Here is a 140,997-nt window from a genome sequence, read left to right as displayed (position 1 = left end):
ATCAAAGGCAAAACCCATTGTTACAAGGAACCAAAAGTTTCAACCTTTTAAAACTCAGCTTAGAAATTGCATAATTTAAGAACATGAAAACTGAGACAATATAGACAATATTGACAGTGTGAAGTGTCGTGGCATTAGAGGAGTCAATGACATCAGATGAAGGAGACGCCGTTAAAAGAGAAACAGAGAAGAAGAAAAAGAAAAGAGGAAGATGGCGGCGAAAAAGAGAGCTAGGTCTTTGGATCCTATAGCTCTGATACCATGTAAGTAAAGACTTGTGTATTATTGAGATTGATTTACAATATATATACATATGATCTTTAGGGTTTTCCCCTTAACTAGTTACACATATATCCTTTACATTTATATATCTCCTATATAGACGACCAGGAACGGTAGAATTGAAAAAAATGTTTTCTTCAAATGCCATTAAGTATTTGAGTCATGGTGAAATCATGAAATTGTTCCCATCACACAAAAATGACAAACACAGCAAGAACAATTCTCATCCAGATTAAACAATGTTGAAAGTTAGAGCAAAAATACTTAGATTAAGACAGAGAACTAAGAGAAACAGCAAAACCATGTTCTTGAGACCAAACCGAATAGATGGATAGATGTATAAAAGCTCGTTAAAGAGAGAAAACAATGAAAAATAAAGCGCAAAGATAAGGGCACAAATTGACATGCTCGATGCTTTCACCTAACTTCAATGATCTTTCCTATCTTCTTCTTCTTTTCCCTTCTCAGTCATATTCGGAATCTGATGACTTGATATATCATAGTTTTTACGGTTTTTAACCATGATATAAGTGTGCTTTTTGAGTCTTTAGATTTGTTTTCTAGAATGTTTTAGAGTCTTTACAGGTTTTTTACAACATTAGCACGGATGGAGCGAAATGGAGCAATTTGGATCGTTTTGGAGCATTTAACCAAAGGAAATCAACTTGCAATCAATTCAGAGTGATGGTGTCGATCGACACCGCTTTAGCATCGGTCGAAACCAAGTCTAACCAACGAGAGAGCCAAGTTTTGGAAGTTTTACAAATTTGCCCGAAGTCTTCCATAATTGCAACACCTGATGTGTTTTAAGACACATATATATATATATATATATATATATATATATAGTGTTTTAAGGTTTTAGAAATCCTTAAGTTAGTTTCTAAGCAGCTTTTTGAGAGAGAAATATTGAGAGCTTTTGGGAGAGAGAGATCTGAACTCCTTTGTAGAGAGAAGAATTTCTAAACTCCTCCTTTACTCTTTTAATTTCTATTGCATATATATTATTCAAAAAGATGTCTTGTTCTTCATTGAATATGTTTGAGTAGTTTGCTTGTTAGGTTCAGAGTTTTTCACAGGGTTTTTATGGTTTATTATATCTGTTTATTAAGGATTCATTATCTTTGACTGGTCATCTAGAATTATTACTCTAGGAAAATAAATTGATATGAGAATATAATTGATTTTCCTGAATAAAACCTTTGATGCGCAAAATTACTAAATTACTTCTTGCAAAGAGATTTGATTTAGTAATTTTGTGAACTTATCTAAATATGTTCTTAAAGCTGATTTTTAACCTAGAATTTTACAAAGAAATTTGAATTTTCTGGTTTTAAATTTAGATAATATTTGCTGTTAGAACTGATTTATTTTACAACAAAGTTTAGAGTTCTAGATCTGATTTTTAATTGCTTGAATCTAATTAATTTATTGATTTGATATTTCATAATTACCTGAGAAATTCCCTAGACCTATTTTAATATTTTTGCATTGCTTTTTTTAATTTAAATCAACTTGTTTAGCGTAATAACAAAACTCTATAATTTATTATGTAGTCTAGAGTCCTTATGGAATTCGACCCCTAAGTACTATAGTGATGTTTTAATTTGAGAGAGTAGCTCCAGGGTTTAAATTTGAGCATATCATGACTCTACATATTCTGGCTCTTCCAATGGAGGATGGAATGATTTGAGTAGTTCTAAATTGTTAACATCAAGATCCTCTATGTGGTTTACAAAGGTGTGAACGCTACAAGGTTGCTTAAACGCTTCACCAAAACCTTGAATTTCAACACGTTGGAGAGTATGTATTCCTTTCGGGATTGAAGTAGAAAACATAAAAAGGTTGATTAGATATATACTTGTGCATCGAAAACACTATTTCACCTAAAGCAGTTACTCCAGCGACGGAAACATGACGACGGAAGAATTCATCATGGGTCCAAGTGTAGGAATATTTCGACCATTCCGCTTTCTCAACATCCTCTAGAACCCACAGACGTAACTCATTAGTGGGATCAGCGTCGAGATTATCCTCCAAATACTTGTCGAGATCGTCCCCAACATAACAACAAATCTCATAAATGTCGACATCATCCTCCCAATAAATCACGGCTAATTTGCCCTTGTAGTTTATTAATCGACAAAACCTTTATACGTCAATAAAGGTAAATTTTCAGACCTAACATCAAAGCAAATTATCACATAATGAAATGATAATTCTTTTCTCTCAACTAAGAAATACAAAACCCCATTAATGCACCCCTTCACTCTTAAAACCAGGTCGTCTTAAGGGACATTTGATCTTTCTCCAGCTCATATCTCCATCTCCAAATGTAAGTATTTTACGATGACCAGGACCAGATGGACAAGGCATGGACAATGCCTTGTATTGCTTGTCAATCGGATCAAACCCGAAAAAGCTATACGCCTTTCTGTAAGTATACTGTTTATGTGTGATCGCATACCGTCCTATGATGGGGTTACATATCATGGGTCTAGCCTGGTATCGATTACCATATGGATATAAAACAAGTCTGAGGCATACCACATGAACAATATCTTAGGTCATAAGAATGATTGATCAGTAGACCTTTAGGAGAGAACGTCACATGAAATTCAGCCGTTGCTACAAGAGTTGACGACGATAACACATATGGATGCTCAAGCTGAGGCAACGAGAAGAAGTTCCACTCACCACAGCCTTCGGGTTTTGCGTTTACGTAGCCGTTTTCTACAACGGCGAATAAGAGGCGCGGCTTAGCCAAGGACCTACTTAAGAACAACTCTCTAAAAGATGGACTACGAAACATTGATGTACATCACTTCGACACGCAACGAAACCTGGTGACTGACTTTGAAGGTAATCTCGACAATATCTCGAGGATGAGAATCTCATCGGTCCAAGTGCTCGGTTTCTTTGATTATGCAAATAAAATGAGACACAATGTAACATCCGCGAACCAAAATCCCGGTTTAGGGATTGCATCGGTCAATGCACTATGTGCATCGGTCGATGCAAGGTTGTTTTCTGCGGACGAGTTTAAGTTAAACGCTGCGTTTTGGGTTAGGGAAAAACCTTAAGTCGTGTTTTTGTCTCATTCGGCGAGTTCAGCCGTTTTTGAGAGAAAAGAAAGGAGAAAAAGTGTTCTTGAGTGTTCTTGAGCGTTCTTGGTGATTTCTGGTGTTTGGAGGCATTTCCTGTAGAGATCTGTAGCTGGGGTCGTTGTAGGAGCTTCCTAGGAGCGTGTTCTTGATTGTTTAAGGTTCAGAAACTTCTCGGCAAAGGTAAGTGCAAGACCATGGCTTATCTAAGCTGGAGATTCTCTGATCTGTTTGTTTATGTGTTGTTAGGCTTGTTAGAATGTTGTATGAGGCGTTAGGAAGCTTTCTTGTGGCTTGGGATTGATTCTTGTGTTTTCAAGAACGGAGATCCGGCGAGAAGCTTCGGGGAAAAACGATGCTCGGCATGTGCGTTGGTCGATGCACTATGTGCGTTGGTCGATGCATTATGTGCGTCGGTCGATGCAGTGCGAGGACGGCGTGGCATGACCTAGGAGCATCGGTCGATGCCATGTGGAGGCGTCGGTCGATGCAACTAGGGTTTCCGTGTATTGTCGAGCATGCGTCGATTGATGCAAGTGGAAGCATCGGTCGATGCAAGTGAACCTTGTGTCGACCGACGCATACCTTGTGTCGGTCGATGCTTGTCCCTGTTGGTGTTGGTCAATGCAAGCCTTGTGTCGGTTGATGCAGAGCCTGGTTTGTTTGTTGATTGTTGCTTGATGGTTAGAGTATCTCTATTGCTTGTGTGTATAGCGCAGTAGATGGGAGGATTGCCTTACTGAGTGTTTATAAAATACTCATGCATTGCAATTTGTGTTGGTGATGCAGGTAAAAGCAAAGTGTGATCGTGGAATCAAGGCGATGAAGAGGAGGATGTTCTAGGGACTCGATTGGATGTTGTCTGGCATTGCTAGGTTGCTAGAGTTGAGTCTTTAGAACTTGCTAGGTTGTTGGTTCCTTGTTTCCTGCTGTTTGATATTGGAGTATTGTTATATTTGATTATTGGTTATTAGTTATTGGATTATTGTTTGGATATTGGTATATGTTATTTCCGCTGTTGGTTGTGCTTGTGGTTAGGTGGCTAGTGGCTATGGGACCACTAGTTGTAGTTTATTATTATTATTTAATTATTTATTATTTAAAAAAAAAAAAGATCGTGTCGTTTCAGTTTGGTGTTATAGCCCTTACGGTTCTAGGTTTGGGTTCACTAGGCTTTGTGCTGTAGATGTTTGGGAATTTCATGCTTTGATAGATTATATGAGTTAGTCAATTGTTTGTGGCATGGAGTCCTAGAACATCCTCTTCGAGCCTACTGTGTGATTCCACGCTGAGTTTATGTTTCTGTGATATGTATAATTGTGTGCTTAGCATTCTATTCATGGTAGTGCAAATGGTTAGAGGTGGTGCTGTTGTTGGTCGTGGTCGTGGACACGGACGTGGTCGTGGATGCGGACGTGGTCGTGGTAGGGGGAGAGCCCCAGTGGTTAGTGAGACCGAGGACCAGAGTGTGACAGAGGGTGTTGGCGAGTCGCAGGGTGTCCAGGGGGTTCCGTAAGTGTGGCCAGAGGGGGCGGTGTTGATGCTCCAGTAGCCGGTGATGTTAGGGCCCCAGGTGCGGGTGTCCTAGTGGTGGGAGTCCCGGGTGCCGACCTTGCGGGTTTGCTGGCACAGTTGTTAGAGCGGTTGCCGCCAGTGGCACTGGCTCAGGCTCAGCTAGTGCCATCAGTGGTGGCGGAGGAGCGGCAGCTAGTGGCTGCGGATGTGGGGGTCCATTCTCGTTATATCAGCATGTTGACAGAGATGGGTCGTATTCGTACCGAGCGGTTTTCAGGAGGTATTGATCCTACCGCTACGGAGGCGTGGAGGACGAGTGTGGAACATAACTTCCATACTCTGAGATGTCCTGAGGAGTTTTGGGTGGACATTGGGGTCCACCATTTGACTGGTGATGCTCAGTTGTGGTGGAGTTCTGTGGCAGCCAGGAGAGTGCAGAGGGAGATGTCTTGGGCTGACTTCGTCTTGGAGTTTAACCGCAAGTATTTCCCTAGAGAGGCACTGGATAGGTTGGAGGTGCAATTCCTTTAGCTAGCTCAGGGGACTCAATCAGTGCGGGAGCTTGACTTGGAGTTCAATCGACTTCTGAGGTATGGTGGTCAGGATATGGAGTCTGAGGAGGCTCAGATCAGGAGGTTTTTGAGGGCCTTACGAGACGATTTGAGGGTTCACTGTAGAGGGCGGAGTTATGCTACGCGTGCAGAGCTGGTTGAGATTGCAGTAGGGATTGAGGAGGATATTCGGGCACAGTCAGTGGCGGCTAGCCCAGCAGTCCAGCCTAGCAAGGCTCAACATCAGGGAGGTTCTAGCAAGGGCGGCAAGCCTGTGCAGGGAACCAAGAGGAGATGGGAGGCTACGCAGAGGCCGGGTGGTCCGAGTTGCTTGGGGTGTGGAGGAAAGGATCACAAGGTTGCTAGCTGTCCCAAGAGGAGTGCTCCGACCGCAGCAGATCATGTGTGCTATAATTGTAGGGAGCCAGGGCCATCAGGCCCTATTGTCCCAAGTTGCAGCCGGTAGCAGTGGAAGCGTTGCAGTAGGTGGCATGGATTGAGCAGGCGCCATGGGTTTACACGACTGGAGATACTGGTGGAGCTAGTGTCAGGGTGATCACATGTATAATTTCTGGTACCTAATCTTCGCGAATTGTTAGTAAGTTCAGATTTTATGTTATCCTGTGATAAAGTGTTAGGTTCTCAACACATGAGGTTTGTTTTGGGACCTTGTTGGTGGGAGGGTTTAAGTCCCATGTTATGTTTGATTCTGGATCTTCACATAGCTTCATTACTCCGGAGTGTACAGAGAGTACGGGAATCGGAGGGGATTCCGGGGAGCGTACAGGAGTTGTCAGAGTTGCGGGAGGCAAGTTCCTGAGAGTTATTGGATGAACCAGAGGAATTGATATTCAGATCGCAAGGGAGTCGTGGCCTGCGGATTTGCTTATCAGCCTAGTGGAGCTGTATGACGTTATCTTGGGGATGTACTGGTTGCATCAGTATATGGTTCATTTGGATTGTCATCAGGGTAGAGTGGAGTTTGAACACTCAGGAGGGAAGTTGGTTTATCAGGGGATTAGACCGACTTCGTGGAGTCTCGTGATCTCGGCCATTCAGACTGGGAAGATGATCGCGAAGGGCCGTGAGGCTTATTTGGTTACTATATCTATGCCAGAGTCAGTGGGGAAGTCTACGGTGAGCGGTATTCCGGTTGTGGAGGATTTTGAGGATGTGTTCCAGTCATTGCAGGGATTACCACCATCTCGGTCTGATCCTTTTACGATTGAACTGGAACCAGGGACAACACCGTTATCCAAAGCTCCTTACAGGATGGCTCCAACAGAGATGACAGAGATGAAGAAGCAGCTAGAGGATTTGTTGAGTAAGGGATTCATCCGTCCTAGTGTATCACTGTGGGGAGCACCGGTGCTGTTTGTCAAGAAGAAGGATGGGAGTTTCCGGTTGTGTATTGATTATCGGGGGTTGAACCGGGTCACTGTGAAGAACAAGTACCCTCTTCCCAAGAGTGATGAGTTGTTAGATCAGTTGAGGGGTGCTACTTGGTTCTCCAAGGTAGATCTGGCGTCGGGTTATCATCAGATACCGATAGATGAGGCACATGTGAGGAAGACTGCATTCAGGACAAGGTATGGGCATTATGAGTTTGTGGTGATGCCTTTCGGGTTGACTAACGCACCAGCTGCGTTTATGTGATTGATGAACAGCGTGTTTCAGGAGTTTCTGGACGTGTCTGTCATCATTTTCATCGACGACATTTTGGTTTATTCTAAGAGTCCTGAAGAGCATGCAGTGCATTTGAGGGCAGTTCTCGAGAAGCTGCGGGAGCAGAAGTTGTTCGCTAAGCTCAGCAAGTGTAGTTTTTGGCAGCTTGAGATGGGCTTTCTGGGTCATATTGTGTTTGCAGATCGGGTTTCTGTAGATCCTGAGAAGATTCAGGCTATCAGGGATTGGCCTAGACCGCAGAATGCCACGGAGATCAGGATTTTTCTCGGGTTGGCAGTGTATTACAGGAGATTCGTGCAGGGGTTTGCGAGCAGAGCACGTCCTATGACTAAGTTGACAGGGAAGGATCTACCTTTTGTCTGGTCACAGGAGTTCGAGGAGGGCTTTGCAAGCTTGAAGGAGATGTTAACTACTGCTCCGGTGTTGGCTTTTCCTGAGCAGGGAGCCCTATGTGGTGTATACAGATGCATCCAGAGTTGGTTTGGGTTATGTGTTGATGTAGCATGGGAAGGTGATTGCCTATGCTTCGCGGCAGTTGCAGAAGCATGAGGACAACTGTCCTACTCATGACCTGGAGATGGGTGTTGTAGTTTTTGTCCTGAAGATTTGAAGATCTTATCTTTATGGTGCAAAGGTACAAGTGTTTACAGATCATAAGAGCCTGAAGTATATATTCACTCAGCCCGATCTGAACTTGAGGTAGAGGCAGTGGATGGAGCTCGTGGCGGATTATGATCTAGAGATAGCCTATCATCCCGGTAAGACTAACTTGGTTGCGGATGCGTTGAGCCGGAAGCGGGAGGCGTCGGCTCAGGAGCAGGATATGGAGTCTCTGGTAGGGGAGATCAGTGTGTTGATCTTGTGTGCGGTTTCTCAGGAGCCGTTGGGTTTGATTTCAGCTGATTGAGCAGATTTGTTGAGCAGAGTGCGGTTGGCTCAAGAGTTGGATTTGGGGCTGGTGAATGCCTCAAAGGTTGTTGACGCAGAGTATCAGGATTCGGCTAATGGTACTATTCTGGTGCATGGGCGGATCTGTGTGCCCAAGGATGAGGAGTTGAGACAGGAGATTCTGAGAGAGGCTCATGCTAGCATGTTCTCTATTCATCCAGAAGCGACTAAGATTTACCGAGATCTCAAGAGGTACTATCATTGGGTCGGGATGAAGAAGGACGTGGCTAGTTGGGTTGCGAGGTGCGATGTGTGTCAGCTAGTGAAGGCTGAGCATCGGGTACCAGGTGGTTTGCTGAAGAGTCTTCCCATTCCAGAGTGGAAGTGGGATATGATTACTATGGACTTCATGGTAGATTTGCCAGTGTCGAGGACGTTTGATGCTATTTGGGTCATTGTGGACCGGTTGACTAAGTCGGCACATTTTCTGGTCATTAAGAAGATTGATGGAGCAGCGGTCTTGGCTAAGAAGTATGTGAAGGAGATAGTTAGGTTGCATGGGGTGCCAGCGAGCATTGTGTCTGATAGGGATTCTAAGTTCACTTCGGTATTCTGGAGAGCGTTTTAGGTAGAGATGGGCACTAAGGTGCATATGAGTACAACTTATCATCCCCAAATCGATGGACAGTCACAGAGGACGATCTAGACGTTGGAGGATTTGCTGAAGATGTGTGTATTGGATTGGGGTGGCCATTGGGCAGATCATTTGAGCTTGGTAGAGTTTGCTTATAACAACAGTTACCAGGCGAGTATTGGCATGGCTCCTTATGAGGTTTTTTATGGGAGGTCGTGCCATACACAGTTATGCTGGACTTAGGTGGGGGAGAGGAGCATGTACGGGCAGATTTTGTTCAGGAGACCTTAGAGAAGATTCGGGTTCTCAAGCTGAACATGAAGGAATCTCAGGATCGGCAGAGGAGTTATGCCGATAGGAGGAGGAGAGATCTTGAGTTTCAGGTTGGAGATAGAGTGTACCTCAAGATGGCCATGTTGCGGGGTCCGAAGAGGTCATTGACTGAGACTAAGTTGAGTCCGAGGTATATGGGTCCGTTCAGAGTGATTGAGCGAGTTGGACCAGTGGCTTATAGACTAGAGTTACCTGAGATTATGCGTGCATTCCATAAGGTTTTCCATGTGTCTATGTTGTGGAAGTGTCTCCGCGAGGATGATCAGTTGTTGGCTAAGATTCCTGAGGATCTTCAGCCTAACATGACTTTGGAGGCGAGACCAGTGAGGGTTCTCGAGAGGAGGATCAAGGAACTTCAGAAGAAGAAGATTCTTTTGATAAGAGTCCTTTGGGACTGTGATGGTGTTGAGGGGCAGACTTGGGAGCCTGAGGCGAGAATGAAGGCAAGGATTAAGAAGTGGTATGAGAAGCAAGCCGCGACTTGAGCTTGTCTAGCCTAGTCCCATCTGTAATCTGTGGCTGGAGCGGGAATGGAGTATTCCAGCCCATCTCTCTTGTTTACTTGGTCACTTGGGGTGGTTGGTTGTGCGACTAAGTAACAAGATGAGGTGGTGTTTGGGGTACAAAGTTTCCGCGAGGCAGTGTGTTGGAGGAAAGTTTCCAGAAGTGGAAAGTGCTAAAAAATGGGAAGTTTTATGTGAGTTAGAATTTGTCCATTTTTAGTGGCAGAGAGCCTGGGAGAGGGCTTGTGTGGCCTTAGTGGCGGACTTTTGAGTCATTGCGCCGTGTGCGGCGGTCTTGAGTTATTGTGTGGCCTTTGTGGCGGACTGTTTAGCCATTGTGTGGCCTTTGTGGCGGGCTGTTTAGATGTTGTGTGCCCTTTGTGGCGGGTTGTTTAGGCATTGTGTGGCCTTTGTGGCAGGCTGTTTAGCCAGAGTGTGGCCTTTGTGGCGGGCTGTTTAGCCAGAGTGCTTGTTGAGGCGGTCCTTCGGGACAAATGGTCTTTGTGACGGTCCTTCGGGTTGAGTGGCCTTGGTGGTGGTCCTTTTTAGGACATTTGTTTGGCTTTGGTGGCGGTCCTGTTTAGGACATTTTTTTGGCCTTGGTGGCAGTCCTGTTTAGGACATTTTTTTGGCCTTTGTGGCGGTCCTTGTGGTAGTGAGATGATCCATGTGTGGTCATGAGGTATTCCAGTGATGGGATATGTGGTTGGTAGGACATTGAGATGTCTTACGCGAGCCACGGGAAGGAAACCTAGATAGGGATAGAACTCAGACGTGTTCAGAATTGTTTGCTCGCGACTCTTGGGGAACCTAGGTTCTCCTAGTACTGCCATATTTTGAGACTTTATGACTTGGGAGTATGGTTGGTATATCGACTTCGGATTACAATCCGGAGGCGCGCTGTAGGGTGATGACCCGAGAGACAAGTATTGGATTTTTCCTTCTACAGTATGGCATGCGGGTTTAAGCCCGATGAGGAGCCAACATTATGGCATGCAGACTTAGGTCTGATGAGGAGCCAATAAAAACTCAAGGTATAGGCCTATGAGTAAAGGAAAGTCCAAAATTTGAGAGCAAATAATGCCTGGAGCGTGAGTCTATCACCTAGAGGTGACCTTCTGTAGATCAGTCGGAGGAGTGCGGGCCGTGGAGAAGGTAGCACGGGAGTCTTTGGCTGGGTAGTGTTCGAGATTCGAGGACGAATCTAAATCGGTGGGGGAGAATTGTAACATCCGCGAACCAAAATCCCGGTTTAGGGATTGCATCGGTCGATGCACTATGTGCATCGGTCGATGCAAGGTTGTTTTCTGCGGACGAGTTTAAGTTAAAAGTTGCGTTTTGGGTTAGGGAAAACACTTAAATCGTGTTTTTGTCTCATTCGGCGAGTTCAGCCGTTTTTGAGAGAAAAGAAGGGAGAAAAAGTGTTTTTGGGTGTTCTTGAGCGTTCTTGGTGATTTCTGGTGTTTGGAGGCGTTTCCTGTAGAGATCTGTAGTTGGGGTCGTTGTAGGAGCTTCCTAGGAGCATGTTCTTAATTGTTTAAGGTTCAGAAACTTCTTGGCAAAGGTAAGTGCATGACCATGGCTTATCTAAGCTGGAGATTATCTGATCTGTTTGTTTATGTGTTGTTAGGCTTGTTAGAATGTTGTATGAGGCGTTAGGAAGCTTTCTTGTGGCTTGGGATCGACTCTTGTGTTTGCAGGAACGGAGATCCGGCAAGAAGCTTCGGGGAAAAATGATGCTCGGCATGTGCGTCGGTCGATGCAGTGCAAGGACGGCGCGGCTTGACCTAGGAGCATCAGTCGATGCCATGTGGAGGTGTCGGTCGATGCAACTAGGGTTTCCGCGTATTATCGAGCATGCGTCGATCGATGCAAGTGGAAGCATCGGTCGATGCAAGTGAACCTTGTGTTGACCGATGCATACCTTGTGTCGGTCGATAGTTGTCCCTGTTGGTGTCGGTCGATGCAAGCCTTGTGTCGGTCGATGCAGAGCCTGGTTTGTTTGTTGATTGTTGCTTGATGGTTAGAGTATCTCTATTTCTTGTGTGTATAGCCCAGTAGATGGGAGGTTTGCCTTACTGAGTGTTTATAAAATACTCATGCATTGCAATTTGTGTTTGTGATGCAGGTAAAGGGAAAGTGTGATCGTGGAATCAAGGCGATGAAGAGGAGGATGTTATAAGGACTCGATTGGATGTTGTCTGGCATTGCTAGGTTGCTAGAGTTGGGTCTTTAGAACTTGCTAGGTTGCTTGTTTCCTGCTGTTTGATATTGGAGTATTGTTATATTTGATTATTGGTTATTAGTTATTGGATTATTGTTTGGATATTAGTATCTGTTATTTTTCCTGTTGGTTGTGCTTGTGGTTAGGAGGCTAGTGAGTATGGGATCACTAGCTGTAGTTTATTATTATTATTTAATTATTTATTATTTAAAAAAAAAAGCGGGTCGTGTCGTTTCACACAATATCTCGTTGAATTATGCAAGTGCTTGGTTTCTTTGATGACAATATCTCGACTGACTTTGAAGGTAATCTCGACACTTCAAGTGCTTGGTTTCTTTGATTATGCAAATAAAATGAGACACAATATATTAGGAGACTACGGTTTCAATAAATTAGTCATGGATAATTTTTTTTTTATCCAAAATGTAACATGTAAATCATATCAAATATGCTAAACTAGTAAAATGCAATCATATCAGATATATATATATATATATGTGTGTGTGTATGTTTATTTATTATTACAAATACTAATTTTGAAAATAAATTCTCTTTTTGGGTGCACAAAAATAAATAAATATAAATGTAAATTCTCAAATTTAGTTCTGTTTTTTGGTAATTTTCTTTGTGATCATGTTAATGGCTAACTTTGAAACTAAAATTTATATAATAGGATATATATATATACATATATATGTCAAAATTAATGATCACAATTTCCATATTCATAAATAATTTTCTGTTTATTAGTTAATGTTAGAATATTATAATTAAACATTATAATGTATATCTATTGTAATATTATGAATGATGGAGGATATCATTTGTATATAGTATATATCACATTATTATGTCACACACTAATGTGTATATTTCAAAAGAAGAGTGGTGGAAAAAATTGTGCTAACACCTTTATGATCAATTAAATTTCATTATTTTCTTAATGTAAAAATTTAATATTTATAAATAATTTTCCGTTAATTTATCAATGTTATAGAAATGGTTAGTGGGGTATTTCAAGTGATAATTTATGGTTCAAAAGATATTAATTGTCCTTGTGTAGATTAGAAAAATATTCAATATAATTAGATTTGTGGTGAAGAATTAGATTTCAATAGAAATATTTTTGTGATGGAGAACATCACATTACATAGTGCTATTTAATTTGAACATTTGTTTTCAGTATTTAGGTTATTTTCAGTTTATAATTACATATTTATATTTTCTGTTTTTAATATCAAATAAAATATTAGATTATTATATGGAAAACTAGATAACTCTAACAATGATTAAGTTATAAATTTTAATCAAAAAAATTACTATACAATTGGATTGATGGATAATAAACAAAAATTAAACTGAACGAAGATGCATGGAATCACTTATATAGTTTATTATATACAGCTACTGTATATCAAACTTGAAGATTCGAGTGTTACTGCTTAAATGCTAAGACCAAAACGGACCCATTTATGAAGAATAATTGTGTTTGATTACTAAATTAATTGTACTTTTAGTATAAATATATAACATTATAATCCTATGAGGGGTATTTTTTTCTCAAGGCAAAAGCTCAATAATATATATTTGAATATTTCTTTCTTAAACTCTTTTTTGGGATCCGATTTTTGTTCGACCACCAAGATCATCGAGCGTGGGATTATGCTCCCACAACCTCGTAAAATGCAAACGCAGCATTAGTTACGGAACAGTAACACCGTTTGTCGATTTGATGGTTTTAACTGAATTTTCGGAAAAACGAACTATTTCCCTCAGAGAACTATCGTATGTAGTCAGATAGAGTCCGAACTTTAACCTCGATCTATATATCCATCAAAAAAATGTTCTACACATATTTCTCTCCGAAACAAAAGTTTTATATTTAAATCTCTCCGAATTTTGGTTACATCGGTTTACATTTCAAAACCCAAATTAAACCAAATATTAAACCACTAAAAGTTGATTGTAAACTGAATTAAAATCCGACCAACCATTAATTGATCTGATATCTCTTCTTGGCCCGATTCTTCCAGCAACAAATGATATTGATAACTTTGATTTTCAATTACAAAAACTGATTGGATAAATTCATTGTAATTAAATTCGATTGTAATTAACCATAATCGTTAGAGTAGGAAGATTGATGATACAGATAAGCGGAAGCGATAGCCGAGAGTCGCGTCGCAAGAGCTGACGGAGATGGTGGAAGAAGGAACAGAGCCATGGATTATTGCGACGACGCTGTTTGGTGGACTACCCAGATCGTCTTCAACTTCTCCGACCAGGCGACCACCACCGCCTTCACCTTCTCCGACCACACCACCATCTCGACATGTCTCTCTCCTGTGAAGACTCACTTTTCCTCAACTCCTCTTTCTCTCCTCAACCGTCTCCACTCTCCACCTCGCTGAGTCCACTCGGTTGGAACAACTCTTCACATACCAGATCTCAAATCCATGGAGCGACGACGATGAAGCTGTGTCCATCTCTCTGCCCTCCTCCTCCTCTTCACTTGTCTTCTTCTTCAACAACCTATGGATCCCCGACAGAATCTTCATCCCACACCAACGACGGTGGTGTCAACAAAATTAAGAAGACTTCAAATTCAAATTCGATTACAGTAGTGTCATGATCATGGAATATGCTCTCCTTCATTGTTTACATTAAAAAGAATTTGTTTTTATTGTAAGAACAAAGAATTTGCTCTAGGTTTTAATAGATATGGTCAAATTATTATGTGAGGCTACCGAGTAACATCGATTATGGCTTTGCTCACTGTTCATCGATCATGTGTTTTGGTTTTAGGTGCCAATCGGGTTCTAATATAATATAAAACTTTTTTTCTTTGGTTTTTAATGGTTTTGTTTGTCTAGTAATTGGTTAAATGAACAACAAACCGATGAAACCCAGATTTATGGGGTAATAGAACTCAAATTATTAATTCGGAGAGATTTAAATATAAAACTTTTGTTGAGGGGAGAAATATGTGTAGAACGTTTCTTTGGTGGATATATAGACCGATGTCAAAGTTCGGACTCTATCTGGCTAGATACGATATGCTCTCCTTCATGCAAAAAAAAAAGAATTTTAGCCCAAATTGATATAGTTATAAAACAACTCAAAGTTCTGTGTATAAATACGATAAAAGAACTAAGTTTGTGGGCAAATCGGTTGTTTCCCTTGTTTTATGCACAATTCAGTTCGTTAAATTAAATTGTTGCCTTTGATTGCTCGAGTATTTATCTTGATACACTTAATCGTGAGTTAGTATATGTCGGGTCGAATCTACAAGAACCAATGCTACAATAAAGATTTGCGAGAGTCGTAAATAGCTAAAGCAAACAAATGTTTGTTTGTTTGGTTTCAGGTTTGTAAATAAAAGTACAAAGAACTTAAAACAATTAACTAATGGGATTAAAACATTGCGCTATAGGGTATTTCAGAGATTAATGATCAATGGAAAAATGAAACAAGGAATTCAATAGTTAACAACCGTTCTAGAACATGAACACAAGATTTGACTAACCCTCTTTCAAGGTATTGATCACTAAACTTGACTACTTGATTACTAAATTTTCATTTGTAATCTCCTAATCAAATTTGCATTATCAAAAAAGTTTACTAATTTCACAATATTCCTAACATCAACTTTCGCAGGTTTGAGAAATATTGCTCAATTCATATTAGTTCAGGCATTCTATCGAAAACTAGAATTCCCAAGCAACAATTAAACCATTAAATCATTTGATCCCCTACTTAGAACCCTAAAACCCAATTAGGTGACTACTCACACATATTGAAAGCAACAACACAAAGAGATGAAGAAGACATAATTAAATTGATGAAATAAAATGAGAAAGAGTTTAGAAATCTTCTCCAAATTGTCAAAAATGATGGATCTCCAATCTACAGAAATGGCTTACAAAAGTCTCAAGGTGCAGGAAAACTCATAAAAATAGAATGTCCTACTAGTTATATTTATACCCTTATTAAGATCAAAAAAATAAAATAAAAATGAGAATAGAAAAATTAAAAAAAAAATAAATAAATATCAGGACTGCAGGCAGAATGACAACAGACTTCACTAGACTTCTCCAGACTTCAGCAGAATTGTTCATAAACTTCACTAGATTACTTCAGATTTCAAAAGACTTGTGTACAGACTTCACCAGACTTGTGTAGACTTCACCAGACTTGTGTAGACTTCACCATACTTGTCTATAGACTTCAAGATTCAGTTCAAAATGGAGATGTCCAAAAGTCACATCCTGCTTCTTTACTCCAAATAAGCTCGAATCCAACCAAAAGACTCCAAATCTATCACATCGTCTCCACACCTAATCACAACTCAAAAAAAGATTAAAAAAACACAAAAACAGACAAAAATGCAACAAATGACTCAAAACAAATATTAAATGAATGACAAAAGACACCAAAAACACTACATATCAGCCTTGTAAAGTGATGTGTCTGTATTTTATAGGATTTTAACCATAGTTTTTACACTTGTTTTGAGTCTTTTGTTAGGTCCAAGTGTGCTTTTAGAGTCTTTTTAATCTTGTGAGAGTCTTTACAGGTTCTAGGTGACTTTGGAAGGAATCTGAGAGCTTTGGGGATGAAAACATGCATCTGGAGCTAAATTGGTTGAAGACTAATTGGGCTAGCAAGCAGATGGAGTGAGAGCAGAAAAACATTCCGGATCAGCTGATCTACATTCGGGATCGACTGATCCCATATCCGAAGCAACCTTTCCTTTTCTGTTTTAAACCAACTTTTAGGGTTTTATTTTACTATTTAAGCACGAGGCTCGACCTCTAAAAAAAACACACATTATTTTCTACGCCGCTTTTGAGACTTGTAAGCTTGGGAGAAGATCTCGAATCCTTTGTATCTCTTTGGCGAAGATTTTTGAACCCTTTTACTTCTCTTTGCAATTCAATTATGTTCTCTTCATCTTTGATTTGCTGTTCTTTTACTTCTATGTCTGAGTAGTTTACTATTGGGTTTCGGGTTTCAAAAGGGGGTTTTATGATTATCTAAACTTAGGTTGCTAGATTTGGGATAGATCTATTTGTTCTTCATCTAATGTTGTCCTTAATGCTTAAGCTAGATTGATCACCTGGATTAAGATCTTAGGTTTAATTCATCGAGGCACCAAAAGTGTTGTTGAGTTACTTGAAAGAAACATAGGTGAGCAAGGTGGACCTTAGCCAACAGAAGTTGAAGTTGAGGCACCTTGTGAACAAAGTAAACTTGGACTTTAATGCTTGCTTGTTTATCTAGATTCAAACGGAAGTTTAGGCTCTAGTTATTTCTTTGCAAAGTTAGTTAATGCTGCGGAAGTAGATTAGCTTTAAAATTTGTGATTTGAGTTCAAGAACGATTTCTAATGCTTCCCAATCTATCATCTAAATTTGTGATTGTAATCCCCTAACTGTTTCCCTACGCCCAATATCTTTCTTTGAATTTTTAACACCCTTTATTTATTTCCTGTTTTAGTCGGTTACTTGAAACACAAACTTTCTCATTGCGTTAGCTATATTTGATCTATACAATTTCATAGTGTATCGCTTGGTCTCTGTGGATTTGATCCTGAAGTGTTACGACGACATCACTAGATCGTGGTTGAGTGCACATTAGGTTTTAATTGACCTTAGATCAATTTGGCGCCGTTGTCGGGGACCAAAACGCTGCCTTTGAAATTTTAGATTCATGTTTAGTCTAAGGTTATTTTATTTTAGTTTACTAACTAGTTCTTGTAAATCTTTTTCCTCTATTTCAGGTGTATGCATACAAGGAGGAACAAACAAGCCGATTTGAGTGTACTGGGAAACAAGGAGCTAGCACAGCTTGAACGCGAAAACCGGAAAGCAAAAGCCCAAACCAACCCTAAGGCTGAAGGAGAAGAAACAGGGGTTCGTCAACCCAACCCTCAGTTGGGTATCATCCAACAACAGCAGAGGCAGGACCAGCAAGAGCAAGCCGCACCAAATCCGCCAGCAAGGCAAACCACCCTGAGGGATGAAGATTCTCAAAACAGGCTATTTGCAAACCGATATGCGATTCAACCACCCGCTCTTGCATAGAAAGACTATGAGATTAAGCATAGTCTAATCAATTTGGTTCAGAATCGTGCATTCCACGGGTTGCCATCGGAGAGTCCTCTAGATCACATCGAGGCTTTTGAAAGACTGACTAGTACGACGAGGTCCAATGGTGTCCCCTACGACTACCTCATGTTGACTTTGTTCCAGTTTTCTTTGGCGGACAAGGCGCTAAGATGGCTGAATCTACTGGATCCTGGCTCTCTCACCACTTGGGCACAATGTATAGCTGCTTTCCTGAACCACTTCTACACCAAATCGTGCTCAGCCAAGTTGCGAAGCAAAATCACTTCATTCTCTCAAGGAAGTATGGAGACTTTCTGCGAAGCATGGGAGAGGTTCAAGGAATATCTGAGAGACTGCCCTCACCACGGTTACACCCAAGAAAACCTGATGAACATTTTGTATGGGGGTATCGAACAAAAGTATCAGATGGCGTTAGACACAGCTAGCAAAAGAGATTTCTCCACCAACACCGCAAATGAGGCCAATGCACTGATAGAGAATCTTGCGGCAAGCAATAGCAATCACGGCACAGACTATGATCGTATGGTGCGGGTCAATGCTGTCGAGACTGATGCTATTAAGGATCTCACAGCCAAGGTGAATCTCCTACTAAAAAGAGATCACCAGAACGTTAACTTGTGCGAGGAACATGCTGGGGGATATGCGGATTTTGGAGCTAAGACATACCTTATGGGTACAGAGGAGGTTAACTACTTAGGAGGACATGGGAATTTCCAGAACCGCGGCTTTAATCAGAATTTCCGAAACCACCCTAATCTATCCTACCGAAGCACTAATGTCGAAAATCCTCAGGATCAGATTTATCCACCGCGACCTCAGCAGAACAATTTCACGCAAGGATTTCAAACCAAGGGGACGGGATTTGGAGGATCAAACTTTCAGCAAAAGCCTCAAGCAAACAATTTTGCACAAGGCTTTCAAGCACCGCAACAACAACCAGCTACCCAGCAAGAAAGCAAACTAGAGCAGATTATGCAAGCTCTCATGGATAGTCAAAAGAAAAATGCTGGAGAGATCAATGTCAAGACAGACAACCTGTATTCGGAGTTGAATGGGAGGATCGAAACGTTAAACACTCACGTTAGGGTCTTAGAAAATCAGGTGGCACAAGCTTCAGCGAGAGTCAAAGCACCTCCAGGAACACTACCAGGTAAGTCCGAGGCCAACCCAAAAGAATTCATGAACGCCATTACTCTCCGAAGTGGGAAGGAGATAGAAGGACCACCGCTGACAAAAAGGACTGAACGATCCGAGGTATCTGGACAGAACAATGACCCAGTCAAAAACGCTCAACAGAACACAGATGATGTTGTGAGTTCCGGTGCCAATGAAGCTGAAAAAGAGCCCGACAAAAAACTCGAGCGAACGTACACACCGAAACTTCCTTTTCCAACCCACCGTAAGACGAAGATACAAGAACGTGAGTATGCGAAGCTAAAATCAGTAGTGGGTGAGCTTCAAGTCCGACTACCATTCATCAAAGCAGTGCGAATGGTTCCATCTCTCAAGAAGTATAAGAAGGAAATATTGACCGATAAACTCAGCCTGGAACAAGGAGTGATGTATTTTACGCATGCGTGTAGCGCCATGCTCCAAAACCGAATGCCTGAAAAATGTGGAGACCCAGGCCCTTTAACGCTACCTTGCACGATTGGAGAGCTCAAGTTCAGTCACTGTCTATGCGATCTTGGAGCCAGTGTAAGTTTGATGCCATTAAGTGTAGCAACTAGACTTGGGTTGTACAACTTTAAGCCGACGCAAGTCACCCTTGTCCTAGCAGACCGTTCAACTAGTCGTCCAGAAGGGTTGTTGGAGAACCTTCCAGTACAAATTGGGAATTGCTATATACCTACAAACTTCATTGTTCTGAAGCTTGATGAGGAATCTAAAGACCCTATCCTACTAGGTAGGCCTTTCTTGGCTACTGCGGGTGCAATGATAAACGTCCGAGAAGGGAAAATAGATCTGCACATGGATGATTTGGTACTGCAATTTAATCTTGAGAAGGCGGCTAAAAAGCCGACCATTGACGGCCAAACCTTCTGGGTTGATACGATCGAAGAGATAGCAACCGAGATCTAGGAAGAGGTTTGCTCAAACGACAACCTAGCGGTAGCATTGACGAAGGAGGAACCAGATCTAGGTTACTTGGCTGAGGACACTGTCAACATGGCAGAGGCACTTAATGCTGCAGCACCCCTCGAACGAGAAGTTTTGTTCCTCAACATACGGACTGGATTGCCCGATCCTGCAATAGGATCGGCTAATCCGATCTTTTCTGTGAACATCACTAACGAACATGGAGGATCAACCATTCCTGTCTTTGGATTGGCCGATCCCAACCTTTGCACCACAACCGAAGGTGACCATGAGGATTGGAGCGAGCTGAAAGCTCCAAAGCTGGATCTGAAACCACTCCCTGGGGGCCTCAAGTATGCCTATCTTGGACCAAATTCATCTTATCCAGTGATTATTAATTCTAACCTGAACAATGTTGAGACCGCACTCTTGCTCTGTGAGTTGAAAAAGTACAGGAAAGCCTTGGCCTCCTCTTTAGATGACATTTCATGTATTTCACCAGAATTGTGCTCTCATCGAATCCATCTGGAAGACCCGTCTAAATCATCTATTGAACATCAACGAAGATTAAATCCGAATTTGAAGGAAGTTGTGAAGAAGGAGATTCTCAAGCTTTTGGCCGCCAGTTTAATTTTTCCAATCTCCGACAGCACATGGGTAAGTCCGGTGCATGTAGTGCCAAAGAAAGGTGGAGTGACAGTCGTTGCAAACGAAAAGAATGAATTGATCCCCACAAGGACTGTCACTGGGCATCGCATGTGCATTGATTACCGCAAGCTGAATGGCCACTAGAAAGGACCACTTCCCCCTCCCTTTTATTGATCCAATGCTTGAAAGACTTGCTAATCATCCTTACTATTGTTTCCTAGATGGTTATTCAGGTTTCTTTCAGATCCCAATCCATCCGGATGATCAGGAGAAGACGACGTTCACCTGCCCCCTATGGCACATTTGCCTATCGACGAATGCTTTTTGGGCTGTGCAATGCCCCTACCACTTTCCAGCGTTGCATGATGTTGATTTTTACTGATTTGATAGAAGATATCATGGAGGTTTTTATGGACGATTTTTCGGTTTATTGCTCATCCTTCTCTGTTTGTTTGTCTAACTTGTGCAAGGTTCTTCAACTTTGTGTGGACAAACATCTTGTTCTTAATTGGGAAAAATGTCATTTCATGGTCAATGATGGGATTTTTCTTGGGCATCGTATTTCTGCGAAAGGGATAGAAGTGGATAAAGCTAAAATCAAAGTGATGTCCAGGTTACAACCACCTAAGACGGTGAAAGATATCCGCGGCTTCCTGGGCCGCGCTGGATTTTACCGGCGGTTTAGAAAGGATTTTTCCAAAATCGCTATACCTCTCACCCAGCTGCTTTGCAAGGATAACCTGTTTGTGTTTGATGCAAGATGTTTAGAAGCTTTCCTTACCCTCAAGCAAGCACTAACCTCAGCTCCCATAGTTAAACCACCCGATTGGGATCTGCCTTTTGAAGTTATGTATGTAACATCCGTGTTCCGGGATTGCAGTTTGGGCTGTGTTGATTAAACCAAATGAGTGGATTTTAATTAATTTCGGTTTAATTATTGGTTTAATTATCGGTTTAATTAAATCCTGGTTTAACCTAATTAAACCAAAGACCCCTAATTTCTCCTCTTATTGTCGACACCTACTCTCCTTTTGTGCTACTGTCGACATTGTAATCAGAAAAAGAGAGAGAGAGCTTTGGTAGATTTGGTTTGAAAGAGAAGGAGAAAAAGATCAACAAAGCTTTGTCTTAGTGAAAAGGAAAAGAGAGCAAAATCATTAGGGTTTGGGAGGAAACAGTTTCAACATATCAAATTGTTGTCAAAGGTAATGAAATTTAGTAGGTTTATTCCCAAGTCTTTAATCGTCATTCGCCTTTTTACAGAAGTCGATTTGGATTTAAACTCGATGAGTTATTGGCAGTTTCGTGAGACACGTTTTCTCATACGCGAGTTGGAACCATTGGGGATTGTAACTGAGATCGTGGTCTCGTCGGGTTCATGATCGTCACGAGATTTTTTGGGAAGCGTCTTGACGTCTAGGGCTAGCTGTTCATTGGAGGGATTTAATAGTTAACGGTTGGTTTTTATTTTAGAGTTTCGTCTTTGTGACTGTTCTTTTCTGATGTTTCTGTCCAGTTTGCTTCAAGGTTGCTTTTGGTTGTGTGACTTGTTGTAGGACGTTTCTGGACTGTTTCAGGCGCGTGGAGAGTTTCTCTTGTTTATATTTGTTGTTAGAATCACTTGTTAAGGTGACTGCGTGACCATGAGCTTATCTAAGCGATTGGGTTGTATAACTTGTTTTGTGTGAAGTTGTGTAGGTGTGATAAATGTGTTATTGAATGTTCTGTTCAATAGCTGGTTTGCTATGTTTTATTTGTGGTTGTACTCTTGATTTGCTTGTGTGTATAGCTCGTAGATGGGAGGATCGTCTCACTGGGTATTTCTGGTAATACTCACGCATCTCATTGTGTTTGTGGTGCAGGTAATGTGTAGCGTGGAATCATGGCGATGAGGAGGAGGATGATCAAGGGTCTCGGTTGTGTGTTGTTGGTTATATTTATTATGTTGGAACCTTGGTTAGAGTTATGTTAGGTTGCTGGATAGAATGGTTAGGAATGTAATTTTATTAATGTGTATTGGTTTTGTATTATTGGTATGTTTCCGTTGTACTTAATGGTTATTGCTGATTTAATGATGAGTTGTGGTTTGGGTTGGTAATTAAGTAGTATGGGATGCTTAATTATGTATTGTATTTATTATTAAAAAAAAATGGGTCGAGTTGTTTCAGTTTGGTATCAGAGCCTTTACGGTTCTAGGAAGGTTAAGTGGATGGTTAGAGCGGTTAAGAATTTAATTGGGTGAATTATTTTCCTTTTGCTTGATGCATGATGTTGTGTGATGGAGTTGATTATGAATATTTTAGTCAATTTGCATGTGGTGTGGAGTCCTAGTATCATCCTCTTCGAGCCATCAATGAGATTCCACGGTAAGATGTGTGTTTGTGTGAGGTTTTGAATTATGTGCTTAGCTTTTTGTTCTAGGTAGTGCAGATGGTTAAGGGTGGAGCTGTTGCTGGCCGTGGACGCGGACATGGTAGGGGACGCGGACGTGGTCTGTGACGCGGTCGTGGTCGTGGTAGGGGCAGAGTCCCAGCAGTGAGTGAGTCTGTTGAGCAGAGTGTGACAGCTGAGGGTGTCAGCGAGTCGCAGGACTTCCAGGAGGGGTCCATGAGTGTGGCCGGTGGTGGTACTGATATGACTGTAGGCGCCGAGGGGGTCGGTGTGGGCGGTGTCGGTGCTCGAGTGGCTGGTGGTGCTAGGGTTTCGGGTGTGGGAATCCCAGCAGGTGGAGCCCTTGTAGGAGGTGTAGATCTGGCGGGCTTGTTGACACAACTGTTGGAGCGGATACCGGGAGTGGGTCTGGCTCAGGCTCAGGTTATGCCACCAGTGGTGGCGAAGGAGCGGCAGCCAGTGGCTGCGGATGCAGGAGCACATGGACGTTATTTGTCCATGCTCAAGGAGATGAAGGGTCTCGTGACCGCGCAGTTTTCGGGTGGTACAGTTCCTACTACTGCAGATGCATGGAGGACGAGTGTAGAACGTAACTTCCATACTCTGAGATGTCCTGAGGAGTTTTGGGTGGACATAGGTGTCCACCATTTGATTGGTGATGCTGAGTTGTGGTGGAGATCAGTGGCTGCTAGGAGAGTGTAGAGGGAGATGACTTGGGCTGACTTCGTGGAGGAGTTCAACAGGAAGTATTTCCCGAGAGAGGCGTTAGACCGATTGGAGGTGCAGTTTCTTCAGCTATCTCAGGGGACTCAGTCAGTACGGGAGCTGGACTTAGAGTTCAGTCGACTTCTGTCTTATGGGGGTCGGGCGATGGAGTCCGAGGTGGTTCAGATCAGGAGGTTCATGAGGGCGCTTCGGGAGGACTTGAGGGTCCACTACAGAGGGAGGACCGGGTGCTCAACCCGGAGTTTAGTTGGCTTCTGTTTCTTTTTATTTCAGCTATGTGTTTTTGTTTGGATTTCGTAAACGTTTATTTCATTTGAGGATTTAATAAAATGGAGTTATTTAGTATTTGAAATTCGTGGATTTTGTGGAAAAGGAAATCACTCGTGGGTTCTATAAATGGAAAGTTGCCATAAATAGAAAGTTTCTAAAATAGAAAGTTTCTAAAAATGGAAAGTTCTATGAATAGTTAGGACTTGTCTATTTTTGGAAAGGGGATGTGAAATGCCTGGAGTGGCGGGATTGTGTAAACGTTGACCTGAGGAGTGGTCACAGTTGAAATGATCAGTTCTCAAGGATTTTTGTTTTGATTGGTAGTGTCACGGTGTTAAGAGAATATGAGGGTTCTAAAAATAGGAAGTTTTATGAATAGTTAAAACTTACCTATTTATTGAAAGTGCGTCTTGCAAAGCATTTGATGCGGTGAATCAGAATATGCGAACGTATGGTACTTTTTTGTTTTATTACGCTCGCATTGATGATTTGCTGTGGATAATTGCCAAACGGAAAAGCTATTTTTGGAAAGGGTGTGTGTCAACACCAAAATGTTTTGGATGTTTGTGTGAGGCCTCGGGGTGGCCATGGCGGTGGTGTTATTCTTAGAATGATTATGGTGTTGGTAGGACATTGAGATATTCTATGCTGATAACGGGAGGTGGTCCCGGTTGGTGAAATGCTTCTAGACGTTATGACCGTTTGCTAGAGGGACAGGGGGTCCTGAACAACTCATGAGGAGATGGGAGTTCTCCTGAGGGGACGGGGGGTTCCCTAGATACCGATAGCTCGAAGGAATGCGGTCCTGAGGGTGGCAGAGGAGATGGGGGTTCTCCTGGTACCGAGATCTCGAGGGTGACAATCCGAGGGTGAGACGGTATAGCTCGAAGACGAGGGGTCTAAGAGCGTGATCGTTATGGTTTGAAGGTTGCGACCTAAGAGCAGATGAGTTGGTGGCAAAAGTGTCAAGGATGTGGGGATAAGCATGGTAACCGGATGTGGAATTATGAGATTGATGGGGGTTCAATCTCAGGCTTACGGTTGAGATCGGATGCGGATCTCGGGGTTGATGGGGGTTCAATCTCGGGGTTTTCTATGTGTTGACCGGGAGGGTCAGGTGTATGCTGGTCAGGGGGACCAGAGTGGTGATGATTGGGAGAGTATGGTTTGGATTGACCGGTGGGATCAGGACTTTGTTGACCGGTGGGGTCAGTATTGTGTGGACCAGTGGTGGCATGGTTGTGGCAGACCAGATGGTTGGATGGTACGAACCATTGCGACGGTGATTTGGTGAGTTTACGGATGAGTGGCGGTGTGTTCAGATTCGAGGACGAATCTTCTGTTAGAGTGGGAGAATTGTAACATCCATGTTCCGGGATTGCAGTTTGGGCTGTGTTGATAAAACCAAATGAGTGGATTTTAATTAATTTTAGTTTAATTATTGGTTCAATTAAATCCTGGTTTAACCTAATTAAACCAAAGACTCCTAATTTCTCCTCTTATTGTCGACGCCTACTCTCCTTTGGTAGATTTGGTTTGAAAGAGAAGGAGAAAGAGATCAACAAAGCTTTGTCTTAGTGAGAAGGAGAAGGGAGCAGAATCGTTAGGGTTTGGGAGGAAACAGTTTCGATATATCAAATCGTTTTCAAAGGTAATGAAATTTGGTTGGTTTATTTCCATGTCTTTCATCGTCATTCGCCTTTTTACAGAAGTATATTTGGATTTAAACTCGATGAGTTATTGGCAGTTTCGTGAGACATGTTTTCTCATACGCGAGTTGTAACCATTGGGGATTGTAACTGAAATCGTGGTCTCGTATGGTTCCTGATCGTCAGGAGATTTTGTAGGAAGCGTCTTGACGTCTAGGGCTAGCTGTTCACCGGAGGGATTTAATAGTTAACGGTTGGTTTTTATTTTAGAGTTTCGTCTTTGTGACTGTTCTTTTCTGATGTTTCTGTCCATTTTGCTTCAAGGTTGCTTTTGGTTGTGTGACTTGTTGTAGGACGTTTCTGGACTGTTTCAGGCGCCTGGAGAGTCTCTCCTGATTATATTTGTTGTTAGAATCACTTGTTAAGGTGAGTGCGTGACCATGAGCTTATCTAAGCGATTGGGTTGTATAACTTGTTTTGTGTGAAGTTGTGTAGGTGTGATAAATGTGTTATTGAATGTTCTTTTCAATGGCTGGTTTGTTATGTTTTATTTGTGGTTTTACTCTTGATTTGCTTGTGTGTATAGCTCGTAGATGGGAGGATCGTCTCACTGGATATTTCTCGTAATACTCACGCATCTCATTGTGTTTGTGGTGCAGGTAATGTGTAGCGTGGAATCATGGCGATGAGGAGGAGGATGATCTAGGGTCTCGGTTGTGTGTTGTTGGTTATATATATTATGTTGGAACCTTGGTTAGAGTTATGTTAGGTTGCTGGATAGAATGGTGAGGAATGTTATTTTATTAATGTGTATTGGTTTTGTATTATTGGTATGTTTCCGCTGTGCTTAATGGTTATTGTTGATTTAATGATGAGTTGTGGTTTGGGTTGGTAATTAAGTAGTATGGGATGCTTAATTATGTATTGTATTTATTATAAAAAAAAACGGGTCTGGTTGTTTCAGTTTGGTATCAGAGTCTTTACGGTTCTAGGAAGGTTAAATGGATGGTTAGAGTGCTTAGGAATTTAATTGGGTGAATTATTTTCCTTTTGCTTGATGCATGATGTTGTGTGATGGAATTGATTATGAATAGTTTAGTCAATTTACATGTGGTGTGGAGTCCACAGTGATGGGTTAGGATCGATGCCCTGCAGGGCCAGCCTATGGGGGCAATTAGTAGTGAGGCCACGGACGGGTTGTCACATAAAAATCAATTTTTCTATGAAAACCCGTCCCGCGGACCCTACTAGCCCCCCGCTAGCTGCCCCAACGGACCGTCCGTGGATCCTGCTAGCCCCCCGCTAGTCTTCCCAACGGACCCCAAGCTGGCCCTGCAGGGCATCGATCCTAACCCATCATTGTGGATATCCAAATCCACCAGTAGGTTATTGGTGCGTCAGGCGTTCCTCGAACCCTGGTCCCCACCCTTTAACAACCTTCCCACAGGACAAGCTGTCACCAATTGAACTAGAAATTGTCTCTAGCTTTGATAAGACTTAACCGGATTTAATTTCTTACCTTGGGGCTTGGTATACATTGGACAAGACACCTCCCTTAAGCCATATGAGACATGCATCTCCTCGCAAAGTATGCTTCCACTCTCTCTTCCCTTCAGTACTCAGTAAAAAAAAAAAGAAGAAATGAATAAAAGGATATAGGTAATAAAAGAAGTGAGCCAAGGGGCGTGCGTAAACCCGTGCATCTTTCGGAATTCATGGAAACCTGTCCCAAAGGAAAAACAGCAAAGGATTGATAAATAATAAAAAAATGATACCCTAGAAAATTAGGGAGAAATCAATCCTTTGGAAGTGAGAAAAGAGAGAGGAAAAAGAGCATATGAAGGAGGTCTTGGGCGATAAAAGGTTGAAGGGGTCAAAAAGTTCAATGATCGATACTCCCATGGAAAGACCGCACCTTTTTACTGATCTAATGTAGAGAGACAATGATGGGGAGACTGAAGGTTCTCTAAGGCTGTGGAGTTCAGAGTAGGGAGTGTTGATCCTAATCATGGGCAGAGTACAACAAGTAGTTCTTAATTTGATTTGATGAAGAGTGCAAAGATGAGGTCCCCAAGAATATGTGAGTTTCCACTTTCAAACATTTTCTCTGTTCCTGAGTCTTTAATTGTTCTTGCTTGAGAAAAAGCAAAGATTCAAGTCCGGGAGAATTGATGTGTCTGTATTTTATAGGATTTTAACCATAGTTTTTACACTTGTTTTGAGTCTTTTGTTAGGTCCAAGTGTGCTTTTAGAGTCTTTTTAATCTTGTGAGAGTCTTTAAAGGTTCTAGGTAACTTTGGAAGGAATCTGAGGGCTTTGGGGATGAAAACATGCATCTGGAGCTAAATTGGTTGAAGACTAATTGGGCTAGCAAGCAGATGGAGTGAGAGCAGAAAAACATTCCGGATCAGCTGATCTACATTCGGGATCGACCGATCCCGTATCCGAAGCAACCTTTCCTTTTCTGTTTTAAACCAACTTTTAGGGTTTTATTTTATTATTTAAGCACGAGGCTCGACTTCTAAAAAAAACACACATTATTTTCTACGCCGCTTTTGAGACTTGTAAGCTTGGGAGAAGATCTCGAATCCTTTGTATCTCTTTGGAGAAGATTTCTGAACCCTTTTACTTCTCTTTGCAATTCAATTATGTTCTCTTCATCTTTGATTTGCTGTTCTTTTACTTCTATGTTTGAGTAGTTTACTATTGGGTTTCGGGTTTCAAAAGGGGATTTTATGATTATCTAAACTTAGGTTGCTAGATTTGGGATAGATCTATTTGTTCTTCATCTAATGTTGTCCTTAATGCTTAACCTAGATTGATCACCTGGATTAACATCTTAAGTTTAATTCATCGAGGCACCGAAAGTGTTGTTGAGTTACTTGAAAGAAACATAGGTGAGCAAGGTGGACCTTAGCCAACAGAAGTTGAAGTTGAGGCACCTTGTGAACAAATCAAAATTGGACTTTAATGCTTGCTTGTTTATCTAGATTCAAACGGAAGTTTAGGCTCTAGTTATTTCTTTGCAAAGTTAGTTAATGCTGCAGAAGTAGATTAGCTTTAAAATTTGTGATTTGAGTTCAAGAACGGTTTCTAATGCTTCCCAATCTATCATCTAAATTTGTGATTGTAATCCCCTAACTGTTTCCCTACGCCCAATATCTTTCTTTGAATTTTCAACACCCTTTATTTATTTCCTGTTTTAATCGGTTACACAAACTTTCTCATTGCCTTAGCTATATTTGATCTATACAATTTCATAGTGTATCGCTTGGTCTCTGTGGATTCGATCCTGAAGTGTTAACGACGACACCACTAGATCGTGGTTGAGTGCACATTAGATTTTAATTGACCTTAGATCATAAAGGTGATTAGTTGATTACTTTAAAAATCAGCCACATTTTTTTCTTACCAAATATTCTTTGCTTTGCCTTGAATCTTCAACCATGCGGTCAAAGCATTTATGCATTTATGCATTTTTATGTGATATGATGGAGCATACATAAGGTTTTACAATTTTAGCCGTTATGGGATTTAATGGTTTAAATAGTGATTAATAAAACCTTTTTCAAACAAAAAAAAAATCTGTGATCATCTGAAGGACCTTTTGTTATATCATCTCCCATGGACTGAATCCACATTTATACAAAGCTTAGTAGATTTATGAAGATCCAAAAGTGATGTTTATAAAATAAAATAAAATTGAAATAAAGATATATGTTGGTTAAGATGAACCAAGTGTCTACGTACGATCTCAACATAAGCATTCTCTCACAATTTCCTTTTGGTGGTGAGAGCCCTTGATTGAGAGAAGACATTGTGTGTTTGCCCACCAAATTAGGCTCTTCAAACAAAAACCCTAAAGATAGAAAATATAACGAAACAACGAAAACAAAATTATAGGAGAATATAAGGAAATAAACAAAAAGTGAAATCTCAAACTAAGATGCGTGAATATCTCTGAAACCTTATGTTCTCTACCAAACATTCATCTTATTTCTTTTTCTTTTTTCTTAAGAGTCTATTATTTGACTTCTCCTCATTTTTATAATTCTTCCGACAAAGAAGAGATAGATCCCTTTGGGTGGGTTTAAAAAACTATAAGAAAAGAAAAAAAAAAAAGAAATAGTCAAATGAGAATACATTCTTCTGATCATTCATGGCTTTTATTAGCCGTTCTCGTGATTCTCCTCTCCTTCTCTGGAGCTCTCTCAAGCAATGACAAAGAGAAAGAGAAAGAGAAGAAGACGACTTCGGTCGATAAAAAGAAAGAAGTAACTTATGATGGAACGTCTTTGATCATCAATGGAAATAGAGAACTCCTTTACTCTGGCTCCATACATTACCCTCGTAGCACTCCTGAAGTAAATCATCCATATAATACTTAGTTAAAGTCGTTTTATCTTTTAGTATTGACTTGATTTTTGAGAATATCTGATGTGGGGTTTGTTCAGATGTGGCCAAACATCATCAAGAGAGCGAAACAAGGCGGGTTGAACACGATTCAGACATATGTTTTTTGGAACGTGCATGAACCTGAGCAGGGAAAGGTAATGTAAAATATTAACAAAAAAAAAAGAAAACAGAGAGAAGATTCATCTCATTGTTTTGAGGAAATTTTCTTTTGTTGTTTGGGACAGTTCAATTTTTCGGGTAGATCCGATTTGGTGAAGTTCATAAAATTAATTGAGAAGAACGGTATGTATGTAACCTTGAGGCTTGGACCTTTTATTCAAGCTGAATGGACTCATGGGTATGTTTCTTTGTTAATTATGTTATAATTTGATTCTCTCAAACTTTAAATCCTCTGATATATGTGACATGTTTCATGGTTATGGTTATGATGAATCATCAGAGGACTTCCTTACTGGCTGAGAGAAGTTCCCGGGATCTTCTTCCGTACCGATAATGAACCTTTCAAGGTATATTATTACTTTACTCATATGTGTATGTATGATATGTGTATGTGGATATGTGTGTGATGATGGAACAATTAAAGAAATTGGATAATACGATTGGTTGTAGGAACATACAGAGAAGTACGTTAGGGTGATACTTGACATGATGAAGAAGGAGAACCTTTTTGCTTCACAAGGAGGCCCCATTATATTAGGACAGGTAACATTGACTACAAAAATTAAAACATAAAGAAGAAAACCTAAAAACACTTTTGTAAGATATATAAATCATAAGATTTTGTAAATTGGGAATTGGATTCAGATAGAGAATGAGTATAGTGCAGTTCAACGAGCATATAAAGAAGATGGATTAAAGTACATTAAGTGGGCATCTAAGTTGGTACACTCGATGGATTTGGGGATCCCATGGGTTATGTGTAAGCAAAATGATGCTCCTGATCCTATGGTAAGTCATCTTTTTAACAATTCTATTAATGATTATAAAAACATGAATCACAAAATGTTAAATCAAGAACTTCAATCTTTTTAACAGATTAACGCTTGTAACGGACGACATTGCGGTGATACATTCCCTGGTCCAAACAAAGATAACAAGCCGTCTTTATGGACAGAGAACTGGACTACTCAGTGAGTTCTTCACTTGAACTCCTTAATTAGTATATTCTTGAAACAAAAGATACAATGTCTTGTAATTTGATTGTAGGTTCCGTGTTTTTGGCGATCCCCCAACACAAAGATCTGTAGAAGATATAGCCTTTTCTGTTGCCCGGTTTTTCTCCAAGAATGGAAGCCATGTTAACTACTACATGGTAATTCGGTTTCTCCAAAAAACCGAATTAAATAACAAGTGATTTATATGATTATGAATGTTGTTGAATTTTTGTTTTCGTATAGTATCATGGAGGCACCAACTTTGGAAGAACCTCCGCACATTATGTGACCACACGTTACTACGATGATGCACCTCTTGATGAATACGGTAAAACTATAAAAAAAAAAAAACAATTCTAGCATATGATCGTTGTGAATAAATAAAATCGAATCACTGATTAATTATATGTTCTCATTTTCCCTTTTCTTGCTATATACTAGGACTGGAAAAAGAGCCTAAGTACGGTCATCTCAAACATCTTCACAACGCACTTAACTTGTGCAAGAAGGCACTTCTATGGGGACAGCCTCGAGTCGAGAGGCCTAGTAACGAAACAGAGGTAATGACTTATATATATAGTGGAAGATTCCAAAATTTTGAATCATTCTTAGAAAATATTTATGTACTGTTTTGTAATTGCAGATTCGATACTACGAGCAGCCTGGAACAAAAGTTTGTGCGGCTTTTCTAGCGAACAACAACACAGAATCTGCAGAAAATATCAAATTTAAGGGCAAGGAATATGTTATTCCTCCTCGCTCCATCAGTATTCTCCCTGACTGCAAAACCATTGTTTATAACACCGCGGAGGTAATGACAAATTCAAAATCTTGTAGTAAATCCATAAAAGAAAAAAGAAAATGAATCATGAATTTTATTTTATTTTGGTTGCTATTTTGTTTCAGATCGTCTCTCATCATACTTCAAGAAACTACATGAAGTCAAAAAAAGCGAATAAGAATTTTGATTTCAAAGTGTTCACTGAGGCAGTGCCAAGTAAGATCAAGGGTGACTCTTATGTGCCCGTTGAGCTCTACGGCTTGACCAAAGACGAGACTGATTACGGATGGTACACTACAAGGTAAGTAAGGATATAACTGGACTATCTCTTAAGAAATGAAAAAGGAAGAAGAAGAAGAAAAAAATCATATGGACACATCACACAAATATATAGGAAATATCACTTTGTTTAATTTTCCATGCAGCTTTAAAATAGATGACAGTGATCTCTCTAAGAGGAAAGGAGGTAAGCCTACTCTAAGGATCGCTAGTCTTGGCCACGCGTTGCATGTATGGCTCAATGGAGAATACCTTGGTAAGATTAAGAACCATCGATGGGCTAAAACATTATGATGATTGGTTAATATTTACAAAAAAACTGACCAAAGTAATGAACTTGTTCAGGAAACGGACATGGTAGCCATGAAGAGAAGAGTTTCGTCTTTCAGAAGCCAGTTTCTCTAAAAGAAGGAGAGAACCACCTCGCCATGCTGGGAGTTTTAACTGGATTTCCAGTAAGAAATTAACATAGATCATGTTCTTAAAAAAGATTTAACAATAACAAAAACATTCAAGTTTTGATATATGAATGTTTTGTAACAACAGGATAGTGGATCTTATATGGAACATAGGTACACAGGTCCACGTAGTGTTTCTATCTTAGGCTTGAGCTCTGGACCACTTGATCTCACTGAACAAAACAAATGGGGAAACAAGGTTTGTTATGAATCTTAATTACTTGACCTCGATTGTCATGGCAATTTTGATCTGATTTTCCAAATCTATAGGTCGGTATGGAAGGCGAAAGGCTTGGAATCCACGCCGAGGAAGGATTGAAGAAGGTTAAATGGCAGAAACTCTCAGGAAAAGAACCAGGGCTTACATGGTACCAGGTGGGAAAAAAAACTCAAAACTTTCAGCAAATAATTTTGAGGTACCTTGAGAAACAAGAATTGTGATCTAATGAACAAATGTTTGAGATATTGCAGACATACTTTGATGCGCCAGAGAGCCAAAGCGCAGCAGCAATTAGGATGAATGGAATGGGGAAAGGTTTGATTTGGGTGAACGGAGAAGGTGTTGGTCGATACTGGATGTCGTTTTTATCGCCTTTAGGACAGCCTACCCAAGTTGAGTATCACATCCCTAGGTCTTTCTTGAAGCCCAAGAAAAATCTTCTGGTTATATTCGAGGAAGAACCAAATGTGAAACCAGAGCTCATCGACTTTGTAATCATCAATAGAGACACGGTATGTTCTTTTATTGGAGAAAACTACACGCCTAGTGTCAGACACTGGACCAGGAAGAATGACCAAGTCCAAGCCATCACTGATGACGTGCAACTCACGGCTAAACTCAAATGTTCCGGCACAAAGAAGATCTCTGCTGTGGAATTCGCCAGCTTTGGTAACCCGAATGGAACTTGTGGAAACTTCACTCTTGGGACTTGTAATGCTCCTGTCTCTAAGCAAGTCGTCGAGAAGGTAAATGAAAACTTGGCTTATGTTTGTAACTAATGTTACATGATAGAAGTAACGCAAACTTTTGTTTTTTTTGCAGTACTGTTTGGGTAAAGCACAGTGTGCGATTCCGGTGAACAAGAGTACGTTCCAGCAAGACAAAAAGGATTCATGCCCCAAAGTTGCGAAGAAGCTTGCTGTACAAGTCAAGTGTGGTCGTGACAAGAAAAACTAAGGGATTCGTTGAACGGTTTTATACTTAATGTAATTATGTTTTGTAGATACGTAAATTATGCATTAATTTTGTTGTTCCATTTTTTGAATTTATAAATTAAAACATTTTGCTGTAAATAAAAAATTAAGAATTAAAGAGATTTGTCATTTTTTGGTCTCCCATTTTCTTATGAAAAAATATAAAAGTTACATCGGAAAGATAAAAGCAACATCCTCCAGCATAATTGAATTAACAAAACTTGGCATATAAGCAAAGAAATGAAAACCTACTGGGAAAAAAAACTCATAGTTTGCCATCCGTCCCCAATGGTTTCGCTATACAAAATGAGATATATGGACTATCCAATATTTTGAGATAAAGCCATAGATCAAGATCACTTACCCCGTCTGAAGAAATCCACCACAATCTGAGTCTATAAAAAAGTTTCATCATACGAGATAGATACGTGATGTATAATGAAATTCCTAAAAGTAAGGTTGATTAGGTAAAATAGCAACGAGGAATATTGAAATTAGCAGATTCCCGGTGCCTTGACTCATTGATGTTGAATATGGTTAAAAATGTATTTATATGTTATTGTCAATAACTTACTTATTCTTAAGTGAAAACTAACACTTTATTTTTAAAACAAGAGGTTTTTTAAATAGATTTTTTAAGTTTATAATTTACTATGAAATATATGATTCTATTTTCTTCTTGAGGCCCGAAAATCTTTTGTCCAACTCTGTAAATACTATATCCAAATGTTCCATTTTTGGTTGTTCTACTTCTTCTCAGTAATGCATTGAATACCCTCATTTGTTAGGCTAATTACATCCTTATCCGGATACTTTTTATAAGAAAAATGGACTAAATGCCTGTATAATGTTTTTTAATCTTAATATTAACCATATTCATTTTACAGCTAAATCATTTTCAAGTCATTATTTTTGATGTTATAACCATTTTCATGAAATATAATTTTCTTTATAAGAACCAAAACATGTTATGACAATTAAGGAAGAACCAACATCACTACCAAACATGAACAAAAGATATAAAAGGAGAATCGTTTCTTCTTTCTATTTTATTTACTTCATTCTTTTGCGAATTTCATAGAAGTAGCCAAAAGCCACCACAGCAGCAGCGACTGCAACCCCGACTGCACTCTGTGCCAGCACCACGCTGTTGTCTGTTATCACCTTAGTGACTGAAGATGTTGGTGTGAACCCGAGCTCTGAGAGTTTCTTGTGTGACTCTGCGTAGTCTCTGAAGAATGCATCTTCGTCCTGTTATGGAACAAAATTAAGAAACTTATACATGTTAAGAAACAAAATGCCACTTGCATCATAATCATGGCTTGTACTCGATGCAGCTTGAGAATTAATAATTGAATGGGATCTTTGGATCAGAGTAAAGATAGACTCTCATAATTATACCTTTGCGTAAAGCTCGACGTAGTGACGGAACTCCGGGACTTCCAACAAAGTCTTGTCCGTTGAAAGTTTCAGCAAGCCCTCTGATTCTTCTTCTTTCAACAATTCCCTGTACCAACAGTGATCATGGTTTAAGTAATTGGGTAAACAAGACAACTAGTTTGTCTCAAACAAAAAACTATTCTGTCCACGGAATTAGAAGATCTTACACAAAGTATGAGTTATCAAACTTTAGAGGATCTTGAGTCCATGGTCCATCAAACCCTGATCGCTCTGGATGAGCTCTTCCCTAAATATTGAAATCTAATTTTAAAAAAACCTCATACATATCATATATATAATGCCAAATGACCAATGTATATTGTGGAACAAAGAATTTACCAGAGTATGAGCCCCTGAGAGTGCCACAATATCTTTATCAGACAATCCCATCCGGTAGAAGACATCTTTGAGATGTTTGAAACCTACATGCAAAATTAGCAGACATAACTTCAAACCAAAATTAAGTCAAAATGAAGATTTTGTTGTACATCGTGGAAACTCCATGACCGTCCAAATATGTGATCATCTTCCGTTATATGTTTGCTACTTAAATACAAAGTTCAGGTGTTTGTTTTTTATTCTGTAAAACGTGAGTATGTAATGAAATGAAAATTCATCAAACCTTGATGAGCATCAGGAAGTCTTCCTTCGTCAGTGCAGGCATTTGAATCCTATAAGAGTGAAACATACAGTTAATATATAGTTAATTGCTTTTGGAAGTAAGCTGTAATACCATTTTTCATAACGGCTAAGAAAGTATTACAATTCGGCCAGGAACAAAACTGATGTCAGGGCCACCAGTAACTTCAACCGCTACCACACCAGCAAGCTGAAAATGACAGAATCAATATCATGTGAAATTACTGACATCCGAAAGATGCTACTTATAAGATAATAGCAGCCCTGCTTGTGAACATTTGTTTTAGGAATTCACAGCTATAGCCTTAACATTATGATACCAAAGGAAAAAAACGGTGGTACAAATCATGGTATGTACACAGTCTTAGAAAATGTGATATAGATGTGAAAGCAAAAACATGCAAGTCCAGGCTAAAACAGGAAACCAATGATGAGTGAACAGTGTAAGGAAACCAATCGAAATGGTAATGCAGCTTTACTGACACAGCCAAATGTAGGAAATTTCCAAAAATTTACAATCGACGATCAAGTGGCACTTTTTAATGGTCTTTGGTGAGTGCATCTCCCTAGCACAGAAATGGAAGTGACGTTTTGTTAAATTCCTCCATGATTCTTACATTTGAACTACGATTTTGAAAACCAGAGAATACAAACAAAACAAGAACATTTTTTTTTCATATGTGACAAGAAAAATTCACACTGCAAAAACGCCAAATATTTCAATCATGAAGCACAAATTGTCAATTCCCCCTGTTTCTACACCCTGAAGACCGCAATCACACAACTCAACCGTATTTATCTAACACACTAACATCTTGATGAGTTTACACAATTGTCAATTCCCCTGTCTCTACACCATGAGTCTTACTTTTATGACTATGCAATTATAAAAGTTCATAGCAAAATTCGTTTTGTAGTTACCTGGTATAGGTCAGCATAACTAATTTTGGGATGTTTAGTTTTCACGTCCTCTGAAATATCAAAGGAATCAACATCAAATTCAAAAGTAAGACAAATTGATACATCAACACCACATAACAGTCATCCTAAGGTCGGCGTATAAAACGATTATGTTATACTTAGCATAATCAACTCTAATCCCAAAAAAACGAAGTATCTGATCCCTAATATGCAGAATTGAAAAAGGAAAAAAAACGAACCACAGAGATCGAGAGCGATCTTCAAACCACTATTAGCACCATGACTATACTCCTGTTCGTTCCTAATCGAACCATTAGGTCCACCAGTCTTCGATTCAGCATCATAAGTTCCAGCGTCATGCCACCTTTTTAAAACCAAAGAAGACAAACAACAACAACAACATGTAAAACAAAATCAAAATCACCGAGTAGCGAAAACAAATTCACACAACATGACGAGATTTCTCAAAACCCTCTCGCCGTCGTAGTCGATGGAAACTTACGCTAATCCGGAGCATGATCGGAGCGCAATTCTTCGTAGCGATGAGAGCACGGAGTTCACGGCGAGCCTTATCGATCTCCTTGAGGTAATCAGCGTCAACCACCACCGGTACCGCCATTGTTACTTTCTCGGAGACTGAGCGAGTGAGAAGAGCGTGTGGAAGAAGAATGATATAACAAACAATTTTTAGAAATATCTTTTTTTTTTTGGTTTTTTTTTTAATTCGTTGAAGTTTGAGCCGAAGAGATAAAGCACCCAATGGGGAAAACGCGAATAGATGGATCGGTGTCAGCAGTGATCTTCTGTTTTCGGCAGTATACTAACCTCTGGTGGACCACATTTGGCTATATCTTTAGTATTTGACGTTAGACATGGATGTCATTTTTATGTCATCGAAACGGCACGAGTAGATATATGGTATTTGAACGGCACGCATGTTTTTGTACCCACATTTTAAAAACTCAAAGTCTCAAACATACCGAAATATTCCAATAAATTCATTTATTAATAATACATGTATTAGCTAGCAACTAGTATTTCTTAGTATAAATTCAAACTCAACATGCATGATGAATACGATTGTTATATATATACTAATTAAATTTTAATTTACGGTATACCACACACTTATATTTTAAAAATTATTTATAATTTAGGTTGTATGTTATGTTTGTTTGTGAAAATTTATCACGAAAAATATAGGATATTTATTTTGTTAAAGTAAAATATTTTTATTAAAAGATTAATTTTTCTCTATGGTCTTATTGTGATTTCTTTTTTTTTTACAACTATTGTAAATATATTTATTCTGATTATATATCATGTAAAATGCGTGGAATTTAAAATTTAAAAAAAAGATGTGAAAAAAATGTGAGTTAGAAATGAGGAAGTAAATCTCAGTATCCCACATCGGCTCTAGCATCGGAAAGAGGCTAAATCTTAGACCTTCTTTATTGGGGGGGGGGGTTCATAAGAGAGATCTTAGTGTTTTGTTGGAAAAAAAATAATCAGAAGAAAAGAAAAAATGTAAGGGAGTCACTTATATAGAAACCTCAATTCTGTTCTAAGAGACGAAACGTGTCAACGCGCTGTTGGCCAGAAAAAAATAATAGAAAAGGGGAAAAAAATTGGCTTGCGATTAATTTCATTTGCTTTGTCTTTCTCTTTCTCTCGCTATCGAAGACTGGAAACGACAAAGGTGAGAATTTGGAATCGAAGGTTCTGGAGGAAGAGGAGATTGCTGTCGTAAGAGATGCGTAACAGAGGCGAATGAATGACTCGGCCGTGTCCCATCGTGATGCTTGAATCGTCTCTGTGACATGAAGCAGACGATTTGAATTCGGAGTCAACTCAATCGGAAGAGATTGAGTCAATTGGAATCAGAGGGTAAGTTTCTCAATACAATAGATTGTAATCCCGATTAGTGTTTTATGACTAGGGTTCTTTGATTTCGGATCGCAATTTATGGTTATTTGATGTTTTTTTAGAAAATTAGGGTTCTTGGTGTTCATGTGTTCCGATAGGATCCATACTTTTAGTAGATTTATCTTCTTAATGTTCGATTATGATGAAGCAGAATAGATTTTGGTATGTGTTTGTTCTGAGTAATTTAAAGTGATGCCTTTGATCGTTAAGTGTTGCTTTAAACGGATGTGGGTCTGTTTGTGTTCTTGACACATGATCGTAGAGGAAGAAGAAGAATCGAAAAAAATGATTAAAGTCCGTTCTTTTTCTTCCCTGTGAATTCCACCGCAAACCCAAAAAACAGAACAAAAAAAAACTTCATTTTATTGTTCTCTCTCTCTTTTGGTCCAACTTGTGAGTCTCAAAGTTTGGTAATTTATCATTTTTGGTTAAAAATTATGTGTCTTTTTGATCCTTTTTCTGATAATTAGGGGTGATTTTAATTGATTGATTGAATGTGGTTTTGGAGATTCTTCATGACACACTCACTGGTTGTCTATTTTCATTATGTGTAGGAGGGATTCTGGTTTCATCGCGCCGAGAAAGACTACTTGATGCTTGCGTATTGGATCCCCAAAGATGTCCATACGCTTCCTGCCAATGCATCTCACCGTGTTGGCATAGGTGCCTATGTCATTAACCACAACAAAAGAGGTGTGATGAGATGAGATTTTCAATGTCTTTTTTTTCATTTGAAAACATCTCCAAGAATGGATCACATCTCTGTTTCTGTATTTTTTTTATCCAAAAGGTGCAGGTAGTTCAAGAGAAGACAGGATGATTTCAAGGCCAATGTTTCGGCGCCTGATCAACAAGGAAACTTGTACTACAACACTTGCGACTTACATTCGGGTCATTGACCTTCAATATAGCAGTCCTCACAGATTCTAACGAAGCTGGTTTATTTGCTTCCTCTCTCTCTCTCTCTCTCTCTCTCTCTCTTTATGTAAGCATTTTGACGGACTCTTGAATCTATTTAGCCCTCAACCAAAAACATAAAAAGCCTCACAAATGAAAACATTTGCATTCAGTGCAATCCAAATGCAATACAATGGCTTTAGGTTACATACAAGATTCAATGAAGCAGATTCGTTAGTGATTACTATTGTTCAACAAACACACTTGATCCTCTTTACACAGATTCAAACAAGCTGGTTTATTTGTCAACGTCTATTTATTTACCAAAACAAGATCCCAAATATTTTTGATTTTGGAGCAAATCAGTATTAAAATTAATCCTTTTCTCCATTTATAAATTGCACTCCTATTGTAATATGTATTAATGTTTTTATTATGTTTTGTATGTTTGAAAATTAATTAAATGTAATATTTTCTATTTTTATAAAATCTGAAATGTTTACACATTTATACCATTTCTATTCTATCTAAAATTTTTAAATTTCAAAAAACAATATTTTAAAAAATAAGAGACCCAAAATTAGAACCTAATATTGGAGGAGAAAATTTTAACTAAGAGATCATGGGTTCTTATATTCAAAATAATACACAATTTATTCATATAATAATCAAACAATGTTTAACAACCCCATTATAAGGGCATCTCCATTGGGAGACTCTTATTTTGAAGCTCTATTTTTGATTAAAAAGTGTAGTTTTACAAAATAAGAAGTTTTTCTTGTTGAATAAAATTATACTCCTCCATTGGTAGACTCTTATTAGGCTTCTTATTTTTGAAAAAAAAAAATTATTTTTAAAATATAATTAATTTAAGTAGAACAATTGGTTTAAAGAGCAGTCATGTGTAAGGCTGTGTGAATCATAATAGAGTAGCAAACCTTGTCATAACACCGGGAATCAAACAACTTAGAAAATACATACACCGTAGAAGCAGCAACAAACATGGCTCTACGAGATGCCCATTTCAGACACGATACTACTCCTATATTGTTCTCCCACCTCGCCACCTGATTGTTACACAAAACCCCGGACAAATTTAGATACTGTGACAAGCACAAGGAAAATCCATGCTCCTAACAACTACGAATAACAATATCTACGTTTTTCGTGGAGAGAAGGTAATCACATTCTGTATCTTTCGCTTGGAGAAGGCATAAGTTTAGGTTTAAATTGGTAAAGCCGGTATGTTGTTTTGCAGAAATGTGGTTTTAGTTTGGAGCCTTCACAAGGTACATCCATAGAAGCCACCACCTTCACACGAGATGACAAGTATGTTCTGTCAGGTAATACATTTGTTAGGAACTCTACACAACATCCAAGTCCAAATTATGAAACTACTCGACCAAATCAGATAAAATATAGACCTCACAATAAGTTTTCATTTTCGGATACAGGTTCAGGAGATGGAACCTTAAATGCTTGGAACATCGAGAACCCATCTGAGGTAAATGTAGAATAATCAACACCACCAGAAATGTGTCAAACGGACCCTACAAAAGAGATTGAAATTGGGTTGAGTAGTCATAACTTAGAGTTACAAGAGCAGTCATGTGTAAGGCTGTGTGAATCATACTAAGTAGCTAACCTTGTCATAACACCGGGAATCAAACAACTTAACAGCACCTACTTCCATTGCAATAGCAAACACCAGGCCTTGTTGGTCATACGCAACTGCAGGCCTACCACGAAGATGTAGAATTCCCTATTGACTAAAAGGGTAAGCCTAAATCATGAAACCATATACATTCACAGAGAGACAATTAAGGAAGAGAGGTTAAATCGAGAAAACTTGTTCTAATTTTCACGGAGAAATTCCAAGGACGAAAAAAAAAAAAACAAAAGGCAGTTTTCTGCAAAAAAAATCTAGCAATATTGAGACGTATCCCATATGACTTTCTCAGACTATGTAAAACTGGAAAACTAACCTGGCAGGCATTAACACGAAGATCCCAGAGTATGACACTTCGGTCGAGAGAAGCAGACATGAGGAGACATACAAAGCGATACAACCCTGAAACAGAAGAACATTTTCGATCGATGTTCACATTACTAGTGTAAGTAGGTAGGTAAACAAACATATATCCAATTCCCAATTGCAGAGGTGATATCAGACCTGTCTTTATGCCCTTTAAAGTAGCCAAGGATCCGATTATCATACATTGAGAGATATCTCACTTGATCCCTTGGGAACCCCATGCTAACCACTTTGTCGTTTACATCATCGACCGCCACTTCCACCGCTACTGATGGCTGAAGCCATTGGTAATACTTGTGGTAGTGGGCGTGCCATAGAACCATAACTTTGCAAAAACGAACCAGATGCAGCAAGTAAGGCTAAAGTGTGATAATTATCATTATCCTAACCACATTGAAGACCAAACGAGAAGTTAAATGAGTCAAATTTTACATACTTGATATTTTGCCAAACAGATCATCTGATGGAAGAAAAAATTGAATCAACCAATGGACAAGATCGATGGAAACATACAATTTATGCCTAAAATTCATTTTAATTCATGGCTAATTTCGTTAATCCTAATAAAAATCATGCCTACGAACACAAAACAAAAGAGATATTGAAGAACCCTAATTTTCGAAAATCCAAAAGCCTAATTTCGAAAAAATCGTTATAAAAAAACAAGAATTCAAACAAATAGAAACATGAAAATACCTTTGCTGTGTTGTTCTGATTGCTTAATCATCACCCGACTGAATATTGTTTAATCAAAAAGTGCAACGAACGGAGATTGTTAATCGCAAATCCCACGGCTTTTGGGAAGTGAACGAACACGGTCGCGAAAGAGATGGGGAGAAGAAAGAGAAAGAAGGGAAAAAAAAAATAGGAAAAAATAACATTGTCTTTGTATCATAAATAAAACCAATCAGATGGCTACACGTACCACACAAGAGTCGATCACAAAGCTTACTAATTAAGAGGCAACTCTTGTGTTTTCGATGAGTTTTGATTTATTTTTTTGTCCCAAAAATATAAGAGTCTTGGCTAAATCCTCCCAATGGACTTGCTCTAACATACCACCGATAACCTTGCTCTTACTTGTATATAAAATTAAAAATAGAAAGTGGTCAGCTCAGGTCAACACTCGTAAGTAAGGTTTTGATTAACGTTAATCCAAATTGGTAAGCTAAATTAATAAATCCAACAAAATGCCATTTTTTAATCGAAAAGTTTATTGCCGCTAAAATGAAATGTCTCCATTTTCTAGAACCTCTCCAGGACTCAAGAGTAACAACAATGGCGGAACTCGTGGTTGACGCGGTTTACCTTAAGGAGATCGACAAAGCTCGCCGTGCTCTCATCGCTACCAAGAATTGCGCTCCGATCATGCTCCGATTAGCGTAAGTTTCCATTTCTGATTCTCTCCTATTTGAGTGCTACGAACTTGAGAAATCTCGCGGATCTTGTGCGATTTCATGTTTTGTGTTCTCTGGTTTTGTGAAAAGGTGGCATGACGCTGGAACCTATGATGCTAAATCGAAGACCGCTGGACCTAATGGTTCGATTAGGAACGAAGAAGAGTATAGTCATGGTGCTATTAGTGGATTGAAGATCGCTATCGATCTCTGTGGTGCGTTTTTCTCGTTTTCCAACTCTGCGGATTAGGGTTTGAAGTTGAGATTCAGTGATTGAGTACTTCGTTTAATTAGGGATTCCGTTTCTTAGCTTTTGCTTACACCTAATTTGTTCATAGGTGATGAGATCTATCACAATTTGAACCTTGTTTTCGAACGTTTTATACATAGACCTAGAGATGATTATGTGTTGGCTATGTAATCAGATCGTTCTATTAGTGGTCCTGTGAATTTATGAGAAGTTCTTTCACATGTTAAATTTTGTTACTGTGTGACTCATATACTCATTTATGTTAGCAACCATTAACTTGTACTCATGTGGTGTATCATTTTGTCTAGTGACTTGAGAAGTTTTCTGAAAAACAATCTTACTTCTTCTTTTGAATTTGATGTTGATTCTTTGATATTTCAGAGGACGTGAAAGCTAAACATCCCAAAATCACTTATGCGGACCTATACCAGGTAACTAAAACGAATTTTGCATAAAGGTTTCTACTGGATTTAAGACTGTAAACAAAGATCAGCATTAGATCGATCCCTTTTGTTTAGTTGTGTTGGTAGTATAATTTCATATTGCCTTGTTATTTGTTCTCTTTCAGTCTTTCTTTTAGAATTCTCACGAAAAATATATCACTTATGTCTCAGAAACTCATCAGAAGTGTTAGTTTGTTAGATATATTCGGTTGAGTTGTCCTCAGGGTGTAGTAACAGGGGAATTGACAATTATGCTTCAGGATTGTAATATTAATTTGGCTACTTTGCAATGTGAAGATTCTTCACACTAATGGTCTCTTTGGTGTTTTTAGGCGCAAATTTATGGTGTCAATGTCACAATTATGGAGGAGATATAACAAAACTCTAGAGTTTGTATATTAAGATTAAGATTTATAAAAGCACTTCTTTTATTAACTTTGAAACTCACTCAAAACAAAGCCTCTCAATCTCTCTCTCAAACTCTTACAACATTCTCTCATCAAAGTATCTCTATTTATATAACACCAAAACCAAAACCAAATCCTAATATGAATCCTTCTATGCTTAGATATCTCCTAAACATATTTGACCTTATCTTCCTTAACCATTGCTCGGTTAAGTAATTAACTTATTCCTCAAGTTAACCTCAAGCTTATCCAACATTCTCCCCCATAAGCTTGAAATTCTTCTTCAAGACTTCTTGCACACCTATGTGAACTCTCATTTCCTTGAACCTGTTCTTCTCAAGCGCTTTTGTAAGAATGTCAGCTCTCTGTGCAACTCCAGGAACATGCTCGACTGCAACCAACCCGTTCTCAATGCACTCTCTAATGAAATGGTATCGACGGTGAATATGTTTGCTTTTTCCGTGGAAGACAGGGTTTTATGTGAGAGCAATTGCAGATTTGTTATCCACTCGAATTGTCACTGATTCACTCTCGGTCCCATTAATCTCTACAATCAGGTCCTGCAACCGTATCGCCTGTTTAGCTGCCTCAGTGGCAGCCATGAATTCTGCCTCACAAGAAGAAAGAGCTACAACTTGTTGTTTCTGGGAACACCATGTTATCGGACATTCATTGAAATAAAAGATATGATCAGCAGTACTTCTTCCATCGTCTAAATCCACACTAAGACTGCTATCACTGAAACCCACAAGACCAGTTTTGTTTCCTCGCTTGAAATAAAGACCGTGTGAAGTCGTCCCTCGAAGATACCTCAAAACTTGTTTTAACACAACTCCATGTGACTCTCTAGGCTCCTGCAGATACCTGCTAAGAACACCAACAGGGTATGATAAATCTGGCCGAGTATGAAGCAGGTATCTAAGACATCCTATGGTTCTTCGATAACACTTCTCATCAATAGATTGTTCATGCTTTGCTTTACAAAGCTCTAAGCCAAACTCCATAGGAACAAGAACAGAATTGCATTCACTCATCCCTGTCTCAGCAAGAATCTTCTTAACATAACTTTCTTGTCGTAACATGATCCCATCTTTCTCTTGCAAAACCTCAATACCAAGGTAGTATGTAAGTTTTCCTAAGTCGCTCATTTCAAATTTACTTGCCATTCTCTTCTTGAAGTCAAGTATTAACTTGATGCTAGAGCCTGTGACTAGCAAGTCGTCCACATAAACAACTATGATGAGGAGATGCCCATGTTCTTGCTTCCTATATAAAGAGGGTTCCTTATAACATTTTTCAAATTTCAATTCCAGAAGAATTTGATTAAGCTTAGTGTTCCATGTCCTAGGTGCTTGTTTTAATCCATAAAGGGCTTTATGCAGTTTGTAGACTTTCTCTTCCCTTCCCTGAACAACAAAACTCTCAGGTTGTGTAACATATACATCTTCTCTTAATTCACCATGAAGAAATGCAGTGTTAACATCCAGATGATGTATCTCCCAACCACTTATAGCTGCAAGTGCAATAATAAAACGTATCGTTTCTATCCTAGCAACAGGTGCAAACACCTCATCAAAATCAATCCCATGCCTCTGTACATATCCTTTTGCCACTAGCCTCGCTTTGTACTTATTGATGCTGTTATCCGAGTTTCGTTTCACTTTAAATACCCATTTTAAACCAATAGGTTTACATCCTAATGGAAGATCCACCATACTCCATGTTTTGTTCTTGTTGATCGATACAATCTCTTCTTGACATGGATCTCTCCAAACTTTCATTTCTATCGCCTCTTCAAAACACGCAGGCTCCCCATCAATGGCAAGCAATAACTGTTCTCCCTCAAGTTCTGCTAGTAAAACATAATCCTGCAAGTAACTTGGTTTATTGGTTTGTCGTACTGACCTTCTCAACACAGGTGAGTCTTGTATCGGTTGTGCTTGTCTTTCACCCGAAACTGATTCTATTTCATCAACACAAGACTCTTCTTCTTCTATGATATCATTATTGGTTATGTTCTCTCTATCTTCCCCTATTTTTGCAATCACTTCTTCCTCTCTGATTCCATTGTTCCCAAAAGCTCCAAAACTGAGAGTAAACATCCCGGAATCCATAGATGATTCTTCTACATTTCTCCACTTCCAGCTCTGGTCTTCGACAAAAACAACATCCCTACTAACAATGATCTTTCGACTAGTAGGATCAAGAAGCCTATAAGCTTTAGAACCGGGTTCTGTACCTAGATTAACCAGCAGTTTTGATTTGTCATCTAACTTTTTAAGATGTGGAGTCTCAGTCTTTGCATAACAAATGCAACCAAACACACGAAGATGTTCAACATTCGGCTTTTTCCTTTTAAAAGCTTCATACAGTGTAATATCTTCCAACACTCTTGTCCCCACTCTGTTAATAAGATAAGTTGCATGCCTTATCGCCTCTCCCCATAAGTAATTCGGCATGTTCATGTGTTTTAGAAGACTTCGAGTCATTCCTAACAATGTCTTGTTCCTTCTTTCTACTACTCCATTCTGTTGAGGCGTGTAAGGTGCAGTAAAATGTCTAGTGATTCCTTCTTTTTCACAAAATAGTTGAAATTCTTGAGATGTGAACTCCCCTCCTCTGTCTGTTCGAAGTGTTTTGATGGTGTTTCCAGTTTCATGTTCGACTGAAACTTTAAATCTCTTGAATTTTTCAAACGCCTCGCTTTTCTCCTTGAGAAGTATAGTCCACATATAACGAGAAAAATCATCAATTAACACAAAGATATACCTCCTTTGCGCAGCTGTAGTTGGTGAAATAGGTCCACAAAGATCTCCATGAACAAGCTCTAGCGCTTGTTTTGCTCGATAAGAAGTACTTTGGGGAAAAGTTTGTCGTGATTGTTTACCAAACAAACATGATGCACACGGTTCTCCCCTCTTAGAGATACTAGATATTCCGATAACCATCTTCTTTGTAACCATCTTCTGAATCGTTTCAAAGTTCACATGTCCAAGTCAAGCATGCCACTTGCTTGACTCATTTAAACCTGCAACATGCAGACATTTTGTGTTTTCCACCTCCAACTCCACTTTGTACAGCCTGTTCCTTGATCGAATAGCTTTTACTAGTAAGTTTCCTTCTCGGTCGTGCAAGGTCAAGAAATCTTCCCTCATTCGAACAACACAACCGGATTCAGTTGTTTGACCGAGGCTGATGATATTGCTTTTGAGGTCTGGAATGTAATAAACCTCTGCAAGTATCTTTTGTTCTCCATTCTTGGTTATAAACAAAATAGAACCTTTACCCTTTATATCCACAAGCGAGTCATCACCAAAACGAACCATTCTTGTGATCCTTGTGTCGATTTTGCGGAACCATGCACTGTTTCCTGTCATGTGATTACTGGCCCCGTTATCAAGATACCAAACCCTGTCCAAACACGCATCAAGCTCCTTTGGCTTCACATTCTTCTCATTAAGGTACACCACTTCATGCATTAAGAGTGGTTCTGCTTCGTGAGTGTCTTCTTCTTCTTTCTCTTGTAGTTCTTGTAGTTTGATTAGTTTAAGTAGTCTATCCGGACACTCAGAGGCATAATGTCCTAACTTGTCACACCTAAAACATGTTATCTTGGACTTATCCCATTGTTAAACCTTTCGCGACCCCTTCCTCGTCCACGAGCAGATCCTCTACCTCTGCCTCCATCATAGAAATCTTGCATCTGTGGAGCTGGAGCCGAGGAGTTTGTGTATAGCAGCTTCCCTTGACCTTCTACTGGAACGTTTGTGTTTGTATTTGCAAACAAAAGCTTGCCCTGACCATCCTGTGATTCGTCTTCTTCTTTAATTCGTTCTTCATAAGTTTTTAACCTCCCAACTATGTCTTCAAACGTTGTAGTGTTGAGGTCAAGAAACTGTTCAAGAGCTGCAATTATATGTATGTATTTTGCTCTAGGTAGGCTCTTGAGAAATTTCTTAACAATCTTTGTTTCTTCGATTGTTTCTCCCAAAGAAGCCGACTTACTGGATATTTCAGAGAGCTTACCTACAAAATCGTCTATCGTATCAGTATCCTTCATCCTCAATCTATCAAACTCAGCCATCAACGTCTGTAGTCTAGCTTCTTTAACTCGATCTGCACCAAGGTTTCTTGACCTAATAGCATCCCAGACTGCTTTGGATTTTTCATGATTTCCAACTTGTAAAAGGAGTGCCTCTGGTATGGATTGGAATAGCAGGGCCTTGGCAAGATCATTCTTCTCGATATCTTCTAGTCCCGGATCAACTGTTTCCCAGACTTTATTGACTCGCAGCACCACCGTCATCTTCATGGTCCAAACAGTATAGTTTGAGCTGTTTAGCATCGGGCATTGCAGGGACGAAGAACCTCCTTCCTTCGTCTTGTTAGTAGTTACAGCTAATTCACTCATAACTTCTTCTTTCGAACGATTCGTAGCAAGGTTTTGATTATCAAAGAAACAAACCTAAGTTGCTCTGATACCAAATCTAGAGTTTGTATATTAAGATTAAGATTTATAAAAACACTTCTTTTATTAACTTTGAAACTCACTCAAAACAAAGCCTCTAAATCTCTCTCTCAAACTCTTACAACATTCTCTCATCAAAGTATCTCTATTTATATAACACCAAAACCAAAACCAAATCCTAATAGGAATCCTTCTATGCTTAGATATCTCCTAAACATATTTGACCTTATCTTCCTTAACCATTGCTCGGTTAAGTAATTAACTTATTCCTCAAGTTAACCTCAAGCTTATCCAACAAAAACTTAACCATTTCTGTGCTAGAAAATTTGCATCACGGACACGAAAGACCAAAATATAAAAAGTGCCACTTGGTCTTTGAGTGTGAATTTGTGAAACAGTTCATGAATCTGGTAGTGTCAATAAGGCTGCATGAACATTTCAATTGGTTGCTGAAACTGTGCTCATCAGTGTTGTTCTATTTAGCCCTTGATTATATGAAGCGTACATATTTTTGGCTGATGCACATATCCTAAATTGTACTATCGTTTTCTCCATTTGGTATCATATAGCAAGCATGTTTTTAATCTAAGTCGTTTTCTATCGATAAATGGCTCTGTCATTTTTTAGCTTGCGGGTGTTATAGCAGTTGAAATTACTGGTGGACCTGACATCAGTTTTGTTCCGGGAAGAAAAGTAAGATTTTGTTAGCCTTTTAAGATAGTTTAACAGCTTACGTCCAAAAGCATTTAACTAAATAAAATGTATATTTCACTCTTATAGGATTCAAATGCCTGCACCAACGAAGGAAGACTTCCTGATGCTAATCAAGGTTGGATGAAATCTTTTTCCATTAATAACAAACTCTTCTACGTTTTGCAGAAAATCAAATACCTAAACTTTGTATTTCAGTAGCAAATAAACGATGAACAATATAATGATCATTTTGAATGTAATCTTCCTCAGTGATGGGTTAAATTGGCATGCAGGTTTCAAACATCTTAAAGATGTCTTCTACCGGATGGGACTGTCTGATAAAGATATTGTAGCACTCTCAGGGGCACATACTCTGGTAAATTCTTTGATTGCACGATTCACATTCTTCGTATGGTATTAAAGTATAAAAGTCTTAATTAGATTTCAATTTTTAGGGAAGGGCTCATCTAGAGAGATCAGGTTTCGATGGACCATGGACTAGAGATCCTCTCAAGTTTGATAACTCGTACTTTGTGTAAGATCCACTAAACTCATGGACAGTATTTTCTTTGGGTACAACAAATAGTTCTGACTGATTATTAGATGGTTTAATCCTAATCTCTGTTGGTCTCAGGGAATTGCTAAAAGGAGAAGAATCAGAGGGTTTGCTAAAACTTTCGACAGATGAGACTTTGTTGGATGTCCCAGAGTTCCGTCGTTATGGTGAGCTTTACGCGAAGGTACTATTCTGAAAGCCTATCTTTTATTCTGATCCAAGAAACCAATTTGAGACAAGCCAAGATTGGTGTTGCAAGTGGCCTCTTGATTTTTCTTCTTCTTGTCTTTTATTTTACAACAGGACGAAGATGTACTCTTTAGAGACTATGCAGAGTCACACAAGAAACTTTCAGAGCTCGGGTTCTCACCAACGGCTTCAGTTACCGAGGAGACTAAGTGGATCATAACTCTGAAATTAGAACTTTCAAAGCGTGGAGTCGCAGTCGTTGCTGCTGTTGTGGCCTTTAGCATCTTCAATGAAGTTCGCAAAAGGATGAAGTAAATGAGATAGAAAGAAGAAACGATTCCTCTATAACCTTCTCTCTGGATTTTATGGCTTTTGTTGGAATTCTTTGCATGCATTTATCAAGAAAATATGAACTAGTTCTTATATTCTGCGACAAAGGGAACTCATCCAACAGTTAGTGATCGGCACTTTCAGTGGTTTTGGCTGCTCAGTTAATGTTTTCGTTCAGGTTTTTCAGTTTAAGGGAAAAACATTATAATATCAAATCTAGTTTCGATCGGTTCATCGGTATATATGACTGGGATCTTAACCGGACATATCTTTAGTACTAATTGTTGGTTAGAATTGGTTCAGTTCTTATTTGTTTCCAGTTTTCAGATTTCTAAGTAATATCATTTCTACAGATTCAAATCGGTTAGGTCCAGTAAAATTTAAGTGTGGGTTCGGTAATAGTTTGGTTTATTACAGCCTCGATTAGGTTTGGTTTAGAACATATCTCAAAGCCAAGTGGTTTAATATGTTATTTCGGTTCAGTTTGGTTCAGAGTGGTTGGTTCCATTTGATTTGATATTGGAAACCCAATTTTTGAGAGCTATGGTTGCCTCGTACTCTACGTAACATTGAGATCTTTTCAATACATGTATCAAGTAGGCAATAAAATGAAATAAAGATTGGTGAAAAAGTACCCACCACACCTTACACACAACAAGTGGGACTCACCTGAAACCGAACCCTATCGAGGACTTGACATGGTTGGTATTGTTAGGTACGAAGCTTCCTTAGACTTTTTTTGGTTTTATGCATGTTCCTCCTTTTTTTTTTTTTTTTTTAATTTCTAATGTTTAGGATAATATTTTGTGTATGCATTCTTCTGGATCAGCCAAGTATTATTTTTTACTCTTTTATTGATTTTGTTTCCTCAACATTCGTGTTTTAGTTTTGTATTGAGATTTCAGTACTATGTGTGATTCTTTTCTTTTTTTTTTTGGAATCGGCCAATATTAGTACTTTATCATTTACGTTTGTATGATAGTAGTAGATGGAGATTGCAGTTGCAGACGCAAACACACATAAAAATGAGGAGGGGTTAATATGGTAATTAGAAAAAAGTAGTTAGAACAACTTTTTAGGATGATCGGTGTAGTATGTTGCAATCTGTCTTGGTACATTGTAATTAAGGTAAAGGTCGGGCCATGACATTCTCTTTCATTGTAAACCACTATTTCCTCTTTTATTTTTATTTTTAACTATGTCATTTTCTTATGTAAAATGTCCTTCAAAACATACTTTTACTTTCTTGTCTTTTAAACCATTTACACAATTTCTACACTTTTCCTGAACCTACGACTTTGGATATATACTCGAACCACTTATTCTTCTTTAGTATTACATGGTTTAATATGAAAATCCTGAGTTTGGTTTCTCGAACGTTGTATACAAGACATTTCATGGGGTTTTCCTTTTCTAATTTCTTGATCATGCATGTTTTGTTTGGAGATATCTTGTTCGATTTCTTTTTTTCATGGATATATTATGCTTCATCAAGCAACTTTTCTCATTGATCAGGTCTTTAATTAGGATCTGATCAACTCTATTTTTTAAAAAAGTATTAATTATGACCACGTTTCAAGCAACAATATAGAGATGAATATCTATACTACTAATTGGACAGTACAAAAGCAGAAAAAAAAACTTTTACAAAAAATTCCACATATTACCCTTACGGATTAAGCAAGGAAGAAGAGAAAAAAAAATTAAGGGCAAAAAGGTAATCAAATGGGTATAAAAGACGCGGATCCTAACCGATCCGGTTTAATCATATTCGGATCCTGTTTTGCTAGATTGACTGTCGAATATATAGTCCCTTATCCAATCACCTCGGTTGCATGCAAAAGAAAAAACAAAAGAATTACACCGACCAGAATCAAAAAGATAATGTTAGTTAAGGAATATATAATTGAATTAAAATTCCTATAAAAAAGCGAATTGCCTTAACTATCATCAATATCAATCTCATTCCATATAATACCAAACAATTAAACTACAATCAATATATGCTATTTAATCCGACTTAATCATCACCCAAATCAACGAATCAGTCTAAACATCCTCTATATTTACATCTCGAATCAATATCACAACCAAATCAGTATCCCTAATAATTAGTAACTACAATAACTATTAACAGGGAACATTAATCACAAACCGTAATATGGGGATTAGTTTAGTAGGATTGAAATCTCATATTATTGATATTTTAGCAAATAACATTTAAATATAACTACAAATATGGAAAAATACAGAATGATGATTCACCTTTTTTCTACACATTCAATAGAATAGGAAATTAAGATATTCGAATTTATGGGAGAATATCTTTAAAACAGAAACTCAATATCGTCAACTTGACCATTGTGTACAAACTTTTGTATATAAATATAGCATCCGGGTTTTACCTTTTTAGATAACATAAAGCTCTAATTTCTTTCACTCAACAACATCGATTACAAAAAAAAAAGATTGATGGATTCACATACCTTAACGACATTAAGCCCTTGAAAACGAGTTAGCGAATCCAAGCATCCAAACCAAGATCCTTCAATCATGGAAGCAATTCACTAAGCATATTGGATATGAATCTGTACGTCTCTAAGAAGATAGTAGAGATAAGCTACTAATATTTATTTTTTCGTATGTTTTACATCAATATTAAGTTTTCTAATTTGTGATCCTAACAATTTTGCAGCTGAAAAGTAAAATACAAAACCATCTCGAGCAAATTGATAAGTCTGTAAATCAGAATTCTCAACTATAGGATTTTCAAACAATCAACAAGTGGTAAGGATTTATTTATATCTCATCTACAATACTCAAATTTTGTTTTAAATAAATCATGTTAAGAAGAATCTACTTTTTATTTCAATATTTTATAATTGTATAGAACCTGTCAAAATATTTGTTTACACTTTGTTTCGTGTAAGAAACAAACTATACAAAAAATTTGGTTTGTTCTAATATGTTTTCTTTATAATAATTGAAATGGTTAAGCTTTATGGTTCAAATAGATTTATGTGGTTTACCCATGTTTTCTATACAACAGTTTGTCAATAAATCAAGGTGAACATATATACCTAAATTTTATCTTGGTTTTTGCTAAGCAACCATACGCCATTCACTAAATATTTTAAAAATCTCACATTTTGGTACGACAGCATCAACTTCCACACTTGATGAAAATAATTAACGTATCTTATCACTAATATCTAATAAGCATATTTTAGAATTTATTATTTCCCGAAACCGTCTCTATTAGTCATATAAATACAAACCTCGATGAACAAACTTAATACTCAATACTTTAGATCTATCAGCCAATTTTCTCATCAAGGCTGCTAATCGTGGATGAAGAAAGCTTGCTAACATCAAGCCTTTCAAAACGAGTTGGAAAAGTAAAGGTGAAATCGTCGATAGTGTACAAGGAACAACATAGATGGGGGAGGACTAAATTATTGTTTTCTTATTTGTTTGTATCTTATAGGATCTACTACAGAATCAAACTTGCCAAAAACAACGGTTTTGAATGATGTTACAAACATACCTGGTCTTGCCAAACATGGTCGAGAAGCACCATCGATCAAGAGAAAGCAATTACAAGGAACTGAAAACAATGGGATCTTCCTTAAACAACAAATAAGGTGATAGTTAGTTATGGCATTACCAAGTTATTTGATCTATATTGTAATCATCAAAGTAACACACATTTGTTGATATAACGAAGCAGGATATGCTGCTTCAGTAATCCGACTAAACGAAGACAAACTCATGGAATCTCTACACAATTTAGTCCTCCAGCTATTAATAGCAAGCATGGTAATAAGGATTTGAATAGATATTGAGTAACTGCTGAATACTATCTATACATTATTGTGTGTCTATAGTCATCTAATCATGTATTAGAACTAATATTAAGTCGATTCTCAGGTGTAGCTTCAATGTAAAATCTTTTATACAACATATAAACAATACAACAATCCGAATATTATTACTTAAGTCAGAGCTATTTTAACTAATAACAACCATTACAATAAGATCTTATGGCAAATTTTTAAAATGAACTCAATTCGAAGAGTTTAACATTATTATGTCATTTTGCACTCCATCAATTCCATTAAAACTCAAGGCAATTAACGATATTTCTATTGGGCATTAGAAACACATCAATGTTTCGGAGTAGAAAAACTGAAAGACAATTTACCTTGCTTTTTTTGTAATTGAAGGATCAGAGAGGCCTCCAAATATTGTACGCATGCTAGAGGACGACAAGACGAAGCAGTGGATCAAAAGAGAGGTCAGTTTTGTATAGCCATCGACAAAGCGGATCAGATCAAGAACATGAAGCTGGATTGTAAAGAGAAATTGGGTTAAAGGATTAAGCAGCGCGAGAAGAAGCTAACTACAGTGCATGTCGATTTGAATTCTCTAGAGATGAGGCAAGGGTAACTTGGCCGTCTTCCGAAGTGATGTCGGCGGAGAGGAGAGACGATATGAGATTTTTTCTTGGGGACTGATTCCCACCAGGAAAGCATCGCATCTCGAATCGGTAACGGAGGAGATTCCTGAGATGGCGGCGACAATAATGGTAGGTGTCGTGGTAGATTTATAATGGTGAGGAGTAGACGATGAAATTGTTGAGGACAGAGAAGGTGAGCCGCCGAGAGGTTTGACAGAGGAGAAGTCCATGAGAATTGAGAAGGTGAAGAGACTGATAAGAAGAAGATGGACAAGACCATCGTGAATCCGTGATTAACGAAGAAGAAAGTAGTAGTAGAACAAGAGCTACAAGGATAGGAAATGTGACTTAACACGAAAAAAGCTTTTGGGCCAATATGCAAAACAGGCCAACATAAATGGGTTTCGTCATTTGTGTTTTAAGTTAAGGTTCAAACAATTATTGAGTAATTAATCTATTCCATTTTTACTATTAAACTTATATATATATATATAACTTTATGTATTTTATAATTTTTCATATATTTTTATAACCTAAAGTGTCTATGTTATTTTATGATACATATTTTACTTTCAAATATTCAAAATGATATATTTATTTATTTATTTACTTATTTATCAAAGCAATAATTAAATTTTAAAATTTTATGGTATTTTATTGTTTAAGGTTACTTAATCAAAAATTAAGTACTAAAATAATATTTATAATAACAATTAATAAATATTATTTCAATCCATCACTTTACTAACAATTCACTTGCACTATACTCTAGAATAACAAATACAAGATGAGAGCATGTAATTTCGAATCGAATTCCAAATAAATATATAAGTTTAAATTAAGAAATTTTATAGAAAAAAATGATTGCCAATTACACGAAGTATACGCACATAGCCACATATGTAGACAATATAAATATTTTATTAACTACACGAACTATTGTCATCATACATTGATATGCATGAACAAGGTTCAGTGTACAATATCATAACCATCAATTTTGGGTGCTTTGTTTGCCAGAATCGGGTGTTGACCAATATTGACTAACGTTAACCGATGTTGATCGATGTTTATTTTTTTTAATTTATTTTTCTGTTGACCGATGTTGACCAACGTTTAGGTTTTGATGTGTGGTCATGTGTTGGCGTATACTTCGTGTAGCTGATAATCACTTTTCCAATTTTATGCCAAATTTTAGTTTTATCCCACACATAACTTCAGAAATTAATGGTTCTTGCCTATCCCGTTTTCGATCGGTAATACAAAAAAAAATTTCTATATTGAGAATGTCCCATATTAATTGGGAATACATTCGTTATGTGACGGGAATTTTGAAAACATGTATAGGACATAATGGGACATAACAAATATTACATTTGTTCCCTAAATATTCGTATTTGTTTTAAACGAGCTTTAATCGTTTCAAACGAGTTTTAAATGAATCTCTAATTTGTTTACAAATATAACACCGCACGTACGTGCGGGTCCAATCTAAAGTCGATAGTATCCAACCAAATCGAATCCATATATCGAAAAATATCCAATAGGTTTTATTTTTCGAAACCCGTTTATCCGAACTTGATCGGGTAATATCCCAAACCTGAACAGGTTACCCGAATGTTTAACCCTAATAAAATAAGTTTACAAAGATAATCCGTAAATACATTATATATTGCAAAGCTGATTACAAATTTAGTTTTTTAAATTAACCCAGCACGTATGTGCGTGTCTGAACCTAGTTGTTTATTAAAACTGTACCATCAATTACGAACCGAACTTGAGACAACATTTTAAAACTGACATTAGTTTATAACTTTATATATGCTGACGTATTACGTGTTCAAAGGTACTACTTACTAGTTATAATCCCTGTTTTAAAAATCCCCGTTTAGCACCGATTACGCTCCGTAAAATCGATAAATTTACCCTCTTCGTCTCGATTAATGACTAATCCCTGCCTAACATCGATTATCCGATTATACTGTCTAATCCGATTAATTCCCGTTTAATTTTCTATATACCTATTATTTTTGGAACCAAATATAAATCAAATATATATATATATTTTTGTGATTGAAACATTTAAATTAAGAGTTTATGACGTTTTACAATAACTAATGTACAAATTTTTAATTAAAATCATACTTTTTTTTCTTAAAATTACGTTTTTACGTGTTTACCATAGTTTTAAAGACAATACTATAGCTCTATATTTTATTTGATATTTTTCTTTTCATATAAACAGAATTATATATAGTTAGTACTATATATTTTTAATTTACTATTAATTTAATAAAATAACCCTAAAATTAGTCCCCGATTAATCTCCGTTTAATCTCCGATTTTCTTGCTAGGCGCTAGGCCCACCACCCCAACCGCCCGATTAGCGTCTAACTATTAGGTCCAACCGCCCGACTAGCGCCTAACTATTTCTAAATCAGGGGTTATAATATTGAGGAGCTTAATTTAACTTATCAATCAAGCCTTGTCCTAACAAATGTCATTAAAATAACTAAACAATAACTAGAGCAAGCAATCTAAAAACCGCAACCAATTAATTAAATTAGAATTAAAACAAACCTTTTATCCAACAAACATTTTTAACCATCAATCAATCATTTAAATGAAAGAAAAAAGAGTTGGGGTTATGATAAATAAATAATTTTGTATTAAATGAAGTTGGACTATTCATCCACAAGGCGTCACGTATGGGCACATAGGGCCATAGGGGCTTTGTCCCCAACAAGATGATAGTGATGTATAAGAGTTTGGTACAAACATTGATATTCTAGAACACCTACTTCTTTTTATTTTCTAGATGTATTTATCTGTTTGTATTTGTATTTTATTATATTTTGAGGATAAAAACCGGTGACACGTGGTTGCATTAAAAATATAATTCAACGGTGTAATGGTGTTCACACATTTTGACTAAGGTGTGAATTTTGCCAAAGTTTGGGTTTTGGAAATATATATAGGGGTTTGCTAATTTTTATTTAGCATTTAAATATGTATTATCAAATACTAATTAAACTAATCAGAAGCTTGTATTATTGTGATTCATCATTTTGGTTGAGTCATTGTTTATGTAGATCATAACGTGACTAGGACTACATTTTCTTTTCATTTCCCATGCAATGTTATGTTTTATGTTTTAAATTTTAAAATGTGCAATTAACTATTAACACCTTTTAAAAGAAATAATTTGTATGCATAAATAACGTTTCTTGATAAATAGGCTGATACAAAGAGTGTTTCAACTCCAATACAATAAATTGTGTTTTCTTGGTCAGCACTATAGGCTGGCTATACACTTTCACGGTGGAAGTTCCACGTTGAAAACAAAAGTTTCGCATACTTCGTCGACAGTATTTTTTTTTTTGGAGTATGGCATCAAAACCAAAATCAACCACAAAGCTATTCAACCTCTTCAAAACTGCATGCATGCATAGATCAAATTTATTATTCGAAAAACATATTAACATTATGTTACTTTGCTAATAATTGTTCGAAACTATTAAACGTTAGTGATGGTAAAAAAAATGGTAGTAAGAGGTTAAACTATAAACGACATGATGGTTTTGTATTGTTGAACCGCAAATTTTTTAGCATTTCATTTTGAAATTTGATGGATCGAAAGAAAAACAAAAGTTGTGAACAATGAATGGTTTTGAGATCGACATTGAAGGGGGAAAAAAAAACTAGTGAATATTGAATATGTGAATGTGGCAGTTATAGTTTGATGTAAAATAAAATATTAAAGAAATTAAAATTAATAATAAGAGGAAGAGCCCCACCAGCCACTCCTTCAAACGTGTCCTACCAACTCTCTTCTAGAAGCCAATTAGGCTCACCTTCCACCTCCAACCTTCCCTCCTCCTCTCTCCATAAAACCCTCAGCAACAGAATCAAAAGCATCATCCTCATCATCATCATCATCACAAGAAAATAGCTATGGGGAGATCTCCTTGCTGTGAGAAAGAACACATGAACAAAGGTGCTTGGACTAAAGAAGAAGACGAGAGACTTGTCTCTTACATCAAGTCTCATGGCGAAGGCTGTTGGCGATCTCTTCCTAGAGCCGCTGGTCTCCTCCGTTGTGGTAAAAGCTGCCGTCTCCGGTGGATTAACTACCTCCGACCTGATCTCAAAAGAGGAAACTTTACACATGATGAAGATGAACTTATCATCAAGCTTCATAGTCTCCTCGGCAACAAGTAAGTCCCTTGTTCAACTTGATAATATCTATACGCTCTGTTTCTTGAAGCTTATGTTCTGTTTCTTGAAACTTGTGTCCTGTTTCTTGAAACTTATGTTCTGTTTTTTCTTCTTCATTAGGTGGTCTTTAATTGCGGCGAGATTACCTGGAAGAACAGATAACGAGATCAAGAACTACTGGAATACACATATAAAGAGGAAGCTACTGAGTAAAGGGATTGATCCCTCTACCCACAGAGCAATCAACGAGGCGAAAACAGAGGACCAAATTGTAAAAGATGTTTCCTTTGGGTCAAAGTTTGAGAAAACAGAGAAGTCTGTGGACCAGAAGCAAAGTAAAAAGAATCTAAATGGGTTTGGCTGTAAAGAAGAGAGCGTTGAGTACTACCCAGTTGTTGTTGTTGAAGAAGCAATATGTCCAGATTTGAATCTTGAGCTTAAGATAAGTCCACCATGCCAAAACCATAGAGAAAGATCTCCTCCTTACACTGCGCCCCGTTTTTACATGGAAAACGGCATGGAGTGTAGTAGTGAAACTGCGAAATGTCAGACAGAGGATAGTAGTAGCATTAGCTATTCTTCTTCGATTGATATTAGCAGAAGTGGCGTTGGCTATGACTTCTTGGGTTTGAAGACAAGAGTTTTGGATTTTAGAAGCTTGGAAATGAAATAAATGAATTAGAGAAATGATAATTTGTAGTTGTGTGATAATGTTAGACTCTTTTTTTTTTACTTGATCTTTGTTTTCCCTTATTTCCCAACTTTTGTATATTAACTTGAAATTTTCAAATCTGATTAATCAAGTTTGAGTTCAATTGTTTTGTATTTAAGTATATGGTACGTAGATAAATTAAGATAGGTTAGTGTGAATTTGAGATGAGTTAGTAAACCGTTGGTCGAGCGTTTAGTCTCTATTTCGATCTTATAAGAATTATGTACCGCTAGACATTACGTTCCTATATGATCGATGTGCATTTTTGATAAAGATCCACACGTGTATGCATCATGGAGACTTAGCTCTCTGACATACGGTAGGATTTAACGTCTATAATTGGAGAATGATATATCTATAGTTTGCATCTAATAATGATCATTGATTTTGTTGTAGTCATTTCAAATTCTTTTTCAACTATTTTTTTTTTAATTCGGTTTGTTTGATCAAGAATCTAACCAGCTCTATAAAAAAAAAACTAACCATCTAATGTGCTACGTGCAAGATAAATTAGTGTACAGTGTAAAATTATACCTTTAGTTTGACCAATACGACGAAACCAATGAAAGTCTTAACAAGTTAATTACTTTTAAGAAAAAAAGGTTTACTATGACATTTTACTCGTAGTTGGCCATAGTGAACATTTTAAATGACAAAAATCCTTAATTTTCTGTAGAGATTAGTTAGGATACCGGTTTGGACTAGTTATAAAAGAGTTAGGTCATGTTCGTTTCGTGATATAGACGCAAAATCTGGATTTTGTATCTGGACGCAGTATCTGAACGCAACATCTAGATACCGTTCGTTTGTGATTTTGGTTTATTCATCCAGAAATTATATCTGGATGCAGCTATGTTTGTTTTGTTATTTGGTATATGCATCTAAATACAAAAAATGAAAAATGACCTAAAAGCCCTTTATTTTGTGTTGAAGATGTTAGTGGTTTTGGTTATTGATTAGTAATGTAAAGAATTTTCTTTAAACATTTAAAAATGAAATCATCTTTTATAATTTAAAAATATATTCTTATTTCTTTAAATTATATAATTTAAAATTATTTTTATCTAACATTTCTAAAATTATATCAATTAGTATCACTCAACATTTTTAAATTACATAAAAAATAACTTGTTAAGCATATAACACAAAAAATATGATCCTTACACAAAAAAATAACACAAAAAATAACTTCTTTAACTTATGATCCAACAAAACCTTATTACAATCAACATTTTGGTAATCTTATAGTAATCCTTCAAAACAATCATAATTTTGAAGGATTAACTAGGATCCTCTTTGGCTAGAAACAATTACACATATCAAAGACCTGAATAATGAAATGGGATACCACAAGAACACACAACGATCAATCACGGTTTACAGACGCCTCCTAGATAGTCTCTTGCCTCTAGTCTTCCTCCTTGAGACAAGAGTGCCATGGTTCCCCTGCAACAATCAGTAACTCATCATAAGCCATCATAACCGTCCAGAGAAACATTAAAATCAAGCCACCATAATCATTAATATATCATCTTCGTCATCATCACTATACTAAAGCCAAATCTCAAAACTCAATCGTGTTGGCTACAATCAAAACCAAACAAGAATCACAACCAAAACCTCTCCAATATCTCTCTAATACTAGCCGCTACATTAACAAACAAAACCAAACAAGAATCATTGAAAGAAGTGTCGTACCATAGTCTTTTGTGAAACTGTTGTGATGCTTATGAACGTTGTGATGCTTATGTCGTACCATAGTCTTTTGTGAAACTGTTGTGATACATCAAAACAGAGTGCAATAAGCAAACCGAACATAAACAAGCCATAACCTGTAACAACATAGCAACATCTATGAAATGGGCACCAAAAGGAATAACAACATCAAACCTATTAAGATTGTTTACCTTGACACGAAGACTTTTGAAACTGCGATTCTGCTGCCCATTGTAGATAAAGGAAAAAAAAACGCAATCTCAAATCGATGAACCCAGATTCTGGTTAAACCACACAAGTTTGCAGAATTTCAATAAAAAACACATTCATATGCTTAATCAAAGCAGTAGTTTGAGCTACAGATTATGTTCTTATCAAATTCATACACACAAACACCAAACTACATACACACACACCAAACTACAGATTCTCTACACACCAAACTAAAAAAAAACAGATTCTCTACTTTTAGTTTCTCTTCAAGTCGAAGTTCGAGATAAAACCGGGTTTGTTCATCATTCCACATTAGATTCTAGAAACACATAAAGCAAACAATGATTTATGCACTCTCATATGGCAAACAAACGAAGAAGCAAAGCCATATTACTTGGCCAAAGGAGTGTTGTACCGTAGTATTTTGTGAAACTGTTGTGATGCTAATACGGAAGTTGACGTCCTCTTCCTATCTTTTCAGTTATAACATCACGGAGAGTCTCCATTGCTCTATCACCAGTTGGAATGTATGGAGTATGTTCAATGTTACCTTCTTCTTCATTTTCTACAGCTTGGTCACCATGATTCTCATAATAATCTACCATCTCCCAATAAGCAAAGTCACGGTCTTCAAAGTGTGAATCTCGAATAAAGTTGTGAAGTGCCATAGTTGCTGTCACAATCTTTATCCACTTTTTCAGCTCATACTTAGGATGTTTCCTATCTAAAATCCTCCACTTTGCTTTCCAAACACCAAATGTTCTCTCTATCATAGAACGCAAACTAGAATGTCTACGGTTAAACAGCTCTCTAGTGCTAGTAGGTGGTCCTCCCCTTGCAAACAGATCAAGATGATACCTAGCTTTACGATGAGGCCCTAGATAACCGGTTCTAGTTGGGTAACCTGAGTCTACTAGATAGTACTTGCCATTTGGTGGATGAGGGAAGGAAGGTTCATGAGTAGCACAATGTGTTAAAACCTTAGTGTCATGTGCTCTACCAGGAACTCCAACATAAGCAAATATAAATCTCATGCTAAAGTTACAGATCGCTAGAACATTCATTGTTGGTTCAGATTTTCTACCTCTATATGCTTCCGTACTATTAGATGGAGGGCGAACAGATATATGAGTGTCATCCAAAGCACCAATGCAGTTTTAAAAAAAAGGCCAATACCTACTATCTTTTACTAGTTTAGGACTAGGTTTTGCAAACTCACCTCTAGATGGCTTCACTATATCTGCTGCAAGCTTCAACATAACCGCTAAAACATCATCTAGCTTTCTTTTTACTGTATCCAAAGAATGCTGATATCGTTCAGCTAAGACCCGGACTGTTACATCTTGTGCCACCATTTCAATAAACATTGCTACACTCTCTTCAAGATAGACATGGCATGATTCTTCAAGTTTATATTTCTGTGATAGCACCTGGCATAAACTCATAAATGTACCTTGATTCATTCGGAGGATATCAAAACACTGTTTCTCAGACTCATGCATAAACCGTTGCACCCGACGCCAACCTCCACCTCGATCTGTCCTTTGCATCTCTCTATTAGTATTAACTCCATAAACTTCTTGTATTGCATAATACATATGTTCTTCTTCCTCTAATATCAAGTCGATGTCATCATCCTCAAATGATGGTCTAAATGTATCCTGCAATAAAAGCAAAAGAAACTGATGGTTGATAACAAAACAAACAAAGTTCTGATCAAAGTTCTGATCAAGCCAACCGAAGAAGAGAATTCATACTAAACAACCAGAGATAGAGAGAACAACGAGCCAAACGAGAGAAGAAGAGAATGAGCATATAAGTAATAAGAAGTAGAGAGAAGTGAACAAGAACACTTATTTCATCATTATCGATAAAAGACAGATTATGTTCTTATCAAAGTCATACACACCAAACACACCAAACTACAGATTCTCTACACAGCAAACTAAAAAAAAAAAAAAAAAACTACAGATTATGTTTCACCAGTCTCTGCTTTCACCAGTCTCTGCTTTCACCAGTCTCTGCTTTCACCAGTCTCAAACTCCAAGTAAAGAACTTTGTTCTCATCATCTTCAAAGCTTATGAACGTGTGACGGTTGGTAGCGTCTTCCTTGAGATGTTTCATAGCTGCTTTGAACAATGGAGACCACATTCTTATACTAGACAGAGAATTTAAAACCCTCATAGCCCTAAGCTGACTACAACTAAAGTCAGGGTGACTCTCCATGAGTTGATTCTTGTAGGTAAGTATCTCATCACGTGATTGAATACTATCCCTTATCACATCTGCCACTGCTTGTCCTTCCACAGCTTGTCCTGCACGTCTTTTTCGAGGATACTTTGGTACATTGGAAGCTGCAGGAGCATTGGAAGCTGCAGGAGCATTGGAAGCTGCGGGAGCATCATGTTCTTGTCTTGATTCAGCAGCCTCATCGTCATCTAACATCATGTTGTTGTCTAAATGGTTTTCACCCTGTTGAGCACTCCAACCCTCAGCTCCAGTTATATGAACTGACCCAAACATTTTTTCCATTAAATCAGTGTTTGGTACTGGTTTATCCTTTATCTTTCTAGCTCCAGGCCACTCCTAAAATAAAAATTATACTTAAGTTTCATCATCCTCCAAAGATAAACTAGAGACCACAAAAGAAGAACTAGAGACCACAGAAGAAGAAAAAAAAATCTAAAGAGGAAGCTATATACCTTACAACGCTCATCCCACCAATCATCACTCATGTCTATGGACCCATTGGGATAATAGCTCATTCCAGTTCTATTATGAGTCAATTTCCTGAAAGTTATGTATTGCTTCTTACACGTATTAAACTTGCTCCTAAATTTTTTCCAATTATGCTTCTCACCAAATGCATCATAGAACTTAGATGTAATCGTTTGTTTCCCAGCTTCATTCACTATATGGTTTCTTATATTTCCTTTTAGATTCTCTTCAAGTCGAAGTTCAAGATAAAAACGGCTTTGTTCATCACTCCATATTAGATTCTAAACCACAAATCAATCACAAATTACAAACCCATCACAAGATACATAAGGCAAAGGCTAAACATAGATAGAGTATAAACACATAAAGCAATCACAAATCAGAAACAAATCACAAACCCATCACAAGATACATAAGGCAAAGGCTAAACATAGTAGAGTATAAACACATAAAGCAATCACAAATCACAAAGACCATACTAACTACAACTGAAGACACATAAATCGGATCACAAATCACAAACATAAGTTGCAGAGAAGTAGAAGAGGATACTTACATCACTGCCTGGTACAGATGTCATCGTTTACTCTTTGACTGCACAATCTGCATTTGAAATAAGTAAAGTCACAAACCTCATTCATAGATAGCAAATCTCTTAAGAGCACAAGCTAAATCTCTTAAGAACACAAGCTAAATTCATTGTTTCATAAACACCCAAATGGAAAATATCATAGATAACACATCTCTTCAAAACCTCGAAGCTAAATCTCATGGTTTCATAAACACCCAAATGGAAAAAATCAGAGATAGCAAAATTCATAAGAACAAGAGCTCTATCTCATGGTTTCATAAACACCCAAGTGGAAAAAATCAACAGTTTGCTTCTGCTGCAACACGAATTGAAAAAAAAAATCAAACCATCAACAACAAAAGACTTACGAGTTCTGTGAGCTGGAGAATCGGAACCAGAGCTGCGAGCTTCTTCTATGGTGGAGAATCGAAACGAAGCTGCAAGCAATGGATTCGAGCAATGGTGGAGCTTCTACAATGGAGTCGAGGTCTTGTGGTTGGAGAACGAAGCAGAACTCCTACGATGGAGTCGAGCTTCGAGATTTAGGGTTTGTAAATATTAGAATTTAGGGGAATTAAAATTAGGGGTATTTTAGTCATTTATAATGTTTGGATGAGTTTACTGTAGCCAAACTCTCACAAAAATCTCATCCAGAATTTCAAATTTTTTTGGATGAGTTTTTAAAACGAATACAGATATTGCATTCAGTTTATTTCTTAATTATGACTAAACAAACAATAACCTGTATCTGCATCTAGATAGTGCATCTAACACACCAAACGAACAACACCTTACTATTTATTTTCACTATGCTCATTTCTAGAAAGCTTGAGAGTTTTCTTTTCAAGGAAGTGATAAGTTGTGTGAGGATGAGAAGTGTGTGAGGGCGATTGAAGTGGTTGGATAGTACATGTTTCGATTCATTACTACATACTTTAAATAAAGACTTGTTGGTCATTGATCATATCTTGGATCTGCGTTGGATTTTAGCCAATTAAATTTTGTTATAAAACAATCTACAATATTTTCAGTTGGGTACGTACATATGACCTTTTTAAACTAAACGAAACTATATACATATGTCACATGAACAATATGTAAAAATCATTGTGCTTAGCTACCATAGGTTTAGGTTACAAAAAATCAAGGGGACCAACATGTCAATTTAGATCACACGAATAGGTTGACTAATTTAGACATGGAGGTCCATTTATCATTGAAACTTACAAATCAAAATATGCATTAATGACAAATAACACATACATCCATCGGATGGCTAATATGAAGAATTTAAAAAAAATCAGGCATGCTTTGAATGGAGATGTGCGATGTAGAATAAACTTGGATATAAAAGTTTAATACTATTAGTATCACATATAAAAATTTATTCATTCACATGGCATTCATTGATCGTATCTTTCATTATAGTTCTATGTTTATATTTAGAGCCTTAGTAAATAGATAAGAATATGAGAAAATTGTACATGATAATTATTGTTTTATTAATTAATTTACAATGATAACTAAAAGTTTCTTATTAAAAAGATATATAACCTACATAATGATTTGTGTTAATGGCGTTGCTAGAATTTAAATGATGAATAACTAAGTTATATTTTGTTTCAATCTAAGTGATGAATTAACTAGTTCCAAGGTTGAAACATAGATGCATTTTCTCTGTTTAGTAGGGACTAAGAAGAGTAAACGTGTAACGAATATGATGCTTCAAAGAAGGGTCATCACATGCGTTTACACCAAATTAATCTGCTTTATAACCTTTTTTTATTTGGTTTAGTAGTATTACCTTTTCCAAAAGTGTTAGGTGCAATTTTTGGGAGATTTGATACGTCTATTTGTGACGACATTATCTATTTTATAACGATATGATTCGTCCACATGTCTGTAGACATAGTTTAAGGTTATGTTCATATTGTAATCTGAGACTTGCCATAAACGTCAATGAACTCACATTTTCAAATAATGGACAATATTGAATAGTGGTTTATAGAGACATGAATGATGGGTCTATCCTCTTACTTAACAGTTGGCTGTTCTGATGGCAGGATCTGTTTGGCTTATTTATGAATCCAACTTGATTGAATCTAGACTTTGGTTCGGTTTCGGGTTGAGTTTTATTTTTTTGGTTTTCGGATTTCCGATTAAACATATTAATAAGTTTTAATGGTTTTGGCCTTTTGGGTATTATTTTCATTATTAAAAAAAATGCTTACATTCTTATTGATTCAGTCAAATTCGGAATAGTTTTGTCTTTATATAGCAAAAATGAATCCAATTATACCACACTAATATGTAGTTCATTTTAAAAAATTGATTGAATTGATTCGGTCAGATCATATTAGGTTTGTCCAAACTAAACACTCTTATTTTGATACAACCTGATTTTGAATCCTCATTTTGAAATACAGTTGTGGTTTTGGTTATAGTCCAGACAAGCTAGATGTGTAAACCTATAATCAAAAACTCGACATGCGGTAACTCCAGCCAACAGTAGACTTAGACTTGAAACCGACCTAGACCAAACCGACCCTAATCTTTGAACTGAAAAGCCTGTTCAGGGACGGCCAACAGACTCTCATTCTTCCGTAACGTATCTATATACAAGAGAAACGAATTCTATATCGAAGGCCTCAGTAGTATCCATCAATTAATTTACATAATCCAACATTTTAATACATGAATTGATCTCAAGATATCACTAGAAAAAGAACCCGTTTAACCCATAGGCAACAACCAGGCAGCTTCTAATGTATATGCAATGGAATGACCAATCTATGCCTAAAGTTGTACACAAACATAAAACTCAATTCTTATTGCAAAGCCTTTTGTCTCTCATGAATGCTGATTCTGGTAACAGTATAATATATGATAGTGCTGTAACAATGCATCCCCGTGTGTCGACTACCACTCTACTTACCACTGGAGGTAGATGTTGTCATAAACGATTCACCACACCCGCATTGCCCTTGGGAGTTAGGATTGATGAACACAAACTCTGATCTGCAATTAAAGCAAAAGAGGTTAATAATATGGTTTTAAAAATCGGCAAGCGACTTTGCGTTTGAAATGTGACAGAGGTCCAAACCTGAGTTTATCATCTACAAAATCCATCTTGGTCCCAATCACATGCATTAAAGCCTTTGGTTCAACAAGTATCCTCACACCTTTCTCTTCCACCAGCTCATCAAACTTCCCTCTCTCATCTGAAACAGGCACTCGCAAAGAGATAATATATAAACAAAGGCTCAAGACACACGATCAACAGCATGTAATATAGCACACAACTATTAAGAAATTGTGCATTAGCTGATAAGTACACTATATAACACCTTGAACCATATATTGATACTCGTGTACAGTACTTTGTTGGCTAGTCTAGTACTTTTGTCCATTCAGTCATACAGATATAAACAAAAACGAATGTAGAACTGACTACCAAAAGTTACAGAACATGAATAATTCTGGAGCAACAAAAATGGTTACGTATCTACCAAATCCAACTATCAAGTTTGAATCTACCAAACGTGAGGCGAACATCTATCTAGACACTTGAAGACAAGAAACAAACAATCGCTGAATGTTATATTTATGAACTAGATAGAACTTGACTGTATAGCAATCATCAATGAACCAAAACCCAGATACAACAACATAAAACAGTCTCAATTTTAACACAAAGTCTAGTATCTATTATCTCCTTATACTATGGCTGTGAAATAGAGAAATAAGAAGGAAGAAAAAACACAGAACAAGATCAGAATTCACAATCCAAAAACCCCAAAATCAAAATTGAAACTTGATTCCACCCAAAGGAGATCAAAGGCTGTAATTTGAAACAAAACCCAGAAAATGAAAATCAAAGATGAAAGAGGAGTCGTGCTCGTACCAGCGTAATTAAGGGTATAGGACAAGCCGTTGCAGCCACGAGCCTTCACGCCTAATCGTAGGAAAGGCTTTTGGCGCTGTTGCAAGAGATGATGAACCCTAGAGGCAGCTTCGTCCGTCAAGGTTAATACTTGCTTCCTTAACGCCGGTCCAACCCTCGCCGCCGCAGCCGCTAAAACTCCAGAAGCCTTCATCTATAGGAATTGAATCGAATCGAATCCTCGGAGAATTTATTATAGTTTCACGGACATAATCAAAAATGAACAAAGTCTAGTTTTTTTTGTTTTGACTCAATTGCAAAATTAGACCACTAACTTGACTCAATTGCAAAACTGACCATCTCTTCTTCTCTCTCCTAACATTTGTGATTTTCTTCTAATTAAATCTTTATGTATTTATTGTATTCACAAAAATGCCATTATTTCTAATTTATTTAAATTTCTTCTGAAAATATTTATTACATCCATATCTTCATCTTTTTCTTTTATTTACGGTTGTACCACCACCATCAATTTTCTAACAACCATGAACAACCAAATTTGAAGCTCTTAATGCTTCAACAACCTGAATTTGTGAGCTTAAATAATATCTAATGCTATGAGAACTTCATTTTCTTCCATCTCCTCTTTATTTTAATCTAAGAAAATTTGCAAGTGTGTTCATTTTGTTATATGTCATGTTTCTTGGATAGTGATTAAATTGGTGTTTGGTTTCTTCCTTGGTGACTAAAGACGACGTCCTCGACTGCTTGACATTGCGAAACAACCACCCATAAGGTTATTTTCCGGTAGATTTCGTGATTTTTCTTGTTTTTTTACGAAATTAGACTTCATTTGTTAGTCTAACCGTCAAAATATCATGTAAAGTCTACTATATGGTTAGTTTTGCAATTAAAAATTTATCGAGTTTCGAGCCCGTAGACTGAAATTTCAGTCTCCTTAATTTCATTTGAAAACAAAAAAATATGATTCAGACTGCATTATAATCTTTCCGTCAGATACTTTGTTTGCAGTCTACTAAGGTGTATTTTTGCAATTGACCAAATTCTTGACTTTTTAGTGATGACTGACGGACTAAGTCTTCTTATGATAATAAAAGAGTAGACTTCTATAGTGACTATTTTTGGGGTTGACCAAAATATTTAAGCATTGACCGTAATATTATTGATATAAAATTAATTAGTTGACTACAAAAAAATCTACTAATTAAAAAATTAAAATGTTAGTCAACACCAAAAATGACCACGGTAGACTGCAAACGAAGTCAACATTCCTGGAGACTTTGTATGTAGTCTACTTGGAGAAAGTCAAACTTGGTCAATTGCAAAACTAACCACAACGAAGTTTACTTTTTCTAGTTAACGGATAGATGAAGTCTACTTGTTAGCTAGAAGTCTACTACAAAGTCAATAGTTTGGTCAATTGCAAAAATAAACAGAGTAGACTATAATAGAAGTTAACTTGTTGAAACTTTCTAAGAGGTCTACTCTGTTCTATGTTTTTAATTGCAAAACTGACCAAAAATTTAACAAAAAAAGTCAACTATCCTAGTAGACTTCATCCAGTGTCTGCTTTATTAAATTGTAATTGCAAAAATAGACCACACAAAATAGACTTCAAGGGAAGTATCTTCATAGATGCCAGTTTATGTCTACAAGGTTGACATCAACATGAAGTCTTCATAATTTGAAAACCAATTTATTGCAAATTGGTAAATAATTTTAAAGATTTTCTTGTTGTATTATTTGATATATGATATGTACTTGCCTATGTATGTTTTTGAAATGATTATATATTATACATATGGAAAAATCAAGTTTTTGGTTTTCTTAGGCAGTTAGGTCATTAACTTAGACTTATTTTGGAAGTCAACGTGTGGGAGTTCTTTGTGAAGTCTGTATAATTGAAAAAGTCTTTAATTGAAAATATAAAAAGAATTTTATTGATTTTTTAGTTCGAAGATGAAACGGCGGCGAAGATGAAGCGGCGGGGTTGAAGAATACAAAGTTCGGCGAGATATGGTACAAATTATAATAATTATAATAATCCTGGTTTTAGAAAACCAATTCCGGTTTATTTGTAATGATTATGTCGACGACTTCTCTGGCAGACTTCTGCACGGGAAACTGAACCGTCTGCAAATCAATCAAATCAATTTAATATTTGTAATGATTATGCTGAAGACTTGTTCGAAAGACTTCTTCTAAGAATATAGAATTCTACAATTATAAGTATGAAATGAAGTGATATATAAACTTTCTAAGAATTACCCAACTGTGAATGATTTCAGTCTCCAACACTACAATTAAGGGTATTCTTAGCTATTAGTTGTTACACTAAATCTTATTGAAATTACAAATTTCTAGGATTTTTTTTTCAGTTTTTGGATAATTTGACAAATTAGAAGAGAAATCTGATTTTATAAAAATGTCGACGACTTCTCTGGTAGACTTCTGCACGGGAAACTGAACCCTCTGCAAATCAATCAAATCAATTTAATATTTGTAATGATTATGCTGAAGACTTATCCGAAAGACTTTTTCTAAGAATATAGAATTCTACAATTATAAGTATGAAATGAAGTGATATATAAACTTTCTAAGAATTACCCAACTGTGAATGATTTCAGTCTCCAACACTACAATTAATGGTATTCTTAGCTATCAGTTGTTACACTAAATCTTATTGAAATTACAAATTTCTAGGATTGTTTTTTCAGTTTTTGGATAATTTGACAAATTAGAAGAGAAACCTCCCATAATTTTATAAAAATTATATTTTTTATTATGTCGACGACTTCTCTGGTAGACTTCTACACGGGAAACTGAACCGTCTGCAAATCAATCAAATCAATTTAATATTTGTAATGATTATGCTGAAGACTTATCTGGAAGACTTCTTCCTGGGAAACTAAATCGTACTTTAAACTACAAATCTCAATTTTTTATTTAAAAAATACAAAAATAATTTATTATAATAATTAAATTAATAATAAAATAAAAAAAATCAAAATCTCAATTATTTACAAACATATTCTGGGTAATTCTCTTCCACCGTCACTGCTCCACCACCCCATCTTCTGTTTAATCTTCTCCTCCGGCTGTAAAATTCTCGGCCTCCACCATCTCATGTTTAATCTTCTCCTCTGCCTGTAAAATTAAAGAAAAGAACAAGATTTGGAAAAAATCTGACTTCAAGCAATTAAATCATAAAAATCCAAATAAAAGTTGAGATCAAACTCGAAAAAGAAAGAACTAAACTTTTTCCAACAGTTTACCCAATAACAATTCTCAGATCCAAATAAGAAAACCCATGTAGAACCCAAATTCAACCAACATAAAACTAAAAACCTAGATTTGGTAGGTAGATATGAAAACAAAACCTTTGGGATTAGATTTGAATATGAATGAAGGTCAGATCTGGAGGGAGATTCGTAGAGTCACATTTGCATAACTTCTTCAATAAAAAAACAAGATTAAAAAAAGAGGATAGATTGGAGTTTTAGATCTACTTTTTTTTTTTGGAGAGCCAAGATATATTTGAGAGAGAGGCAAGTAAAATAAAAGAGAATCTAGGGTTTTCATATTTATCTTTGTAACCACGAAATATTTTGTGGGTATATGCAGCTGAATTTTTTAGAGTAACAATATTGGAATTTTTGAGAGAGAAATTTTGGAGAGAGAGAGATCACATAAAAAATTAGGGTTGACTTAGAAAGAGAAGTATATATATGGTTAAATTAAATTATCCAGTTAGGTTAAAATCAAGGAATCGGTACGCATTCGGTTAGGTTCAGCTATCGGTTTGGTTAAATTGTCGGTGAAATTAAAATAATATAATATTAATAGTTGATAACATTACAAAGTCAACCACCAATAGTCTGCAGAGAAGTCTACTTAAGCAAACCCTAAATCAAATAATTTTAACCTAATCAGTCTTTCCTCCCTTAATTTGACTAGTTTATATGTAAATTTATTTTATTTCAATGCAGAAAGTCTATGTGGTTATTATTTGGTCAATAGGTTTACCAAAATATTTTTTATAATTTTAAAAATTAAAATTTAAACTATAATTAAGGAGTAGACATATTTTTATGTCTTCCATTAGACGTCAATTTGAAATCCACCATAAAGAAATATATTGCAGACTTCCTCGGGTTACAACTGTCATTTCGGCTTTTGTTTTTTGTTTAGTCGTAAGAGAGTCAACTGTAATTTCAGCACCCTTAGTGGTTATGTTTCTCGAAAATCGAATATGGGATCTACGATTTCATTCAAATGCAAATAAAGGTACAAAAAATGCAATTGTCCCAGTTTTTTTTCTAATTAAATAAAATGCAAAAATGTCTTAAAAAAGTATTATTTATAAATATAGTACTAGCTTATAAAAATTATAGTAAAACATCTATAAATTAATAATATTGAAACCAAATTTTTTTTATTAATTCATAGTGATATTAATTATAGATGCATTTTAATTGATTAAATTATTAAAAATTATGAATTGAGACAATTTAAGCAAAACAATATTAAACTTTCGAATATGGTTTGGAACTGAATGTATGATATTTATAAAACATTATTCACAATAAATACAAATATTATAGACAAATTAACTTATACACATGACATACATAAATCCAAATTTATGAATAATAATATTAATTGTCTGATAATCTATGAAACTATTAAAATAAAAATGATGAATATCTGCTGCACAAAAAAAATGATGAATATGTAGAAATTGAAAACTTAAAACAAAAATTTGCTATTTTTATGATATGTTATAGAGCATTTTATATTATTATATTTTGAAAATACAACATAACACTTGTTTTATAAGGATGATATTTAGAAGAAATTTTACCCTTTTATAGTCTTTTGTTCATTTTTGCCCTTATTTTTTTTATACATTAACTTAATTTTTAGACTTTTTTTAGGTTTGGGTTCTCTATTTTACATTTAGGGTATAGTTTTGAGGGGTTAGAGTTTTAGTATTTGGAGTTTAGGGCTTAAAATTTAATTATTTTGTATATAGAAAATAGTATTATTAAAAATGGCCAACAATAACAGGTAATTTTGCAAAAAGATATACAATAAGAGTAATTTTACAAATATCTCATTTTCAAAGCATACATTATTATAATAATTTTGTAATCCGAAATTGAGTGTAGATTTAGACTTTGTGAGAACAAGGTTCATATAGAGAAAGATCCCAAGTTTTGGAGATGGAAATTTTGGCGAAGGTTTCTTATAGATTAGATGATTAGATTTTCTATCGACTTGGCAAATAAAAATCAAATTAATGTGTATAGCATATTTACAAACATTAGTTTTGTTTTGGACCATGAAATATGGTTATACAAGTAATTTTAATGATTCCACATTATATATAGAGCAACAATTAAAACTACTTATATAAATATCATAATCAAACCCAACAGTCTCTCTCGAACTCTTCATCTCTCTCTCGCAAAGAACGCTTTGGATACTCTGCTTTTACCGGCGAAAACGAAACCATGGGTGGTTGTTGCGTCTCAACACCTCTCGATAACGATCAACCTCCTCCACAACAGCCACAGACTCAGCATGTCGAACGTAAGAACGATGGATTCGTCAACTGGCCTTTCACAGAGTTCTTCCTCTCCGATCTCACGACAACGACCAAGAACTTCAGTTCCGACGAGATCATATCAGAGAACGCTGAAGACTCTTCCAATGTCGCCTTCAAAGGTCTTTTATCAGAGAATCTTGGCTTCGTCGCTGTCAAAAGATTCAAGATTACGCCTTGGGATCATTCTGACTACTTCGCGGTACCCTTTTCTTTTCCCTTTAAAGCTTATCACTTTTGCAACGTTCATTGATTTCTTTTGATGGGTTTGACTCTTTTTCGTTCAGGACGATGCAAAAGAAGTTGGGGAGCTAAAGCACAAGAGACTCGTCAAGCTGTTAGGATACTGCAGCGATGGTGATGAAGGGTTTCTTATTGCAGAGTTCATGCCAAACGATACTCTTTCCAAGCGTTTGTTCCATCGTATGATTACTCCTCTCTTCACCTTCTTCTTTTTTAAATCTGAGTTTAAAGAGGCTGCATTGGTTATTTAGGTCTGTACATGTGTATCTGCATGTAGGAACGGTTGAATCAGAACTTGTTAGTATTTTCTGTTTTTGAAGTTTTTGTTGGTTGTTATTGACAGAGAAAGACATGGATTGGTCAATGAGGTTGCGAGTGGCGTAACATATAGCTGAAGCATTAGAATATTTCAATACCGCTGGTTTTGAATATTACAGTAATCTAAGTGCTTACACAGTTTTGTTTGATAAGGTATGTTATGTAAAACAATATTTTCATCATGCACCTATGCCTTCTCTCGTTTGATCTTATAAGGATGCTAAACTGTTTAATGGATATGTTGAAGGATGGTGATTCCTGTCTATCCAGTTTTGGCTTGGTGAAGGAGGTCGTCGATTGTGATCGAAGAACGAAAAGTAACCAGTTTGTGATATTCTCTAGTCGTTTCAGACTATTTCATTTCAGAATGTGTGATGTTTATATTCTCATATTGTAGGAAACGTGACCACTGAGAGTGTGACATACAGATTTGGTACCATCCTTGTGAATCTGCTTACTGGAATCCAAATTCTTCCAAGCCATGTAAGTGATTCTGTTCAAGTCCTCATCTTGAATTTGTGATTGTGATTGTGATCACTAGATGCTCTTTCATTGTCAATTTCTTGCAACACAAGCTACATATTACTGAGTTGGTTATTCTCCTGATTCTAGGCTCCTGAGATGATCAATAGAAAGGATGTTACTGATCTGATGGATCCAAATCTGAATGGAAATTTCTCTAATGAAGAAGCTGCCACAGTTTTAGCACTCGCCACTGAATGTTTGCAATGCGAGTACAGAAAGAGTCTTATCACAACAGAGCTTGTTGCAACACTTAAAGACTTGTATACTAAAACACAAGTAAGAAGGGGGCTTACTGTAACCGTATCTCTATCCTTGATGATTTCTTTCGCATTCGTTTGATAAATCCGATCTTTTTGCTTGTAGATTCCATCTCTTGAAATGCTTGAACTGGCAAAGCAGCACGATCAGGCATCATCTTCGAGTCAACAGCAACAACTTGGACACTGTGGTACTAGCCAAGCTCAACATGAGCACTGAATCCGCTAAAAGTCTCAACAGAGCTACTCGTCTTGAAGCAATATGCTTAGTAGGGGGTTGAAGATTCTTGATTTTGCAAGAGTTTCTCTAGGATAAAAAAAATGTTCTATAGACTTTTTTTTTTTTGGTTTGTTAAACCTTTTTTTTTCTATCGATCTTTACATCAGTTCTTGCTCACTCTTTTTTTTTTTGTCGTCCAGTTCTTGCTCACTTTCAGAACACGAATCTTTACCAATTAAATAATCAACTCATGATATATATATCATAACTGTTTTGCTTTGGAAGTAGTCGTGATAGAAAACCATCATGGTGGAGACAGCGATGAACCTTTATTTTTTTTTTTTGAGACTATGGATATGATTGTACGAGACCAGATTATGAAATTTCATAACGGAGATGCATCATGCATGATATACGCCAAGAACAATAATCTCACTAAGATTGATTATGAAATGAAAAATAATTTATTATTTATCCGCTAGCGAGTAAATCTCTCTCGTAAAAAGCATTGTATGAATTCACTTAAAATAACACTTAAAATATATATTAATTTTGCCATTATGAAATAACACTTAAAATATATATTAATTTTGTTTAATGATACATATCAAAATATAATCGATTGATTGACACTCTTAGGATATGTTTTTATCAACCAAACATTAACTAAAATAGAACTCCAAAATTAGTTGTCCAAACCAAACGAAATAAATTTACAAAAAAAACTTTTACAATTAACGATTTGAACGACCGAGCGAGACAGTCCGCCTTGAGATTCGACGAGCGTGAGATTTTAGACAGGGTAAAGCTAGTGAAGGAAGCCCAGAGCATATAGAAATCATCAAGAAGGTTCGAGAACGTCGGCCAATCTTCAGGAACTTGTGGATCATCGCAACTAATTCTGCACAATCCGTCTCAAATCTCTCACAAACAACTTCTTCAAAATGAATACTCTCCATGGCCCATAGCATAGCTTCTAACTCCGAGTGAAGAGGAGATGGGCTTCGTCGAAGACACTTTGTTCCCAACAGTAAAGTTTGATTCTCACAGTCACAACACCACCATCCCTGTCCTGAATTGAGATCTGATGCTTTCCAAGAAGCATCGATCTAACAACGAGATACTTGAACCTGGATTTCCCCGGCAACCCCAGACTCCTCTGATTGTAGTTGCGCTTCCTCCCATAATATTTTTTTTCACATAAAGCCTGAGTAACAATATCGATTCACTCTAGCTGCGTGGATTGAAAAACGTTTTTATTCATATATTTCTAGAGCAACCATAAGATCCAGAGACAACTTCTCTTACAATATGTTTTATTTGTTGTTATTTTGTTAGTTTTCCTTCAAAAAAAAAATAATATTTTTATTATATTTAAGTATACATTTTAATATTTTTTTTGTTAAAGAAAAGAAAGTTAATTTTTAAAAATATACACATATAAAGTAATATATATATAAGTATTTTTAATTGATTAGTATATAAATATGTCGTCTAATGGTAAATCTAATAGGTCGGAATGAACTTACGTGGTAGAATCGTCTTTGTAACAGTTTTTTTTTGTCAATAAAAGAATCAGCTCAAATAAGCCAATTGGGTGGAAAATTGTTTACAAACAAAACATGATGCGAAGATACACGCGTTTGGCGTGCCAAAGAATCCGCTTGTACATTTGCGTTACGAGGAACATAAATCAAAGAAAAAGAAGAAAACTCCTCCCTGTCTATCCAAATGTCGTCTAGGTATGTTGCAAAAGCTGGCCACTCATTAGGGGAAGACACCATCTTCACCAAATCTGAGCAGTCTGTAAGGAAAACCACCTCCCGGAAGTCATGTCCAATCATGCAGCGCATCACCCAAATGAAGGCTTCAACCTCTGCATGTAACAGAGATAAATTTCACTGGTATTGGTAGCTTTGAGCACTGGTTGTGATCCTTGTGACGAGGTGCAAAACCATCCTGCACCTGCACAAACATCTGTCGTTTTCCAAGAACCGTCAACATAAAATCTATATCGTGTAAAAACCGGAGGAAGAAGAGGAGTTATAGTTCCTCGATTCCCAAAAATTGAACCCATAGGCGGTGAGGGAAAATCCTCCGTCTCGACGTCCAGCTGAGCCGCCTGCCAGGTAACCGCCTCTCCTTCCACCACCCAGACAACCTCATTCGGGCGCTCTACCTGATTCTCAAAAATACGTGCATTCCGGGCTTTCCATATATACCACATCAGCCTAAGAAAAGTCGCAACCTGTGAACCTGGATTTGTAGGACCCAAAAAATGATCAACATTAGCGTATACTGACTCAGTCGGGAAGAGGTGCGGCCCCACCGGTACATGAGCTAAAGCCCAGACCTGTCGAGCCGGCGGACACAAAAATATTGCATGATTGATATCCTCCTCATCCATCCCGCACCTTGTACAACCAACACCACAATTCACCCATGTCTGTCTTAGATTAGTAGATACCGAGATACAACCCGTCAAAACTTGCCACATAAAATGCTTTAATTTTGGTGGACAGTGAACCTGCCAAACCCTAGCTAGAAGAGGAGTAATCTCAGGACCAGACGCAAGAGTCCGAAAAGTACCATGTACTTCCAAACATGTCGTATCATACCCAGATTTTACCGTATATTTCTTAGTTTTTGTAAAGTGCCAACCAAAGACTTCAAGCAACAATTGAGAGGTATAGCCTCAATCAGAGCGATATCCACAGGATCAAAATGCTCCATGAGCAGGTCCTTACGTCAAGAATTCGTTTGACGATCAATTAGATGAGTCAAACGAAGAGTTGGGTCCTTAAAAGGACTGTTACTTAAGGCTGGTCTCGGGAATTGAGCCGGAACCCAGGAATCATTTCATATAGAAATGGAGGTCCCTTAGCCAACCCTTGTAATAAGCCCTTTGTTCACCAGAGATCTAGTAGATACAATACTCCTCCACCCATAAGAGGGTAAATATGACCGTATTGGATCCATAGGATTTGAGTTCCGGTAATACCTACTTTTAAAAACCCTGGCAAACAGTGAATCCGAATAATCTATCAGCCTCCATAACTGCTTAGCCAACAAAGCCGTGTTAAAATCATCAACACTCCTGAAACCCAAACCACCCAACTGCTTGCTACAACATAACCTTTTCCAAGATATCCAATGCATGCGTCTGGCCATTTGTACTCCACCAAAAGTTTGTCACTACACTAGTAAGTTTAGATATATTAAATCATTTGTAACAGTTCTCATAATTTATATTAAATAATAAATACAGAATTTTTAAAAAATATTTGTACGGATATTATTATAAATTTAAAATATCATTAACTCACAACACGGAAAAATCATGATTTTATTATTTTATTAATATTATATATTAGAATATTAAACATGTCATATTAAATTGATTATCATATGTAAAAAACAAAATATTCATCTGTGTTTAACGTGTTAAATTCCTAGTAAAAGAAACATGTCTTACTCTCATCAAGTTGTTGTTTTTAGTTTTTTACCTTTTTATGTTATGGATAAATTCCCTCTCGAACATACCACACCGTACTGAATTTAGGGTATATTAGAAAATATTTAATCAAAAGTGGTATTTTTGGAAAGGTTTAAATAAAATCGCTAGAAATGATAGAATTCCCTATTTATTCACATATACTAATACATAGTATTTATATAAATACAGTAAATGTCATATAGTAGGTCTAAGAGTATGTAACTAACTTCAAATAGGTTACTGAATTAGAGTAAATTCGTGACAATTTTAACAATATATAAAGCAACAAATATATAAGTTTTCTCATAATCAATCCCAACGGTCTCTCTCGCCCTCTTCATCTCTCTCTCGCAAAGAACGCTTTGGATACTCTGCTTTTGCCGGCGAAAACGAAACCATGGGTGGTTGTTGCGTCTCAACGCCTCTCGTGAACGATCAACCTCCTCCGCAACAGCCACAGACTCAGCATGTCGAACCCAAGAACGATGAAGTCAAGAACGACGAACCCAAGAACGACGGATTCATCAACTGGCCTTTCACAGAGTTCTCCCTCTCCGATCTCACGACGGCGACCAAGAACTTCAGTTCCGACGAGATCATATCAGAGAACCGAGAAGAATCTTCCAATGTCGTCTTCAAAGGTCTTTTATCAGAGAATCTTGGCTTCGTCGCTGTCAAAATATTCAAGATTACGCCTCAGGATCATCCTCACTACTTCGCGGTACCGTAACCTTTTCTTTGCCTGTAAAGCTTATCAACTTTGCGACGTTCGTTGATCTCTTTTGATGGGTTTGACTCTTTCTCTTTCAGAAAGTCGCAAAAGAAGTTGGGGAGCTAAAGCACAAGAGACTCGTCAAGTTGTTAGGATACTGCAGCGATGGAGATGAAGGGTTTCTTGTTGCAGAGTTCATGCCTTACGATACTCTTGCTAAGCGTTTGTTCCATCGTATGATTACTCCTCTCTTCATCTTCTTCTTTTTGTGAATCTGAGGTTAACGACGCTGCATTGTTGGTTTGTGTGACATGATTGTGATTTGTGCATGTAGAATCGATTGAAACAGAGCTTAATGGGTTCTCTGTTTTTAATCTGAAGACATAGAGCGGCTGCATTGTTGATTTAAATTGTGCTTTAGATTCTTAAGGACTAGAATAGTGAATAGCTCTGTACTGCTTGTAGGAACGGTTGAATCAGAACGTGTTAGTATTCTCTGTTTTTGAAGTTTGTATCGGTTGTGTGATTGACAGAGAAAAACATTGAATGGTCAATGAGGTTGCGAGTGGCGTATCATATAGCTGAAGCATTAGATTATTGCAATACCGCTGGTTTTGACTTGTACAGTAATCTAAGTGCTTACACAGTTCTGTTTGATAAGGTATGTAATTTAAAACATTATTTTCATCATGCCTATGCCTTCTCTCGTGTGATCTTATAAGGATGCTACACTGTTTTATAATGGATGTGTTGAAGGATGGTGATGCGTGTCTATCCAGTTTTGGCTTGGTGAAGGGGATCAATGATGATCAAAGAACAACAGGTAACAAATACGCATTTCTCTCTTCGTATCATTCTTACTATTATTATTATCTAAATGTGATGCTATCTATACTCTCATTTTCAGGAAGTGTGAACCCTAAAAATGTGACATACAGATTTGGCACTATTCTTGTGAATCTGATAAGTGGAAAGCAAATTCCTCCAAGCCATGTAAGTCATATCTTGCTTTCTTAGTTGTGTGAATAAACCATTCATCTTGACTTTGGTGATTGCATGTAATCATAATTAAGGTTATCTACCATATTTGTCAATTTCTTGCAATACAAGTCATACACAAGTCGATTAACTAGTTGTTATTATCTTGCTTTCTAGGCTCTTGAAATGATACTTGGAAAGACTCTTGACCAGTTGATGGATCCATACCTGAAGGGGAGGATCTCCATGGATGAAGCTACCGCAGTTTTCAAACTCGCCACTCAATGTCTGCAGCACGAGGACCAAGAGAGCCCCGACACAAGAGAGATTGCTGCAACGCTTGAAACCTTGCTAACTAGACCACAAGTAATGAGCTTATCATCATATTCATAATTTCATTCTTTTTTTTTTTTTTTAATAATCTCGCATTCATGTTAAAGTTGATCTTCCTGCTTGTAGGTTCCATCTCATGAAGTGACTGCAGTGACAACGCAGACAGAGGAGGCATCATCGTCAACTCATCTTTCGCCACTAGGAGAGGCTTGTTCGAGGATGGACCTTGCATCTATTCATCAAATCCTGGTGTCGACAGCATACAACGATGACAATGATTTAATCGAGGTAACCAAACTCATCAATTATATTCTTAAACATGACTTTACAACTAATTTGGCATCAAAGAGGCTAACTATTATTTTATTTTTTCATGAGCTAAGTCATCTTTCAGAGAATGGACAGAGGTGCAAGAACTTCAAGATGTACGAAAACAAGGTGATCAAGCCTTCGAAGAGCAAGACTTTAAAACCGCCATCGCCTTTTATTCTCAGGTACGTAGTATAACATTCTCTGCCTTTCAGCAAGCATATTAGTAGAATCTCCATTTTTTTTCTCAAACCAGTTTCTGTTTTCTATCCACAGTTCATTGAGAATAGGAAACTGGTGTACCCAAGTGTTTATGCCAGGCGTAGTCTATGCTATATATTCTGCAATGATCCAAATAACTCTCTCCTTGATGGGATGACAGCACAAAATGTGTACCCGGATTGGCCTACCGCCTTATACTTGCAGTCTGTGGCCTTAGCCAAACTCAACATGAACTCTGACTCTACGTATATGTTGAAAGAAGCAGCTATTCTTGAAGCAAAGAGACAGCAACAGTGAGAAAGGATCTTGATTTTGCATATTTCCTTTAGGATAAAATGTGAAATAATCAAATAATAGATTTGACATTTTTGTTCGTTTCTGATTGAGAGAAGTCTTGTGTAAATTCTGAGTTTAGAATTAAAACAAGCTGAAACCTTTTCTATGTGAATCTTCATTTTCATCTTTTGCATTTGGGTACATATGATTGGCTATGGAGATGGCACTTAGCTTAACTCTTTAACAAAGGTTAAATGTATAACAATCATGCATGAAACTATAAGAGAAACAGCAACGATATTAGCAACCTTCCACTACAAGAAAAACTGTCCAAAGCCACAATTGAGCCACAAAAAAGTTATAGCCATCATATGTTAGCCACAATTCAGACATAAAATATTATCGTGTCTAGTTTGTAGCTATATTGTAGCAAATTTGTGTCTATTTAGCTACGAATCTAATTCATGGCTAAATCGTGACTAATACCTACAAAAACCACAACATATTAGAAAATTTGATTTATTTTAGTAAGATAGCCACAAATTTTTCACATATATATATGTTGGCTATACGAAACTTTAAACTACAAACACAAACACAAACCATAAAACCTTTAACTCTAAGAAACATATATAACTATTACAATATATCTAAATTTATAATGTAACACTAATAAAAAAATCTGAATCAAATATTTTTCAAACTTTGAATCATAACCCCCACATTAATTTATATACCACAAATTTTTAATTAATCATAAATTAATTTAAACCCTATTTAACTTTAAAACTTTTAAAAATAGAAATAAATCATAAATGGTTAAACCAAAACAGAACTCACTATATATACACAAAACCAATAATATTAAAGCAATTTACATATTTACTTTACAAAAAAACTATTTATTTATAAATTTAAATTTATAAACCAACAACTCAATTATAATATATATACATATATGTGAAACTTAATTTTAAAACCGTATATTATAACATCTTTACCTTAAATTTAATATTCATACATAAAAAGTAAACCAAAAACTACAAAACCAAAAAAAACAAACTAGCCTCTCATTGGCTAATACATAGAGACACAGGATTGAGCTTTGGCTTATTCTCCACCATTGATAGATTCAATCCAACGGATGAAATCTTCTCCTTCTTTTTTTCTTTCGTTTGGTTAAAACTCTTCCGTTCCTTTCTCCTTTTCTCTTCGTATCTCTCTCCTCTTTTACTTATTATCGTTTCCATCCGTATGAGAAAACCAATCCCATCCTTCTTATGGAAAAATCAAACAGTTTGCTTCCCATTTCCTCACATATCCGATCGCTGGAAGATGCAGCAGTTGGCGACGGATGCTCTTAGGAACGTCCTCGAGTTATTTCTCTGGCCTGAAGCGAAGGTGGCTAGAGTTTCATGATATTTGGGTTTACTGCTCCGATGATCTCTGTGATGGATACCTAGCGGTAGATCTCGCAGCAGAGGGTGGTGACGATAAAACCAGTTCTCCAATTTCATCGCTTAAGCTTATGAGATTAGATCCGGTTTCTTAGATCTGTTTTTTTCCGGATTACGGACTATCCCCGATGGTTGGGTTAAATCCTTTGTTGCTGAGGTTAGAGGTCTTTTGTGCTCGTCTTCTCTTTCCCGGAGTTCCAGTGGCAGCAGTTCATGTGATGGGGTTTGGTCCTGCGACGGGTTGTTGGCGGTGGTCCTGCGGCAATGGTTTCACGATTTTTTTTTTTGTATTTTGTGTTTTATTTTTTTTAATCAAATTAATCAGATAGCCACGACTTTTTTTTGTGATTAATCGTGTCCAAAATAACCATAAAAAGCCATAAAATTTTAATTAGCTACGACATCTTTTGTTGCAATGTGTGGCTAATTGCCGCAAAATATTTTGTAGCTAGTTCGTAGCACTGCTTCCGCGAATAGACACAATTATCAGATAGCTACGAGCTCAAAAACACAAAAAAAAATTGTGGCTTTTTGTGGATATTGGACTAATAGCCACGAAATTAAGGGTATAGCTACAAAAAAAATTGTGTCAATAAGCAACTTTTCTTGTAGTGTTCTTGTCTAGGATTAATTAGATAATATTCAATCAACAAAATTCAAGAACATGAACTCACAAGTGTGGTGTGTCACATATATTAAAGATCTCATGTCATGTGAATTGTGATCATTAGATTCTCTTTCATTGTCAATTTCTTGCAACATAAGCCACATCTTACTGAGTTGTTATTCTCCTGATTCAAGGCTCTTGAGATGATTGATGGAAAGGATGTTACTGATCTGATGGATCCAAATGTGGATGGAAAATTTCTCTAAAGAAGAAGCTCCCACAGTTTTAAAACTCGCCTCTGAATGTTTGCAATGCGAGTATAAAAAAAGTCTTATCACAACAGAGCTTGTTGCAACACTTAAAGCCTTGCAGACTAAAACACAAGTAAGAAGAGGGTTTACTGTATCTTTAATCGTATCCTTGATGTTTCTCGCGTTCGTGTACAAAACCGATCTTTTTTGCTTGTAGATTCCATCTCTTGAAATGTTTGAACTGGCAAAGTAGCACGATGTGGCATCTTCCAGTCAACAACAACAGGTTAAACCTCGCAAGGAGCTACTTGTTTAACGTATAATTGCATTGTTGATGAATTTTTCACAATGATCAGGTTAAAACCAATATTTTTGCTTGCAGGTTCCATCTTCTGAAACGCCTGAAATAACAAAGCAGCACGATGAGGCATCATCTTCGAGTCAACAACAACAACTTGGACTCTGTGGTACTAGCCAAGCTCAACATGAGCAGTGAGCACTGAATCCGCTAATAGCTTCAACCTTCAACAGAGCATACATGCTTAGGGGGAGAAAATTCTTGATTTTGCAGAGTTTCTCTAGGATAAAAAAAAAATGATTTATAGGATAAATAATGAGAAATTTTCGTTTTGTTGAAACTTTTTTTTTCTATTCTGCGAATCTTCTTTATTTCAATTATTGGTAACTTGCAGAACACGTTGTTAAGACATCTTTACTAATCTGCATTGAAGTATGATTGTTTACTTTTTAGTTTGTACCAAATTAATTTAAATAAAAATAAACAAAAACTAGTCAACCAATTAAGTAATTAATCAACTGATATATCATAATTTTCCAATATTTTAAAATTTTTATGGCAATGAACTTTGTAACTGTTTTGATGTAGTAAAAGTGTAAAACTAACCGAATCTACTATATATTAAAAGTTCATCCTTTTTAATTTTTTTTTTGATTATTTACGTAATATGTCATTATAATATTTTTGAAAACGTTATTTCTGCCTTAGTTACTAGAGTCTAGATAAATTAAAACTAAGTTGTACAGCATACTCTATGCTTTTTTTGTAAGAACATAATCTATGCTTATATATATATATATATCGATAGTTAATTTATAAATTATCATTCTTACTAAATCTCACTATTTTTATCACCAAACAAAGTTATGTAAAATTAGTTTAGATTACATATTTTATTTTTATAATTTTTTTAGAGTTCCAGTTTTATTATACAATTTTCCAAATATCACAAATAATTTGTATGGAAAAATTGCACATAGACCCACTTTTCCCAAACTCCCTTGCATCCACACCCACTTTTTGAGTATGGTGTACTTTTAGGAGTGTTTTGGCTGAGTTTGCATAAAACCAAAACAAGTTTGCCCAAACCAAAACAAGTTTGCCCTAATCCTTGACAACAATTTACTATTCCCTTTTCTTTCTCTCTCTCTTTTCTTTCTTTCTTATATCTTTATTATCATTTATTTAGTTATTAATAATAAATTTTGTATATTTTTTTACACAAAAGACTATTATTACATTTTTTCTACATTTTAAGATACACTTTGCTATATTTTAGATGAATAAATTGTATGATATCCATTTTTAGCTGAACATTTGATTGACGATAAATGGATGGTAAACTGTGGATAATTACTTATGTTTTAATATTTTTAAAATATATAAAAACCTAATTAATTAAAAAGTTTGTGGATACTAGTAACACATCACCATGTGATGATTTAGGGTTTAAAGTGTAGGGTTTAAGATTTATCATACAATTCATGGATACTAGTAACACATCACCATGTGATGATTTAGGGTTTAGGGTCTAGGGTTCATGTGGTAGGAATTAGGATTTTAGGTTTTGGATTTTTGGAAAAATTCATGGTTTAGGTTTTAGTGTTTAAGGTTTTATAATTTAAGACTTATGTTTTAGGACTTATGTGGATTATGTGTCAATGTTTTGGGTTTAGGGGTTAGGGGTTAGGGTTTAGAGCTTAGATTTAGGGTTTAAGATATAACGACAACATCAAATCTATATATCTATGGTCATGTGGATATCAGTAGAATACTACACCTAAATCTTTAAGCCTAACACACTAAATACTAGACACAAAATGTGAAATCCTAACCATGTATATTAAAAGTGAACATTAATGCACTAACTCCATATGGATTTGAAGGTACTATACACATGTGTAACTTGTATCCACAAATTATAATAGTATCCACATGATTATGGTCATATGGATTCGATGTGTCGTTGTACCCAAACCATAAAAGTAGACCTATAGACACATCATGTGAAATTTTTAGTTGAACATTTGTTCACTAATAAGTGGATAACCAATTATAATAAATTGTGTTTTGATGCAAACAAGAGTAAAATTCATTAAGTGGTTTTGTTAAAGTATTTCTATATATTGTAATGGACAAAACTTATTTCATTAAAAAAAAATTCAACTAAAAATGTGACAATTCAACTTAAAAGTTGAACATTTGTTCAATAATAAGTGGATGACCAGTTACATTAAACATAACTTACTGTAACTAGTCATCCACTTATTAGTGAACAAATGTTCAACTAAAAATGGAAAGTGTATAATATACTAATTTAAAAAATATATAGCAATATACATCTTAAAATGTAGAAAAATATAATTAAAAGATATTGTATAAAAATGAACAGATAATTTTTTGATAATAACTAACTAAAGTGTTACAAAAAAGAAAATAATAAAAAGGAGAGATATAAACCAAAGAATAAAGTAGAGGAAAATATATATATATATATATATATATATATATATATATATGTCGAGAGAGAGAGATAGAGAAGAGAGAGAAAAAGTTGAGATGTGTTTGGTTTGGTGAGAGAATAAAAAGTGAGTGAAGTGAGTTTGAAGGGGCAAGATGTAAATTCATAGGGGTAAAGTATAGTAGTAGCAGAAAGTGGGTGTGAGTGTTATTAGAGTTTGAGAAAGTGGGTGTGGGTGCAATATTCCCTAATTTGTATTCTTAAACTTTATAAAATTTTATACTCAACAACTTCTACTACCATAATGTAAGCTGTAGAGCCCCAAATCCAATCCATCAACAAGCTAAGATTGGCTCTATGGATACAAAGCCCATTGCTGTTGCTCATGTTCAAATGGCATCAATCTCTGCATCAGGTCCTAACGGTAACAACAAAGCAAAGTCTTTTGTCGTATCCCCTGTCTCGTGTGCTCTCCATACGGTCAAGCCACCTCAGGCTACAATCCAAACAGAGAACATGTTCAGTCCTCTTGCGTCACCTATAGTTTGTTTTTGATGATGACACTTGTCTGCAATCCGCATAGACTTGTAACCATTAGGGTAACCATTGATCCAATATATAAAGACAATGTGATGTAAACCTTTCTTTTAAGGATCAAGATATATTTTTGAGCCTCCAATCATGAACACTTACTAGGGTTCTTACCTCATGTTTTCATGGTATCAGAGCGCCAGTAAAAGTTCTCAATGGCTATTTCTGAATCTTTTTCTTCCGCTCGTCTCTCTCTCTCAAGTTGTGACTCTCAAACTTACATAGTCCAACTATCTGCTATGGAAGACTCAGTTTGAGTCCTTTCTTTCACCACAGATGCTACTTGGCTATGTTAATGGTACAATCTCTCGTCCATCAACAACACGCTCGGCCACTGGTCCTACAGGAGCCACTGAAGAACCAAATCCGGAGTTTGCAAAGTGGATCCGCAATGATCAGCTGGTTATGGCATGGATCTTTGGTTCTCTGTCGGAACCATCACTCCAAGCTTTCTACGGTATGCATTCGTCTCAAGAGGTATGGTCAGCGCTTGCTAAAAAGTTTAATCGAGTCTCTACTACTAGAATGTTCGAACTGAAAAATAGATTGAGGGCATGTATTAAGTATGGGAGACCTATGGATGAGTATCTAAGTGAACTAAAGCAAGTGTTTGATCAGTTAGACTCAATAGGTTTTCCTATGTCTGAATTAGAGAAGATTCATAGCTTGTTAACTGGCTTAGGCAAGGAATATGAATCTATTGCTACTGTGATTGAGCACTCAATGGATGCTGAACCTGGTCCGTGTTACGAAGATGTCGTTTTCAAAGTCATTGCTTTTGATGATAAGCTGAAGACCAACTCTGCTGCTCCTCCGGTCACACCTCACCTCGCCTTTCAAGCTGAAAAGACTTACTTCGACAGGGGCTCTAGTAACCGAGGAGGACGGTCTGGCTCTGGCGGTGGCTACAGAGGAAGAGGAAACTATTCTACTAGAGGTCGTGGCTTTCAACAGCATGGAAGCAGTCAGAATAGTGGATCTTCTCGTCCTACTTGTCAGATTTGTGGGAAATATGGTCATAGTGCTGCCAAGTGTTACAACCGCTACAATGAGGATTTTCACTCCAGACCTACCTACTGCTCTTGCTGCTATGAGGGTTTATGATGATGAACAACACAACGGTACAGAGTGGCTTCCGGATAGCGGTTCTACAACACACATCACTAACTCCACAGCCAATCTGCAACAAGCACAACCGTACAAGGGAAACAATTCAGTCATGGTAGGAAATGGTGACTTCCTACCCATCACTCACATCGGCTCAGTACCACTTCAGACTTTGACAGGTAAATACCTCCCTCTGAATGATGTTCTAGTGTGTCCGAATGTTACTCAATCACTTTTATCTGTATCAAAGTTATGTTCGGCTTACCCTTGCACGGTTTGATTCTGATAGTGTGCGTGTAAAGGACAAACATACCAAGCAGCTCCTCACAACCGGAAACATGAGTAGAGATCATTATGTTTTGGAAAATCCTGCCTTTGCTGCTTTCTACTCGACGCGTCAACTTGCTATCAGTGATGAAGTTTGGCACAAAAGGTTGGGGCATCCAAGTGCACAGGTTCTTCAACACTTGTTGTCTACTGCAGCTATTTCAGTCAATAAACGCACCAACAAGCTTTATGAGTCTTGCAGGCTTGGCAAGAGTGCTCAACTTCCTTTTTCTCCTTCTACTTTTGTAGCTACTAAATCTCTTGAGAGGCTACATTATGACTTGTGGGGTCCTGCTCCTGTCACTTCTACTCAAGGTTTCAGATATTATGTTATCTTTGTTGACAACTATTCTCGCTACTGTTGGTTTTATCCATTGAAGAATAAATCAGATTTTTACTCAGTTTTCTTACTTTTCCAAAGTCTTGTTGAGAATCAGTTTAGTCAGAAAATCAAGATGTTTCAGTGTGATGGTGGTGGTGAATTCACTAGTACTCAATTTGTGAATCATCTTACTAAGAGTGGAATCAAACAACTAATTTCTTGTCCTTACACACCACAACAAAATGGCTTAGCTGAGAGGAAGCATCAATACTTTTCTGAATTAGGCTTGAGTATGATGTTCCAAAGCAAGGTTCTGCAACATTACTGGGTTGAGGCCTTCTTTACTGCCAACTATCTCTGTAACAGGTTGCCTTCCTCAGCTCTCGAGTCTGCTCAAAGTCCTTATGAAGTTTTGTTCTCAGAACAACCAGACTACTCGTCTCTTTGGGTGTTTGGTAGCATTTGTTATCCCACGCTTCAGGCTTATGGTGATAACAAGTTCGATCCTACGTCACTAAAGTGTGTATTTCTTGGCTATAATGACAAGTACAAGGGCTATAGGTGTGTCTATCCCCCAACAGGTCGCGTTTACATTAGTCGACATGTGCTCTTTGATGAAAATGTCTTTCCCTTTGCAGACGAGTACTCTGCCTTACTCCCTCCATCAACAAGTCCTCTCTTCTCTGCCTGACAACAAAGCTTTCTGCCTTCACAGGTCATTAAGGAAAACTCCTCTGTTTCACTATCAGATGCTCCACTAGAAGTTCCAGTGTCTGCAACAACAGAGTTAGCTCCTGCAACAGCGACCGAGGACCCTACAAATTCAGTGAATTCTATCAATCCAGAGCCTGACTCTGTGACTACGGATAATGATGAAAGCTCATCAAGTGAGGCCTCTCATTTCTCAGAAGAGGATTTTCCTCCACTGCAACCTACGGTTAATGATCATGTCATGATAACTAGAGGAAAGGCTGGAGTTCAAAAAACGAATCCTAAATATGCACTCCACGCCACTCATACTACTGTTAAAGAACCTAAAACAGTAGCTTCTGCTCTAAAACACCCTGGTTGGACAGTAGCCATGGGTGATGAAGTTGAGTCCTTTGTGGAAACTAATACGTTTTGCTTGGCTCCATATGAACAATATATGAATGTTCTTGGTTGTCGGTGGGTCTTCAAGACAAAACTTAAAGCCGATGGGAGCTTGGACAAACTGAAGGCTCGTCTGGTCGCCAAAGGCTATGATCAAGAAGAGGGAGTAGATTTCCTTGAAACCTATAGTCCAGTGGTTCGAACTGCAACAGTTCGTATGGTTCTTCATGCGGCAACGACTCACCATTGGGAGATTAAGCAGTTAGATGTTAAAAATGTCTTCCTACATGGTGATTTGAATGAAACAGTATACATGAATCAACCTCCTGGGTTTGCTGACAGTGCACATCCGTCACATGTATGGAAGCTCAACAAAGCAGTGTACGACTTAAAACAATCCCCTCGAGCGTGGTATGATAAATTCAGTACCTTCCTCTTGCAGTTTGGTTTTGAGTGCAGTTTTAAGGATCCATCATTATTTGTCTATCTCAAGAACAACAATCTTATCATTCTGCTCCTCTATGTGGATGACATTGTTCTAACTGGGAATAATCCAAAACTAATTGATGAGCTCCTTCATGCTCTAAGTCAAGAGTTTCGCATGAAAGATATGGGAAGGTTGAGTTATTTTCTTGGAATACTAGCACACTATCATCCTGCTGGTTTGTTTCTCAATCAGCATAAATATGCAGAAGATCTCCTCCTTGCTGTAGGAATGCTTGATTGTGCACCAGCCTCAACACCATTACCTCTAGAACTTCAAAAAGTGAAAGGTCAGGAAGAATCCTTTGATCAACCAACTCTGTTTCGTAGCTTGGCTGGGAATTGCAGTATCTTAGTCTCACTCGCCCAAATATACAATTTGCGGTTAACCTCGTCTGTCAAAGAATGCATTCACCAACGGTAGCTGATTTCAATTTGCTAAAGCGGATCCTTAGGTATGTTAAAGGGACTATTGACTATGGAATCTCCTATTCTAATGACATTGATTCGACATTGCGTGCATATAGCGACAGTGATTATGCAGGATGTCCGACCACAAGTCGCTCAACCAGTGGTTTCTGTACCTTCCTTGGCAAAAACTTGATATCATGGTCTGCCAAACGTCTGACGTCTGTGTCTTTCAGCTCCACAGAGGCTGAGTATCGCTGCCTCTCTGATACGACAGCTGAAGTCACCTGGTTAAAAGACCTCTTTGACAATGTTGGAATGCCACTCACTCATGCGCCTGAGTTATATTGCGATAATCTCTTTGCCGTCTACCTTTCTGCAAATCCTACGCTGCATAAGAAGAGCAAACATTTCAAAGTGCATTACCATTATGTACGAGAACAGGTTGCAGAAGGCACATTGGTCGTCTATCACATCCCTTCAAAATACCAGCTGGCGGATATCTTTACCAAATCCTTACCAGTTCACGTTTTCACTGATCTGCGATTCAAACTTGGTGTGGTCTCACCGCCCACCCAAAGTTCGCGGGGGGATGTAAGCTGTAAAGCCCCAAATCCAATCCATCAACAAGCTAAGATGGGCTCTATGGATACAAAGCCCATTGCTGTTGCTCATGTTCAAATGACATCAATCTCTGCATCATGTCCTAACGGTAACAACAAAGCAAAGTCTTTTGTCGTATCCCCTGTCTCGTGTGCTCTCCGTACGGTCAAGCCAGCTCAGGCTACAATCCAAACAGGGAACATGTTCAGTCCTCTTGCGTCACCTATAGTTTGTTTTTGATGATGACACTTGTCTGCAATCCGCATAGACTTGTAACCATTAGGGTAACCATTGATCCAATATATAAGGACAATGTGATGTAAACCTTTCTCTTAAGGATCAAGATATATTTTTGAGCCTCCAATCATGAACACTTACTAGGGTTCTTAGCTCATGCTTTCACATAATACCATTCCAACGTCTAAGTATGACTCAATTTATTTTATGAAATCGCGACGGGTGCTGACATTTTTTTGGTCTATTATATAAATTATTATTTTATATTTTTTGGTATTTTTTTAAATACCATCTTATAATCTGTATTTTGAAACTTGGAAAAACTTTATAAACTATTTAATATGCTTTAAGTATTACAACGACAACAACAACAAATATGTATATAGGGAGGCGAATCATCTCAAAGATGGTTTGACCAACTATGCATTTTCCAGACCTCTTAGTCTACAATTATTTGATTCTTGTCCTAATTCGTTTCTTTCTTGTTTGAAGGATGATGGGCGAGGGATCTCGTATTCCCAATATGTTGATTTGTAGTTTATTTTTTCTTTTAAATTAAGGGAGACCTCCCTGATTCACCGAAAAAAAAAGTATTATCCAACGTGGAAGTATGAAACAACTTGTTTTACATCACCCATTCTAAAAGAGAAGCATAGAATTATACATACTTCAATTCCCATGTCCACATCCCTCAAACAATGAAACAATAAGATCAACAGTCACACCAAAACAGCATTATCCAAACGGCAGCGTTTAAGGTTCCATTTTCAGAATGCCAACCCTACACAATTAAAAGATTTGGGTCACGAAAGGGAAAGAAAAAGCCGAGTCATCGGGTCTATGTTCATTGCCACGACAAAATCATATCCACAACCACCACCTCTCCTCATTAATCACCGTAATTAAAGCCTATCTTAAATCAAAACCAAATAATCATCAAACAAATCATGCTTTTTCCACAATCAATTTGCAGCTAATTCTCTTACATAAAAAAATTACATTATTTTCACTAAAGCATGACTTTCGTACACTTTATCTCACTCACACTTTTGCTTCACTTCACCGAATTCAAAAAATAAATCATTCAACTGACATGAAAGATCAAAAATAATTAAACTGTAGTTACAAACTTACAATTAGTCAAAAAAGTAACAATTATTTTCCCTTTATAATTTTCAAACCACAACAGCACTCCACTATCTCCACTAACACACAATGGACTCTTTCATCTTCCTTCTTCTCCTTCTCTTCTTCTTCTTCCTCTTCCTCTGTTCTCCGATCACTTCCTTTCAAACAGAGAAGAAGACTTACATATTCCGTATAGACAGTGGATTGAAACCTTCAGTTTTCTCAACGCACTACCATTGGTACACTTCAGAGTTCACTGAAGGTCCACGAATCCTCCATCTCTACGAGACAGTCTTTCACGGCTTCTCCGCAAGTGTTACCCCCGACGACGCTCAAACCCTCCGTAACCTCCCTGCGGTTCTCGCTGTTTTTGAGGATCGTCGTCGTGAACTTCACACCACTCGTTCTCCTCAGTTCTTAGGTCTACGTAACCAGAAAGGACTCTGGTCCAACTCTGATTACGGATCTGATGTAATCATCGGTGTTCTAGACACCGGAATATGGCCGGAGCGGAGAAGCTTCTCCGATCTAAACCTTGGACCGGTTCCGAAGCGGTGGAGAGGTGTTTGTCAGACAGGAGTTAGGTTTGACTCTAGAAACTGTAATAAGAAAATCATCGGCGCTAAGTTTTTTGCAAAGGGACAACAAGCTGCTATGTTCGGTGGGATCAATAAAACGGTTGAGTTTCTTTCTCCGCGTGACGCTGATGGACATGGAACACACACGGCCTCAACCGCGGCGGGTCGTCAAGCTTTTAGGGCTAATATGGCTGGCTACGCCTCTGGTGTTGCTAAAGGTGTAGCCCCTAAGGCACGTATAGCTGCTTACAAAGTGTGTTGGAAAGACTCTGGTTGTCTTGATTCTGATATCCTCGCTGCTTTCGATGTTGCTGTCTCTGACGGAGTAGATGTTATCTCTATCTCCATTGGAGGAGGAGATGGGATCCCATCTCCGTATTATCTCGACCCCATCGCTATAGGTTCGTACGGTGCGGCGTCTATGGGAGTCTTTATCTCCTCCTCCGCTGGAAACGACGGGCCAAATGGGATGTCGGTGACTAACCTAGCGCCGTGGATAACTACTGTCGGTGCGGGTACAATAGATCGAGATTTCCCGGCTGATGTTGTTCTTGGAGATGGACACCGTCTTCGAGGTGTTTCTCTTTACTCCGGTGTGTCACTCAAAGGTCAGATGTTTCCGGTGGTTTATCCGGGGAAGAATGGGATGTTAGCTGCGTCTTTGTGTATGGAGAACTCTCTTGATCCTAAGCTTGTGAGAGGCAAAGTTGTTATTTGCGACCGAGGAAGCAACCCTAGAGTAGCTAAGGGACTTGTGGTGAAGAAGGCAGGTGGTGTTGGGATGATACTCGCTAATACAGTCTCTAACGGTGAAGGCTTAGTTGGAGATGCTCACCTTATCCCTGCTTCTAACGTAGGATCAAGTGCTGGAGATAGAATCAAAGGATACGCTTCAACTCATCTTAACCCTATAGCTACTATAGATTTTAGAGGGACGGTGATAGGAGTTAAACCGGCTCCGGTTGTGGCTTCGTTTTCCGGTAGAGGACCAAACGGGTTAAACCCGGAGATTTTAAAACCTGACTTGATTGCTCCAGGGGTTAACATATTAGCAGCTTGGACAGATGCCGTAGGACCTACGGGTATAGTTTCTGATCGTCGGAAAACAGAGTTTAACATTCTCTCTGGTACTTCTATGGCTTGTCCTCACGTTAGTGGAGCGGCGGCTTTGCTTAAGTCGGCTCATCCGGATTGGAGTCCGGCAGCTATAAGATCTGCTATGATGACTACAGCTAGCCTTGTGGATAACTCGAACCGCTCGTTGATAGATGAGTCCACTGGAAAACGTTCGACAGCTTATGACTTTGGTTCGGGTCATCTTAATCTTGGTCGGGCTATTGATCCAGGTCTTGTCTATGACATAACCAATGATGACTATATTGCGTTTCTTTGCTCTATTGGCTACGAGATGAAAACGATTCAGGTGATCACAAGAACGCCAGTGAGATGTCCGAGGAGGAAACCGTCGCCGGGGAACCTTAATTACCCCTCGATCACGGCTTTGTTCCCAACCTCAAACAGAGGTTTGTTAAGCAAGACTCTGTTCCGGACAGTGACAAACGTTGGACAGTCTGAGGCAGTTTATAGGGCGAGGATAGAGTCGCCTAGGGGAGTGACGGTGACTGTGAAGCCGTCAATGTTGGTGTTCACGTCGGCCGTTAAGAAACTAAGCTATGCTGTAACAGTGACTGTGGATACGAAGAATCTTGCGCTTGGTAAGTCAGGTGCGGCGTTTGGGTCAGTTACTTGGTTTGATGGTGGAAGCCATGTGGTTCGGAGCTCCGTTGTTGTAACTCAGATGGTCCCATTGTGAGTCGGGTTGGGTCTGGCCGATTGTGACTAATGAATGAATATTGTATGCCAAGTAACCGTAGAAGTTTTAAGGTTCTTTTTAGATTTTGCCTTTTTTCTTCTTAGTGGTATTTATATTTGCCGTTTGTCTTTTTTACTTTCCTTATATATGAAAGAAGAAACCTATAAAAACTCTTTATATCTCAACTGAAATGTGTTGCTTAGTACAATAGTACTATGTCTGAATTTGTACGGTAAGCTTCTTCTTGTAGCCTTAGTACAAACATAATCACAAGAAGTACTCTCTTTCTCTCCTTCTCTACTATGTTTACTTCTTATAAGAAACATGAATGAACCACTTTTATAGCACCTCCAACGCCAAGTTGCTGCATTTTTAAAACTGCTCAAACTTGAACTTCACATTATACACATCACCTTCTTTTGGGGTCACTCCTTCGGCCCATATACAACAACCTGAGAGTTTTAGACCCAATCCTCATTTTTTGACAACATGCCAAAGAAGTGGGAGCTCTAAATCTTGCATGATTGTCTCGTTGGAAAGTTCATAAATTGGTGAGTTTCGAAAGAATTTTGCTACGATTTAGACATACTTGTAAGCACATGAAAAACTTAAATCGGTGAATGGATTGCGAATAATGCGAGAAATTTGGAATTTGAAGTGAGCCAAAGAATAATTCTTTCTTTGGTGAAGTTTGAAGAGTTTTATAAGGACGCATGAAAAGTTAAAAAAGAATTATCCTATTTGAAAAGTGTGGCTCTTGCTTGGGTATATAGTATGTAAAGAGAAGAGACAAAAGAAGAAAATTTAGATCGTTCGTTTATATTTTTGAATTCAATAAAAAAAAAATAATGGTCGCTCTCTTTCTTTCTCCGAGATGGTGTGATAAGATATGCTGATTTGGTATGTTGGTGTCTATTAGAGAAGCAAAAATGTAATTGACATGTGTAGGGATTTTTTAGGAGAATATGGACTACGACTACATAGATCCAAATCAAAACAAAAGTTATTTTTGTTACATCTTAATTATATTTTGGAAAATAGTTTCACGATCTGATACATGTAATAGTAATACACAAAAACTATGTTGACAGAGATTAGAAAACAAAAAAAAAACCCATCCGAGTAATAGTTTAGTTGGTGAAAAAATAGCTCAATAAGAATGTCAACATTGCTTTTACATAGAAACCATATTAACTGGTCTAAATGGCCGATTAATATTTGTGTAATTATTTTTTAGTTTCTATAAAAAAACATACTAGAAAACCGGAGCCTATAGCTCTGGTGGTAAAGGACCCTCAGTTGAGGTACCCGTCATCACGAGTTCAAGTTCCGGCCACTGCGATTTCACATGCGGATTGCAGTGTTTCAGGAACCGACATGTGGAGTGCCGTTTGGCCGCCCACGTGATTAGTCCAAGCAAACCGATAGCTAATACGTGGATCCCTGCTCTGGCGAGTATCCGATAACTAACACGTGGACCCATACTCTATCGGGAAGTGTTGGGATACTTGAGTTATCAAAAAAAAAATACTAGAAAAATATGTTTAGCATTATGTAGAAAAGCCTCACAAATGCTTAAACACGACGCGGAGGCAAACCTGACCATACTAGACTACAAAATAGAAAAGTTGACTTTAAAAAGACTAACGTCGACATCGTTAAAGGTGGACAAACAAATCTCTTCTTCATACGTAATTTGTTCGAAGTTATCTTCTTACCAACTGTACGGTTGTCAATCTCAGCTATCAACATCCCAATAATTCCTAATTTTGAATCCTAATCTATGATATTTCTTATACACAATAATATCTCAAACATGCCCATACACTACAAAAAGACGTACATTGTTAGCTTAGAAAATATTCTATCATATGTAATACATAGCGATTTCATAAATGCTATGATATCGGCAGCTATGGTAGATACCCCATCTACGATAGCTTTAATTTTCTAAGCTATAATAAATTCATATACAATAGCATTAGTTAAATGTTTTAATTTAGTTTTTTCGTAGCAATATCTGAATGCCGTTATTTATTTTTTCATAACCATATATAAATTTTTTTAATTTTTTCTAACAACTCAAATTGGGTGCTATGATATATCATTGTACAATAGCAAATATTTATTGCCGTAATTTATGTTTTCATAACTCTTTTTCGTGTTGTATTATCTTATTACGTAACTAAGTTTATTCGCTATGATATAACGTTTTTTTTTTTGCTATTGTAGTTGCATAAAAAAAATTTCTCCTGCTATTATATTGATGACTTAGTGCTATCTTTTAAAATAGAACATGCTATCATATGTAATATATATAATCTGTAATTTCAGAGAAAGAAACCATTTATATAACATCTCAAAATCATTCTGAATAACATCCCAAACACAATTCCAAATCCAAAATGCAAAACATAAAACATTCCAAATTTGAAATACATAAGACTAGTCTTAAACTAGCTGGACCAAAGTTGCTTCATCCCCTGCAATAATGGACATTGTCTTATATCAGTTTTGCACATGAAATACTAAAAGCACAAGCATCACAGTAAATAATACTTACCAAAAGCACAAGCATCAGTTTAAAACAGTCAATATTTGACCAACTGATCAATTGGCCATGCGATAGATGAACCAAGTGCATCTCTCATATACTCAATCTCATCTGATGGCCTCCAAACCGCTGCGTCATCTACCTTGACTATATCTATCCAAACTCGCACAACGTTAAGATCCAAGCGAACATAGTGTACCTTTTGCTCTGGATCAGTTGAATGCACCCGTCCTTCAGCAACAACCCGCTTCCTTCCGCTAATATTCATTAACTTACACTTCTGATTTTCCTTGATAGCTCCATTTTTTTGCTGACAATTTGACAATATCAACCAATTACTACAGGAATGAGACATAACCATAATCAACTTCTCAGAACATATAAATTAATATAACTTACCGGAGATCTTCGAAGAGGTGACTGTGCAGCTGTTTGAGTTTCCATTGCATTAGATTTTGGAACTGTTCTTGGAGACTTCTCGCATGATGTTGAGGTTTGTGTCTTATGCGATTTAGATGCAGACTTTTGAGTAGGAGATAACTGACCTGTTGCATCTAGGTTGTTTTCAAAGACAACTTTGGTGACAGGCCATGCTACAAAAGACGGTAAACAGTCCTCTATGTATGTCACATCTTGATAAATCTCCCTCATCTACATTTACATCATTTTCTTCATCCTCTTCTGACTCACTAGATAACTCCTCTTTATCAGACTCCATACTAGTACACTCAGTCTTTTTCCTCTTGCGCACAGGTCGTTTCCAATTTCCAAAGTCATTTTTGAAAATTTTCAGGTTTTGAGAAATTTCTTGCCCAGACAATATCCTTCTTTTTCTCCCCTGTTCAGTTTTTCCATCAAACCACGACTTCTTTAATCTGAAACTATGCTTTGGTGGCAGTCTCTTTTGATGGCACATATAGACATGTTTTCGACAGAACTTCAACCACAAACTGTCTGTATTTTTTCCACATAATGGACAGGCCATCTGACCCTTTACTTTGCAGCCTGCAAGATTCCCATAAGCCGGAAAGTCACTAATCGTCCAAAGCAGCATTGCCTTCAGATTAAACGTAGATTTACTGAATGCATCATATTTTGTCTCTCCATTGTTCCAGAGATGGTTAAGATCCTCTATGAGCGGCTCTAAGTATACATCAATGCTATTACCAGGCTGTTGTGGTCCAGGTATCAACAATGTAAGCATGATGTTCTCCTTCTTCATGCATAAGTCAGGTGGCAAATTGTAGTTTACTAGCAAAACTGGCCAGCAACTGTAGTTGTTGTTCTTCATATTGAATGGATTAAATCCATCTGTGGAAAGACCAAGCCTCACATTCCTTTCTTCAGATGCAAATGAAGGATATATGGCATTCATCTGATCCCATGTTACTGAATCCACAGGGTGGCGGAGTTTACCATCGTTGCTCTTGTTAGTTTGATGCCACCTTAAATCCTTAGCCATCTCTTCGGACCTATACATTCTCTTCAGCCGTGGGATTATGGGAAAGTAGCGTAACACTTTCTGTGGAACACCTTTCTTTACTTCACCATTAACCATGTTCGTCTTCCATCTAGAAGCCTTGCATTTAGGACAATTATCGAGCTTCTTGTACTTCTTTCTGAATAAGCAGCAGTCATTAACACATGCATGAATCTTCTGGTAGCCCATATCAAATGACTTAAGAAATTTCTTCACCTCATACAGTGATGTGTGTAGCACATTGTCCTCTGGTAACGTTTCCGGCAATGTCTCCAGAAGATCTTTGAAACTCTTGTCAGACCAGCCATTCTGTGTCTTAAGTCTGAATAGGGATACAATTGCCGAGAGTTTACTATGATTCACACAACTTGGATATAAGGGTGTTACAACATCTGCAAGCTTTGCAAGAAACTCATCTTCTTTCTTGTCCTCACACTCTGCAATCTCACCGAGTTCAGCATTTCTAACAAAGTCATCATCCATGAACTCAGCAGCTTGATATAACCCATATATCTCATCATTCAACTGACTGACCTTATTGTCACCTTCAACCCCAGACTTTAACTCTCCATGATGATACCAATCTGACCGCCACTTATAAGCCTCATCCATACCCCTTGTAACAAGATGGTCAACTACAACACTGGCTGAGTGACGATCAATGTTACGACAGTCCATGCAAGGACATATAATCATATCACCATCTCCCAAATCAGAACCCACAACTCGTACAAAATATGAAGCCCCTCTCTCGTAAGCTGGATCAGCTCTTCATTGCATAATTGAAGAGAAAAAAAAAAAGGTAAACTCTCTAAACCCCTACTTAAGCTAGCCTAACCTGTATAATTTATGCAATGATATACCTGCAAAAGATGCACCCAATCCTTGTCCACCATTATATGATCTAACCTTACTACATAAACAACATATACGATTTATTGACAGAATCTTAGACATGAATCACAATCACAAACACATATATCGCATATATTAAATCAATAGCAATCACAAACACAAAACAGTATTTAGACAACTATATCGGATATATTAAATCAATAGCAATCAGAAACAGAAAACAGTATTTAGAAACAACCAAACAGAGAAAAAAAAAAAACAAGATATACACTTAGCAAGATTGTTCGATACACATAAGAGACAGAAAGAAAGAAGCTACTAACCTGTCCTGTAAATGAAGATAAATAAAAGCTTGTTCAGTTCCAAGATGTACACTTAGCAACACTTGCAAAACATAATTAGAGAAAGAGTATAAGTTTCAATTGGATACTTAAACAAAATCAAAGTGACTAATTGGATACATAACTAATCGGATACTAATGAGCTCTAATACAGTTAAAAAAATCTATTGCATGTCGAAAAATAATTGTGTATTGTTCCAATTTCATAATTGTGAATCAATTTCATAACAAATCGGGTACTAATATGCTCTGAATCAATTGAAAAAATCTATTGAATGTCCAAAAATCAAAACTTATATAAAACAAGCATATGAGGAAGCAAACAACTTTCGAGTGGAGCTCAAATCCAGAACTTAACTCCGGCGGTACTTCAGAGGGCGGTGACGGCGACGGCGAATTAGTGTGTGTAAGAGATTTACGGGTAACTGGGTGAAGTGCAGGAGAGAGACTCGAACAAACCAATCTTCAACTGAGATTAAGTCCGGCGGTGCTTCAGAGGGCGGCGACGGGGAGTTTAATAACGAAATTGCCTCTCGAGATTTTAGGGTTTCAGCAACCAAAAGAGAAAAGGGGTGAAGTGAAGGAGAGAGAGTGTGATAAAGTGTTTAGTATTTTTATTTTTTGGTAAAATTTGCTGAGTGTTTGGCGGAATAAGTGATTTTAGTTCCCGCTTCTTAAAAAAACTATTATAGCGTTTATACAATGCTATCATATGGTAACCAAATTATAAACTCAACTTCGATAGCAGTTTTGAAAATCGTGCTATTACGAGGTGCTATCAATGTATATATTTTTTGTAGTGATAATTTGGTCGAATTCTTTTTTTTCTTTTTCTTTTTTTTTTGCTAAACTGCAAATATCATATAAAATAAACTAGTGGTGTTTCCACCCTTTCAATTGTTTTCTTGGCAAAAAAATAAAACATGAGAACAATAAATCTCAGTCAAGAATGATTCCTTACAACCAACAACTCATTAGTTTCTCAAACCGTTTGTTTAGGCGCCTAGCAATGATCACGTTCCTTATCTCCCGATCGATGCCTTTGAAGAGTACATATGGTAGCACTTGAGCTTGATTATGATGAAGGTTGTTTCTCTGTTTCCATATGGCATATATGACTGATTGAGTAACCAGTTTCCTAAGTGTTGGTGGGGACCTGCAGTTCTTTGTTCTTGTCCACAAGATCAAGTCCGACCAAGAGGTGAAGGATAATTGAGGGAGGTTCAATCTCACTCTTACTGCTTCCCAAAGGACCAGGGCATAATCACAATGGAGCATCAGATGATCCCTCGATTCCAACTGAGAAGAACATAGATCACAAGTTGTATTGATATTCAGTCCCCAGTGAGCAAGCCTTACTTTCGTTGGAAGACGGTTAAGGTTTGTAACCCACATATTGAACGCATGCTTGGGTATTGCTCCCTTGTACCAAACCGTGTGAAACCAATCTACCAAGGCTGCTCTGGGTCGTACGCTAGCCCATGTGCGAGATGAAGAGAAGCCTTCACATATATGATCCTGCACCACCCAGTCATAAGAGTCCATACCTTGATCATCATGAGGAATTTGAATGGTAGTTAGATAAATCTGTAGGTTTAGGGCCTTGTCCGATCTCGGGTTGGTTATAATCCATCCATCACTAGCGCAAACCTCTCGAACTTTGGCATTTTCGAGTACTTGCAAATCCCTGGGGCCATCCGCACCGATATAGTCAATGAGGGGGCCATAAGGAGTCCATGTATCATATCAAAAACTGGCTGACCTTCCATTTCCCACATTACATCTGACAAACTCCCTTGCCAAACCTCGTAACCTCAATAAGCTTCTCCAGTTCCATGAGTCTGAAAATTTGGTCGAATTCGGACTTGGAAACTAACAATTCCATTACAATTAGATAAATGATATTTTGATCCAAAGATACATTTCTCATAGATGTATATGTCGTTACTTAAAGACAAATTCGTAGCTTATGTTTGCTTAACCGACAAAAAAAAAAGATAACTATAAACAAGTAAACAACACAATCAAAAACACAAACAAACGTCCATAATTAAAGGGTAGTGCTGGTAAGACTGAAAGGAAAAAGTAAGCACTAACCCGCAATAATTAAACATTAATTGATACCTAATTAACGTTAATTATTGACAAAGTGAGTCAAATCCATACTCTCTTAGTTAATAATTTTATTATTTGGCACGGTCTTGGATGATATCGAAACCCATCTCCGTCGGATCAGTGGCTTGAAGCTTATAGTGTATCCCTTCCAACACTCTCCTCAGTCCATCCTTTGACGTTGCGTACAATATCTTCGCCCTTATCCTCGACGCCTCCGGCGACCTATTACAATTACCATTTTATCCTTTTAGCCCATACAATGAATCGTGGACAATAGCGTAAACTTACGTATAAAGAGCATATCAAATCCAACACCACAACAAATATAGGGTTTGAATGGTAACTGCGGTCAAGGCGGCCAAATCCATCTACGATCTGGACCGTTTTATTTTTGGGTGGACTACAGACCGTTGCAAACCAATTCTATTTGTATGTAAAAGTGGTTCGCAGTTGGTCCGCAACAGTTTTGTCTCTGTTTTATTTGGATCGCACCACTGCAGATTACATTGGCTAAATGGTAAATAAAAAACGGTCCAGTCCAAAAACTGATTTGTCCGTTCTAACCGCTGCAATCATTCACACCCATAATTGCTAATTTTTATATTTTTAAGAATAATATATATATATATATATATACTTTTAAGAGTAATATTTATATTTAGCGTTGAGTATTAACGAAATATCTTTTTTACCCTTAGTTAAGTGCATGATTAAGAGGGGTAAAAAGGTAAAAATAGGACTAACCATGCAATGAAGAAGATCTTGCTCTTGCGGCAGTTATCGACAGTGACGAAGTCGAAATCGAAGACGGCGTAGCGACAGTCGTCAACAGGTAAAGAAGCGGTGAGATCGTGGTAGTTTTCGCCGGCGCCGCCGACTTTATCGACGGTGACTTTACGTGACTTCTCATCGATCTTGAAAACGATGTATCTGTGGATTTTTTTCCATTTCATCTCCATGAATGAGTTCGTACACTCATCCGTCACCCGCATCCCTGTCGTCGCCTGCATGAACCATCATCATCATTAGAATCAAGAATCTTTAAAACGGAGAAAGAAAGAAAGAAAGTTTTCTGAGTTTTACCATCTTGAAAGCCATCGCCATTGTTGCTGCTAAAGGTTGTAAAGTTTGATTCTTCTTCTTCTTCTATCTCTTTCTTTTTTTTTTAGGCGTGGAGAGCCTTTTTTTGGTTCTGTTCAAATGGTAAAGACTTTGAGGTCTTCTTTATATAAAAAGTAAAGCATATACAAAAAATTACTCTTTTTAGTTCAAAAAAAAAAAAATACAAAAAGTTACTCTTATTACAAGATTACCCTTGTCAACTTTTTTCGTTAGTGGGGAATATATTTGATTTGTCGTCGGCATGTACACGTACGTCATTGTGTGTTGTGCTTTGTGCACTAAAAGTAATTCAGTACTTTACATATTGTTTTGTTGTCTAAACATGTTCGTTTGTTATCAATATATTTTTGGCTGTTTTACAAATCTAAATCTAACAGTAGATTCAAACTCAGATCAGATCTGGTATATATCACTTAAAATATTATAATCTAATTGAAGTATTGAACTAACTGCGTTTTTGATCAAGCGTTTTTCATTTTCCATTAACAGAAAAGTATTCATAAAAGCGTGATTATATATTACTTCAATTATTAATTTCGTAAATGAGAAACTCGTTTGAAAGAAGAAGCTTGCAATCCTAATTTCCTAAGTTAAGATTATTTCAAGATTTTGCTTATGTAATGTGTTGTTTGTGAAATGTCGTTTCTCTTTTGTTTTAAATACAAACCCTTAACTTCAAGATAGCGAAGATTCTGACATTTGATATTTGGCTTTTCTTTCATCCGGTGAAATTTCGAAGAAATAGATGGAACATCAGATTAGATAGTTCAAGAGATGCAGCTGGAAACTTTGATAATTTCATTTTGTTTTTTAACTATTAATTATAGTTCAAGGACATTAAATAGGTGCACTGAATAGTATATATCCGTATTGACTTGACCAGTAAAATATCCTAAATTTTTACTAACCGTGAAATATATAGTAGAAAGAATAATATAGCAATATATATATATGATCACACTGTTGACTAACATTTTAAATGTTATATTATAATTAGATTGGTATTCGTGCAACGCTCCAAATTGTTTTTAGATTATTTTTTATTTATTAATTTTCTTTTGTAGTTTATGAAATACTATTTGTTTTTATTTTATGTTGTGTGGAACAAATATATCATAATTAATAAAGTTTTTTGTAGTGGTTAATGACAATTTTTTTGGTTTTTCGTATTTTTATAATTTGTTGCAGGTTTCAAACTAAAAAATGAAAGAAAAAAATTTGACTTAAATTAATTGTGGTTACTGTAATTTTTGTAGGGTTATGTGTCAACAAATTGTGGGTTCATATTTTTTTTATTATAACTCGAACTTACTCATTATATATCACTACCAAGTAAAATATTTTTGCTAATCAAGCTCAATAATTGAATTCATCCAATTTAGTTAAATTTTCCAATACAACATAATAAACCATGATAAGATTTGCCTTTGTAAAAATTATTCGTGGACGTTGATTTGCTAGCTTGACGACTTTGGAATAAAGTGTTTGATTTAAATCATTGTCTCCTTCTCCACAAGATATCCTTTATAAAGCTTTGAAGTCTTGGACATGCTTAGGAGAACCAACGACTTGAACCAAACATCGTGAATCACTTTCTGATATAAAAGTGGTGATTCTGTTTTTAATGGTGTTCTCTATATGGCATGTGAATGTAGTAGGAGAGCGATGGGTATTGCGATGAAGTCGGTTGTTTCGTTCTGTCCATAACTCATATATTGAAGCATGCCTACACCTTGAAGTGCGCCTCCAACCATTCTAGATATTGTAACTACATAACCGATCATGATTTCAATATATCATATGTTGTTTGCTGCAAATCAAAGATGAAGCTTTTGAAATTTCCTAAGATTGAAAGAGAAATAAAAATGATTATTTTCACATAGAGAATTCTGGAAGTAGTAGTAAGTAATATGTATTGTACTAAACCTTGAAAAACCAAACGTTCTGGTCCAAAGCAGCAATTTGCTCAATCTCATCTTCATTCAAGACCTAAGTCAACAAAGAAGAGCTGAGTCAACTTACACAAACACTTATATTTCTTCTTGAAGCAACCCTAAAAGCTTGAATAAAAACGACATCTTTACCTCAATTAGACCTGCGATTCTAAAAGAAATCAATGAACTTTGTCATGTCCAAGTTGCTCTTTTGTGAGTTTTTTAATCTTTTGTATATCAGACGACAATTGTGTGGTTAGGGAGGGGCTTATATGAGGAATTGATATCTCTATGTATGTCTTCTCTTCTTCCTTCATCTTCACATCACTATGTGAAATGACCCGACCCATTTTTTTTTTTATAATAAATACAATACATAATTAAGCATCATTTACTACTTAATTACCAACCCAAACCACAACTCATCATTAAATCAGCAATAACCATTAAGCACAGCGGAAACATACCAATAATACAAAACCAATACACATCAATACAATAACATTCCTAACCATTCTAACAACCTAACATAACTCTAACCGAGGTTCCAACATAATAAATATAACCAACAACACACAACCGAGACCCTAGATCATCCTTCTCCTCATCGCCATGATTCTACGCTACACATTACCTGCACCACAAACACAATGAGATGCGTGAGTATTACCAGAAATACCCAGTGAGACGATCCTCCTATCTACAAGCTATACACACAAGCAAATCAAGAGTACAACCACAAATAAAACACAACAAACCAGCCATTGAACAGAACATCCAATAACACATTTATCACACCTACACAACTTCACACAAAACAAGTTATACAACCCAATCGCTTAGATAAGCTCATGGTCACGCACTCACCTTAACAAGTGATTCTAACAACAAATATAACCATGAGAGACTTTCCACGCACCTGAAACAGTCCAAAAACGTCCTACAACCAGTCACACAACCAAAAGCAACCTTGAAGCAAACTAGACAGAAACATCATAAAAGAACAGTCCCAAAGACAAAACTCTAAAATAAAAACCAACCGTTAACTATCAAATCTCTCCGGTGAAAAGCTAGCCCTAGACGTCACGAAGCTTCCCACCAAATCTCGCGCCGATCAGGAACCAGACGAGACCATAATATCAGTTACAATCCCTGATGATTCCAACTCGCGTCTCAGAAAACGTGTCTCACGAAACTGCCAATAACTCATCAAGTTTAAATCCAAATCTACTTCTGTAAAACGACGAATGACGATGAAAGACTTGGGAATAAACCTACCAAATTTCATTACCTTTGACAACGATTTGATATGCCGAAATTGTTTCCTCCCAAACCCTAACGATTCTGCTCCCTTCTCCTTCTCACTAAGACAAAGCTTTGTTGATCTCTTTCTCCTTCTCTTTCAAACCAAAACTACCAAGGCTCTCTCTCTCTCTTTTTCTGATTACAATGTCGACAGTAGCACAAAAGGAGAGTAGCGTAAGCAATAAGATGAGAAATTAGGGATCTTTGGTTTAATTAGGTTAAACCAGGATTTAATTAAACCGATAATTAAATTAATAATTAAACCGAAATTAATTAAAATCCACTTATTTGGTTTAATTAATACAGCCCAAAATACAATCCCGGAACACAGATGTTACACTATGTATCTCTCTCTCTCTCTTTTCTCCTTCTCTGTCTCTCTATTCTATCTTTTCAAATTTCTTCCCTATCCTAATTTTTAACCTCGCTTCTTCTTCCAAAGAGTTCTCGATAACCGGCAAATTTGATTTCAGAATCTGTAGATTTTGATGAAATTCTTGTTCGAATTAATCAAATGTGAATTTGGTGAGATTGCTTTGCCTCTTTAACAATGACCTATGCTTCTTCCATGTCTCGTGCCGCACGAGTCGTGCGTTTTCTTCTCTTTATGTTTGTTTCATCGAAGGCAAAACTTTGTGACGGTTCTTTTGTTTCTTCTCTCTAACTGAATTCAAGAGCAGTTAGTGTGAAGGAGACGAACAAACAATTAGAGTCTTCGTATTTTTTTTAATTATGTTGGCAAGGGTTTATGAAGTGAAAGACAATGCGATGTGGCACATAGGAGTGTCAATCGGGCTGGCTCGACCCGGGCCGGCCCGAAAGCCGCATATATTTGAGCCCTTCTCGGCCCAGCCCAAAATATTTCCGAGCCTATATTTCAAAGCCCACCCTGGCTCTAACAGGGCTACATGACTTTTCGGACTTTTCTGGGATTCTCTTACGGAACAAAAATTCAAACTTATAAGTTAGTTTATAACATGTCTTAAAAAGCAATGTTTAAAGGTGCAATATGAAACAAATCAATCACAATTTAAATAACTCAGTTATATTCACTAAAACCAACTTAATCTAAAAAAAAAAAAAATTAAAACCAAAATTTTTTTTATACTTTAACCAAATAAAAATAGATATAATTCATATAAAATATCACATATAAAGATTTAAAAAATATTAAGTAAGGTTATTAAGTAAATATGAAAACTAAGATTAGAGTTTTAAACTTTATTTACAATCAAATATTGCAATCAAACAAAATTATTAACAAAAATGTTTAATTATATTTGTATAAGGGCTTTTCCGGGCCGGCCCGAGCCTGATCGGTCTTAGCCCTAAAAATTCTATAGCCCGAAAGGGTTGAGTCCAAAATATCCAATTTTTCTGGACATATATTTAAGTCCGAGCTCAGTATTTTTCAAAGCCGGGCCGGGCTAGATCAGCCTGCAGACTCTGAACCTAATTGATATACCTAGTAGCACATAGTTTTTTTTTTTTATTGATTTAGAAATCTTAGCTGTATTAATTCAAATATTTTTATTGGCTATTGATTTTAACCGAGGTGTCAACATCAACTTCAATGTTGAAGCTGATATATCACACAAGGAAAGGAAAGCAAAACATTTTTCTTTTATTGTATGTTTCGTAATTCAATTTTTTTAGTAATTTTTTAAGCAACAAAGAAATACCTCTTTATGTCACCATTTAGATAGAGTCAAAAACATATAAAGCATAAAATAATCTAGCGCAATTTTGAATATGTTTCTAAAATCTTACAATAAATTTACTTTACCAAGTAAATTAGTTTAATGTATTTAGTCGATTACCTTATAATCATTAGTACTCCTTTTGGTTCAAACAATTATAAGATGTTTTAGATCAAAGGACACATATAAGAAATTGTTTTTATAAACTAAGCATCATTAATAGTTAAAAATAAAATTCAACTAAACATGAAAGAGGCTGCACAATTAAAGAGTCAATAACACCAAACAAAATTAAAATTTTGTATAGAAATTTGTAAAACATCTTATAAAATAAAACAAAAGAACTTCTTAAACATTTTATATTATGGGACATATTAGAGAGTATCGATGAGAATGTTTCTGAAAATCTTTGGAAGATATTTAAAGTAAAGATCGTAATAGTAAGATTTTAGAGGAAAAAAAAAACTCATAGTCGACAATTTCGTACCGACGAGAATGTTTGGAAAAGCCTTTGAAGAATCGACTAATTAAACACATTATGGAGTAAATACAAAGAAAATCAGAGTATAGGATAGGGACAAGAGGATAGAAGTGCAAACAAGGGAGCATTTCTTATCGCTCAAAGTGTTACTAGGGAGGATCGAATACAATCATATGTTGTAGTGGGGCACCCTTTATGGCTGCAAGACTTGTTCATTCAAGAGAGTTTCGTTACTGTTGATTGTTATCGATCCTTAATTTTTTTGGTAAATCTAATTAAATGATTTCAATGCCTTGTAAAATAACTTTGGTTTGGTTTATAATGAATTATTCAGACAAAAAAAAAAGGATAGGGCAAGAGAAATAATAGGTCAATGGTTGCTTGGTTATATGCAATTAAAATACACAAAAAAAAAATAAAGAAGTGTGACGCTAGGAATGGAGAGGGTGGTCCCGATAAATAAGAGAAGTGGATCTCCAAGTAACTCAACATCCACAATTTCCATTGATCTCTACAATTTTGTGTTACTCAAAACTCAAGTGACCCTTTACGTGAAAGCTAAGAAATGGAGGTATAGATGAGTACTGTTCCATTTTTGTTTTCGTTAGTTTTTTCAACTCAACTATTAGTATATCAGTTGACAATTCAAACGTATAATTCACCGATGAGATGGGGCATTCAAAACAATAGTAGTCTAATATTAATAGGTAAGAAAATATTAATATATTCATGTGGAGTACAAAGCAAAAATGTTTTTCATACGCTACATATAATAATTAATATAATTTATTTATTTGATGAAAATATAGCATAAATTTTGGACAGTTCTCAAAAATACGAATAAAATATATTTTATTTCAAAAATACCATTTTTAATTTTATTTTTCAAAGATAACACTAAAATGTATATTTTTTTAAATACCATAAAACTAAATTAAAATTTTAATATCAAAAACTAATTCCTAAATCCTAAACACTAAACCCTACTCCTAAAATCTGAACTCTAAATTTAAAATTTTCAACGCAAACCTAAAAAAATGAACTCTACACCTTCAAAAATCATTTTTTTTAGTGTCTGTGATATTTTTGAAAAAAAAATTCAAGTGTTGTATTTTGGGGAAAAAAAATTTAAGCACGGTATTTTGAGGATTTTTTCTAAAATCTTCGGCTCCTACTGGAAACCATTAGAAGAACAAAAAGAAAAGGAATAAAAAGAACAATGCGGAATGGAATAAACAGTTTTTGAGGAATGAAAGGAAAATCTGCAGAGAATGAACAAAATTGTAAATGGTAACCAAACAATAAAAATGTTTTTAAAATATATTAAATACATTTAATTTGAATTGTAATACTAATATTATTCTAATGTATATATAATAAATTTTTCAAATTGAGCCTTAAGATTAGTTTAACATAAAATTCCTATCAAAAATATTTTTTTTGTCAATACATTATGAATATACGAAAGTTTTTATATTACAAAATTTAAATTTTATTAATAAACATATTTTTTATTTATTTTAAAATAAAAAACGAATTTGAATATTTGTTTTTTTTTTTGTTCCATTTGTTCCTCATCAATTTTGGGGAGGAACATTTTTGTTCTATTGTTCCTTATTTTTTGAAGAATGTAGATGAATGTAGGGGAAAAAATATTACTTTCAAATGGTAAAAAATTATGGAATAGAGAGGAATGTGATATTCCTCCTCATTCTTTTCCTAAATTTTGGTCACCAATTGAAGCCTTCATGTTATTATTAATAAAAAGAGAGAGAGATAGAGTATAAACTTCATGTTCCTCTTAACATTCTGTGAATGTGCTCTAACTCGAACTTGCATGTAATTTTCTCCGTGACTATATATATATCACTTCTTCTTTCTGATGAATTGTGTAATTGATTAATCAACTAGAGAAATTAATGTACATTAAAGTTTCTATCTTCACCTATTGAAAGTATAAAAAAGGAAAATATCAATATCAATGACTTGAATACAAAACTAGAAAGCAAGTGAAGAGTATAGGCGACTGCTTCTCGTCGACGAAAGTGCTGTTGCAAGCCATCGTTGCAACAACACCTTCCTATTTTGCAATTTAAAGGGAAACGTAGTTAAAGTAATGTCTTCTTGATTATGTTTATTTTGGTTGAGTACAACTTTTTGCTAGCTAGTTGTGCAACAATCCCTTAAATGTTATGCTAATATGAATTATAAAGCAATCTCAAGATCTAATGATACATATACTCAAATTAACGATGATCAGTGATAAAGCTTCTGGTTTTAAGAATTCAGTATATATATTCTAGGCTTGATCTTGATTATATAATGAGTCCATAGAATACGTTGAAGGCCACTAGAGAATTCCAAGACTTATTTTTCAATCCCGATCGAAGCTGTTATAGTCTTCCCATAATATTGTCCAATGCATCAGTACGGTATAAATTCAGCAACTTCACAACATCTGTATTATTATATATGTACAACTTGATTACATTTGTGTGTGTGTATAAGTAATTAATTAAGTACTAGAATTTTACCAGTGCTCTTAAATTTATTTTATTTATTTTGTAAGTGGTATATATATATGATTATTTAATTTGTTTTAATTTTTTTTACTCAAACACTTATGCCATGAAATCATATGTTGAATATAACTTATGAAAATAACATCTATTTTTTAAGATGTATTCTAGTAGATCTAGATTTTGACCTGCGGTACACAGCAATTTAAGTTATTTGATAAAAATATTAATTTTTGTATGTTAATTTTATTTGATTTGATTAGTTTTTAAAATTATATATTGTATTTTGATTGTTAATTATATGAATTAACCTACACTATACCACATATTAATTATTTTGTTACATATTAATTAATCCATTTAATTAGATACGTCTATTAATATAATATTCATATTGTTAACAAAATAATGAGATGATATTTTATCCATGTAGCACCGTATTAATGACATTTTAGGTTTCTATTAATATCTACTCAAACATGTCTAGCCATATAACCCGTCGTGTGATATTTTAATTCGTTGTACACCACAGAAAAAACTTCATAAAAATCTAAATATATTTTTAAAATTTAAAATATTTTAAGAAAGTTTCTTTTTTTTAGAAATTGAATTACTTATAATATTTAAACTTCTTATAAAGTTTAAATATTATTAATATCTTAAACAGTTATAAAAATTAAATGTTTTAATAATTGAAATATTATTAATCTTTAAAGTTCTTAAAAAGTTCACAAAATAATGAGATGATATTTTATCCGTGTAGCACCGAATTAATGATATTTTAATTTTCTATTAATATCAACTCAAACATGTCCTGCCATATAACCCGTCATGTGATATTTTAATTCGTATATTTTATTAAAATTTAAAATGTCTGAATAAATTTTATTATTTTAGAAATTAAGATACTTATAATATTTGAACTTCTTATAAAGTTTAAATATTATTCATATCTTAAACATTTTATAAAAAGATAAATGTTTTAATAGTTGACATATTAATAATCTTTAAAATTTTTAAAAAGTTATACATTTGAATTTTTAAAGTTATTAAAAGTTGAAATTATTTAAAATAAAGAACCATAATAAAATGTATAAATTTTTTAATTTCAATGCCTGATAAAGTAAGGTTTCTGCTCATTCGTATGCAAAATCATTTTGGTATCTTTTTTATTAATATGACTTTGAATTTTTGCCTAGTTTTCTTAGATGATGTAGGGCATTTTGTATATTTTTTTATTCATCAGTTGAGCAATATATGTCCGTTTAAAAAAAATTTAAATTACATCATATGCAGAAAAAATCATAAATTTTATTAACTAACTATATTAGATAAAAAAAATTTAAAAAATTTAAATATAAAATAAAATAAATGTGAAAGAAGAATCACATATTTTTATTTTTATTAGGTTGAGAGATTTCTTTATCTTTTAAATGTTACCTATAATTGATTTATATGTTACTATAATTAACTAAATCCATACTATCATTACTTACCAAAAATCAGATTAACCCGTATATTATGATACACCTATGTCACAAGTTTATAACCAAAAAATCATAAATATATCTATTATATAGTCTATAAAAATGTCGTGTACTTCCGTTTTATTATATAGGGGATATGTACTTAAAGTAGATATAAGAACATTTTTTGTACATACGACTATGAGTACCCGCATGTACGTGCACGCTCACCTAATGTTCGGGGAAATCAAAGTACCATACATGGGGACGTAAAAGATCATTCCAAAATACCAGACATCAAAATCTAATGTTAGGTAAGAAACAATATAAATGGCCACGAGAAGGTCGACAAGCCTTTCACCTCCAATCCTTTTCCGGATTTTAAACTTTTGCTTTAGGAAAAATTAAATTAAATTGAAATCAAAGTCTAATACGATTCTGTTTCAATATGATTATCGTACTACTGCTTTGGTTTCTGAAAATTTGGAAAACCTTGTTGGTGGAAGAAGTACATTAGTGAGAGATCTAAGAAAATGAGATTACATAAGAATAAGAATAAAGTGTTGTATAGAGTAACGCAGAAATAAACATAATTTAATGCTTTTACATATGTTGATGAGTTGATGTAATCTCAATGTATAACTCAGTAATGACTAATGATTTTGGATTTTGGGTAGACCAAATCGCTAGTTAAACACATTAAAAAACCCTTATCTCTTAAAATTTTATTTTGACATTGGATGATGAAGTAGTTTACGAAGGATATATATATTTAGCACATCCATTAACTAAAACTTGCAAACTCAACAATTTTTTTTAGTGTAATCATTTAATTTGGAAATTTAATCTAAAGTACCACATTCTCTTAACAACTTTTCAATTCTATCACATTGAAAAATATCTTTTCTGTTATACTATAAGGGTTATTGAAAAGTCGAAAATACCCTTACACTTATGAGTGGAAATTTAGAATTAATTATATTGTTTTTTTCTGACTACCACATGAAACCTTTGTCTGATGCAACATATATTTAGATAACTCCAAATATCATTATTATTTCTTAATATCTTTATTTAATTATTTAGATAATTCTTTTTTATTGTTTTAAGAATATTCAAGAGATTTTATCTTTATTCTAAGTAAGGTTTTGAGATCTAGGGTTTTATTCAGTTTTAAGATTAATATTTGTTTTTATTAATAAAGTTGAGAGATTTCTCCTTTATAAACGAGCTTTCTAGCAGAGGGAAGAGTATTCCCAAATCTATCCTTTATCGCTACCGCTTTCGCATCTTATCAGAGCCGAAATAGTTTTTCTCATGTCATGGCAGTGGATATTCCCAAGTTCTATGGTGAAATGCGTGTTGATTCATTCTTAGGTTGGCTCATGGATGTTGAAGACGTATTGGTGTTTTAAAGCGTTTCGGATGATGAACTGGTTTTGCTTGTGACTAAAAAGTTTCAAGGACATGCATCATCATTGTGGTAGCAAGTGAAGAAAACACACAAGCAAGCTGGTAAGAATCCTATCAAATCATGAGAAAAACTTAGGCACAATCTATGCGCAATATGTTTACCTCGTAATTACGATTATACAATGTCTTATCGTTTGAAGAATTCGTAACAAGGAGCGAGATTTGTGGATAATTTTGCTGAGATGAATTGTCAGTTTCAAGACAACAACGTCATCAGTGAGCTTGTCATGATCGTTATGAGCATTTTGACAATATTCAAGACGAAGACGGTGATGTTGCCGCTGTGGATGAGGATGGTGAAGTTGGTGATTTTGTTGATGAGGATGACGACAACAACGATGTTGAGTACAAAAACATGTTTAAGTACCAGAAAAAATAATCAACATGGTGGCGGAGCTTGAAGGTTGGTTAAGTTGGCGCAATCCAGGGCTGATTCTTTGCGGTTCGCCGTCGTGGTCCTCTTGTTGTCTTGTCTCAATAATGGGTCGCTGGAGGTGCAGTATGAATCGGAGTGAGTGGCGGTTTGGTTCTTCTCTGGTGTGTGGAAGTGGACTTTGTATTCATTCCGGTAGGATCTCTCCTCAGTTTGTGGTCTTCCGGTTTGGTTAGATTGGGTTTTTGGTTGTTGTCATTGTGTTCTTTGTTTTGTTGCGTGGAAGGCTAGGCGTGAAGCTTAGGCGAGGATTTCGAGGTTGAATAGAGGCAGCGGTTCAGTCTAGTTAGTGTTATTTAACCTGTATGCGTCATGCTCATGATTGGTGGTCGAAGGCAGCGGTTCAGTCTTGTTGGTGTTCTACAGCTTCTCTAGCTGCCGTTAGATGCTCTCATGCCGCCGGTTTGATTATGACCTCTCTAGCTGATTCTTTCTTGTGTTAGTTCTCGGAGAAGTTTTAAGTACCTTTTTGTTTGGTGGTTTTGAAGGCTGGCCTTGAACAGGGTTCACCTTTAGCAACAACAATAAGGACTCGAGTTTCTTTGAAGCTGAGGTAATCACACAAATGTCTGATCTTTGTGGTTCAGAATTGGTGTTTCCTCCTTGGACCTATGCTACTTGTTAATCATTTTTGCTTTCTTTGTCATATTTATTGGTCTTTCTAGTTTGGTTGTTGTTGTTGTTGTGTTGCGGGTTGGTAGGCTAGGCGTGAAGCTTAGACGAGAATTTTGGGGTTGAATAGAGGCAACAGTTCAGTCTAGTTGGTATTCCCTAACCCGTGGGAGTTGTTTCTTGATGCGTCATGCTCATAATTGGTAGCCAGAGTCGGCTTCTCTAGCTGCCCATAGATGCTCTCATTCCGTCAGGTTTGATGATGACCTCTCTAGTTGTTTTGTTTTTGCGTTAGTCTATGAAGAAGCTGTAGGCACCCTTTTGTTTTAAGGTTTTGAAGGCTGGCCTCAGACATGGCTCGCTCGTAACAACAACGATGAGGACTCACGTTTCTTTGAAGCTGAGGCAATCACGCAAATGTCTTTGCTGTCCACAATTGGTGCTTCTTCCTTGACCTCTTCTACTTGCTTATCGTTTTACTTTCTTTATTGTATTTTTTGTTCTTTTTAGTTTTTGGTCTTTCCGTTTTTTTTTAACTATAACTTCTGCCACAATTCAAAAATGGTGAAAAACTTTACATTTACCCAAAAAAAAAGTTAAAAAAACATAATCAACATCAAGATTGTAACTCCCGCCAAAAATCCCGGTTTTGGGATGTGCATTGATCGATGCAGGGCTGCATCGGTCGATGCAAGATATTCTTTTGTGGGACAAGTTAAGTCGAAACGCACGTTTGGGTTGCGTTTAGGGATTGGAAGCACTAGGGGTCGATATTAAAGGGCTTATTGTCAACGCCATTGACCTTTTTTGGCCTTGTTTTACTTCTGCAAAAGAGAGAAAAGGTTCCAAAGAGTTTTTTGTGAGTTTGGTGCCTGTTCCTAAGCGTTCCTGACCAGTATGAATGTCCTACATGCCTCAAGCAATTATTCCATAGACAATGAATCTCTAAAATCTTGTTAAAACACTCTGGTGATAGAAACAATCAACTTTAATCACTCCTCTACCCAACTCTCGTTGGAGAAACATGACCAAGCAGGCAATACAAACCGATTCATTATTGTCAATAAACTCCTTACACATCTAATCTCTTAGGCTAAGTGAATAAATCTCTAGCATTGATTGATCAAGCATTTCATCTACACCTCTCGATGGTAAAACACCCTAGATCTAATCTCAACCTCTCGGTCTGTTGATAGCATTAAGAACACCAATCTAGAAGGCTGAAGACATGAGAGGAGCTTGCTAAGAGGATGTTTTCGTGGGTTTTAGGATTGGATTCGCCATTCTCAAAGGTGAGTGCGGGACCATGGATTATCTAAGCGATTAGATGTGTGTTTTATGTGTTTTTGGGTGTTGATTGCTTATGTGATTGTTTGCCTTGAGTTTGGTGGTCTTTGGAGGATGTATTCGGCATCACGAAGCTAAGAGAAGTCGGTGGAGATCGTGTTTTGCGATGTTTCGCGCGACTGCATCGATTGATGCAAGGTGTGCATCGGTTGATGCAATTAGAGATTTGATGGAGACTATGGAAGTTGCATTGGCCGATGAAATGAGTGCATCGGTCGACGCAGGACGCATTGCATCGGTCAACGCAAATAGTGCATCGGTCGATGCAATCATTGCATCGGTTGACGCAAGGTCGCAGGATGATGGATGTGTTCAGAATTGCCTAGTTTACTTGTTTTGTTATTGATTGTGTTTTTCTTTTCGCTTGTGTTTATAGCCCAGTAGATGGGAGGATCGACTCACTGAGTATTTGTGATAATACTCACGCATCTCAATTATTGTTTGTGGTGTGCAGGTATGTGACGTGGAATCATGGCGATAAGGAGGTGAATGATATAGGGTCTCCATTGTGTGTTGATTGTTATATCATAGATCTTGTTATGTTGCTCGAACCTGGTTTAGTAGCATGCTAGGTTGGTTGTTTGTATTGGTTATGATTAGTATTGTGTTGTACTATATTGGATTTGGTTTGGTATGTCTTCCGCTATGTATGATGGGTTGTCGGCTGGTTATTATTGGTATTATGGTGGGTTAGTGATGTTTATGTTGTTCGTTTAATTAAGTAGTATGAGATGTTTAATTATATATTATTAAAAAAATGGGATGGATTGTTTAAGTTTAATATCAGAGCCCTTATGGTTCTAGGGCGGGTTAATGGATGGTTTAGAGCGGTTTATGAATTTAATTGGTTGAATTATTTTCCTGTTGCTTGAGGCATGATGTTTGCGATAGAATTGATTATGAGTAGTTAGTCAATTTGCATGTGGTATGAAGTCCTAGTATCATCCTCTTCGAGCCTTCAATGAGATTCCACGGTGAGTTGTGTGTTTGGGTATGCTGTTCGAACTGTGTGTTTAGCCTTATTTCTTGGTAGTGCAGATGGCTAGAGGTGGTGTTGTCGCAGGTCGTGGACGCGGACGTGACCGTGGTAGGGACAAGGGCCCAGTTGCTAGTGACATTGTGGACCAGAGTGTGACAATTATGGGCGTCAGCGAGTCGTAGGCATTCCAGGAGGGGTCCGTGAGTGTGGCCGGTGGTGGTGCCGATGAGCCGGTGGTGCTGGACTTCCAGGTGCGGAGGTCGCAGTAGGTGGAGCGCCTAGTAGAGATGTTAACCTAGAGGGCTTGCTGGCGCAGTTGTTGGAGCGGTTGCCAGGAGTTGTACTGGCAAAGACTCTGATGGTACCGCCTGCAGTGGCGGGGATGCAGAGGCCAGTGGCTGCAGGAGCGGGAGGTCACTCCCAGTACGTCGGTTTGCTGCGGGAGATGGGTATGATTGGTACGACGTGGTCTCGGGCTGTACCGACTCTACTGTACCTGAAGCGTGGAGGACGAGGCTGGAACGCAACTTCTAATCTCTCATAAGTCCTCAGAAGTATTGGGTGGACATAGGGGTCCACCACCTGACGGACTATGCTCACTTGTGGTGGAGGTCGGTGGCTGCCAAAAGAACGTAGATTGGAATGACTTGGGTTGATTTCGTGGAGAAATTTAACCGCAAGTATTTTTCTCGGGAGGCGCTAGACCGTATGGAGGTGCAGTTCCTACAGTTGTTTTAGAAACATCAACGACAAGTATTTTAATCACTGGTCAGATTATTTTTAATTATATATTAAATTAAGTTTTTAATTAAAAACATATATTAGTTTTTTCAAAAACTTGTCCTTTTTTATTTTGTTTTTTTTAACTCTGTGTGCGTGTTTTTTTGTTTTGATAAAACGTGAATTATGTAACCAAAAGGAACATTACTGTTTACAAAAACTAGGGGAAACGAACCCAAAAAAGGAATTAAAACCCCATAATACATATAAACAAATGAGAAACTAGGCATGAGAAAATAAACATCCATATTTCAGCTAAGATATAATGGGTTGTGTTATAGTTGGGGTTCTATTAGTCGATCTATTCTCTTGTATTAGGTTATGTAACTCTCTCTTGTACACTAATGTATATAAGGCTACAACCGTCGAACATAATAAACAAGAATCCTTTCACAATTACTACGGTTATGTTCATAACCATAAACAAGGTGGAGATAAATTTGCGACTCGAAGTACTAAATCAATTTTTCTTTGTTATCCTTTTGGCAAGAAGGGATGACGCATTTACAACATTGAGACAAGGACAGTTTATATATCACGAGTTGTGATCTTCAATGAAATGGAGTTTCCACTTGTTGTTTCTCCTTAATTGTCTCCTGTGTCATCAGAAACTTCTACTCCTATGTTTCTTGCTGATGCAGATTTTCTCTCTGATACGTCGTCTTTGCCTGCAACACCTTCTCCGTCTGGACCGGTCTATTCTCATTCCCGATCAATTGATCCCTATGTCTTTGAGTCTTCTGTTTTAGTTCCTCTATTCACCCGGTCGATCCAGTGTCTCGCCCGATCGATCCCTCTGCTGCTTTTGACACTGATACAAACACTGCTAAATCGATCGATCCGGTACTTGGTTCGGTTGATCCTCACCATTTCCATTGTTACACTGCTATCGTGGGACTGAATGATTCTGATGATGACTCTCCTTCTTCTCTAGGGCTAGTCGAGTTATTGGGTAGAAAACATCGCAGGAAAACACCATCGGTTCTTCTTAAAAATTATGTTGTTCCTCTAGTTTACACCTCCTATCGTGTCGTGCTTTCTGGTGCGTTACCCATTGTTTCTTCTTCGTCTTCCTCCGAACATATGGCTGTCATCGCTGATGGTCCTTCGCTCCAAGTTACTAGTAAGCGCAACCAGAAATCGCCAACTACACTTCCTGATTATGTCTTAACTATTCTCATAAATCCTTATCCTTCGGCTACTCCCTATCCAATGGATAATTACTTGTCAAGTGCAAGATTTTATGAGAATATCTTTTTGCTATTATTGCTGTCACTAAACCCAAATCTTTCAAAGAGGCGGTTTTAGATGAAAACAAGAGGTTTTCTATGAAAGATGAAATAATATCTTGTGAGGATACTGGTACATGGACTACTTGCGATCGTCCTACGGGAAAGAAAGCTCTTGGTTGTATGTGGGTTTATCATCTCAAGTTTAACGTCGACGGTACAAGGCCCGTCTTGTTGTTCTTGGCAATCATCAAACGGAAGGTCTCGACTATAACAAGACTTATGCTCCGATCGCTAAAATGGTTATGGTATGTGCTTTTCTTCAACAAGCAGCATCTTTCAACATGCTTTTTTTCATGGTGATCTAGATGAAGAGGTTTATATGAAATTTCCACCGGGTTTTCGTTCGAGCGATCTCAATAAGGTATTGCGTCTGCATAAGTCTCTTTACGGTCTCAAACAAGCCTCACGATGTTGGTTTGCTAAGTTGAGTAAAGCATTGGAGGACTATGGGTTTCTACAAAATGATTCTGATTATTCACTATTTATATTCGAAAATGGTGTTATTCATTCACGTTTGATCAAAGGTCAATTAAAACCTAATGTGCACTCAACCACGATCTAGTGGTGTCGTCGTAACACTTCAGGATCGAATCCACAGAGACCAAGCAATTGCACTATGAAATTATAAAGATTAAATATAGCTAAGACAAAAGAGAAAGTTTTGTAAAACAAGTAACTATCAAAAATGGAAAGTAAATAAGCTGTTTTAATTCAAAAAGGAAATATTGGGCGAAGGGAATCTATGGGAATATAATTCTCGGACTAAGGTGGAAAATGGGGTTGCATTAGACACCGTTCTAGAACTCAAATCACTGATATAAAACTAACCTACTTTCACAGCGTTATCTATCTATGCAATGAAATCTACTAAACCCTAAACCGTCGTTTGGACCTAGCAAACCAAGCAAGCAATAAAAGTTTAGGTTTGATCTGTTCACAAGGTGCCTTAACTTCAACTTCCGTTGGCTAAGGTCCACCTTGCTCACCTAAGTTCTTTTCTAGCAACTCAACAACACTTTTGGTGCCCTGATGAATTAAACCTAAAATCAGAAACTAGGTAGCTAATCTAGTTTAAGCATTAAGAACAACAATAGATGAAGAACAAAATAGATCAACCCGAAATCTAAAACACCAACGTTAGAGAATCATAAACCCCTTTGAAACCTGAGACCCAATAGAATAACTACTCAGACATGGAGATAAAAGAACAACAAATCAAAGATGAAGAAGACATAATTGAATTGCAAAGAGAAATAAAAAGGAATCAGAATTCTTCTCCAAAGTGTTAAAAAGGATTAGAGATCTTCTCCCAAAGTTTACAAGTACTTAAAAGCTGCGTAGAATAGAAGTTGTGTCTCTAGAGGTCAAGCCTCATGCTTAAATACTAAAATAAAATCCTAAAAATCTGTTTTAAACGAAAAAGGAAAAGTTTCTTCGGGTACGGGATCGGTCGATCTCGAATGAGGATTAGCCGATCCTGGATGATTTTTCTGTGTTTGCTTCATCTACTTGCTAGTCCGATCAGTCGTCACAAAATTGACTCCAAATGCTTGTTTTCATCCCCAAAATATTCAATTTCCTTCCAAAGTAGCCTAAAACCTGTACAGACTCACAAAAGACTAAAAAGACTCTAAAAGCACACTTTGACTCAATAAAAGACTCAAAACAAATGTTAAAACTATGGTTAGAACCTATAAAATACAAACACATCAACGTTCTATTGTACGTGGATGACTTGATAATCATGGGAACCTCGCTTCATGTTATCACCGAGTTCAAAGCTTGTTTAAGATCTTGCTTTCACATGAAGGATCTTGGTGTGCTGCGTTATTTTTTGGGTATTGATGTTGCGCGTAGTCCTGCTGGAATCTACTTATGTCAGCGGAAATATGCTCTTGATATTATTTCTAAGACATGTCTTTTGGGTGTTAAACCTGTTTCTTTTCCGCTAGAACGGAATCACTACCTACATATTGATAAAGGCAACCCCCTAGTTGGTAATGATGCTTAACAATAATGCCGCTTAATTGGCCGCTTGGTCTATCTTGGTGTTACTAGACCAGAGTTGGCTGTTCCCACACTGGATCACTGACTTACTACTTTTCGTGTCGTCTGCTACTTCAAAAATAGTCCTGGTCAAGGGATAGTTCTTCAAGATCATACACCATTGGTTATAACTACTTGGTGTGATTTTGATTGGAGTAAGTGTGATGTGATCATGGATGGAGCTAATGAGGAGCAGCTTGTAGCTGAGCTTGAACCCGATAAACTTATAGCTGAGCTTGTAGCGGAGGAACCATTGCTTGTACCTGAAGGACCAATGACTAGAGCAAAAGCTAAGCAGCTAAGGAATGCACTTAATGGACTAATTCAAGAGCTTGTGGCCAAAGAAAACATGAGAAAATCTATTGGGGATGATACCTATCAAGTCCAGCCCACTTTGAGCCTAATTCAAGTCCAAGAAAGCCCAACATAATCACTTTATATTGTGGTCAAAGAGGGGTGACGAAAATAGAATTCAACTCACCTTGGGAAGAACACCTTGGGAAAGAAAACTTTAAGAACAATTAATACTTGGCTTTGTTACCAAGTTTTTTATCCCTATATAAACACACGTAATCTCATTTGAGAATCATCAATCAATTTTCCTTTTCATTTTATGAGTCTATCTCTTTGTTCTTTGTCTAGAACAATTCATTGTTTCTTGGTGTGTAATATCCAAGCAATATCCTCCTCTTGCTGGACTAGTGTGTCATATCTAGCAGCGATTGGAGTTGGGAATATCAGCAGCCTTCCGCAACTGCTGTGCGACCCCTCAATCCATTAAATCTCCCTCGTTTAACCTTGCACCTTGGTGAGTTTCTATCTTTTCTAATCCAGCTGAGTGATCCTCAAATTTGGGCGTATCAAGTGGTATCAGAGCCACTCAACCGGTACTTGTCTGTTCATCTTCTCATCTTCCATTTCTAAATACTTTTCTTTTTCTTCTTCTTTATATCTTAAATTTGGGTCATCTCCTTACCTAGGCCATTTCTATTTCAAAAATAAAAAAAAATTAAATTAAAAAAAAAAAAAGATTTGCATTTGGCTAGGTGGTGGAAGAGAAATCTTGCTGGCTGAGGAGAAATCCAGACTTTGAGTGGTTAAAACAGATTTCACAAAATTCTCTTGTCTTTCTTTCTTCCTTCTTCCCTTGTTGCTTGGGAATTCCATTGGGTTGCTTGGATTTGTTCTCTTAGAAATTAGGGAGAAAGCTCTTGAGTGACCTACCAAAATCGAGAGAAACACTAGTATGTGTGAGAATTATTTATCTGCTAATTTTTGGTGTTAGGTTTTCAGGAAACCATGGAAAGTGATGGAGAAAGAGATCGGCCAGGAAATTATGTCGCCGAGCTATCTAACTTGCAAATGAGGTCATTGAATGACACTATTACTAATCATATGAATACAGGTCTAGAAGAACTATACCAAAGGCTCGACGAGATTCAGAATAGCCAACTAACTCGTTCTAGACCCGCAGCCAGGAGAGAACGTTCAAGGAGGACTTACAGGCCCGAAGAAGAAATTGAAGAAGAGAAGTTCAAGGAGGACTTACCGGCCCGTGGAGGAAACCGACCTAGACGAATTCATATAAATCGTGACCAAGGTGATGTTAATCCTTTTGGTACAAGAATTGACAATTTAGGTGGTTTAAAACTTAAAATTCCAACCTTTGAAGGTAAAAACAATCCGAATGTTTACCTAGAATGGGAAAGGAAAATGGAGTTAGTATTTGATTGTCAAAAAAATTTTCTGAACTTAAGAAGGTTAGGTTAGCAACAACTGAGTTTATAGGCTATGCTATTAACTGGTATGATCAGGTTGTGACTCACAGGAGAAGGAAAGGTGGAAGACCAATAGCTTCATGGGATGAGCTCACTACCTTAATGAGGAAACAGTTTGTGTCGGCTCATTACCACAGATGATGTGGTTCTCCCCAGGAATCGACGCTCTAAGGTAGGTAGACTAATAATCCTAGAAATCCGAAGGCTCGCGAAGCTGGATGATAAGGCGTGAGATGAACTCGAATATCCTTATGCCCTAAACTATCTTTAAACAAACCAAACAAAGCAAGGCGGTTGAACATTAGATAGAAGCTTCGTGGAGACAGATGAAAAGGCGTGAGACGAATCCTGAAAATCCTTGTGCCCTAGACTCTCTTATAACGACTCTTCAATCCTCAGCTAGTGAATGGCAACGTCAAGTGCGGTGGAATCACTTGATATACCGAAAACTCTTTGATGTAACCCACCAAGGAGAAAGAACAAATTCCAAAAGGAATAAAGGAGTTTACCACTCTCAAATAAAAGATAAAAGATTTCTTGATTGCTTGATGTTTCTCAAATGAGATTACATGTGTTTATATAGTGATAAGAAACTTGGTAAGAAAGCCAAGTATTTCTTGAAACTAAAAAGACAATAAAGATAGTAAGTTGAATGAAGACCCAATGTTTCCCTTCCCAAGATAGTTGAATGAAGACTAACTCTCAGTGCATGTTTCCCTTCCTAAGGTGAGTTGAACTCTATTTTCGTCACTCCTCTTTGACCAATAAATAAAGTGATTATTTTGGGTTTTCTTGGGCTTGTATTAAGCTCAAAGTGGACTGGACTTGATAGATATCATCCTCAATATAATTTACCATGTTCTCTTTGGCCATAAGGACTTGAATTGACCCATTAAGTGTTTCCTTAATCTTCTCTCTCTTTGACTCTTTGATCCAACTTGCTGCTGAGAAACAACATGGACTGTACCATTTATTCCTCTTGGTCTTAGTAGAAACACATCCTGGTTGCCAAACATAATTCTGGAAGCACCTAAACCAATTGGTTCTAAAACTCTTCATGTGAAGAATTAGATTGACCTCCTTTGGAAAATAAAGTGTATCCTTATATTCGTTGGGCCAAATTTTCAGTTTCTGAGCTTCTTGGAAACATAAGAGATCTATTAGCATCCTCCAAGTAGTTTTGTGTCTCAATTGTTGCTGAGTTGGTCTGTGTAATACGATCTTTGACTCAGAAGTGAAACTGGATTTGAGATAGATCCACTGACTTGAAATATCCATATCTTTCACATATGAACTGATTTCAATGTGATTCCAATTCTCCATGGTTTCGGAATGGATCAAGATTCCAGACAGTTTGGTTCATAGCTTGAATCCTTTGACTTTGTCAAAATCCTCCGTTGAATACTCGTAGGTCCAAATCGCGTAGCCATGAGTTCACCTGATTTGTAAAATAAATAACTCCTTCATCCGAACTCTGATTGGACTGATTCCACTTCGAGATATGCTCTAAATGAGGTAAGAATATATCCCAAATAGTCGTTTGGCTGGAAGAAGTGATCTTCGACTTTGTTTGTGTTGAACAAGACTCAAGAGTCGTTTTGGATGGTTTCCTGATCATATAAACAGAAATCTCCACCAAGAACTCAGATGCTTGCTTCAAGGAACCAATTCTGTGGAGGACTATTCCAGGACATGAAAAGCTTAATAATCAAGGTGGATGTAGATGAAACCTTAGAAGCTACCATGGCCAGATTCCTTGCAAGCCTCAACCGGGACATTCAGGACAAAATGGAGCTTCAAGAATATGAAAGCTTGGAGAATTTGTTGCACAAGGCGATTCTAATCGAACAACAAACCAAGAGGAGGGGTTTCTCTAAACCTTCCTTTGCTCCAAAACCAAGTTATCAAGATAAAGGTAAGTCTCCAACCCCATCAAATTCAGTTTTTAAGACTAATGCTCTTGCTCGTCTTGATAAAGGAAAGGCAGTCAAGACCAACAATCGGGCAAGGGATATTCGATGTTTCAAATTTCAAGTACTTGGACATTATGCCAACAAAAGTCTGAATCAAAAGGTAATGATCCTCCTAGACAACGGTGAAGTGGAGTCCGAAGACGATAAAGAAAAAGAGGAAAATCTCGGTCCAATATTTGACGAAGAGGAAGAACAGTTTGAATATCCAACACAAGGGACACTTATGGTCACTAGGAGATCATTGAGCGTTCAGCCTAAGTCTAATGACCGAGAACAAAGGTAGAATCTCTTTCACTCTAGATGTTTAGTTCAAAATAAAGTTTGTTCATTAATCATTGACGGTGGAAGTTGTACTAATGGTGCTATTGATACTCTTGTTAGGAAGCTTGGACTTGAGACCAGACCTCATCCGCGGCCTTTTAAACTGGAATGGTTGAATGAAACGGGCGAACAGTACGTCAAGGAGCAAGTCACTGTTCCCCTTACCATCAGATGATATGAAGATGAGATCTTGTGCAATGTCCTTCCCATGGATGCAAGCCATTTTCTTCTAGGACGACCTTGGCAGTTTGACATGAGGGCGATTCATGATGGCTACACCAACCGGCATTCCTTTGAGCATAAAGGAAATAAGATCACTATGGTTCCTTTGACTTCGTTGGAGGTCCATCAAGACCAAGTCCAGTTGAAGAAAAGCCGAGACAAAGAAATTAAACCAGCAAAACTTGAGGTATCTCCTAAGAACTTCAACTTCTTTGTCAAAGAGAGTCAAGTAAGGAAATCCTTGTACTCTCAATAGCCATTGCATTTTCTTCTGTATAAAGAAACACTAATAGCATTTTCTGACCTTGCACCGGAGCTCCCGAGTGATTTGATAGATGTTTTGCAGGAATTATCAGATATCTTTCAAGAGAACCTTAACGGTTTGCCGCCAATAAGAGGTATAAAACACCAAATTGACTTCGTCCCAGGTGCGTCACTTCCAAACCGGTCGGCTTGTCGAACCAATTCGTTGGAAACAAAGGAACATCAAAAACAGATTGGAGAGCTTCTTGAAAAAGGTTACATCAGGGAGAGCCTAAGCCCATGTGTTGTACCTATTCTCCTTGTGCCTAAGAAGGATGGCTCTTGGCGTATGTGTGTAGACTACCGTGCCATCAACAACATTACGGTAAAGTATAGGCATCTGATCCCTAGGCTTGATGACATGCTAGATGAATTGCATGGTTCTTCTGTTTTCTCAAAAATAGATTTGAAAAGTGGTTATCACCAAATTCGCATGAAAGAAGGTGATGAATGGAAGACCGCATTCAAAACTAAGCTAGGATTATATGAGTGGCTTGTCATGCCTTTTGGCCTTACTAATGCACCTAGTACATTCATGCGTTTGATGAATCATATCTTGCGATATTTTATTGGTCATTTTGTTGTTGTCTACTTTGTGAGGAACATAAGCTGCATTTGAAATCTGTCCAATACGTCCTTAGGAAAGAAAGGTTATTTGCAAATCTTAAGAAGTGCTCTTTTGGAACAGATCACGTGGTTTTCTTAGGTTTTATTTTAGGTGCTGGTGGACTCAGGGTGGATGAAGAAAATATCACGGCCATCCGTGATTGGCCTAGCCCCAAAACCGATGGAGAGGTAAGGAGCTTTCATGGGCTAGCTGGGTTATACCGGAGGTTTGTTCAGAACTTCAGCACAATAGCAGCTCCACTCACAGAGGTAATCAAGAAGAATATTGGTTTCAAGTGGGAACAAGCATAGGAGGAGGCGTTTCAAATACTTAAGGGAAATTAACTCAAGCTCCTTTACTTACACTTCCGGATTTCTCCAAAACTTTTGAGATAGAATGCGATGCCTCAGGAGTGGGTATTGGTGCTGTGTTGATGCAGGAAAAGAAACCCATTGCCTACTTCAGTGAGAAATTGGAGGAGCCACACTCAATTACCCTACATATGACCAAGACCTAAACGCTTTGGTTAGGGCACTCCAAACATGGCAACGTTATCTTTGGCCAAAGGAGTTTGTAATTAACACAGATCACCAATTCTTGAAGCACCTCAAAGGCCAGCAAAATTTGAAGAAAAGGCACGCATGTTGGGTTGAATTCATTGAAACATTTCTCTACGTCATAAAATAGAAACATGGTAAGGAAAATGTGGTGGCTGATGCCTTGTCTAGAAGGTATGGAAATTGTATGCAACTGACCAGGATTTTAAGGAGATTTATAGAAAATGCTATAAAGTCGCTTATGGAACCGTCTTTGTGTGCCCCAATGTTCTTTGAGGGAGTTATTTGTCAGGGAAGCACATGGAGGTGGACTGATGGGACATTTTGGAGTAAAGAAGACCCACAAAGTGGTTCATGAGCATTTCCACTGGCCGAGCTTAATGAGAGATGCGGAAAGAATATGTGGGAGGTGTGTCACTTGTAAGCAATCTAAGTCTAAACTTCAACCCCATTCCTACTGAACCTTGGACTGATCTATCAATGGATTTTGTGTTAGGATTACCTAGAACCAAGAAAGGTAGAGATTCTGTCTTTGTGGTTGTTGATAGATTTTCTAAGATGTCCCATTTCATTCCATGTCACAGAACTGATGATGCTACAAACGTTGCTGATTTGTTCTTTAGAGAAGTTGTACGATTACATGGTGAAACGACCCGATCCTTTTTTTTTAAATAAATAAATAATAAATAATAATAATAATAATAATAATAATAATAATAATAAATAAACAAACTACATGAGTGATCCCATACCCACTAGCCATCTAACCACAATAACAACAAACAGCGGAAATAACCAATACCAATATCCAATAAATATCCAATAATAAAACTAACAGGAAACATAGAACCAACAACCTAGCAATGTTTCTAATGACCCAACTCTAGCAACCTAACAATGCCAGACAACAACCAATCGAGTCCTTAGAACATCTTTCTCTTCATTGCCTTGATTCCACGATCACACTTTGCCTTTACCTGCACCACAAACACAAATTGCAATGCATGAGTATTTAATAAACACTCGGTAAGGCAATCCTCCCATCTACTGGGCTATACACACAAGCAATAGAGACATCTCTAATCATCAACCAACAATCAACAATCAACAATAACAAATCAGGACTCTGTATCGACCGACACCAAGCATGCATCGACCGACACCTGTTGGGGTTGCGTCGACCGACGCATGATATGCATTGACTGATGCAAGGTTCACTTGCATCGACCGATACAAGGTATCTGATGATAACCAGACGCCAGATCTACCTTGGAGAACCAAGTAGCACCCCTCAACTGATCCAACAACTCATTGATCATGGGAAGAGGGTACTTGTTCTTCACAGTGACCCGGTTCAAACCCCGGTAATCAATACACAACTCGAAACTCCCATCTTTTTTCTTGGCAAATAACACCGGTGCTCCCCACGATGATACACTAGGACGGATGAATCCCTTACTCAACAAATCCTCTAGCTGCTTCTTCAGCTCTGCCATCTCTGCTAGAGCCATTATGTAAGGAGCCTTGGATAACGGCATCGTCCCCGGTTCCAGTTCAATCGTGAAAGGTGGTGGTAATCCCTGCAATGACTGAAACACATCCTCAAATTCCTCAACAACCTGAATACCGCTAACCGTAGACTTCCCCACTGAATGGCCGAGATCACGAGACTCCCTGAAGTCGGTCTAATACCCTGAAAAACCAACTTCCCCACTGACTGCGTCCCCTAAGACAACAAAAGGAACATCACCTCCAACCGGTCCAATGCCTCTCTCGGAAAGTACTTGCGGTTGAACTCCCCCACGAAGTCAGCCCAAGTCATCTCCCTCTGCACTCTCCTAGCAGCCACTGATCTCCACCACACCTGAGCATCACCAATCAAGTGGTGGCCCCTTATGTCCACCCAAAACTCCTCATGACATCTCAAAGTCTAGAAGTTACGTTCCACACTCGTCCTCCACGCATCTGCAGCAATAGGATCTGTACCACCTGAAAACCATGCAGTATCGATGCCACACATCTCCTTGAGCATAGACAATTAATGACTATGCCCTCCCACATCCGTAGCCACTGGCTGCCGCTCCTTCGCCACCACAGGTGGCACTACCTGAGCCTGAGCCGATACCACTCCCAGTAACCGCTCTATCAACTGTGCTAACAAGCCCGCAAGATTGACACCAGGGACTCCACCCGCTGGGACTCCCACACCCGGGACCCTGACATCACCGGCCACTAGAGCATCAACACTGCCCCCTCCGGCCACACTCATGTAATCCTCCTGGACACCCTGCGACTCGCCAACAACCTCAGTTGTCACACTCTAGTCCGCAGTCTCACCAACCGCTGGGACTCTGCCCCTACCACGACCACGTCCGCGTCCACGATCACGTCCGCGTCCTCGACCACGACCAGCAACAGCACCCTCTCTAACCATCTGCACTACCCTGAACAGAAGGCTAAGCACAAAGTCATAAACTCACTGTGGAATCACACTGCAGGCTCGAAAAGGATGTTCTAGGACTCCATGCCACACACAATTGACTAACTCACAAAATCAATCAAGACATGCAATCCCAAATATCTACATCACAAAGCCTAGTGAACCCAAACCTAGAACCGTAAGGGCTCTGATACAAAACTCAAACGACCCGATCCTTTTTTAAAACAACTCAATAAATAATAAATAATAATAATAATAATAATAAAGAAACTACAGCTAGTGGTCCCATACCCACTAGACACCTAACCACAATCACAACCAACAGCGGAAATAACCAATACCAATATCCAATAATAAAACCAATATTATAACATAAACAATATCCAATATTCAACCAACAAGAAACATAGAACCAGAAACCTAGCAATGTTTCTAATGACCCAACTCTAGCAACCTAGCAATGCTAGACAACAACCAATCGAGTCCCTAGAACATCCTCCTCTTCATTACCTTGATTCCACGATCACACTTTGCCTTTACCTGCACCACAAACACAAATTGCAATGCATGAGTATTTAATAAACACTCGGTAAGGCAATCCTCCCATCTACTGGGCTATACACACAAGCAATAGAGACATCTCTAATCATCAACCAACAATCAACAATCAACAATAACAAATCAGGACTCTGCATCGACCGACACCAAGCATGCATCGACCGACACCTGTTGGGGTTGCGTCGACCGACGCATGATATGCATTGACTGATGCAAGGTTCACTTGCATCGACCGATACAAGGTATCTGATGATAACCAGACGCCAGATCTACCTTGGAGAACCAAGTAGCACCCCTCAACTGATCCAACAACTCATTGATCCTGGGAAGAGGGTACTTGTTCTTCACAGTGACCCGGTTCAAACCCCGGTAATCAATACACAACTCGAAACTCCCATCTTTTTTCTTGGCAAATAACACCGGTGCTCCCCACGATGATACACTAGGACGGATGAATCCCTTACTCAACAAATCCTCTAGCTGCTTCTTCAGCTCTGCCATCTCTGCTAGAGCCATTATGTAAGGAGCCTTGGATAACGGCATCGTCCCCGGTTCCAGTTCAATCGTGAAAGGTGGTGGTAATCCCTGCAATGACTGAAACACATCCTCAAATTCCTCAACAACCTGAATACCGCTAACCGTAGACTTCCCCACTGAATGGCCGAGATCACGAGACTCCCTGAAGTCGATCTAATACCCTGAAAAACCACAAACACAAATTGCAATGCATGAGTATTTAATAAACACTCAGTAAGGCAATCCTCCCATCTACTGGGCTATACACACAAGCAATAGAGACATCTCTAACCATCAACCAACAATCAACAATCAACAATAACAAACCAGGACTCTGCATCGACCGACACCAAGCATGCATCGACCGACACCTGTTGGGGTTGCTTCGACCGACGCATGATATGCATCGACCGATGCAAGGTTCACTTGCATCGACCGATACTCCCATTGCACCGACCGACGCATGCTCGACATAGCACAAAAATCCTAAGGTTTTACGCGTCGTCCTCGCACTTGCATCACTCGACGCACAAAGTGCATCGACCGATGCACATGCCGAGCATTGTTTTCCCCCAAAGCTTCTGGCCGGATCTTCGTTCCTACAACCACAAAACTCGATCCCAAGTCTCAAGAAAGCTTCCCAACATCCCAAATAACATTCTAACAAGCCAAATAACACATAAACAAGTAGATCAGAGAAATCTACAGCTTAGATAAGCCATGGTCATGCACTTACCTTTTCCAAGATGAATCTGAACCTCAAACAAGCAAGAAAACACTTCCAGGAAGCTCCTACAATGATCCCAGCTACAGATCTCTACCGGAACAACCTCAAATCCCCAAAAATCTTCAAGAACACTTTTCTCTCTTTCTTACCTCTCAAAACGACTAAACTCGTTGAATGAGACAAAAACTCGAGTTAAGGGTTTTCCCTAACCCCAAAACGCAGCGTTTAACTTAAACCTACTGGCCTTGCATATGTGCATCGACCGATGCAATCCCTTAACCGAGATTTTGGTTTGCGGATGTTACAGATCAATTGGTGACAACTTGTCTTGTGGGAAGGTTGTTAAAAGGTGGGGACCAGGGTTCGAGAAACGCCTGGCGCACTAATAACCTACTGGTGGATTTGGATGAATCATTCCACTTCAACGGTGAGGGGTTAGGATCGATGCCCTGCATGGCTAGCTCGGGGTCCATTGGGGCAAGCTAGCGGTGGGCTAGTGGGGTCACGGGACAGGTTGTCACATAAAAATCAATTTTTATGTAACAACCCGCCTAGTGGACCCCACTACCCTACCCGCTAGCTTGCCCCATATGCCCCAAGCTGGCCCTGCAGGGCATCGATCCTAACCCCTCACCGTGGATAGGAACTCACATCTAAATCCACCAGTAGGTTATTGGTGCGCCAGGCGTTGCTCGAACCCCGGTCCCCACCCTTTAACAACCTTTCCACAGGACAAGCTGTCACCACTTGCAGCCGCGAGTGGGTTTCATGCACGCCATGTACCGCCAAGTGTCAGCGCATGCGCTACACTTATCCAAGCAAATCCAAAAGGAGAGATGGGCTTAAATTCCTATATAAACCATCTCTCAGCTTCATTTGCGACATTCTTTGCCCAAAAGAAAGACCTAAATTTCTCTAAGTGCTGATCATCCTAAGAAGAAGAGGCCGGAGCTTGCGGACGCTAAGGGGACGCTGCCGGGACGCTAAGGGAACGTTGTCCGACCATTCATTCCTCTGCTAAGATCACTATGAGTTTGCCGTATTTTGTGTGGGGTGCTGCTTGAGCTTTAGGGCTCTTATACGCACCTATTGTTTGCTGCATTTAGACCATGATTCATGCTAGAATCAATTGAGTTAAAAGGAAGTTGCATGCTAAAACTGGTAGGATTCTTGCTAGATTCTTGTTTATGAACATAGAATTGATGCTAGGGTTGCCATGCATGTTTCAAAAAACGGTGGGCTAGAAAACCTAAGTTTACATGACGAATTTATGTTTACTTGATGCATTGTTGCTAGCAAATTTGGATTGCTCAAAAACTGGAAAAAAGGACTTGCATGCATGAATAAATTGTGGGAAATTAATCTTAATTGATGAACATGGTTTACTTGATGAATTTAATTGCAATTTATTTTGCATAAAATGGGTTTGCATGCATATAGAACAATCTAAGTTGCTTGAATTTATTCTTGTTGCTTGCTGATTGTTGCTTGATTTTCTTGCTTGATTTTTTTTGCATGATATTGCTTGATTCTTCTTGCTTGAAATTGTTTGTGGCTCGAAGTACTTAATTCTTGGCGTTTTTTACTAACTCTTTGAATTGTAGTACTTATTTTAGCTAGTCTTTTGAATTTTATTTCTGGAGTCTTAGCTAGAATAGAGTGGTCGATCTTTTGTTCCAAGTGTGTTGAGAGGATGTCTCGTGAGTCTAATCCCAAGTGGCTACTCACACTAAGAGACAATTTAGTGCCTATCTAGCTACTAGCTTGACCGCTGCATGACGATGCGACCTTTGTGGCTCATGTTGGTAACCTTTGTGGTTTCAGCATGCGAATTCGTTGTGGAACGGAATAGATTATCGAGGGCCCATAGGGTCGAATAGTCTAGAGTAATTGAGTCATCTTGATTTATTTTTACTCTTCTTTTCTTGTCGCGTGTTTCATAGGAGTGAATTGTCTAGGTTTATCGAGTCTAGTCTTGATTTATCTAACCTTCATTGCTTGTTGTTGTTAAAGTGCTTCCGCCATGTTTCTACTCACGCAACTTTGTTTATTTTATGCTTGTTGGGGTAGTCAGGGAGGGAAAGATTAGCATGCATGATAGGAAAAAAGGGGTACCCAGCTCACTGAGTAATCTTAGATTACTCATGATAATATTTTGTTTTGCAGGAAGCCTAGGATGAGTCTGGAGCTTGAGCAAACACTAGAGTGCCGGATAGGGAATTTATGTGTTTTTGTAAAACTATATTTTTCCTACTATGTATTCTATAAAAAGGATCCGACTATATTTTGCTTTGGTAACTTATTTGAATGTATAACTTACAATAAGTAATACTAGGTTTGACCCTGTGGTACACCACGAGGCAATTTTTTTAAAAAAACTTTTGAATATATTATAAATAGATCAAGTTTCTTTGAGTTTTGATATAAATGTTATATTGTTATATATGTGTGTGTTCTCACAGTAATTAATAAAAAGGTTAAGATAGATATTCATTATATATTAAAATAACTCAAATGTGAAATAATATATATCCGAATATATTTGTTTGGGTACAAAAATTCTAAAACAATTTTTAAAATATATATCCGTTTATAAAAATTCAAATCACATCATATGCTAAAAAAAATCTAAAATTTTATTAACTTAAAGTATTAAATAGTAATTTAAATAATTAAATATAAAATTAAATAAAAGTGGAAGGAGAATTATATTTTAATCTAACATATTGCTTTAAATTAGGTAGATAGATTTTAGGAAATTAATATTATCAAATAAGGAAATCATTGTGTTTGGTTGTAAGGATTGTATAGAATTTAATTGGAACTTGTTTGGATACAAACATAAGAAAGGATGACACAAAAATGTACTCCAAAAATGTTAAGATAGATAAATGATTTTTGGGGAAAATCTATACTAGTATTTTTGCTGCACTTTTTGCTCAAAAATATATTTATGGAAACATTTACCATTGAATGTCATTTAATGTTTATATTCATATCTAAAAAAGTTTAGTTAATTCGATCTACTATCCTTTTAACCAAACAGAATTAAAATAATTTAAATATCCATATATATAATATTCTATAATTAATATAGATATTTAGAAGATTTATTCTATATTAAAAAAATATTTTAAAATTTAAATGTAGTGAATCATCATATAACACATAAAGTTAATAAAATGTAAATTTTTCCCTGCATATATTGTGATTTGAATTTTTTTAAACGAACATATATTACTCAATTAGTATAAAAAGTGTGTGTTCAACATACATATATAGTAAATTTACCGTATATAGTAAATTATAGAATTTTAATAAGTTTATAATTTATAATTGATATATCTAAACTTAATAAAAAGTAAACTTATGAATATTTAAGCATATTAAATTTTCAAAATAACACAAACGAGTTATATTACATGACGGGTTATATGACATTACATGGTTGAATTGATAATACAAAAAAATAAAATATCATTAATATGATACTTCAATACAGGTTAAATCCTTAATTTACTATTATAACAACACCAAAATAAAATATGTCGAATCAAACTGATTTAATTAAGATTGTACTAAACAAAAATTATTGTGCGGTATACCACGAATTATATACTAAATCACTAAAATTAACAAAAGAGTACATTAGCAAAATTAGTATTAAAATAGTACATTAACAAAAAAAATAAAAAGAAACTTTCTCGCGGTGTACCGCGGGTCATAATATAGTATGACAAGTAAATTTGATACTTGGCCTTATCCGGGCCAACACAACGCACCAGGACGCGAGGGTTGCAAAGCCTAAGCAGCCTTGGTCGCAGGTGGAATTGCATCCATTGAGGACCGGTCGGGAAGCTGTAGCTTCCGTCCCTCGACTAGACCACCCGGTGTAGTTCCTATCGTAGCGTCCCGTGGCTATCCGTTGGCTCGTCCGGCTATAGGACGGTTCAGGGGCGTTAAACTCCCCACAAGTTGTTTGAATGTTGTGGGATCAACAGCTTCTCCAACTCCCACTCTTGACAAAATGGTTTCAGGTACAATCGGATTCTTCACATCATTGCATTTCTCCATCCCATACTTCACCAACAGTTCTTCAGCATATTTATGTTGATTGATGAAGATACCCCTTTCATCTTGAATAAATTCAACACCTAGGAATTATTTTATCTTTCCGAGATCAGTCATGGTCCGAGATCAGTCATGGAGAACTCTCTCATCATTGATTTCTTGAACTCTTCTAGCATTGTGAGTGAATTTCCTGTGTAAATCAGATCATCGACATACAAGTTTACTATTAGGATGTTATCTTCTTCTTTCTTCACAAAGAGCGTGTACCATCAAAGAGCTTTCTCAAACTTCTCCTTTAGAAAGTAGCTCTCAATCCAACTGTACCAAGCTCTTGGTGCTTGTATGAGCCCGTACAATGTCTTCCTCAACTTGTATACTTTATTGGATTCATCTTCAACTACAAATCCCTTTGGCTGTTCTACACAGATCTCTTCATCCAACTCTCCAAGTAGAAAAGCACTTTTCACATCAAGTTGAAACACTCCCCAATTGTTCTCCGCAGCCAAAGCAAGAATCTATCTGATTGTATTCCATCGAGCAACCAAAGCAAAAACCTCATGACACTCCATACTTCTGATGATACCCTTTAGCCACCAATCATGTCATGAACTTATCTACCTCATTGAACTTCATTTTATACACCATTTGACACCAAGTACTTTTGCTCTGTGCGGTAGATCCATCAGCTCCCAAATGTTGTTTTCTTCAATGGCTTTGATTTCAGCTTCCATGGCCTTTTTCCATACGTCTTGCTGCACTGCATCCTCAAAACGATATGGATCATCATATGCAATAAACATGGCCAAAATGTTATTTTCACCTTCTTCTGAAATCACAAATCCTGCATTTCCTACATTTCCTGTGACATAATAGTCTTTTATCCACACAGGTGCTTGGCGATTTTGTTTTGTCCAATGAGCTATTGGTGTTTGATTGGGACTGGTTTTCTGAATATCCACTTCTCCACCCTCTTCTTCTTCGTTGTTTTCAGGAGAATGGGGTGGCACAGGTGCTTCATTCTCATTCTGCTTGTAATGTCCCTTCTTGTGACATTTGTAACACTCTACCATCTCTCTTGAAGAGTTTTCACGCCCTCTTCCTTGGTAAATGATGTCACTATATTTTACCATATTTTAGGTCTTGTTTAGTTCATGTTTTGCATCATATAGAAGTGATTCCTTAGTATTTATCACCATTTCTGTCCAACTATGCATTTAGGATGTTTAGAAGCATGCATTGCATACATTTATGCATTTGGAGTATTATTAGGTATTATGGAGCTCTAAAAGGGTAAGGAAGGACTTGCTGTTATTTCTGGAGCTAAACAAGAGGATAGGGAGTATCAGGAAGGTTCGGAAGTCCACTCGACCACAGCACTGGATCATGCACACGGTCGAGTACTCGGTCGGATGCATATTGAGCTCCTCAAAGATCGATCCGAATGAAGATCTTCCGTTGCGATTCAGCTTCCGCATCCTTCACTAGAGTTGTAGGAAATTTCTTTAAGTTTCTAATGCCGGTGGTTTCAAGTCAATCGGAGGTGTTGTGACAGAGTAATACGGATTTTACTGAATAAATATCATCCCAGATCGAAGACTGAAGCTACTTGACGGACATACCACTCGACCATGCACTCGACCGAGCACATGGTCGAGCTGACCGCTATCTCTCTGTTTTGTCCTCTAGCTAACTAGGGCTTCTCTCTCTTTACTATATATATGTGCTGGCACTTGTGGCCGAAGAAGAGAGACCTTGGAGACCATGTAGACACCTCATAACCTAGTTTTTTCCATTTTTAGCTTCTTTTACTTTATTGCATCATCTCTTATCTTTTCTCTAGATTTTCATAGATTTGTAACCTTCATAACTTTGAATATGTTGAATATTTGCTTTCACTTCTTTGTTCAATATTGTTCATCTTTATCTCATCTTTCTAATCATGATAGTTTCATTAATTTCTGGGTTTGTGTTCTTCATGATGATTTTTAGATCTTATTAGTGGCTTAGGATCTTAGGGATGGATTAGGCTGGGTAAAGGTTATAGTTGTTTAGATTGGTCAAGCTTGATTGTTATATATCTCTTCTAGATTAGATATGCTCTATGCTATTCTTATACCGAGAGGGTAAGGATAGATCTTAAGCTTCTTAGCATCACACCAATGTCTAAGTTGTTAGATAAGGCTAATGCTAGAGATTATTATGAAGCATGCTAAGAGATTAGATGTTTAAAGTGATTTTTGACATTGATGATCTGGGTTTTAATGCCTGCTTTGATATGTAATAGCTAGTGAGAACTAGGTCTAAGAAGTATCTTGGCTTGATTGTTATTGTCATGAGAATGGATTAACATGTATTAGAAGATCATTGTCTAGAGATAGCTCATTGTTGATTGAGGTTTGTTGACCAATTTAGATAGTCATATCTTGAGTCCATCCTATGAATCCATCCTTAGGATTTTCTTTGTTTATTGATTTCCCTGTTTAAGTATTGTTAATTGCTTGTTGTTTGCTCTGTTTTCATTATTTGTTCTGTTTCTGTTCATTCGCTTGTCAACTCGACCATGCACTCGACTGAGTGCTAGGTCGAGCTCCATTTTACTTTCTTGCTTATGCATTGTTCTGTTCATGTTTTCTTCTGCTTATTAGTTAATTCTGCTTAGTCTTGTTTATTGCACTTGTTCTACAATTTAATTCAGCATTAGTATTGTCTTAAGTTGCCTTAGTTCATTGCATTTCATTATTGTCATTAGGTTGTTAGAAACAAATCAACTTGATATTTGGCTTAACTTGAATGCATTGATCACATCTTGACTGCTTACATATCACACTCTTTATGGATTGACATCCTTTATGCTACAACATCATAAGGGTATTGAAACACCTTACATACATTTTGATCATCTTAGCCTAAGTCTGTTTGTTTGCATGTCATCATTCATTCATTCATAGGTTAAGATAGAAAAATCCATGTTTCAATTGGCGTCGTTGCCATTAGGGTGTTTATATGTTCCAGTTGAGATTTCATTGTTTCAAGATTAAGCTATGTTACTTTTGATTCTATTACTCACCTCTCTCTTGTTCTGGTGTTGTGTTTTGATTCTCAGGTACCACTCGACTAGGCACTCGGCCGAGTACCTCAAAGCAAACGGTCGAGTGGTTGTTCGAGCACCTGGTCGAGCACCTGCTCAGAGTCTAAAAAAAGCAGAAAAAGAGGTGGAAATGGAACTTCCACAGAATCTGCATGAACCTCAAAGGAGAAGGAAGATTGGTGATAGTGACGCTCCCACTACTCATACTCAGAGATATGGGATAGTGCCTCCTCCTATCCACAACACAACCTTCACAATCAAGACTAGTCTGATCTCAATGGTTAAGAGCAGCAGATTTCATGGCCTGCCTACTGAAGACCCACTTGCACACCTTGATGAGTTTGATAGGCTCTGTAGCCTTACCAATATAAATGGAGTTAGTGAGGATGCCTTGAAGCTGAGGTTGTGTCCTTTTTCTCTAGGAGATAAAGCACATCAGTGGGAGAAGACTCTACATTCTGGAAAAATCACCTCTTGGGTTGATTGTAAGAAATTCTTCCTTTCAAAATACTTCACTAGTTCAAGGACTGCACATTTGAGGAATGCAATTTCAGGATTTCTCCAACAGAATGGTGAATCTTTCAGTGAAGCATGGGAGCGCTTCAAAGGCTACCAGACACAATGCCCACATCATGGATTCAGCAGGGAATATTTGTTTTATACTTTGTATAGAGGTGTTCTTCCCAAGATCAGGATGCTCCTAGACACAGCCTCCAATGGAAGCTTCATGAATAAAGATGTAG

At 37.2% G+C, this 140,997-nt stretch overlaps 16 protein-coding genes, 1 long non-coding RNA gene, 2 other non-coding genes and 2 pseudogenes across 51 annotated transcripts; 8 read left to right on the top strand and 13 right to left on the bottom strand.

The window, feature by feature from the left end:
• Window positions 1-1,925: 1,925 nt before the first annotated feature.
• LOC109130897 (F-box protein At2g16450 pseudogene) lies at window positions 1,926-5,070 on the bottom strand (annotated as a pseudogene).
• A 12,886-nt stretch (window positions 5,071-17,956) lies between these two features.
• Window positions 17,957-19,933, top strand: LOC104768120 (uncharacterized). Its single transcript, XM_010492050.2, has one exon. The coding sequence runs from the start codon at window positions 17,957-17,959 to the stop codon at window positions 19,931-19,933; it is 1,977 nt and encodes a 658-aa protein (XP_010490352.2).
• On the bottom strand, window positions 18,094-18,201 carry LOC147920849 (small nucleolar RNA R71). The gene has a single exon (XR_015591923.1). It is a non-coding gene; the product is annotated as a small nucleolar RNA R71 (small nucleolar RNA).
• A 9,473-nt stretch (window positions 19,934-29,406) lies between the features above and the next one.
• Window positions 29,407-34,025, top strand: LOC104766976 (beta-galactosidase 13). Its single transcript, XM_087502562.1, has 18 exons — window positions 29,407-29,978; window positions 30,069-30,164; window positions 30,255-30,367; window positions 30,470-30,536; window positions 30,640-30,732; window positions 30,835-30,978; window positions 31,066-31,160; window positions 31,237-31,342; window positions 31,428-31,512; window positions 31,626-31,744; window positions 31,828-31,995; window positions 32,091-32,266; window positions 32,391-32,500; window positions 32,590-32,699; window positions 32,791-32,901; window positions 32,973-33,077; window positions 33,174-33,668; window positions 33,745-34,025. Exons 1-18 carry the CDS (start codon window positions 29,748-29,750, stop codon window positions 33,877-33,879), a joined length of 2,559 nt encoding a protein of 852 aa, XP_087358688.1. The 5' UTR covers window positions 29,407-29,747; the 3' UTR covers window positions 33,880-34,025.
• A 798-nt stretch (window positions 34,026-34,823) lies between these two features.
• On the bottom strand, window positions 34,824-37,620 carry LOC104766975 (L-ascorbate peroxidase 3-like). The gene is made up of 9 exons (XM_010490949.3): window positions 37,399-37,620; window positions 37,136-37,259; window positions 36,897-36,946; window positions 36,100-36,165; window positions 35,959-36,007; window positions 35,676-35,758; window positions 35,504-35,583; window positions 35,298-35,403; window positions 34,824-35,147 (listed from the first exon to the last, which is right to left on the bottom strand). Exons 1-9 carry the CDS (start codon window positions 37,513-37,515, stop codon window positions 34,950-34,952), a joined length of 873 nt encoding a protein of 290 aa, XP_010489251.1. The 5' UTR covers window positions 37,516-37,620; the 3' UTR covers window positions 34,824-34,949.
• A 3,000-nt stretch (window positions 37,621-40,620) lies between these two features.
• LOC104766973 (protein ANTHESIS PROMOTING FACTOR 1) lies at window positions 40,621-42,801 on the bottom strand. 30 transcript variants are annotated; one of them, XR_015591140.1, is made up of 7 exons: window positions 42,451-42,801; window positions 41,893-42,079; window positions 41,705-41,790; window positions 41,365-41,488; window positions 41,144-41,269; window positions 40,906-41,055; window positions 40,621-40,786 (listed from the first exon to the last, which is right to left on the bottom strand). XR_015591140.1 is itself a non-coding variant. In XM_087502114.1 (7 exons), exons 4-7 carry the CDS (start codon window positions 41,410-41,412, stop codon window positions 40,762-40,764), a joined length of 324 nt encoding a protein of 107 aa, XP_087358240.1. In that variant the 5' UTR covers window positions 41,413-41,488; window positions 41,705-41,790; window positions 41,893-42,079; window positions 42,451-42,647; the 3' UTR covers window positions 40,621-40,761. The 30 variants fall into 30 exon arrangements, 19 of the variants coding, with proteins under 19 accessions (XP_087358240.1, XP_010489246.1, XP_087358239.1 ...); XR_015591142.1 differs by having other exon boundaries at window positions 41,149-41,269; window positions 42,451-42,647; XR_015591134.1 differs by having other exon boundaries at window positions 41,365-41,481; window positions 42,451-42,647.
• Window positions 42,734-50,702, top strand: LOC104766972 (L-ascorbate peroxidase 3-like). 2 transcript variants are annotated; one of them, XM_010490942.3, is made up of 10 exons: window positions 42,734-42,917; window positions 43,004-43,136; window positions 43,242-43,366; window positions 43,783-43,832; window positions 49,347-49,412; window positions 49,500-49,548; window positions 49,706-49,788; window positions 49,868-49,947; window positions 50,047-50,152; window positions 50,272-50,702. In XM_010490942.3, the coding sequence occupies exons 2-10, from the start codon at window positions 43,033-43,035 to the stop codon at window positions 50,470-50,472; spliced, it is 864 nt and encodes a 287-aa protein (XP_010489244.1). In that variant the 5' UTR covers window positions 42,734-42,917; window positions 43,004-43,032; the 3' UTR covers window positions 50,473-50,702. The 2 variants fall into 2 exon arrangements, with proteins under 2 accessions (XP_010489244.1, XP_010489243.2); XM_010490941.3 differs by lacking the exon at window positions 42,734-42,917 and having other exon boundaries at window positions 42,945-43,136.
• Window positions 50,703-58,297: 7,595 nt separating this feature from the next.
• On the top strand, window positions 58,298-59,979 carry LOC104766971 (transcription factor MYB7). The gene is made up of 2 exons (XM_010490939.3): window positions 58,298-59,163; window positions 59,285-59,979. Exons 1-2 carry the CDS (start codon window positions 58,901-58,903, stop codon window positions 59,835-59,837), a joined length of 816 nt encoding a protein of 271 aa, XP_010489241.1. The 5' UTR covers window positions 58,298-58,900; the 3' UTR covers window positions 59,838-59,979.
• A 2,142-nt stretch (window positions 59,980-62,121) lies between these two features.
• LOC147920848 (uncharacterized) lies at window positions 62,122-62,980 on the bottom strand. Its single transcript, XM_087502878.1, has one exon. It carries the CDS (start codon window positions 62,867-62,869, stop codon window positions 62,249-62,251), a length of 621 nt encoding a protein of 206 aa, XP_087359004.1. The 5' UTR covers window positions 62,870-62,980; the 3' UTR covers window positions 62,122-62,248.
• On the bottom strand, window positions 62,963-63,403 carry LOC104768119 (uncharacterized). The gene has a single exon (XM_010492049.2). It carries the CDS (start codon window positions 63,401-63,403, stop codon window positions 62,963-62,965), a length of 441 nt encoding a protein of 146 aa, XP_010490351.2.
• A 242-nt stretch (window positions 63,404-63,645) lies between these two features.
• On the bottom strand, window positions 63,646-65,662 carry LOC104766970 (uncharacterized). 2 transcript variants are annotated; one of them, XM_010490938.3, is made up of 4 exons: window positions 65,464-65,632; window positions 65,081-65,127; window positions 64,509-64,805; window positions 63,646-64,392 (listed from the first exon to the last, which is right to left on the bottom strand). In XM_010490938.3, the coding sequence occupies exons 2-4, from the start codon at window positions 65,102-65,104 to the stop codon at window positions 63,817-63,819; spliced, it is 897 nt and encodes a 298-aa protein (XP_010489240.2). In that variant the 5' UTR covers window positions 65,105-65,127; window positions 65,464-65,632; the 3' UTR covers window positions 63,646-63,816. The 2 variants fall into 2 exon arrangements, with proteins under 2 accessions (XP_010489240.2, XP_087359005.1); XM_087502879.1 differs by lacking the exon at window positions 64,509-64,805 and having other exon boundaries at window positions 65,464-65,662.
• Window positions 65,663-67,727: 2,065 nt separating this feature from the next.
• On the bottom strand, window positions 67,728-69,364 carry LOC104766969 (iron-sulfur assembly protein IscA-like 1, mitochondrial). The gene is made up of 3 exons (XM_010490937.3): window positions 69,000-69,364; window positions 68,199-68,316; window positions 67,728-68,113 (listed from the first exon to the last, which is right to left on the bottom strand). Exons 1-3 carry the CDS (start codon window positions 69,190-69,192, stop codon window positions 68,023-68,025), a joined length of 402 nt encoding a protein of 133 aa, XP_010489239.1. The 5' UTR covers window positions 69,193-69,364; the 3' UTR covers window positions 67,728-68,022.
• A 5,151-nt stretch (window positions 69,365-74,515) lies between these two features.
• LOC104768118 (putative inactive receptor-like kinase BSK12) lies at window positions 74,516-76,170 on the top strand (annotated as a pseudogene).
• Window positions 76,171-77,750: 1,580 nt separating this feature from the next.
• Window positions 77,751-78,903, bottom strand: LOC147920847 (uncharacterized). The gene is made up of 3 exons (XM_087501257.1): window positions 78,800-78,903; window positions 78,136-78,584; window positions 77,751-78,046 (listed from the first exon to the last, which is right to left on the bottom strand). The coding sequence occupies exons 1-3, from the start codon at window positions 78,901-78,903 to the stop codon at window positions 77,751-77,753; spliced, it is 849 nt and encodes a 282-aa protein (XP_087357383.1).
• Window positions 78,904-79,997: 1,094 nt separating this feature from the next.
• Window positions 79,998-82,683, top strand: LOC104768117 (putative inactive receptor-like kinase BSK12). The gene is made up of 9 exons (XM_010492047.2): window positions 79,998-80,387; window positions 80,477-80,612; window positions 80,912-81,039; window positions 81,135-81,201; window positions 81,286-81,371; window positions 81,534-81,722; window positions 81,816-81,977; window positions 82,073-82,183; window positions 82,275-82,683. The coding sequence occupies exons 1-9, from the start codon at window positions 80,064-80,066 to the stop codon at window positions 82,515-82,517; spliced, it is 1,446 nt and encodes a 481-aa protein (XP_010490349.2). The 5' UTR covers window positions 79,998-80,063; the 3' UTR covers window positions 82,518-82,683.
• Window positions 82,684-83,710: 1,027 nt separating this feature from the next.
• LOC147920846 (uncharacterized) lies at window positions 83,711-85,555 on the top strand. The gene is made up of 3 exons (XR_015590488.1): window positions 83,711-84,944; window positions 85,029-85,097; window positions 85,194-85,555. It is a non-coding gene; the product is annotated as an uncharacterized LOC147920846 (long non-coding RNA).
• Window positions 85,556-93,762: 8,207 nt separating this feature from the next.
• LOC104766966 (subtilisin-like protease SBT1.6) lies at window positions 93,763-96,444 on the top strand. Its single transcript, XM_010490936.3, has one exon. The coding sequence runs from the start codon at window positions 93,956-93,958 to the stop codon at window positions 96,257-96,259; it is 2,304 nt and encodes a 767-aa protein (XP_010489238.1). The 5' UTR covers window positions 93,763-93,955; the 3' UTR covers window positions 96,260-96,444.
• Window positions 96,445-98,587: 2,143 nt separating this feature from the next.
• LOC104768114 (uncharacterized) lies at window positions 98,588-101,532 on the bottom strand. 2 transcript variants are annotated; one of them, XM_087502687.1, is made up of 4 exons: window positions 101,472-101,532; window positions 99,213-101,206; window positions 98,823-99,123; window positions 98,588-98,742 (listed from the first exon to the last, which is right to left on the bottom strand). In XM_087502687.1, exon 2 carries the CDS (start codon window positions 100,987-100,989, stop codon window positions 99,379-99,381), a length of 1,611 nt encoding a protein of 536 aa, XP_087358813.1. In that variant the 5' UTR covers window positions 100,990-101,206; window positions 101,472-101,532; the 3' UTR covers window positions 98,588-98,742; window positions 98,823-99,123; window positions 99,213-99,378. The 2 variants fall into 2 exon arrangements, with proteins under 2 accessions (XP_087358813.1, XP_087358812.1); XM_087502686.1 differs by having other exon boundaries at window positions 99,213-101,532.
• Window positions 101,533-102,353: 821 nt separating this feature from the next.
• Window positions 102,354-103,419, bottom strand: LOC104768113 (uncharacterized). The gene is made up of 3 exons (XM_087501256.1): window positions 103,411-103,419; window positions 103,252-103,361; window positions 102,354-103,176 (listed from the first exon to the last, which is right to left on the bottom strand). The coding sequence occupies exons 1-3, from the start codon at window positions 103,417-103,419 to the stop codon at window positions 102,447-102,449; spliced, it is 849 nt and encodes a 282-aa protein (XP_087357382.1). The 3' UTR covers window positions 102,354-102,446.
• On the bottom strand, window positions 103,394-104,874 carry LOC104766965 (actin-depolymerizing factor 5). The gene is made up of 3 exons (XM_087502688.1): window positions 104,688-104,874; window positions 104,349-104,608; window positions 103,394-103,826 (listed from the first exon to the last, which is right to left on the bottom strand). The coding sequence occupies exons 1-3, from the start codon at window positions 104,706-104,708 to the stop codon at window positions 103,676-103,678; spliced, it is 432 nt and encodes a 143-aa protein (XP_087358814.1). The 5' UTR covers window positions 104,709-104,874; the 3' UTR covers window positions 103,394-103,675.
• A 35,913-nt stretch (window positions 104,875-140,787) lies between these two features.
• On the bottom strand, window positions 140,788-140,893 carry LOC147920845 (small nucleolar RNA R71). The gene has a single exon (XR_015591883.1). It is a non-coding gene; the product is annotated as a small nucleolar RNA R71 (small nucleolar RNA).
• Window positions 140,894-140,997: the final 104 nt, after the last annotated feature.

Source organism: Camelina sativa, chromosome 19 (genome assembly GCF_030686135.1).
Source record: "Camelina sativa cultivar CO46 ecotype springtype chromosome 19, ASM3068613v1".
Lineage (NCBI taxonomy): Eukaryota > Viridiplantae > Streptophyta > Magnoliopsida > Brassicales > Brassicaceae > Camelina > Camelina sativa.
Note: the sequence above shows the minus strand (reverse complement) of the source record. Positions and strands in the feature narration are given on the sequence as shown.

Bases quoted from the DNA above. Each gene is read 5' to 3' on its own strand.
- LOC104768119 (XM_010492049.2), bottom strand. From the start codon at position 63,403: ATGTATTATGCAATACAAGAAGTTTATGGAGTTAATACTAATAGAGAG.
- LOC104766973 (XM_010490944.3), bottom strand. From the start codon at position 41,935: ATGATAATCGGATCCTTGGCTACTTTAAAGGGCATAAAGACAG. The intron at 41,791-41,892 runs GTCTGATATCAC...CTTCTGTTTCAG, and splicing joins TTTAAAGGGCATAAAGACAG to GGTTGTATCGCTTTGTATGT. The intron at 41,482-41,704 runs GTTAGTTTTCCA...TTTAGTCAATAG, and splicing joins TTCGTGTTAATGCCTGCCAG to GGAATTCTACATCTTCGTGG.
- LOC104768120 (XM_010492050.2), top strand. From the start codon at position 17,957: ATGTTGACTTTGTTCCAGTTTTCTTTGGCGGACAAGGCGCTAAGATGG.
- LOC104766969 (XM_010490937.3), bottom strand. From the start codon at position 69,192: ATGAAGGCTTCTGGAGTTTTAGCGGCTGCGGCGGCGAGGGTTGGACCG. The intron at 68,317-68,999 runs GTACGAGCACGA...TGCCTGTTTCAG, and splicing joins CTATACCCTTAATTACGCTG to ATGAGAGAGGGAAGTTTGAT. The intron at 68,114-68,198 runs GTTTGGACCTCT...CTTTAATTGCAG, and splicing joins TTTGTAGATGATAAACTCAG to ATCAGAGTTTGTGTTCATCA.
- LOC104766975 (XM_010490949.3), bottom strand. From the start codon at position 37,515: ATGGCGGTACCGGTGGTGGTTGACGCTGATTACCTCAAGGAGATCGAT. The intron at 36,947-37,135 runs GTTCGTTTTTTT...TTGATATTTCAG, and splicing joins GATCGCTCTCGATCTCTGTG to AGGACGTGAAAACTAAACAT. The intron at 35,584-35,675 runs GTAAATTCTTTG...TTCAATATTTAG, and splicing joins TCTCAGGGGCTCATACTCTG to GGAAGAGCTCATCCAGAGCG.
- LOC104768113 (XM_087501256.1), bottom strand. The intron at 103,177-103,251 runs GTCAGCCAGTTT...GGATGGCCCCAG, and splicing joins TGTAATGTGGGAAATGGAAG to GGATTTGCAAGTACTCGAAA.
- LOC104766976 (XM_087502562.1), top strand. From the start codon at position 29,748: ATGAGAATACATTCTTCTGATCATTCATGGCTTTTATTAGCCGTTCTC. The intron at 29,979-30,068 runs GTAAATCATCCA...GGGTTTGTTCAG, and splicing joins ACCCTCGTAGCACTCCTGAA to ATGTGGCCAAACATCATCAA. The intron at 32,267-32,390 runs GTAAGTAAGGAT...TTTTCCATGCAG, and splicing joins TACGGATGGTACACTACAAG to CTTTAAAATAGATGACAGTG.
- LOC104766972 (XM_010490941.3), top strand. From the start codon at position 42,982: ATGAAATGTCTCCATTTTCTAGAACCTCTCCAGGACTCAAGAGTAACA. The intron at 49,789-49,867 runs GTAAATTCTTTG...TTCAATTTTTAG, and splicing joins TCTCAGGGGCACATACTCTG to GGAAGGGCTCATCTAGAGAG. The intron at 50,153-50,271 runs GTACTATTCTGA...ATTTTACAACAG, and splicing joins ATGGTGAGCTTTACGCGAAG to GACGAAGATGTACTCTTTAG.
- LOC104766965 (XM_087502688.1), bottom strand. From the start codon at position 104,708: ATGGCGATGGCTTTCAAGATG. The intron at 104,609-104,687 runs GTAAAACTCAGA...TGGTTCATGCAG, and splicing joins TGGCGATGGCTTTCAAGATG to GCGACGACAGGGATGCGGGT. The intron at 103,827-104,348 runs GTTAGTCCTATT...TAATTGTAATAG, and splicing joins AAGATCTTCTTCATTGCATG to GTCGCCGGAGGCGTCGAGGA.
- LOC104766971 (XM_010490939.3), top strand. From the start codon at position 58,901: ATGGGGAGATCTCCTTGCTGTGAGAAAGAACACATGAACAAAGGTGCT. The intron at 59,164-59,284 runs GTAAGTCCCTTG...CTTCTTCATTAG, and splicing joins CATAGTCTCCTCGGCAACAA to GTGGTCTTTAATTGCGGCGA.
- LOC147920848 (XM_087502878.1), bottom strand. From the start codon at position 62,869: ATGAATGTTCTAGCGATCTGTAACTTTAGCATGAGATTTATATTTGCT.
- LOC104768114 (XM_087502686.1), bottom strand. From the start codon at position 100,989: ATGATTATATGTCCTTGCATGGACTGTCGTAACATTGATCGTCACTCA.
- LOC147920847 (XM_087501257.1), bottom strand. From the start codon at position 78,903: ATGGAGCATTTTGATCCTGTGGATATCGCTCTGATTGAGGCTATACCT. The intron at 78,585-78,799 runs GTAAAATCTGGG...TGGTTGTACAAG, and splicing joins CAAAAACTAAGAAATATACG to GTGCGGGATGGATGAGGAGG. The intron at 78,047-78,135 runs GTGCAGGATGGT...TGTTACATGCAG, and splicing joins AACGACAGATGTTTGTGCAG to AGGTTGAAGCCTTCATTTGG.
- LOC104768117 (XM_010492047.2), top strand. From the start codon at position 80,064: ATGGGTGGTTGTTGCGTCTCAACGCCTCTCGTGAACGATCAACCTCCT. The intron at 80,388-80,476 runs GTACCGTAACCT...TTTCTCTTTCAG, and splicing joins ATCATCCTCACTACTTCGCG to AAAGTCGCAAAAGAAGTTGG. The intron at 80,613-80,911 runs GTATGATTACTC...TGTGATTGACAG, and splicing joins TGCTAAGCGTTTGTTCCATC to AGAAAAACATTGAATGGTCA.
- LOC104766966 (XM_010490936.3), top strand. From the start codon at position 93,956: ATGGACTCTTTCATCTTCCTTCTTCTCCTTCTCTTCTTCTTCTTCCTC.
- LOC104766970 (XM_010490938.3), bottom strand. From the start codon at position 65,104: ATGACATCTGTACCAGGCAGTGAT. The intron at 64,806-65,080 runs GTAAGTATCCTC...TTTGTGGTTTAG, and splicing joins CATCTGTACCAGGCAGTGAT to AATCTAATATGGAGTGATGA. The intron at 64,393-64,508 runs GTATATAGCTTC...TTTTTATTTTAG, and splicing joins GGTGGGATGAGCGTTGTAAG to GAGTGGCCTGGAGCTAGAAA.